This window comes from Oncorhynchus nerka, linkage group LG20 (genome assembly GCF_034236695.1).
Source record: "Oncorhynchus nerka isolate Pitt River linkage group LG20, Oner_Uvic_2.0, whole genome shotgun sequence".
Lineage (NCBI taxonomy): Eukaryota > Metazoa > Chordata > Actinopteri > Salmoniformes > Salmonidae > Oncorhynchus > Oncorhynchus nerka.
Window position 1 is genome coordinate 21,917,749 of NC_088415.1, and position 122,005 is coordinate 22,039,753.

General features: G+C 42.7%; 6 protein-coding genes across 19 annotated transcripts; 3 read left to right on the plus strand and 3 right to left on the minus strand.

Annotated features, from left to right (window-relative positions):
- The first annotated feature begins 45,634 nt into the window (after positions 1-45,634).
- LOC115102053 (prickle-like protein 2) lies at positions 45,635-54,699 on the plus strand. The gene is given in 9 exon segments (XM_029621586.2): positions 45,635-45,811; positions 48,026-48,139; positions 48,254-48,391; positions 48,835-49,038; positions 49,462-49,648; positions 51,128-51,282; positions 51,374-51,658; positions 51,661-52,147; positions 52,277-54,699. Coding segments are annotated over 9 exon segments (2,697 nt in total). The 5' UTR covers positions 45,635-45,679; the 3' UTR covers positions 53,272-54,699.
- Positions 54,700-59,998: 5,299 nt separating this feature from the next.
- Positions 59,999-73,922, minus strand: LOC115102054 (periphilin-1-like). Of its 3 annotated transcripts, XM_029621587.2 has the most exons (7): positions 73,433-73,921; positions 72,917-73,000; positions 72,573-72,670; positions 72,202-72,425; positions 69,909-69,967; positions 66,633-66,764; positions 59,999-60,659 (listed from the first exon to the last, which is right to left on the minus strand). In XM_029621587.2, the coding sequence occupies exons 1-7, from the start codon at positions 73,466-73,468 to the stop codon at positions 60,450-60,452; spliced, it is 843 nt and encodes a 280-aa protein (XP_029477447.1). In that variant the 5' UTR covers positions 73,469-73,921; the 3' UTR covers positions 59,999-60,449. The 3 variants fall into 3 exon arrangements, with proteins under 3 accessions (XP_029477447.1, XP_029477448.1, XP_029477449.1); XM_029621588.2 differs by lacking the exon at positions 72,917-73,000 and having other exon boundaries at positions 73,433-73,922; XM_029621589.2 differs by lacking the exon at positions 73,433-73,921 and having other exon boundaries at positions 72,873-72,961.
- A 9,087-nt stretch (positions 73,923-83,009) lies between these two features.
- Positions 83,010-88,219, plus strand: LOC115102055 (receptor-type tyrosine-protein phosphatase V-like). Of its 6 annotated transcripts, none has more exons than XM_029621591.2 (11): positions 83,010-83,164; positions 83,737-83,906; positions 84,188-84,287; positions 84,623-84,713; positions 84,897-84,973; positions 85,056-85,190; positions 85,514-85,636; positions 85,831-85,991; positions 86,409-86,544; positions 86,972-87,039; positions 87,188-88,219. In XM_029621591.2, exons 2-11 carry the CDS (start codon positions 83,902-83,904, stop codon positions 87,435-87,437), a joined length of 1,146 nt encoding a protein of 381 aa, XP_029477451.1. In that variant the 5' UTR covers positions 83,010-83,164; positions 83,737-83,901; the 3' UTR covers positions 87,438-88,219. The 6 variants fall into 6 exon arrangements, 5 of the variants coding, with proteins under 5 accessions (XP_029477451.1, XP_029477454.1, XP_029477453.1 ...); XM_029621594.2 differs by having other exon boundaries at positions 86,972-87,064; positions 87,188-87,274; XM_029621593.2 differs by having other exon boundaries at positions 86,972-87,064; positions 87,185-87,270.
- Positions 88,220-89,691: 1,472 nt separating this feature from the next.
- On the minus strand, positions 89,692-97,471 carry LOC115102056 (transcriptional regulator QRICH1-like). Of its 4 annotated transcripts, none has more exons than XM_065005303.1 (12): positions 97,242-97,471; positions 95,757-96,057; positions 95,549-95,650; positions 95,271-95,420; positions 94,477-95,199; positions 94,138-94,303; positions 93,882-94,036; positions 93,667-93,782; positions 93,426-93,539; positions 93,202-93,353; positions 93,003-93,087; positions 89,692-92,065 (listed from the first exon to the last, which is right to left on the minus strand). In XM_065005303.1, exons 2-12 carry the CDS (start codon positions 96,012-96,014, stop codon positions 91,888-91,890), a joined length of 2,199 nt encoding a protein of 732 aa, XP_064861375.1. In that variant the 5' UTR covers positions 96,015-96,057; positions 97,242-97,471; the 3' UTR covers positions 89,692-91,887. The 4 variants fall into 4 exon arrangements, with proteins under 4 accessions (XP_064861375.1, XP_029477458.1, XP_064861373.1 ...); XM_029621598.2 differs by having other exon boundaries at positions 93,003-93,093; positions 93,426-93,534; positions 93,668-93,782; positions 97,242-97,470; XM_065005301.1 differs by having other exon boundaries at positions 93,003-93,093; positions 97,242-97,470.
- A 711-nt stretch (positions 97,472-98,182) lies between these two features.
- On the minus strand, positions 98,183-104,527 carry qars1 (glutaminyl-tRNA synthetase 1). The gene is made up of 23 exons (XM_029621600.2): positions 104,373-104,527; positions 103,650-103,800; positions 103,379-103,488; positions 103,111-103,186; positions 102,927-102,991; positions 102,764-102,817; positions 102,555-102,609; positions 102,406-102,477; positions 102,240-102,325; positions 102,016-102,102; positions 101,730-101,829; positions 101,512-101,590; positions 101,184-101,423; positions 101,002-101,094; positions 100,763-100,900; positions 100,311-100,398; positions 100,092-100,238; positions 99,912-100,013; positions 99,705-99,797; positions 99,371-99,501; positions 99,194-99,260; positions 98,935-99,060; positions 98,183-98,757 (listed from the first exon to the last, which is right to left on the minus strand). Exons 1-23 carry the CDS (start codon positions 104,481-104,483, stop codon positions 98,707-98,709), a joined length of 2,322 nt encoding a protein of 773 aa, XP_029477460.2. The 5' UTR covers positions 104,484-104,527; the 3' UTR covers positions 98,183-98,706.
- A 190-nt stretch (positions 104,528-104,717) lies between these two features.
- Positions 104,718-114,063, plus strand: ogg1 (8-oxoguanine DNA glycosylase). 4 transcript variants are annotated; one of them, XM_029621602.2, is made up of 8 exons: positions 104,718-105,002; positions 110,375-110,551; positions 110,729-111,090; positions 111,198-111,377; positions 111,504-111,685; positions 112,845-112,992; positions 113,089-113,138; positions 113,310-114,063. In XM_029621602.2, the coding sequence occupies exons 2-8, from the start codon at positions 110,442-110,444 to the stop codon at positions 113,481-113,483; spliced, it is 1,206 nt and encodes a 401-aa protein (XP_029477462.2). In that variant the 5' UTR covers positions 104,718-105,002; positions 110,375-110,441; the 3' UTR covers positions 113,484-114,063. The 4 variants fall into 4 exon arrangements, with proteins under 4 accessions (XP_029477462.2, XP_029477461.2, XP_029477463.2 ...); XM_029621601.2 differs by having other exon boundaries at positions 110,401-110,551; XM_029621603.2 differs by having other exon boundaries at positions 110,419-110,551.
- The last annotated feature ends 7,942 nt before the right edge of the window (positions 114,064-122,005 follow it).

A 122,005-nucleotide genomic window follows, 5' to 3' on the forward strand; every position in this document is an offset into this window, starting at 1 on the left:
GGTGGGAGTAGCTTTCTATCAGTCTATCTCTCAGTGAGAGCCTGCTTGCCTAACTCTCATTAGCGCTCACAGAAAGTTCATAACACACATGCCATGCATGTGAAGGAAGCCAACACAACCTGAATGTGCTGATCTGTTGTAGTATTCTTCTTCCTTTACCTCTGAGCAGCCTTGAGGAGAGACACCACGCCTGGAGGAGAAATAAAGAGAGAAAGAGAGAGAATAACAGAGTGAGGGAGGGAGACTTGAGCTGGTGACAGAGCTTGCAGGCTCCAGTCGTGCCTCTCATCTGTCTGCTGCTGCGTTGCAGTCAGAGTCAGAGCCAGGGGCTGAGCTGAGCTGGTGTTTTTCTCAGTGATCGACAGACAGAGCAGTGAGCTGTAAGCTGTGAACAGTACTGTACCTCTGCCACACCACTGCCATGACAACACTGTGAGTGAAAAGAGAGCGTTCCTCCTGTCCACCACCTCTCTAAAGCTACAGCTGCGGAACCCTGCAGCCACAGATAGATAATTACAGAGGTGAGTCTGTCTGCTGCTTTTCTGTAGTCTGTAGTCAGAGAGAGAGGGCGAGAGAGATTTCAATTTGCAGTAGTGAACTGTTTTGGCAATAAAACATATGTATCCTCTGAATTGAGGGAGAGAACGAAAGAAAGAGAGGGAAATAATTGTATGGTGTGTTTTGGTTCACAGCTTAATGTGCTCGTAAAACTTCATGAATTGATCTTTGGTATTGTTTTCATTCGTCTTGGGTGAGAGAATGTGACGTCTTAGTTTCTTGGTGTGTTAGATGACTCAGAAAGATGTAACACTGAAGTGTTTATAATAAGACTGAACAGGTTTAATGCTGATGATATTACCAAAGGAAAGTGTGGAAAGTTTTATTTATTTTAGTCTGATACCATTTTTAGGGTGTATCCATTATGAACTGCCACAGACAATGGGTGTGTGTGTGGATGCTATGTTTATGTTTATGTTTATGTTTATGTGTGTGTGTGTGTGTGTGTGTGTGTGTGTGTGTGTGTGTGTGTGTGTGTGTGTGTGTGTGTGTGTGTGTGTGTGTGTGTGTGTGTGTGTGTGTGTGTGTGTGCATGCACGTGCCCTTGTGTGTGCTCGTGCCTGTGTTGGTGCGTTCCAGTGAGAGAGAAAGAAAGAAGCAGTGAGAAAGAGCGAGAGAGAGAGTGGGTAGATGAACACAGCAGCAGCAACATTACTGTTATCTGACTCAGGAGTAATGAAACATGAAGACACAAGTGTCTTTTCAGCTGCTCTGATTTAAACCACCGACCAGCTGACAGAATGCAAATATCCACAAGGCTACTGTACCTTACAGCTGTCCAGCCAGCCTGTCAACTGTATAAACCAATATCTGTATAGCTGTCCCTCTGGTTCTCAGGGTGACTGTGGGTCTAGATCATCTCCTCTGTACTGTGTGAAGGCTGATCCATCCCTATGGACTGAGCTGTGTGGGCAGGGGTGGAGCATGGAGAGCTGTACTGCAGTAATCTTGCCCGTGACACAGTTGATAACTGCCTCCTATTTCCGCTTTCTAAGCCATATGAATGGCTTTCTAAGCCAGCATGGGGAAAGGGTTCAGTGGTGATGTCTAATGTGTTAGTACTAACCACTTGTAGATGCTTCTGGGGGGTTTCTGCTGAAGATTTTTCTGTTAGGTACTGTCTATTGCTATTGGCAGGCTCTGACTGTTTTGGAGTTTGTTTTTAATAGACAATCAATTCAGTGTGAAATTCCTCCATTTTAGTGTGTGAAGACATCGATTGAGGCCATTTCTGTTTCTTACGTCAGTTACTGTAGAAGCATAGAGGAATAGACTGAGAGGAAATGGTGGAGAATGTTGTTTTCTTCATTCATGTAGAACAAGGATAACTGCAGATTTCAGAGAAAAGGCAGCTTCTGGATAATACGCTGGGAATGCCACAACCTCTGCCACAGCCTCTGCCAAGCCTCTGCCACTCCTGTCTGTCTATCTGAGAGATGTTGAGAGATGCAGAGAGATGCGTAAGCTCCCTACTGACCCTTTCACATCCCTTTATTCCCCCTCCTTCCACCCCTCCATCTCTCTCCCACTGTAATTGAAGTGTCGTCTCTCCACTTTCACAGAATCGACCCCCTCCCCCTCTTCCGACCCCCTCCGCTTTTCCCCCCAGCTCTGTCGCCACAGAAACGGCTGATTCTGGAAGGGTGGTGGGTGGAAAAAGACACAGAGATCCTGAATGCTCTGCCTCCTGCAGCATTGTACTGTAGTTATCTGCATCTGTAGTGCCTATTGGCCGTGGCTCGGATGGGTTAGTGAATGGTGCTGGCAACACCACAGTTGCGGGTTCAATTCCTGCTTGGGTCACTGTTGGTTATTGAATCTGTGTGCTCACTGTTCTGTGCTTTGAATGAAAGGGGCTGCTCAATGACCATGTTGTGGCTAATGTAACGCTGGAGGGTTACACACCTGACAGAGGATACTTTGTGTGTGTGTTCTCAGAGGTATCACTGAGCTGATTAATAATGTAATGTAGCATGACAAGACAGTTATTAATGGCTGTGGCTCGACCTTGCACTCCTGCAGTCGATAGGATGCCTAGTGAATGATGGAGAGATATGGATTGCGTTACAGGAGAGACCACAAACCAGATGTTGAGAAGCCATGCCATGCTAATGTGTTCATGATGTGATGTAATGGAACATGCTTGCCCCCTCAGATTGTAAAGGACCACACACATGCCAATGAACACTGTAAGAGGCAGGTCTCTGGTAGGACCTACAGCACAGGCATGTCAATCAAACAGAATCATTTCTGTTTGTCCCCTCCTACACACACACAAGTTTGTTTTCTTCTTGTCAAGTTTTCCATTCCTACAGTACAATATACAAAAATATTATTAATTCTATACAACCTTCACTGTGTGTTTTTGCCATATACAGTTGAAGTCGGAAGTTAACATACACTTAGGTTGGAGTGATTAAAACTCGTTTTTCAACCACTCCACAAACAAACTATAGTTTGGCAAGTCGGTTAGGACATCTACTTGTGCATGACACAAGTCATTTTTCCAACAATTGTTTACAGACAGATTATTTCACTTATAATTCACTGTATTACAATTCCAGTGGGTCAGAAGTTTACATACACTAAGTTGACTGTGCCGTTAAACAGCATGGAAAATTCCAGAAAATTATGTCATGGCTTTAGAAGCATCTGATAGGCTAATTGACATCATTTGAGTCTATTGGAGGTGTACCTGTGGATGTATTTCAAGGCCTACCTTCAAACTTAGTGCCTCTTTGCTTGACATCATGGGAAAATCAAAAGAAATCAGCCAAGACCTCAGAATTTTTTTTGTACTTCCACAAGTCTGGTTCATCATTGGGAGCAATTTCCAAACGCCTGAATGTACCACGTTCATCTGTACAAACAACAGTACGCAAGTATAACACCATGGGACCACGCAGCCATCATACTGCTCAAGAAGGAGGCGCAATTCTGTCTCCTAGAGAAGAACGTACTTTGGTGCGAAAAGTGCAAATCAATCCCAGAACAACAGCAAAGGACCTTGTCAAGATGCTGGAGGAAACAGGTACAAAGTATCTATATCCACAGTAAAACTAGTCCTATATCGACATAACCTGAAAGGCCGCTCAGCAAGGAAGAAGCCACTGCTCCAAAACCGCCATAAAAAAGCCAGACTACGGTTTGCAACTGCACATGGGAACAAAGATTGTACTTTCTGGAGAAATGTCCTCTGGTCTGATGAAACAAAAATAGAGCTGTTTGGCCATAATGACCATCGTTATGTTTGGAGAAAAAAGGGGTAAGCTTGCAAGCCGAAGAACACCATCCCAACCGTGAAGCACGGGGGTGGCAGCATCATGTTGTGGGGGTGCTTTGGTGCAGGAGGGACTGGTGCACTTCACAGAATAGATGGCATCATGAGGAGGAAAATTATGTGGATATATTCAAGCAACATCTCAAGACATCAGTCAGAAAGTTAAAGCTTGGTCGCAAATGGGTCTTCCATATAGACATTGATCCCAAGCATACTTCCAAAGTTGTGGCAAAATGGCTTAAGGACAACAAAGTCAAGACATTGGAGTGGCCATCACAAAGCCCTGACCTCAATCCCATAGAACATTTGTGGGCAGAACTGAAAAAGCGCGTGCGAGCAAAGAGGCTTACAAACCTGACTCAGTTACACCAGCTCTGCCAGGAGGAATGGGCCAAAATTCACCCAACTTATTGTGGGAAGCTTGTGGAAGGCTACCCAAAAATGTTGACTCAAGTTAAACAATTTAAAGGCATTTCTACCAAATACTAATTGAGTGTATGTAAACTTCTGACCCACTGGGATTGTGATGAAAGAAATAAAAGCTAAAATATGTCATTCTCTCTACTAATATTCTGACATTTCACTTTCTTAAAATAAAGTGGTGATCCTAACTGACCTAAGACATGGACCTTTTACTAGGATTAAATGTCAAGAATTGTGATAAACTGAGTTTAAATGTGTTTGGCTAAAGTATATGTAAACTTCTGACTTCAACTGTAGGTCCTTCAGATGTTTTTTAAAATAATTTTATTTCACAAGTCAGTTAAGAACAAATTCTTATTTACAGTGATGGCCCACCGAAAGGCAAAAGGCCTCCTCTGGGGACTGGGGCTGGGATACATTTAAAAAAAAAAAAAAAAACGAATAAAAATATAGGACTAAATATATCACGGCAAGAGAGACAACACAACATTACATAAAGAGAGACCTAAGACAACAACTCATCATGGTAGCAACACAACATGACAAAAACATGGTAGTAGCACAAAACATTATTGGGCACAGACAACAACACAAAGAGCAAGAAGGTAGAGACAACAATACATCACGCAAAGCATCCAACTGTCCAGTTTGAGTACACTCAGAAAAAAGGTGCTATCTAGAACCTAAAATGTTAATTTGGCTGTCCCCATAGGAGAACCAATTGAAGAACCATTTTTGGTTCCAGGTACAACCTTATTGGGTTCCATGTAGAACCCTTTCCCCATAGGGTTCTACATGGAACCCAAAAGAGTTCTACCTGGTTCTCCTATTGGGAAGCCGAAGAACCCTTTTGGAACCATTTTTTCTAAGAACGTTTGAAATATATTGTGATATTGATGAATCACAATTTAAAAATGAACATCCATCAAACTCCAGGTGCAGGGTCCATGGAATAACAAGGATGCCAGCACACTGTCTCATACAGAACTAATATCTATGTGAGAGTGGGTATTCATCTTTTTATGAAGATGAATCACAGGGCATTCAAATCCACTCAGTTAATCAGGCCTATGGTCCATGTCACACTGCTGGTAGTGCTGACAGTGACTCATCCCCATGGCTATAGGTCAGTATAAACCCCTTTTAAACTAATGTCATGAAAAAGGTCTCTGGAACAAGTTTGGGACCCCATGGAAACCTCTGCTCACTGAAAGCGGTCACTGTCACAGAACCACAACACAGTTAGTCCCACACAGGACCCCATGAGACCGCCCTTAGTGAATGCCTGATTAAATTAGGACGGGAATTATGCTTAGGCAGGAAGTACTGTGGGAGATCCAGGTTCATCTAGGTTGTTTTTCTCCATGGAAATGATCTTTTGGATCTCTGCCTGCTGTGTGATGTATTACGTCATTGATCCCCCAATGTGTAATTTCCTTTTATATCCGTCCAGAAATATTATTAGAAGTATACACTATGGGGACTGGAGTCTTTCTATTCAATAAGAAATATTATTAGAAGTATACACTATGGGGACTGGAGTCTTTCTATTCAATAAGAAATATTATTAGAAGTATACACTATGGGGACTGGAGTCTTTCTATTCAATAAGAAATATTATTAGAAGTATACACTATGGGGACTGGAGTCTTTCTATTCAATAAGACTGACTTCAGTATGAAAGGTTCAAAGCTTCGAGTCCTACTTTACATTACTTGGGTAAGAACATGTCTAATGGCTAAAGAAAACTAGTACAATGCATGTGTATGCACTTACATATAGGCTGACACTCTTGCATTGGCATTTCCAGTTGCTATGGTGTAATGCCTACCCAAAGTTTAGTTGGGGCTATTCAATTCTATTTCTGTGATTCCGATAACAATAGGAATCGAAGAATAGAGAGGATGTGGGCTGCAGTGGTGCAGTCATTACCGTCAGCTGTGTGACGCAGAACCCGCCCCAGACTCCAGACTCACACAGCATACTGCAGACACATCAAAAGTTAGTCACAGCACTGAGCAGAGTCATCTGAGAGAATCGCTCAACACAGGTGGAGAAGGAAAACACAGGTGCCACTGCTTCATAATCCCTTAAAGGTGTTACGATAAGAAGAATATCCCATGATGAAGATGAGGATAGAATAAGAGGATATTGTTCCTGCTTAATGTTTTCCTCACATTCCAATTACCTTAGGTTTCTCACTTTCTAAATTCTCTCTCTATTCATGTCATTAGAACAGCAGTGGAAGCAGATATCTCTTACGACTATGCTGTTACCCCCATTGGAAGCCTTAGAGTGCAGAGCTATGTCCTGATCAGTCATCCAGTCATGGTTTGAGGACACTTGCCCCTCCAGTGTAGCTGAGGGGATATGTGTGGAATTGTGGGCCTCAGGTGGAAATCAGCTGCTCTTTCCTTAAAGTACAACCCTTTGGAGCTCATTTGTTCAGTTATAGAAAGTGGGTGTGTGCAAGCATGTGTGTGTATGTGCCCTTCAGCTCATTCAGTGTGTCATGTGACTTCTGGTACACGTTCCTGCCGAGTAGTCAGCTGACTGTAGTGGCAGCTCCCTGTTGTGCACTAGCACGTCCTGTACCCATGGATACACAACATCCCCCAAGAGAGGAGAAGAGAGAGAGAGAGAGATGGGAGAGAGTAGGAGGATGTCACAGTAGCACCTTCCTGAACAATCCCAACAGTCTTGATGGTCAGGTAAGACCTGATAGGACCTCATCTCTCTCTGTCTGCCCAGTTGGCTAGGGTTAGGGTTAGGGTTAGGGTGACACTGTCATTGTGGGGGGAAGCAAGTCTGACCAACCCAAACTGTAGCAGGCAAAATTGAAGATTTTCAGGGATGAGAACAAGTACGAAGAGAGTGTTTATGAAGAGGAAATGAGAGCAAGAGAGAAAGAGAGAGAGGGAGAGATTGATAAAGAGAGAACGAGTGGGAGGGAGTCAGTGTTTCCAAGGTACCCCACTGGTGATTAATGAGGGTGTGATAGAGGTTATTCTCGTTCCTCACCCCCCCATCCTTCCATCCCTCTCCCTTTACTTTCTCCCTTAGTTTTCTCCTCCCTCTCTCTGCCAAAACAGCCCAGGCCTGGCAGAGGCGTTCCTCAAACAGGGTAATGCAGTGTGGAAGACTGATCCATCCTGACTGGGTAATTGATTGAAGTGAAACGAAGAGGGGGAGGACATTAGCTGTGACACTCTACACTCATGTAGAGGGATGCATCCCTCACTTAGCTGATCAGATTAATGATTATGGAGTGGGCTTCGGTTATTGACTTTGCATTCTCAACTATCCCTAGCTGGCATATAGATTGATTTGCTCAATAAGTTTGGACCTTTCATTTTAATTGAATTGTTCTAATGATAAATTGGGCAGTTTTAAAATATTTGGTCTGAAGAATATTAATATGGCTGAGTCGTGGGGTTTAAACTGTGTGATCTCTGGAAAGAACTACTGCTGCAAATCGTAACTTTACCGAATGGACTGGGGTCACTTTACCTTTAGTGTTTCAGTTAAGGTTTGGACCTGGGTAGTTCTTTATAGATGGCCCTTGTACTCTAGATCAGTGGTTCCCAACCTTTTCCAGTCTGGGGACCACCGAATCACTGTCAAAAGCTTTTGAGAACCACCAGTAGATTATATATTTTTTAATCAAATATCTTGCCGGTCAAATTTGTAACATATTAAATGCCTATTATTATTTTTAAACATTTGCATTGTGAAAAGTAATGTAAAATTCCTTAAAATAAGTAATTCAAAAAAATGGATTGATAAATTGCAGTACTCAGACCGTAGTTTGAAACCCCCTGCTGTAGATGATACCCTATAAATTGCAACTTGAGGAGATAAAAAAAAGTTGTATTATAGTATATATGGATTACTAGTGGAGACCTGATCCAGACAGAGACATCATCTGAGCTCATTTTAAACCCATCTGCAGCCATGTGAGCCCGACTCTAACAGTGCATTCGGAAAGTATTCAGACCCCTTGACTTTTTTCACTTTGTGTTACGTTACAGCTTTATTCTAAAATGGATTAAATAGTTTATTTTCCCTTATCAATCTAAACACAATACCCTATAATGACAAAGCAAAAACAGGTTTGATTTTGTTTAATAAAAATGTAAAAATATACATTTACATAAGTTTTCAGACCGTTTACTCAGTACTTTGTTGAAGCAACTTTGGCAGCGATTACAGCCTCAAGTCTTCTTGGGTATGACGCCACAAGCTAGGCTCACCGGTATTTGCGGAGTTTCTCCCATTTTTCTCTGAAGATCCTCTCAAACTATGTCAGGTTGGATGGGGAGTGTTGTTGCACAGCTATTTTCAGGTCTCTCCAGAGGTGTTCGATCAGGTTCAAGTCCGGGCTCTGGTTGGGCCACTCAAGGACATTCAGAGACTTGTCCCGAAGCCACTCCTGTGTTTTATTGGCTGTGTGCTTAGGGTCGTTGTCTTGTTGGTATGTGAACCTTTGCCGCAGTCTGAGGTCCTGAGCGCTCTGGATCAGGTTTTCATCAAGGATCGCTCTGTACTTTGCTCTGTTAATCTTTCCCTCAATCCTGACTGGTCTCCCAGTCCCTGCCAGTGGAAAAACATCCCAACAGCATGACACTACCATCACCATGCTTGACCGTAAGAATGGTGTCAGGTTTCCTCCAGATGAGACGCTTGGCATTCAGGACAAAGAGTTCAATCTTGGTTTCATCAGACTAGAGCATCTTGTTTCTCATGGTCTGAGAGTCCTTTAGGTGCCTTTTAGCAAACTCCAAGCGGGCTTTCATGTGCCTTTTACTGAGGAGTGGTTTCCATCTGGCCACTCTACCATAAAGGCCTGATTGGTGGAGTGCTGCAGGTGCTCCCATCTCAACAGAGGAACTCTGTAGCTCTGTCAGAGTGACCATTGGGTTCTTGGTCACCTCCCTGACCAAGGCCCTTCTCAGTTTGGCTTGGTGGCCAGCTCTAGGTCTTGGTGGTTCCAAACTTCTTCCATTTAAGAATGTTGGAGGCCACTGTGTTCTTGGGGACCTTCAATGCTGCAGACATTTTTTGGTAACCTTCCTGTGCCTCGACACAATCCTGTCTCGGAGCTGTATGGACAATTCATTTGACCTCATGGCTTGGTTTTTGCTCTGACATGCACTGTCAACTGTGACCTTATATAGACAGGTGTGTGCCTTTCCAAATCATGTCCAATCAATTGAATTGACCACAGGTGGACTCCAATCAAGTTGTAGAAACATCTCAAGGATGATCAATGGAAACAGGATTTGCCTGAGCTAAATTTTGAATCTCATAGCAAAAGGTCTGAATTCTTATTTAAATAAGGTATTTCTGTTTTTTGTGGAAAAAGTGAAGGGGTCTGAATACTTCCCGAATGCACTGTAATTTTGAAGCAGAGTGATGTTTGGAGGGGAAGACACATTTCTTTTGTCTGGGGCGAAATGTTGAATGCTGTGTCTTCAACGAGTTGTCATGAAAATCCCGCAGGCTTTGGTGGAGTGTCTGAGATGGCTGCCTCTGCCTTCAGCTCCCTGCTGTCTGCTGATGACTAATTCCCTCTCCACACACACTCGATATTAAAACGCTTAAATTGGCTTCAGCAAGCCCATTATTAACACACTCATTAGTACTGATTGAATGCTCAAGAGCCATCGTACCATCGTTTTACCTCGACTGCTCCTCCATCCTCCTCGTCTATCTGTCTAGCAGATTCGTAATCTTCACACAGAGGTTCTGAGTCATTTTGGTCCTTCTGAGGTGCCATTGAGCTTAGTTTCAGGGTGTCTCGGTGCTAACCTCATAGCTCTGGCCAATTAGTCCCATCTGGACCTGCTCTTCCTGCCATCTGGTCCTCTTTTCGCTCTAAATGGCCAATCACCTCGTGAGTTCTGGTTTCAAAATGGCTCCGGTGTAACATTCCTGGCTAGAGGGAGGTGTGATGAAGGATGAATGAAAGGGCAACATAGAGCTTTACAGGGTAGATATAGTTATGGCTTTTCAATTGATGAAGTCCCTTTCACTTTATGCTACTACACACAATATGATTTTCCAATCTGTCACAGTATAAAGTGCTGACCAATTTAGGAGGGAGATTACTTAGAGAACGATACAGACTTCATGTTATCATTTGACATTTACATTTTAGTCCTTTAGCAGACGCTCTTATCCAGAGCATGCATACAAACCACAACATTTCATTTCATTTTTTTGGAACACTTCACGTGTAGTTTCATGTTATCACATGTTGCTTTACATGTTGTCACACGTTATCACATTAACTTAAATTAAGATCACATGTGATTACATGAAAACATGTGTTTTTGGAACACTTCACATGTGAAATTCATGTGGGTTTTCCATAAGCCTGATTCCTCAAATCAAAAGTTGCCTACCGCCAAACTCAGTTTGGAAAGGGAGACAGAAGAAGGGGTAAACCAAGCTAAGGTGGATATCATGTCGGTGTATGCCAGAGAGGATGGTGATAAAGGTGATTGATGATGATGTGTGTGTGTGTAGGCCTACCTAACCAGGGGTACTGAGAGGAAATGCAGGTCGTGATTCTGCTGCTGGTGCTGTACTGGTGGTGACGATGGTGATGGTTGTGATGTTGGTTTGGCCTCTCCTGTCAATCAATCAATCACATGTATTTTATAAAGCCCTTTTTACATCAGCAGTTGTCACAAAGTGCTTACACAGATACCCAGCCTGACTGCTCTATGCAGATGAGTGTGAGGAGAGCAGCCTGTATGAGAACTATCTGTGTGGCTGCCATGGCCGAGGCCTCGGGGTCTCTCCACTGAGGGACAGAACTGAGACTACTAATGGCATTACTATTGTCTCTCTGAAATACCATAACCCTATTCAACACCCATAGATTCAAACAGACAGAGGCACACACATGGGCAATAAAACAGACAAGCATGTATGCATGCCAGTGGAGGCTGCTGAGGGAAAACGGTTCATAATAATGGCTGGAACAGAGCGATTGGAATGGAATCAAACACTGTGTTTGATGTATTTAATACCATTCCACCTATTCCACTCCAGCCGTTACCATGAGCAAGTCCTCCCCAATTAAGGTGCCACCAACCTCCTGTGATGCTCACACACACACACACACACACACACACACACACACACACACACACACACACACACACACACACACACACACACACACACACACACACACACACACACATACACACATACACACACATACACACACACACACATACCCACTAGCCGAACTCATAAGGCTGGCCTCGGTGTCATAGTCTAACATTAATATTTACAACTGTGAATACTGAATGGAGTCAAGTGGATGGTGTACTGATTGTCAAAATGGAAGGGGATTTTTCTGCTCTGCAATGATTGACTGTGACATCCATGTAAATCACCACGGCTGTATGAAACTGACTACACTGTTAAGAGGCTGATTTACATAGAAAATTCATACACGCTCCCCAAATCCCAAATCTAAATTCTTCTTCTCCAGATGGCAGATCTGCATTTTAAATCCTTCGTTTTCTTGAGTTCTCTGTTTGGAATTCCTTTAGAGGCTAGATCCAGTCGACCAGAAAGATGTGGGTTTCTGCTAATGATTTCTCTTATCACCTAAATGGGTTTGATGAGATGAGGGAGCGCAGTGCAGCGAAGCTGCTAGCTATTACAACTCCTCTGTAAAAACCGCAAGCATGCACACACACACAAACAAAAGCACATGCACACACATATGCGAGCGCACATGCTCATACACACACACACACACACACACACACACACACACACACACACACACACACACACACACACACACACACACACACACACACACACACACACACACACACACACACACACACACACACACACACACACACACACACACACACACTCACAGACACTCACACTCCAAATCAACAGAGCTGCTATGGTGCTGTACCACCTGCCTCTTATTAACCCCCTCATCAAGCAGAATAATATCACTGCTAATCCAATTGTCTCAGCCCACAACCTTCCTACAGCATTCCCACAGCATTCCTACAGCCTTACACAGCACTCGTACAGTGTACCACATCTTTCCTACAGCATTCCTACAGTGTTCCTACAGGCTTCTTACAGGCTTCCTGCAGCCTTCGCACTGCATTCATACAGCATTCATACAGTGTTCCCACAGCAGGAATGGGCTGGATTGGGTTTTCCCCTCTTTCCCTGCATTCGGGAAGTCAAATGAAAAGTAAAGCACTCCTGGCTTACACATACATTTACATTTGCCATGTTTCTTGATTTTTCTTTCTCCCTATTGCATCTCTCTCCCTCTCTATCTTCTGTGAGTGCAGAGGAATTGGAGGTCAGAACGTGGTGAGCAGAACCCGGCTGGGTGTCTGGATCTGATTAGAAAAAGCACTTTCTGTGTGACTGTGGCTCCTGCTTACTTCATGGGAGGCTCTCTAACCGTTAATCAAACAGGGGGAACTACTGAAAGAGGCATCAAATCGCTCTCTCTTCCCTACTAGTTCTTGATTCGTATTTATTTTATTTTTCTCTCCCTCCCCACTAGCATCCCAAACCTCCCTTTCTTAAGTCTTCCTGGTTGTTTTGATCCACTGGCATAGGGCTGCTGTTTTGATTAGTTGATGAGGTGCGGTCAACCCGGTCATAGAGGGAATTGTAATGTGAGGAGTGTTGGGAGTTATTTTACCCCTGTAGTCCTCACTGCGACTGTCAGGTAAATTAATTTGAGGCTGTGGCTAATGATTTCCCCCCCAGCCCTGTAAATACAGTGTGTGTGTGTGTGTGTGTGTGTGTGTGTGTGTGTGTGTGTGTGTGTGTGTGTGTGTGTGTGTGTGTGTGTGTGTGTGTGTGTGTGTGTGTGTGTGTGTGTGTGTGTTGTGTGTTAACTCATGCATAGTCAGAAAGCATCCAGACTCTGAAGAAATCACTGTAGAAATACTAAGCACCTCGTAGACTTTTTACAAGCTCTGCTATAATGAAACTCCTTCATATGACATATACTGAGCTCATATGGTATATAGGCTTCTCCTAGTTGTTGTAAAACTACATTCATTGTTAAAAGACCAGAGACTCCTTAAGAAGCCAATCAGAGGTTATTGAACCTTAACCCTGAAAGAGTGTGACTGAAGCACTATTGGACACTTTTAAGCAATGTCCTCAAACAGTTGGTTGACTTGGCCATGCCTTTAATTGCTAAGGAAACAGGATTAAGCATGTACAATCACCAATGGTCTGTCCTTAGAATTACCAGATCCTGCTAGTACCACATTTGTCCTAGGTTATCTTGCAAGGGAATAGAAGGTTCAAGTATTCATCCCCCTTGGCGTTTTTCCTATTTTGTTGCATTACAACCTGTAATTTAAATGGATTTTTATCGGATTTCATGTAATGGACATACACAAAATAGTCCAAATTGGTAAAGTGAAATGAAAAAAAAGTTGATTTAAAAATATAAAAAATAGAATAAAAATGAAAGTGGTGCTACATATGTATTCACCCCGTTGTTATGAAGCCCCTAAATAAGATCTGGTGCAACCAATTACCTTCAGAAGTCACATCATTAGTTAAATAAAGTCCACCTGTGTTCAAACTAAGTGTCACATGATCTCAGTATATATTCACCTGTTCTGAAAGGCCCCAGAGTCTGCAACCTCTAAGCAAGGGGCACCACCAAGCAAGTGGCACCATGAAGACCAAGAAGCTCTCCAAACAGGTCAGGGACAAAGTTGTGGAGAAGTACAGATCAGGGTTGGGTCATAAACTTTGAACATCCCACGGAGCACCGATAAATCACTTTAAGCCGTACACTCCACAGAGCTGGGCTTTACGGAAGAGTGGCCAGAAAAAAAGCCATTGCTCAAAGAAATAAATAAGCATTCACATTTGGTGTTTGCCAAAAGGCATGTGGGAGACTCCCCAAACATATGGAAAAAGGTACTCTGGTCAGTTGAGACTAAAATTGGCCAGCAAGGACAACGCTATGTCTGGCGCAAACCAAACACTGCTCATCATCCCGAGGACACCATCCCACAGTGAAGCATGGTGGTGGCAGCATCATGCTTTGGGTATGTTTTTTCATCGGCAGGGACTGGGAAACTGGTCAGAATTGAAGGAATGATGGATGACGCTAAATACAGGGACATTTTGGAGGGAAGCCTGTTTCCGTCTTCCAGAGATTTGAGACTTGGACAGAGGTTCACCTTCCAGCAGGACAATGACCCTAAGCATACTGCTAAAGCAACACTTGAGTGGTTTAAGGGGAAACATTTAAATGTCTTGGAATGGCCTAGTCAAATCCCAGACCTCAATCCAATTGAGAATCTGTAGTAATGACTTAAAGATTGCTGTACACCAGCGGAACCCATCCAACTTGGAAAAATGCCAAGGGGGGTGAATACTTTTACAAGCCACTGTAAATACTTTAGTCTGAGACTGACATCATTGAAGTAATTTGTGGTGACAAGGGGCACGAGGAGCATTGTACAAAACAAGGTCATCAAAGATTGGATCGTCTCTAACCAATCAGAGTATCAAAGCCTCTGTTTTACTCATGTGTGTTCTGGCTCTGGACCAACCCATTGGTTTCTGGACCAATCAGATGGCCTCTAATGTGATCGCATTTGGTGAAGGGTTGGGGAGGTATTCAGATCCAGACTCATTGCGGAGAAGACACTAACGTCCGTGGGCGTGGCATAGCGTTTGGCCCTAAACAAGGAGTCTGGGTCGTTCCATCAATTTGGTTTTCTGAGAGGTAAACATATTTTTTTCTTATGGATTTCAACAAATGTTATTATTATATTAATTCTGTCATAAAGAGTTTATGTTCAACTTCATGAGAAAAAAACTTGAGGTTAAATGAAAAAGAATGTCTACAGTAAATGCCTATTAAGTACCAAATAAAGTTAAGTTAAAAATAAAGTAACAGGATTGACCATATCAGGGTTGATGATTTCATCTTAAATCAGCCATTAATCCCCTTGTGACAGGGGGAATGGAAGCTTGTTGTGTGCAACAGGGAGTGGAAAATGAATGCACGCTTGATTTTGGGGCTCCCGAGTGGCGCAGGGGTCTAAGGTACTGCATCTCAGTGCTAGAGGCATCACTGTAGACCCTGGTTCAATAACATCCTGCCATGATTGGTAGTCCCATAGGGCGGCACACAATTGGCCCAGCGTCGTAAGGGTTTGGCCGGGGTAGGCCATCATTGTAAGTAAATCCTTTTGTAAAATTGTAAAATTCACAATAATTATTTTTCTTCTACATTTATAGCCTGTCTATCTATGCGTAATAGGGTTCACGTGTTACGCTCGACCTGCCCACAAAAACACCGGCAAATGGCCCAAAAGCTGCTTTTACACTATGATTTGACTATTAGATGTTCAATGTTTCTTTGAAAGAGGGTGCATGGAGGGACATGTCAAAATGCTGCATTTGTGCACTTTAGCAAGTCTTTATTAATATAAAAATCAGATTTATTGAATTCTCCATGTGGTCTATATTAAAGGGCACTTAATTGACTTTAACAAGCTTTACAATTCAATATTGGGGCACAATTTCTACTTTAAATATCAAAGGGATGCAAAAGGCACTCTTTTCATGGAATGACCCAACTATGTTAGAAACAGGAGGTCCATTTGGACTCATAAAGAACACAATTAAGACTTGTTATTTCTTCCATTAGTTTGTTGAAATGCTAATTGTAACAGTATTTACAGTAGCAAATAATTTGTCCTTAGAATGACCACATGCCTACAAGAGACAATTTGTCCGAAGGCCCATTTGGAGTAAAAGAGCAACACCCACATTGTGGAAGAAATGGTGTTACAGTAATTCAGTTGTAGCTCAGTGTAGCCATGTCTTGAACCTTAACCTGTCATTGCATACTAATATACTAGTTAAAACTAAAATGTTCTCCTGGTTCTCCTTTATGTCCTTCTCTCTGCTGGTTGTTAATGTAATGGTCCCCCCTACCATAGTGGTGATGTCATCCAGGCTGAGTTTACTCCCCACATGGCTGTATGCCTCCCAGGCCCCACAAAAACAGAAACACGTTGCTAATAGCTACCAGATCCACCTCATTAGTTAATTGTGTGTTGTGTAAAGGTCTTAATCTGTATACTGTAACTAACAGCCCACTGACATTTACACTAATGCTAACAGATAACCTCTGAAAATACTCACACTGTTATATTGTTGTGTTGGACATTCATAGTTACCCTATTGTCGTATTCAAAGAGCGTCACTATGGTCTTTGATATGAAAGTCCCACAGTAGTATGATTACTACAGGGGATCAGAGAATAAAAGCTATATTAAATGCTAACAATGTCTATATGTAATCCCCCTCTGCTTCTATTCTATGGTCCTGCCATGCATCCCTGGTAAACTAAATATGTATGTATTCTCACAATCAAATCAAATGTATAACATCAAGCACCACATAGTAGGCTGTTCAGTGAACAAAAACTATGGCAACACCAGGAATGGTATTTTGATACGGTATGTTACATAAACACCTTCTTGTTCTACTTCAAGGGGCTTTGTGAGTTAGACTTGATCTATGGAGACTTGATCTCTTGATCTTGTTTCATTGTCTGCCTTCTTTTTAAATGGTTGACTGTCACTGTCAAATTGGAACTCTTTGTGAGTACCATAAAGAAATGGGCGTGAGTCATTACACAGCCATTGTTCATGACATGGCTACAAAATGGAGCTAGTTTTCAATAAAAGCTGCAACAATGGGACAGGGTGTTAAATGAATCATGCCTTGAATGAGTGTTCCTTCTATTGTTGGGATTGGTAGCCAAGCTCAAACTGCTCCAATGGAGTCCCTATCCATAAGACTTTCCCTACAAAAGACTTTCCCAGACAGATGGTGTATTTTAACCTCCTGCCTTTTACATGGTCATGCTTATCTGAAATATATCTTTCTCAAAGCAATTATTTCCAGGTGAAAGGCATTTTATACTCTACATAGACTTTCATTATTGTGTCAAACATGAGCTAATGGAAATATATAATCTTGATAAAGATAGTTGTGACACTGTAAAATGCAGTTACAGTATGTACGTACGTGGTACAGAAATGATTCAAACGGAACACACACACACACACACACACACACACACACACACCTCCATACATGCTTAGTCCACATAACACTCATCTCCAGATTGAACACAACCAAAGACTCAATTGAATAACACTGCACATGCGTAGAGTGAAGTAAATGCTTCCCATATGGTTGAGTTCACACATTGGCCGGACCCTCTGTGCTGGTAAAAAAATATATATATATATTTGGATTTATGATGTTATTTATTTATGGAAGGAGAATGCTGAGAGTGCTTGCAACTGTTCAATCCAAAGTGTCATCAATCAAACAACAAATCAGAAAAATATATGAGTTATCGCTGCTTCTGAGAACAATCAAAGTCATTAATCAATGAGAAAAACATCTGATTGTTGAAAGTCGAAGGTAAAGATGGGATGTTATTTTTTACAACTTAGTGAGGAGGTTCCTTTGGGTGTGAAACTGACTGACCAGGCACTTTCTCAACAATGTACTAGCAGGTTTTCCAGATTATTTAGAACACTGGCATTTGGAGCTTTTGGAAAATTGCAACACTACTAATATTCCAGCAGGGCCTAAAGACTAGACGTAACATATTCAAATCAAATCAAATATTATTTGTCACATGCGCCGAATACAACCGGTGTAGACCTTGCATTGAAATGCTTACAGTACATACAAGCCCAATGAAGTTTTAAGAAAAATAAGTGTTCAGTAAAAATAAATAAGGAAAACATCAAATAAAAATAACATAACAAATCATTTAAGAGCAGCAGTAAATAACAATAGCGAGGCTATATACAGGGGGTGCCGTAACAGAGTCAATGTGCGGGGGCACAGGTTAGTCGAGGTAATTGAGGTAATATTTACATGTAGGTAGAGTTAAAGTGACTATGCATTGATAATAAACAGAGAGTAGCAGAAGCGTAAAAGAGGTGGTGGGGGTGCAATGCAAATAGTCTGGGTAGCCATTTGATTAGCTATTCAGGAGTCTTATGGCTTGGGGTAGAAGCTGTTAAGAAGCCTATTGGACCTAGACTTAGTGCTCAGGAACCGCTTGCAGTGCCAGGTATAGAGGTCCTGGATGGCAGGAAGCTTGGCCCCAGTGATGTACCCTCTGTAGTGCCTTGCGGTCGGAGTCCGAGCAGTTGCCATACCAGGCAGTGATGTAACCAGTCAGGATGCTCTCGGTGGTGCAGCTGTAGAACTTTTTGAGGATCTGAGGACTCATGCCAAATTACTTTCAGTCTCCTGAGGTGGAATAGTACGAGGTGAATAATGGCTGTCCTGACATCCAGAAGCTCTTTCAGTCATAAGAGAAGGTGGCAGGAACATTATGTACAAAATGTATTCACATAACGCGAAATAACACACACACGCCATCTCCTCCGGTGCCATTCTCACGCCCTTCTCATTTCCATATTAACAGTAAATGTGTGACACTCATAGTAAACGTAAATGTATTTTATGTTTGGTATGGTTACATAAGACAGAAGGTTATTTAATCCAAAAAAGAAAGGAGGTAGATTGGTCCTTGAGGATGGGTAGGTGTATAACGTGAATGTCTAGCAACCCAAAAGTTGTGTGTTCATATCACATCATGGACTTTTGCATTTTAGCTAATCAGCAACTTTGTAAATACTTAATACTTTTTAGCTACTTTGCAACTACCTTACCTTAATCCTAACCTTAACCCTTAATCCTAACCCCTTTAGCTAACGTTAGCCACCTAGCTAATATTAGCCACAACAAAGTGGAATTCATAACATTTCATACTCATTTGTAACATAATGTAAGAACTGTAATTTGTAACATATACAAAATGGATGATGGACATCCACAAATTAATGTATACCATACAAAACGAACTTCATAATAAATGGAAGATAACATCATAAAAATAACATCATAATAAATGGAAGGATATAGATTTACAGTTACTATGTTAGGTTTATCTCTAAGTCCAGGTTCATCATTCTAAAGCGGGTTTAATAACCTCTAGTGACTCCCCATCCCGCATGAGGGAGCGTAATCATCGACTGACACTAATTAGCATAACGCAACGGACATAAATATTCCTAGAAAATATTCCTATTCATGAAAGTCACAAGTGAAATATATTGAGACACAGCTTAGCCTTTTGTTAATCACCCTGTCATCTCAGATTTTCAAAATATGCTTTACAGCCAAAGCTAGACAAGCATTTGTGTAAGTTTATCGATAGCCTAGCATAGCATTTTGTCCAGCAGGTAACTTGGTCACGGAAATCAGAAAAGCAATGAAATTAAATCGTTTACCTTTGATGAGCTTCGGATGTTTTCACTCACGAGACTCCCAGTTAGATAGCCAATGTTGGTTTTTTCCAAAAATATTATTTTTGTAGGCGAAATAGCTCCGTTTGTTCTTCACATTTAGCTGAGAAATCGCCCGGAAATTGCAGTCACGAAAACACCGGAAAATATTCCAAATTAGCTCCATAATATCGACAGAAACATGGCAAACGTCGTTTATAATCAATCCCCAAGATGTTTTTCAAATATCTATTCGATAATATATCCACCGGGACAATTGGTTTTTCAGTAGGACCGATTGGAATAATGGCTACCTCTGTATTTTACGCGAGAATCACTCTGGGAGCCATCAGGTGACCAGTTGCGCAATGTAGCCGCTTACGGGTATTCTTCAACATAAATGCGTAAAACTACGTCACAATGCTGTAGACACCTTGGGGAATACGGAGAAAAAGTAATCTGGTTGATAGCCCATTCACTGCTCAATAGGGACGCATTGGAACGCAGCGCTTTCAAAACATGAGGCACTTCCGGATTGGATTTTTCTCAGGCTTTCGCCTGCAACATCAGCTCTGTTATACTCACAGACAATATTTTTACAGTTTTGGAACCTTTAGAGTGTTTTCTATCCTAAGCTGTTAATTATATGCATATTCTAGCATCTTGTCCTGACAAAATATCCCGTTTACTACGGGAACGTTATTTTTCAAAAAATGAAAATACTGCCCCCTAGTCACAAAAGGTTTTAAGCCCCTTTCTCTATACAATATAGAGAGATAGTTCTTTGAGAATTTCCATGACTACTAGAGCTGTATATATGCAGTGGCTTCAGAAAGTATACACACCCTTGACTTTTTCCACATTTTGTTGTGTTACAGGCTAAATTTCAAATTGATACATTTAGATTTTGTGTCACTGGCCTACATACAATACCCCATAATGTCAAAGTGGAATTATGTTTTTAGACATTTTTACAAATTAATAAAAATTGAAAAGCTGAAAGTCTTGAGTCAATATATATTCAACTCCTTTGTTAAGGCAAGCATAAATACATTCAGGACTCAAATTATCTTAATAAGTCACATAATAGGCTGCCTCGTGTTTTACATGATTATTATCTCTGTACCCCACACATTCAATTATCTGAAAGGTCCCTCAGTCGAGCAGTGAATTTCGACCACAAAGACCAGAGATATTTTCCAATGCCTCGCAAAGAAAAGCATCTATTGGTAGATGGGTTAAAAGAAAACATACTTTGAATACCCCTTTGAGCATGGTGTAGTTATTCATTGCACCTTGGATGGTGTATCGATACACCCAGTCACTATACAAATATACAGGCGTCCTTACTAACTCAGTTGCTGGAAGAAGGAAACTGCTCAGGGATTTCATCATGAGGCCAATGGTGACTTTAAAACAGTTACAGTTGAATGGCTGTGATAGGAGAAAACTGAGGATGAAGCAACAACATTGTAGTTACTCCACAATAATAACCTAAATGAAAAAGAAGGAAAAAAATAATATTCAAAAACATGCATCATGTTTGCAATAAGGCACTAAAGTAAAACTGCAAAGAACGTGAAGTCCTGAATACAAAGTGTTATGTTTGGGGCAAATCCAACACAACTCATCACTGACGACCACTTCATATTTTCAAGCATGGTGGTGGCTTCATCTTGTTATGGGTATGCTTGTCATTGGCAAGGACTAGGGAGTTTTTTAGGATAGAAAGAAACGGAATAGAGATCTGCTTTCCAACAGACAGTGGGAGACAAATTCACCTTTCAGCAGGACAACAACCTAAAACACAAGGCAAAATATACACTGGAGTTGCTTACCAAGACAACATTGAACTTTCCTGAGTGGCCTAGATAGTTTTGACTTAAATCAGTATGACAATCTATAGCCAGACTTGAAAATGGGATATTGTATGTAGATGGTTGAGAACAAAATCCATTTAATCCATTTTGATTTCAGGCTGTATGTAACACAACAAAATGTGGAATAAGTCAAGGGGTGTGAATACTTTCTGAAGGCACTGTAGGCTTGGAACTCTCAGAGCCCTTAGTAGTGAAGCATCACAGTATGATCACTCAGCTCAGCTCACTGATGGTTGGTGTGAAGAGGCTGGTGGTAGGCAGGGATGTGGAAAAATGCATAGCAACAGACTCTCTCCTTCTCTCCCCCTCTCTCGTTCACACACACATACGCACACACACACACACACTCAAATAATAATGGGCCCAGATGAAAGATTCCACCCTCAAGCGAAATGGTGTAAGTATAATTTTGAAGCAGAGCTCAACGTCATGGGTAGTGAATCACCAGCAACATCCAAAGGAGAAGATTTGCCTCTCTGCTCTCCCTGTTGGATCCATTCTCCTGTTCTTAACATTGGAACTAGTGATGGTCTGCTTTGCACTGGCATTATGCTCACCATCACTCTCCTGTTGTTCCATCCCACTCCCCATCCCACGGTGCCTCTCCCCTCTTGTCATATTACCTTATCATGTCTCTCTCCCTGTAATACATGTGAATTTGGCACAAAGCCTACAGGGGGGGATGGGGAAGGAAAGATGTGCAGCAGCAGAGGGAGTAGGGTATACATTTCTCTTCATTTCTTGCCAAGTCCTATTCTTCCAACATTGACTCCTGACTGCTGTGGCGTAGTAGCTATGTGAGTGTGATTTGCCTGCCTGGTTGGTGGAACCTAGGGATTCTATTTCGGGTCATCACACACACTGGGGGAGAGGAACCCACATTTGTCACCGTTAATTACAGCTTTCTACTTCCTGAGAAATCATTTGCCTCTGTAGACTTTAGATTTCAGGAACCAACAGGCCTCTGGCAATTAGCACATCAAGGAGATGTACTGTGTGTGTGTTTTGTGTATTTGTGTTGTGTGTGTGGAGTCTGCATGCATGTGTGCGTGCATACGTGTGCGCATGTATTTGTGAGAGGTTTGCGACTGCAATTTTCATAAGGATTCTCAGAATTTTCTTAATTGTGGTCAATTTGACCATATAAGATTTGGTTCGAAGTGAATAGCTGCTGCTGTCTGTGAGCGCAATATTTGTTCAACATATTTATTGAAAAAGCAACATACTGTATCCATTTATTTTTCTGTTGTTTCTCCTCCCACTCTATCCCTTTTTGCCATGCTGATATCAGTCTGTCTAACCATGGAGGTTTGTTTTACTCCTATAGGGTCATGTGCTTGCAATGCATTTCTTGTTAGGTTGTATCCAGATAAACTGTATAAAGGATTTATTGCTCATGTTTGGATTATGATTTGATAGTAAGCTGTGCATCATTCTGATGAACAGTTGCATAAACGTTAACATTTTGGTAAATTCGCTTTTTTTGCTTAAAGAACTTCTAAAAGAGATTGGTGTGTTTTTTAAGCATCTAATCATGAATTGGGGATGTTCAATGACAGGCGTGTATATTTTTTTTATCTATCACTTGATGGTTTCATTTCAGAGACACAAATAATCATGTTTTGTTGTAAAACATTACATACAGTGCATTCGGAAAGTATTCAGACCCCTTCCCTTTTTCCACATTTTGTTACGTTACAGCCTTACTCTAAAATTGATAAAAACAAACATCAATCTACACACATTACCCCATAAAGACAAAGTGAAAACAGATTTTTAGAAATGTTTGCAAAATAAAAAACTGAAATACCTTAGTTACATAAGTATTTAGACCCTTTGCTGTGAGATTTGATGAGAACAACTTTAGCAACTACTTACTACTTTTTAGCTACTTTGTGACTAATTAGCATGTTAGCTAACCCATCCCCTAAACCTAACCTTAATCCTTTAAACTAACTCTTAACCCCTAACCCCTAGCTTATCTAAAGTTAGCCACCTAGCTAACGTTAGCGTTATCCACCTAGCCACCTAGCTAACATTAGCTACACAAATTGGAAATTGGAAAGTAACATATGTTTAGCAATTTTTATGTTGTATGAATTGTAATTCGTAACATATCATACTGTCACGTCTGCTCCCGCTCCCCTTCCCCGGTGCTCGAGGTCACCAGTTCATTCATCATTACACACACCTGCATCATCGTTACGCGCACCTGCGCTTGAGTATGGGACTCACCAGGGCTCCATCATGTCATTTACCTCCCCTATATCGGTCACTTCCTCAGTTTCATTCTCGAGTCAGCATTGATGTTATGTTTCTCCTGTCCAGACGCTGTTCTTGTTTTGTTTCATGTCTATCTGTTATTAAATCCACACCCTGTCCTTGCTTCTTGTCTCCCAGCATCTGTTGTTACAGAATGCTGACTCCACAATTGGAAGAATCAGGGAGTTACATTTATTATTATTTTTGGGGGGGGTGACGTCAGGTCCGGGTGTTACTGCCGAAAGCAATCGGGGATGCCTCAGCTGGCTCGTCATGCTCACATGCCTCAGTTGGCTTGGGAGGTTCGCAAGCCTTGGTTGACTTGGCGGGCGCCCACACGTCCACCTGCTCCTCAGGTTCCCACGCCTCGGCCGGCTCATCAGGCTCCCACGTCTCGGGCCGGCCCGTCAGGCTCACCCAGGTAAGACGCCAGGTGGCTCCCCTAGAGGGGGGGTACTGTCACGTCTGCTCCTGCTCCCCCTCTTTGGTGCTCAAGGTCACCAGTTCGCTCAGCATTACACACACCTGCCACCATCGTTACGTGCACTTGCGCTTAATTATGGGACTCACCTGGACTCCATCACGTCATTTACCTCCCCTATATCTGTCACTTCCTCAGTTTCATTCCCAAGTCAGCATTGATGTTATGTTTCTCCTGTCCAGACGCTGTTCTTGTTTTGTTCATGTCTTTTATTAAATCCACACACTGTACCTGCTTCTTGTCTCCCAGCGTCTGTCATTACGGGACCGTTACACATACAGTTGAAGTCACAGTTGAAGTCGGAAGCTTAACTACACCTTAGCCAAATACATTTAAACTCCGTTTTTCACAATTACCACCATTTAATCCTAGTAAAAATTCACTGTTTTAGGTCAGTTAGAATCACCACTTTATTTTAACAATGTGAAATGTCAGAATAATAGCAGAGAGAATTATTTATTTCAGCTTTTATTCTGTCATCACATTCCCAGTGAGTCAGAAGTTTACATACACTCAATTAGTATTTGGTAGCATTGCCTTTAAATTGGTTAACTTGGGTCAAACGTTTCGGGTAGACTTCCACAAGCTTCCCACAAGAAGTTTGGTGAATTTTGGCCCATCCCTCCTGACAGAGCTGGTGAAACTGAGTCAGGTTTGTAGGCCTCCTTGCTCGCACATGCTTTTTCAGTTCTGCCCACAACTTTTCTATAGGATTGAGGTCAGGGCTTTGTGATGGCCACTCCAATACCTTGAATTTGTTGTCCTTAAGACATTTTGCCACAACTTTGGAAGTATGCTTGTGGTCATTGTCCATATGGAAGACCCATTTGTGACCAAGCTTTAACTTCCTGACTGATGTCTTGAGATGTTGCTTCAATATATCCACATAATTTCCCTCCCTCACGATGCCATCCATTTAGTGAAGTGCACCAGTCCCTTCTGCAGCAAAGCACCCCCACAACATGATGCTGCCACCCCTGTGCTTCAAGGTTGGGATGGTGTTCTTCAGCTTGCAAACATCCCCTTTTTTCCTCCAAACATAACGATGGTCATTATGGTCAAACGGTTCTATTTTTGTTTCATCAGATCAGAGGACATTTCTCCAAAAGGTACGATCTTTGTCCCCATGCGCAGTTGCAAACCGTAGTCTGGCTTTTTTTTATGGCAGTTTTGGAGCAGTGGCTTCTTCCTTGCTGAGCGGCCTGAGCGGCCTTTTTTATGTCGATATAGGACTCGTTTTACTGTGGATATAGATACTTTTGTACCTGTTTCCTCCAGCATCTTCACAAGGTACTTTGCTGTTGTTCTGGGATTGATTTGCACTTTTCGCACCAAAGTACTTCATCTCTAGGAGACAGAATGCGTCTCCTTCCTGAGCAGTATGACGGCTGCGTGGTCCCATGATGTACTATTGTTTGTACAGACGAACGTGGTACCTTCAAGTATTTGGAAATTGCTCCCAAGGATGAACAAGACTTGTGGAGGTTTACAATTTGTTTTCTGAGGTCTTGGCTGATTTTTTTCTTCTTCCGATGATGTCAAGCAAAGAGCCACTGAGTTTGGAGGTAGGCCTTGAAATACATCCACAGGTACACCTCCCATTGACTCAAATTATGTCAATTAGCCTATCCGAAGCTTCTAAAGTCATGACATCATTTTCTGGAATTTTCCAAGCTGTTTAAAGGCACAGTCAACTTAGTGTATGTAAGCTTCTGACCCACTGGAATTGTGATACAGTGAGTTATAAGTGAAAAATTCCGTCTGTAAACAATTGTTGGAAAAATTACTTGTGTCATGCACAAAGTAGATGTCCTAACCGACTTGCCAAAACTATAGTTTGTTAACAAGAAGTTTGTGGAGTGGTTGAATAATTAGTTTTAGTGACTCCAACCTAAGTGTATGTAAACTTCCGACTCCAACTGTACGAAAAGGATGATGGACATCTACAAATGAATACATATCATAATAAGTACATACATAATACGTACCCTATCATACTAAATGGAGGGAGACATATTTCAATTGATCAATACAGTAATATGAGATCTGCATGTAAAATATTTACATTTGACATTTTAGTCATTTAGCAGATGCTTTTATCCAGAGTGGCTTACGGTTAGTGCATTCATGTTAAAATAGTTAGGTGAGACAACATATCACAGTCAAATATACAGAACACGAACATTCCATTCCAGCTGAATAATGGATATGTTGCCCTTTTACAACAAAACCCATTTTAAACACATCTAAAATCAATTAATAAAAAAATCTGATCAGTAATATTTTACAGTAATATTTTACATATGAAGTTACCCATGAGCAATACATTTTTTATGAAAAAACACAAATTTGAAAAATTTGATGTAGCATTTTGGAATCAAATCAAATCAAATGTATTTATATAGCCCTTCGTACATCAGCTGATATCTCAAAGTGCTGTACAGAAACCCAGCCTAAAACCCCAAACAGCAAGCAATGCAGGTGTAGAAGCACGGTGGCTAGGAAAAACTCCCTAGAAAGGCCAAAACCTAGGAAGAAACCCACAGAGGAATCAGGCTATGAGGGGTGGCCAGTCCTCTTCTGGCTGTGCCGGGTGGAGATTATAACAGAACATGGCCAAGATGTTCAAATGTTCATAAATTACCAGCATGGAGGGGGGGGCAACCCAGAAAGGAAGATCACATCAGTGACTCAACCCACTCAAGTGACGCACCCCTCCTAGGGACGGGATGAAAGAGCACCAGTAAGTAAGCCAGTGACTCAGCCCCTGTAATAGGGTTAGAAGCAGAAAATCACAGTGGAAAGAGGGGAACCGACCAGGCAGAGACAGCGAGGGCAGTTTGTTGCTCCAGAGCCTTTCCGTTCACCTTCACACTCCTGGGCCAGACTACACTCAATCATATGACCCACTGAAGAGATGAGTCTTCAGTAAAGACTTAAAGGTTGAGACCGAGTTTGCATCTCTCTCACATGGGTAGACAGACCATTCCATAAAAATGGAGCTCTATAGGAGAAAGCCCTGCCTCCAGCTGTTTGCTTAGAAATTCTAGGGACAATTAGGAGGCCTGCATCTTGTGACCGTAGCGTACGTGTAGGTATGTACGGCAGGACCAAATCAGAGTGATAGGTAGGAGCAAGCCCATGTAATGCTTTGTAGGTTAGCAGTAAAACCTTGAAATCAGCCCTTGCCTTGACAGGAAGCCAGTAGGGAGGCTAGCACTGGAGTAATATGATATTTTTGGGGGGTTCTAGTCTGGATTCTAGCAGCCGTATTTAGCACTCACTGATGTTTATTTAGTTTTTTATCCGGGTAGTCGGAAAGTAGAGCATTGCAGTAGTCTAATCTAGAAGTAACAAAAGCATGGATTCATTTTTCTACATAATTTTTGGTCCGAAAGTTTCTGATTTTCGCAATGTTACGTAGTTGGAAAAAAGCTGTCCTTGAAACAGTCTTGATATGTTCGTCAAAAGAGAGATCAGGGTCCAGAGTAACGCCGAGGTCCTTCACAGTTTTATTTGAGACGACTGTACAACCATTAAGATTAATTGTCAGATTCAACAGAAGATCTCATTGTTTCTCGGGACCTAGAACAAGTATCTCTGTTTTGTCCGAGTTTCAAAGTAGAAGGTTTGCAGCCATACACTTCCTTATGTCTGAAACACAGACTTCTAGCGAGGGCAATTTGGGGGCTTCACCATGTTTCATTGAAATGTACAGCTGTGTGTCATCCGCATAGCAGAAACTCTTCATGTCTGGTCTACCTTTAACTTCTTATGGTTTAGTGGACGGTTGCATCCCACTTGGACAAAAACAGGGAAAATGCAGTGCGGCAAATTTTTTAAAATTATATAAAAATCTCACTTTCATTAAATCACACATTAAAGATACTCAATTACAGTTTTTCTCAGTTGCTTTGGTGCAAAATAATAAGTGCATTTCTCAGAAAAATTTGTACAAACTGCAATATACAATAAATATGTTTCTAAAGCTAGTCAGTCACTAAAAATCCTTAGTACATCTCTCAAAAGTAAATATTCATGCCAATGATCATGTCAGTGTCATCAGAATGATAAGTCATTGAGTCATTGTTCACAAACAAGGTCGTCAAAATGTTTAGGCATGTTGTTAATGTAACTGTGTACTTTGACAGTATTACCTGATGATGTAAACTTAGGCTACAGTTTGGATGACAGTTACTGTATTGAAAATGCACAAGGCTGCACTTCTATGGCATATATCAATTTCAACAGTACTATTTACATATTACTGTATGTGGGGTATTGATTGAAAGAGACTGGACAACCCAAGGGCACAAAGGGGAAAAAAAGAAAATTAGAAAGAAACACAGGAAACCACCCCTAAGGCACAACTTTGCCCGCAGCACTGTTGTGCTGTCTCTACACATCCAGACATTCCTGTCTGTCGGCCCACATATTCTCATCCACATCACACCGGATATTTTCCCTTCCAATAAAACATGGAAAGAATCTTTTGGAATGCCTTATCCATCCTCTGCAGGCGTCTACTGTGATGTCCTCACATGCTGCATCCATTGCAGCCAGCAGGGTCATCTGTGTGTGTGGCTGACGATCGTACACCTTCCACCTCCATGCTGAAAATAACTCCTCAATTGGGTTAAGGAATGGTGAATAAGGTGGGAGGAATTCTATGAGCATCTTCGGGTGGGTCACAAACCATTGCCTTATGATGTTTGATCGATGGAAACTCACATTATCACAAATGACCACATACTTTGGCAAATCCTCTCTAAACAGACCCCTCTCATCATCAGGGATGAAAGCCCTGTAGAGAGTCTCTAAAAAGTTGAGTAGATGCTGGGTGTTGTATGGCCCTATAAGGGGGATATGAATTAGGACACCATGCTCCGAAATAGCAGCACACATGGTGATATTTCCAGCCTCATCCACGTATACAAAGTTGTGAGAGGGTTCACTTGATTCCAACTCCTTTATACACTATATCCCAGAACACACAGTTGAATTTGTTTTGGTAAGGAATAGTGACATAAAATGTACATATATTGCATGTTCCTTCCACAGCAATGGAAATGTGTGCAGTTTATGCTTACTGTACTATGTATCACTATAAAATGTTGCTGTAAAGTAGTTACATAGATATATGTTTTACCTGTACATACTGGTACCGTAGCTCCTTAACTCTGTCCTCATTCCTTTGGAATGGTACACGGTACAGCTGTTTCATACTCATCTGGTTTCTATGCAGCAACCTGTCAATGGTTGAGATGCTAACCATATGGATGTTCTCAAAGACATCGTTGCCTTCTATAATGGTCCTTTGTATTTCCTTGAGTCTCATGGCATTGTTTGCTAGGACCATGGTGCAAATAGCCTCTTCCTGTTGAGGTGTGAAAAGGCGTCCTCTGCCACCGGTTTGATGTAATCTTGCAGTCCTATGTGGGGAAAAAATATATATATATTTCAAACTACTTTTATAATACAACTTTAGGTATTTTTAAACGTTAATATAATAATCGATCAAATTGTAGACTGGTCTATCTGTGTTCAATACAGGAAGACAACAAACCATGCTACTTTTCACATCTTGCGCAACTCTCAACAGTGTTACCCAGTTCCTAGATGGCCTACTTCTTCATTGCACAAATGAATAACCTCAAACAAATTCCAAAGACTGGTGACATCCAGTGGTGACATTTGTTGTTCTGGTGATTATTGATATAGTATTTGATTCTAGGCATTGTGCAGTAGTTATTCTTTGGCCTAAATATATTTTACAAGTCATAAGGTGCAGATTTGAGAAATAAGGGACAGTTTTGTTAGGCTTAATGTGATATAACGGCACTTATAGGCTACTCAGTGTTGATAGATTGGGGCTGAAGTTAGCAAGGACAGTGCAGTGCGGATATCCTCTGTGTCCTTGACTGTGATCTCCTTGCCACAGACAGACAGACAGACAGACAGACAGACAGACAGACAGACAGACAGACAGACAGACAGACAGACAGACAGACAGACAGACAGACATTATCAAGGACCTGCTGCTATGTATCCTGCATGTTAACACATGGAAAATGGGAAAGAGGTGGGTGGTGGGCTGGAAAACAGAGAGAGTGGTTGCTGGGTTGATTGAAACTCATTCAAATTGGACTCGACATGACCACAACACAAATTATTGCACTTAGGATATTCAACGTTTCAACCTCCATCAGTGTGTGAACTTCTGTCACCGCATAAGCTATTGCATTTCATCATATCAGTATGTAAAGTTTATCCCTCTCATTACTTTATCTCCGGTTGTATCTCCTTGTACCCACACTCAGACAAACAGAATGACAGACATCCTTTGTGGTTCCTCCATCTTTGCCATTGTGTAATTGCATTTTCTCTCTCATCCCTCACTCAGTGTGCCAGGGAGAGCTGGACTGGGGTTACTGTGGTGATTCGCCTGACCTTACTCCATGGAAACCAGCCCCATTGGCATATAGAGAGGGGGAGGGAAGTGGGGTGAGATAACTGTCTTCTGGAACACTGGTTTCTTGCTAAGTGAAAAGTGTGTTAAGGTGGAAGGAGGGAAGAGGGGGAGACCACTGTGTTCTGGAACGCTCTTTTTTCCCCAGAGTGAAATAATCAGTTCCTTAGGGGTGTTAGGAAGGGTGGACTTGTGTATGCTCTCCCTCCCTCCATCACTTCATTATTAATCGGGGATGGCTGTGAGTTCAGCTTCAGAGAGAAAGGGGCCAGCTGATGACATTTGGGCTGTTGCTGTAAGTCCACAGGGAGGGGGACTTACAGCAACACCATGTGTGAATCAGTGGGTTAACACTCTGATCCACACTGTCACCACTGCTTTGGTGTGTGTTTCTCCAGAGTCACCGTGACTCTGTGAACATGTTCTAAGCGTTCTACTTCTTATTGTAGCACAGTGTCACGGGGATGAGGTGACATTCTAGCAAGGCCCAACAGGAATACAACAGTTTGTTATCTAATGATCAGTCATTGTGCATTGTCTATGCTGCCTTTGTGAGAGTTGTAGGCACTGTGCCTGCTTTAAGGTCACATTTGCACCTGTTTGTCAGGCTTACATTTTTTATTGCCATTTCATATTATTCAGAACGTGGAAAGTGATTCATATTGAATAACAGGTGTCACAAGAGAACGCTGCCCTGTACTTGCTGTTAAACCATGACCAAATAACAGTTCTCAATTCTCTGTAGTGGGATTTCAACCAATCCTTGTGTAGTTTGAAATGTCTTCTACCTCAAATCTATTTTTGTTTGTTACGTACACAGCTAACAGCAGGTGAAAGGTGCAGTGAAATGCTCGCGTGCAGTGGAGTAAAGTACTTAAGTTAAAATACCTTAAAAATAACACTTATCAAGAGAACATCCCTGGGTATCCCTACTGTCTCTGATCTGGCGGAGTCATTAAACACAAATGCGTTGCTTATAAATGATTTCTGATATTTGGAGTGTGCCCCTGGCTATCTATAAATGTATAAAAAAAATAAAAAAAGGAATGTGAAATGATTTATACTTTCACATTTGATACTCAAGTATATTTTAGAAATTACTTTTGATACTTACAGTTGAAGTCGGAAATGTACATACACTTAGGTTGGAGTCACTAAAACTCGTATTCAACCACTCCACAAATTTCTTGTTAACAAACTAGAGTTTTGGCAAGTCGGTTAGGACATCTACTTTGTGCGTGACACAAGTACATTTTTCCAACGATTGTTTACAGACAGATTTTTTAAACTTATAATTCACTGTTTCACAATTCCAGTGGGTGAGTTTACATACACTAAGTTGACTGTGCCTTTAAACGGCATGGGACATTCCAGAAAATTATGTCATGTCTTTAGAAGCTTCTGAAAGTCTAATTGACATCATTTGAGTCAATTTGAGGTGTACCTGTGGATGCATTTTAAGGCCTACCTTCCAACTCAGTGCCTCTTTACTTGACATCATGGGAAAATCAAAAGAAATCAGCCAAGTCCTCAGAACAAAATGGTAGACCTCCACAAGTCTGGTTCATCATTGGGATTCATTTACAAACGCCTGAAGGTACCACATTCATTTGTACAAACAATAGTACGTACTTTGGTGCAAAAAGTGCAAATCAATCCCAGAACAACAGCAAAGGACCTTGTCAAGATGCTGGAGGAAACAGGTACAAAGTATCAATATCCACAGTAAAACGAGTCCTATATTGACATAACCTGAAAGGCCACTCAGCAAGGAAGAAGCCACCGCTCCAAAACCGCCATAAAAAGCCAGACTACGGTTTGCAAATGCACATGGGGACAAAGATTGAACTTTTTGGAGAAATGTCCTCTGGTCTGATGAAACAAAAATAGAACTGTTTGGCCATAATGACCATTGTTATGTTTGGAGGAAAAAGGGGGAGGCTTGCAAGCCGAAGAACACCATCCCAACTGTGGGACGGGGGTGGCAGCATCATGTTGTGGGGGTGCTTTGCTGCAAGAGGGACTGGTGCACATCACAAAATAGATGGCATCATGAGGTGGAAATGTATGTGGATATATTGAAGCAACATCTCAAGACATCAGTCAGGAAGTAAACATTTGGTAACAAATGGGTCTTCCAAATGGAAAATGACCCCAAGCATACTTCCAAAGTTTTGGCAAAATGGCTTAAGGACAACAAAGTCAAGGTATTGGAGTCGACATCACAAAGCCCTGACCTCAATCCTATAGACAATTTGCAGGCGGAACTGAAAAAGCGTGTGCGAGCAAGGAGGCCTACAAACCTGACTCAATTACACCAGCTCTGTCAGAAAGAAGGGGCCAAAATTCACCCAACTTATTGTGGGAAGTCTACCCGAAATGTTTGACTCAAGTTAACCAATTTAAAGGCAATGGTACCAAATACTAATTGAGTGTATGTAAACTTCTGACCCACTGGGAATGTGATAAAAGAAATAAAAGCTGAAATAAGTCATTCTCTCTACTATTATTCTGACAGTAAGTACAGTTGAAGTCGGAAGTTCACATGCACCTTAGCCAAATACATTTTAACTCAGTTTTTCTCAATTCCTGACATTTAATCCTAGTTAAAATTCCCTGTCTTAGGTCAGTTAGGATCACCACTTTATTTTAAGAATGTGAAATGTCAGAATACTAGTCGAGAGAATGACTTATTTCAGCTTTTCTTTCCTTCAGTACATTCCCAGTAATGCAAAGAGGCACTGAGTTTGAAGGTAGGCCTTGAAATACATGGAGGTACACCTCCAATTGACTCAAATGATGTCAATTAGACTATCAGAAGCTTCTAAAGCCGGGATATAATTTTCTGGAATTTTCCAAGCTGTTTAAAGGCACTGTCAACTTAGTGTATGTAAACTTCTGACCCACTGGAATTGTGATACAGTGAATTATAAGTGAAATAATCTGTCTGTAAACAATTGTTGGAAAAATTACTTGTGTCATGCACAAAGTAGATTTCCTAACCGACTTGCCAAAACTATAGTTTGTTAACAAGAAATTTGTGGAGTGGTTGAAAAACTAGTTTTAATAACTCCAACCTAAGTGTATGACAACTTCCAACTTCAACTGTATATTTGAAACCAAATACTTCCCGACTTTTACTCAAGTAGTATTTTACTGGATGTCTTTCACTTTTACTCTAGTCATTTTCTACTAAGGTATCTTTACTTGTACTCAAGTATGGGAATTGGGTACTTTTTTCTTTTTCCACAAGCAGTGCTAGCTCCCTTAACATTGCAGTGCTAATTTCAATATGATAATAATCAGAAGTCAATCAAAAATAGGAAGTCATTAGAAGAAGGTGGTAAACTTATATGTACACTATAGTACAGTATAGATAATGAACAACAGAATATACAGTATAGATAATGAACAATGGGATATACAGAATATATAATGAATGTGCTATGTCAAGTTTGACAGTATTTAAAAACATAAAGTGGCTAGTGTCTTGGTCATGCAGTTAAATACATAGTATATAATAGAACAGCAGTGTGTGTGTGTGTGTGTGTGTGTGTGTGTGTGTGTGTGTGTGTGTGTGTGTGCGTAAGGGTTGGATGTGTGGAGAATGCTGCTAACATGCTGAGCCCAACGCCCGCTTCGAGGGCAAAATAAATATACACATACATGTTATTCATTGCACCCACACTGCTCACACGTGTCAACGAGCGTCTACATATCCAGGCTCTAAAATAGAACTAAATAGAACGCGGACGCAAGTGCACGAGCGGTATGGTCAGCATGCTAGGAGCAGTTTTTTTTGTTGATGTGCAAGTAGTCTCTAAGGTGCAGGTTTGAGCAGGTAGACAGCTTGGGTTAGTTGTTCAACAGCCTAATGGCCTGGTGGTAGAAGCTTTCTTGGAGCCTGTTGGTCCGATACCATTTGCCAGATGATAACATAATGAGCAGTCCATGGTTTGGGTGACTGGCATACTTGAAGATCTTCCTGGCCTTCCTCAGACATGGCTTGGTGTAATGCAGCCAGGTCACCTGTGATAAAAGTCAGTATTCGACATCCATCCATGTCTGAGGACGTCGGGAGATGAAGTGGAAACCGTCCACTAGGGGCATCTGCCTCTGGTGTCAAACGTTGCATGTTCTAATCCAGCGATGGAAAGTTGTTTTTGAAATGTTTGTTTTAAGCCTATCCCAAACCTTAACCCTTACCATAACCTTTTCACGTGTGAGTTCCAAATAGCGGTCGCCCCAGCGTGAGTTGTTTTATGCACATGATGTCAAAATACACTCACTGTTCCAAAATGTGATTGTTACGCAACAGGACAGTTAACGTGCGCTGCCTGCTAATTATCTATCGGCTATGTTTCATCTTGTCAATTTTCCCAAAAATTCTAACAAGTTGTTTTTTCTAACAACAGTTTGAATTGAGGTGTGTTCCACCTCCTCATTAATTCACAAACAAGTAGCCCATTTCAGTGTTGCAAAAAAATGTATGTTTGAGGCTTTACTGAGCCGGACAACCTCCCCTCTTCGAGGAGAGCCCTTCCCTAAGTATGCTAGAACTGGCACATTTTCTGGCCGGTGCTCACATTTTTGCATTGATATTATTCTTACAAATAATAACTTTGGACATGTTTACTTAACGAGGCAAGTCAGTTAAGAACAAATTATTATTTACATTATGTCAGTCTTTCCTCAGTTAGCACTAGGACTAATGTAGCCTACATTTTCCAGTTTGGATGATTGTGTATGCTGTCGTTACTTCTGTAAATGTCTGAATATTGCATCCCAAGTAAACTGGCCACATTCAGGACATAACTTTGTAAGGACTGTGTTTGGGCAAAATGTTTCTGTGAAAAACCAATGAGGCTAGCTCAAATGCTGACTGTTGCATCAATCGAAACTGGACGTTCTAAATAAGCGTTCTAATCACACCAGTTTGTGCATATGCTGCAGGAACCACTGTAGAATGATCACACCAGTTTGTTGATAAGTGTGAAAAGGTTAACCATTCAGAGTACATGCCTAAACTTAACCCTAACTCTTAAGAATTTGGAGTTAATGCCGGAACTTAACCCTAACCTTCAAAATTCAGAGTTAATGCCTGAACTTAACCCTAACCTTCAAAATTCAGAGTTAATACCTAAACTTAACCATTAACCCCTCGAAATGTCCCATTTGGAACAACTTCGAAACTTGACATTTTGAAACATGGATGAATGTATAATTCTGACATGATACTGAAAGCTGGTTGGTAAATGTTCTGGAAGGCAAAGAGCATTCCCCCAGTGACGTATTAGGCCCTCTGCACCACCCTCTGTAGACCCTTGTGTTTGAGGGCGGTGCAGTTGCCATACCAGGCGGTGATACAGGAAGTAAGTGAGTGGGATGGTGTTAGGTAGCATCTGTCTGTTGTCCCACAGCAGATTGACATATTCTTTTGTTCATGTATTTTTGTTGAGTAGTTATAAATAAATAAAGTGTCTAAATGGGATAGAACCAATAAACCAATCCACTCTACACACAATAGAAAATGGCCTTCTCAGTTACCATTGGAAGTGGGCCTTATCAGCCAAATTAATATTTATGAAGGTTTAATCCATACACTGCTGAGTTATGTCATTAGAGAAGAACACTTTTCAACATAAATTCAACATTTACAGTATTTCCCCCAACTCTGATTATTCCTCTATTATACACTAGCAGACTTACTCAATGAATCCGGATTTTCAATTTTTCAATAATTGACCTTTAAGCACTTTGGTAATTTATACATTTGTCTGCCACAACTTTCCCAATGGCCCAAGGGCATATTATAAATGTGTTTGATGTTTTACATTATTGCAAAGGAAGGACACACCAGTCCTAGAGGGGATTTAAATCACTCGTACATGAGGAACCAATTCAAGCACACACACACACACACACACACACACACACACACACACACACACACACACACACACACACACACACACACACACACACACACACACACACACACACACACACACACACACACACACACACACACACACACACACACACGCACATGTACCCTCTCATCTAGTTTATAGCTTAGTGGCTTCACATATATTCTTTCTTCAATATTTCATTGGATGAGCAGAACCATTGAAGTTCCTCTACAGCTGTGAGTGATGAAGTGCTGTCAGTAGAGCTGGGGAGAGAGAAGTGTCTTTATATCTGTCACCCAGACATACCTAGAGGCTGTGTATTTAATCCAGCCAGACAGTACTGTACAGGTCACACAGCTCCCTGAAGAGCCCAGTCCATCCTGGCCTCAACAGTTAGGCTGCTAGGTCCAGCATTCTCAGTCTGTTATAGTCAGTATTCATGTGACACTGGCTTTAGGATGCTATATCCCGCATCCAGCTCTGTCCCTGCTCGCTCAACAAGCCTCTCTGCCATAAATGAAATGTGAACTGTGTCAGGGAAATGAAATACAGTATATACAGTACCAGTCAAATGTTTGGACACACCTACTCATTCAAGGGTTTTTCTTTACATTACTATTTCCTACATTGTAGAATAGTAGTGAATACATCAAAACTATTAAATAACAAATAACACATATGGAATCATGTCGTAACCAAACAAGTGTTAAACAAATCTAAATATATTTTATATTTTATATTCTTCAAAGTAGCCACCTTTTGCCTTGATGACAGCATACTCTTGGCATTCTCTCAACCAGCATCATGAAGTAGTCACCTGGAATGCATTTCAATTAACAGGTGTGCCTTGTTAAAAGTTCATTTGTGGAATTTCTTTCCTTCTTAATGCGTTTGAGCCAATCAGTTGTGTTGTGACATTGTAGGGGTGGTATACAGAAGATGGTGCCAGGTTTTCTCCAGAGGTGATTCTTGGCATTCAGGCAAAAGAGTTCAATCTTGGTTTCATCAAACCAGATCAGACCAAACTCCAAGCGGACTGTCATGTGCCTTTTATTGAGAAGTGGCTTCCGTCTGGCCACTCAACCATAAAGGCCTGATTGGGTGAGTGCTGAAGAGATGGTTGTCCTTCTGGAAAGTTCTCTCATCTACTCAGTGGAACTCTGGAGATCTATCAGGTTCTTGGTCACCTCCCTGACCAAGGCACTTCTCTCCCGATTGCTCAGTTTGGCCGGGCAGCGAACTCTAGGAAGAGTCTTGGTGGTTCCAAAGTTCTTCCATTTAAGAATGATGGAGGCCACTGTGTTTCTCGGGGACCATCAATGCTGCAGAAATGTTTTGGCACCCTTCCCCATATCTGTGCCTCGGTAAAATCATGTCTTAGAGCTCTACGGACAGTTCCTTCGACATCATTGCTTGGTTTTTGCTCTGACATGTACTGTCAACTGTGGGACCTTATATAGGCAGGTGTGTGCATTTCCAAATCATGCCCAATACATGTAATTTACCAGGTGGACTCCAATCAAGAACAGGTGGACTCCAATCAAGTTGTGGAAACACCTCAAGGATGATCATTGGAAACAGGATGCACCTGAGCTCAATTTTGAGTCTGAAAGCAAAGGCTCTGAATACTTATGTAAATAGGGTATTTCTGTTTTTGTTTTTTTATAAATTTGCCCAAATTTCTAAAAACCTGTTTTCGCTTTATCATTTGGGGTATTGTGTGTAGATTCGTTTTTTTTTCATAAAACAAAATGTGGAAAAAATGGAGGAGTCTGAATAATAGACGGCAGGAAGCTTGGTGATGTGATGTACTGGGACGTACACACTACCCGCAGTAGCTCCTTACAATTGGATGCCAAGCAGTTGCCATACCAGGCGGTGATGTAACTGATCAGGATGCTCTCAATGGTAAAGCTGTAGAACGTTTTGAAGATCTGGGTACCCATGCCAAATCTTTTTAGTCTCCTGAGGGGGAAAAGGTGTTGTCGTGCCCTTTTCCCGATTGTCTTGGTGTGTTTGGACCATGATAGTTTGTTGGTGATGTGGACACCAAGGAACTTGAAACTCTCGACATGCTCCACTACAGCCCTGTAGATGTGATTGGGGGCATGTTTGGCCCTCCTTTTCCTGTAGTCCACGTTCAGCTTCTTTGTCTTGCTCACGTTGAGGGAGAGCTTTTTGTCCTGGGACCCCATAGGCTGACTCATCGTTCAAGCCTACAACTGTTGTGGCGTCAGCAAACTTAATGATGGTATTGGAGTCATGCTTGGCTGTGCAGTCGTGGGTGAACAGGGATTACAGGAGGGGACCGAGCACCAACCCCGGAGGGGCCCCCGTGTTGAGTATCAGCGTGACAGATGTGATGTTGCCTACCCTTACCACCTGGGGGAGGCCCATCAGGAAGTCCAGAATCCAGTTGCAGAGGGGGTGTTTAGTCCCAGTGTCCTTGCTTAGGTTTGAGCTATTTGAGCACTATGGTGTTGAACGCTGAGCTGTGTCAATGAACACCATTCTTACATAGGTGTTCCTTTTGTCCATGTGGGAAAGGGCAGAGTGGAGAGTGTGATTGAGATTGCGTCATCTGTGGATCTGTTGGGGCGGTATGCGAATTGGAGTGGGTCTAGGGTTTCCGGGATGATGGTGTTGATGTGAGCCATGACCAGCCTTTCAAATCACTTCATGGCTAATGACGTGAGTGCTACAGGGCGGTAGTCATTTAGGCAGGTTACCCTCGCTTTCTTGGGCACAGGGACTATGGTGGTCTGCTTGAAACTTGTAGGTATTTCTCTCAGGGAGAGGTTGAAAATGTCTGTAAAGACACTTGCCAGTTGCTTTGCGCATGATCTGAGTACACGTCCTAGTAATCCGTCTGGCCCGTGGCTTGTGGATTTTGACCTGTTTAAAGGTCTTGCTCACATCTGCTACTGACAGCGTGATCACACAGTCGTCCAGAACAGCTGGTGCTCTCATGCATGCTTCTGTGTTGCTTGCCTCGAAGCAAGTATAAAAGACATTTAGCTCGTCTGGTAGGCTCGCGTCACTTGGACTGGGCGGCTGGGTTTCCCTTTGTTTCCCGATGTTGGGACAGCGAATAGCTAATGTCCCCCAGACTGTTTGTAATGTTTGTATACTCTTTGATAGTTTTTGCTATTATATATTTTGAGTTGCTTTTATTTAAAAAAATAACAAGAAAAAACAACAACATAATTTCTCCCATTCTAGGACATAATGGACTAAGTTCTGCAACTGCTGATATTTTTGTGGCTGCAAATAGAATCAATCACCATTTTGTTTCTCATTGTTGAACATGAGATGAGAAAAGAGAGACTGATCAGTGTTTAGAGATGATCATTACAGAGTTGTTTTGCTCATAACCTTCACAGATGAAGGATGTGTATAGTATAGATACAGTGCATTAGGAAAGTATTCAGACTTTTTCTTATGTTACAGCCTTATTCTAAAGTGGATTAAATTCATTTATACCCTATAATGATGAAGCAAAAACAGACCCATTGCTGTGAGACTCGAAATTGAGCTCAGGTGCTGTCATGCCTTGACCTTAGAGAGCCGTTTTATTTCTCTATTTGGTTAGGTTGGTTAGGTCAGAGTGTGATTTGGGTGGGCATTCTATGTTTTCTATTTCTTTGTTTTTGGCCGAGTGTGGTTCCCAATCAGAGGCAGCTGTCTATCGTTGTCTCTAATTGGGAATCATACTTAGGCAGCCTTTTTCCCACCTAATGTTATTATTATTTATTTTCTGTGAGTGTTTGTGTGCGACACGGTTGCGTCAAGTTCGGTTTCTGTTTACCTGTTTTTTTTGTGAAGGTTTCACTTTCATTAAAGATGTGGAATTACATGCACGCTGCGCCTTGGCTCATTTATGACAGGGAGTTTGAAGACAGTGCACCATGTTTTCATTGCACCATGTTTTCAGTGATCATCCTTGAGATGTTTCTACAACTTGATTGGAGTCTACTCCTCAGTAAAAGGCACATGACAGCCCGCTTGGAGTTTGCCAAAAGGCACGTAAAGACTCTCAGGCCATGAGAAACAAGATTCTCTGGTCTGATGAAACCAAGAACGAACTTTTTGGCCTAAATGCAAAACATCACGCCTGAAGGAAACGAGGCACCATCCCTACGGTGAAGCATGGTGGTGGCAGTATCATGCTCTGGGGATGTTTTTCAGCGGCAGGGACTGGGAGACTAGTCATTATCAGGGGAAAGATGAACAGAGAATAGTACAGAGAGATCCTTGATGAAAACCTGCTCCAGAGTACTCAGGACCTCAGACTGGGGCAAAGGTTCACCTTCCAACAAGACAACGACCCTAAGCACACAGCAAATACAGCACAGGAGTGGCTTCGGGAACAAGTCTCTGAATGTTTTGAGTGGCCCAGCCAGAGCCTGGACTTGAACTCAATCGAACATCTCTGGAGAGACCTGAAAATAGCTGTACAGCAACGCTTCCCATCCAACATGACAGAGCTTGAGAAGAATGGGAGAAACTCCCCAAATACAGATGTGCCAAGCTTGTAGCGTCATACCCATGAAGACTCGATGCAATAATTGCTGCCAAAGGTGCTTCATCAAAGTACTAAGTAAAGGATCTGAATACGTATGTAAATGTGATATTTAAGAGAAACATGTCATGTGTTTTATTATAACGGTAGTGTGACATGGGGAATGCACAACAGTGGCATATGATTGGTGGAGAACTGTCAGTGAAGAAGTAATGGACCCTTGGTTAGGTGTTCAATGCTTCAGACGAGCACTTCTTCTCATGTTCGTTTTTACATAAAGAAGAGGCTCTTTCTCTCTTACTCCTTCCTTCCTTCCTTCCTTCCCTCACGCTCTCCTTCTTTCTCTCATGCACACTCACACAGAGACTGTCAGATCCACATGAGGATGGAAAGACGAGGACGGAGGGAGGTGAAGCATGACACATGAAAAAAATTACATTTATTTCAGCAATGATTTGACAGATCACTATAACTCTTTCTCTCTCTCTCTCGCTCTCTCTCTCTCTCTCTCTCTCTATCAATCTCAAATCAATTCAATTTCAATTTAAACATAGGTTTACATTGCCAAAGCAAGTGAAATAGATAAACAATAACAAATTTACAGTAAATATTACACTCACAAAATAAACATTTCTTATAGTCTTATTACGTATATATACAGTGTTGTAATAATGTGCAAATAGTTAAAGTACAAAAGGGAAAATAAATAAATAGAAATATAGGTTGTATTTACAATGATGTTTGTTCTTCACTGGTTGCCATTTTCTTGTGGCAACAGGTCACACATATTGCTGCTGTGATTGCACACTGTGGTATTTCACCAAATAGATATGGGATTTCATCATTTTTTTGAATGCTTTGTAGGTCTGTGTAATCTGAGGGAAATATGTGTCTCTAATATGGTCATACATTTGGCAGGAGGTTAGTAAGTGCGGCTCAGTTTCCACCTCATTTTGTGGACAGTGTGCATATAGCCTGTCCTCTTGAGAGCCAGGTCTGCCTTCGTCTGCCTTTCTCAGTAGCAAGGCTATGCTCACTGAGTCTATACATAGTCAAATATTTCCTTCATTCTGAGTCAGTCACAGTGGTCAGGTATTCTGCCCCTGTCAGATCCACATGTACTCTCTGTTCAGGGTCAAATAGCGTTCTAGTTTGCAGTTTCTTTGTAAATTCTTTCCAATGTGTCAGGTATTATTTCCAATATGTCTGCATGCATTATTTAGTGTTTTATGTTGTACACAGAGGATATTTTAGCAGAATTCTGCGTGCAGACTCAATTTGGTGTTCGTCCCGTTTTGTAAATTCTTGGTTGGTGAGCGGATCCAAGACCTCACAACCATAAAGGGTAATGGAGTCTATAACTTATTCAAGCATTTTTTGCCAGATCCTAATTGGTATGTCGAATTTTATGTTCCTTTTGATGGCATAGAAGGCCCTTCTTGCCATATCTCTCAGATCGTTCACAGCTTCGTGGAAGTTACCTGTAGCGCTGATGTTTAGGCCGAGGTATGTATAGTTTTTTATGGGCTCTAGGGCAATGGTGTGTAGATGGAATTTGTATTTGTGGTTCTGGTAACTAGACCTTTTTTGGAATACAATTTTTGTCTTACTGAGATTTACTGTCAGGGCCCAAGTCTGACAGAATCTGTGCAGAAGATAGAGGTGCTGCTGTAGGCCATCCTAGGTTGGTTACAGAAGCACCAGATCATCAGCAAACAGAAACATTTGACTTCAGATTCCAGTAGGGTGAGGCCGGGTGCTGCAGACTGTTCTAGTGCCCTCACCAATTCGTTGATATATATGTTGAAGAGGGTGGGGCTTAAGCTGCATCCCTGTCTCACCCCCCGGCCCAGTAGAAAGAAATGTGTGTTTTTTGCCAATTTTAACCGCACACTTGTTGTTTGTGTACATGGATTTTATAATGTCGTAGGTTTTTCCCCCAACACCACTTTCCATCAATTTGTATATCAGACCCTCATGCCCTAACTGAGTCGAAAGCTTTTTTGAAATCAACATAGCATGATATGCTTTTGTTTTGTTTTGTTTGCTTGTCAATTAGAGTGTGCAGGGTGAATACCTGGTCTATTGTATGGTAATTTGGTAAAAAGCCAATTTGACATTTGCTAAGTACATTGTTTTCGCTTAGGGAATGTACGATGTTAATGATAATGCAGAGGATTTTCCCAGGGTTACTGTTGAACATATCCCACGGTAGTTATTGCTGTCAAATGTGTGGGTGATCAGTCCTTGGTTCCAAATATTGGGGAAGATGCCAGAGCTGAGGATGATGTTAAAGAGTTTAAGTATAGCCAATTGGAATTTGTGGTCTGTATATTTTATCATTTCATTTAGGTTACCGTCAACCCCACAGACCTTCTTGGGTTGGAAGGTCTGTATTTTGTTATGTAGTTCATTCAATGTAATTGGAGAATCCAGTGGGTTCTGGTAGTCTTTAATAGTTGATTCTAAGATTTGTATTTGATCATGTATATGTTTTGACTGGTTGTTCTTTGCTATAGATTAAAGAGCCAAAATCTATACCTATCAATCTCTCTCCATTTACAGCATATCTATTTCTAATTCTCTCTCTCTCTGAAGATGAAGTCGTTTGTAGTTTTGGACACAGTAGAGAGCATACTACCACCCTTTCATTAAAATTGAGTGATTACCTTCTTCTACAGACAATGAGATGTGGCAGCATTCATCCCCTCTTGATATTTGTCTGATAAACTTTTTCTTTAAGCCATGGCAAAACTAAATGTCATGATGATTATTGACTGAACCTCCTTGAACTTTACAGTATGTAACAAGAGTGGTAATAATGATGCTCCTGGCCAAAACTGTCATTCATGCGATGCAGATGATGTGTCACTCATATTGGCTATGTGCTCATATTCATTATCAGTGAACTAATGGCACATAATGCATGTTATCTCTGATTGGCTGTGACTGATAGACAAGCCTCTGTTTTTTCTCTCTCTAGAACGCAGAACTGAACACAAACCAGTGAGAAAAAAAGTGAAAGATCAAATTTGCCTGCCTGCCTCCCTCCTTCCCTCCCTCCCTCCAAATTCCTCCACCCCCTTAATGTGTTGCCGGGGCAGATTAGAGGAGTGCGTGATGACAAACCACTCGGCGTAGTGAGAGTGTGTTACATCGAACTCACACACACACTCTCCAGGTCTCCCATGAGGCCTTCTCTCCCTCACTCTCTCTACTCCATACAGTTGTGATGTAACTGATGCACTGTCTGCCTGCTCGGGCCAGGCCAAGAGCTAGCAGCTACATCAGCACCAGCTTTACCTAGAACCCTAGAGGAATCAGCAGCGTCCATCTTAGAGCGAGATAAACAACACACCACACTACCTCATGCAGTCTGACTCACTGGCTCACTCCTCAAAGCACAGCGAGGGAGATTAGTTATGTCCTTGTGCTTTCATGGCTTTAGTTATCTCATGTGGCTTTGTGTGTTGTGTAAAAAGCTCTGAAAAGTTGTTGTAGCTATCTGTTAGATTCCAAGTAATGGACGTTCCACAGGGTGTCTGTGTTGTGGTGAGGGAATGTTGTTTTGGATTAATGGTGGACAGATCCTGTTTGAGCCTGATCCGTGACGTGTCATGTGGTGGGACTGATTTTATTGGAAGTGGATTAGCTACAGTAAACCCATCTTGTTTCTCATATAGACCAACTTACTGTAGGGGCACCTTGCCCTGGCCTTTACCCCTATCACCCACCATCCATTCATGCTATAAAATGTCCCATTTTCTCCCTAAATGAATTGCTTTCAGTGCCATGTTTCTGGTGACGGCAGGTAGCGATCTGCAGCAGATACCGTCTCCTCCTAATCAGTCATGTATTAGTAATGTGTCCAGCTGTTCCACTATCCAGCCAGAGACCCTCCATCCTATCCCTCTCCCTCTCACTCTCTCCCTCTCTCTATCTCTATTGCCTCTGCATTGATCTCTGCTCATTCTAATTCATATTCTGAATTATGATCAACACTGTCTTAGGAGCTCAGCCATATCTGATAAATGGTCACATAACTTAAGTTTGTTGTGTTAGATTTCTGTGTTTGGACTATATATTAGTTTTGAAAACTATAATGGTACAAACATTTTGTGCATTTGACAGTTTTATTAAAGTCTGAGCCAGAGTGTGTGTTTGTGTGTATGACTCTGTACAATATTTATGCATAATTGGTTATAACAAATTGGTGAAAATGCTTTCATATATCTGCCATAGCCCTGATGTATGGCCCTGGGAAATCTGAAACCGCAGCCTGTAGTGTAGAATACTAATTACTTTCTCTTTCTCTATCTTTCTCTCTCTCTCCTCTCTATATCTCTCTTTGTTCTCCCTCCCTCCCTCCCTCCCTCCCTCCCTCCCTCCCTCGCGCTCTGTCTTTCTCTCCCCCTTTCTCCCTCTCTTTCTCTGCTCTGCTAAAGTAAGACCTGTGTCTACTCTAAGTGTCCCAGTGAGGAGCATGTGGTGAGGGCCATGTCTCTGGAGATGGAGAAGGGTGTCACTAAGTTGATGTATGACTTCCAGGGGAACTCTACCTCTGACGACGACTCAGGCTGCGCACTGGAGGAATACGCCTGGGCGCCCCCTGGTCTCAGCCCTGAGCAGGTACACCATCCACTTTGTACCCCTCTTTTCCCCTTCTTAATTTTCCTAGTTATCTGAGAGGGTGGATTCATTGATTGATAAACAAGCAGCAGAATGGTTAATTGCTTTAAAACTCCCTCTATGGTGTCGAGAGAGAGAGAGAGAGAGAGAGAGAGAGAGAGAGAGAGAGAGAGAGAGAGAGAGAGAGAGAGAGAGAGAGAGAGAGAGAGAGAGAGAGAGAGAGAGAGAGAGAGAGAGAGAGAGAGAGAGAGAGTCAAACAAGCATAACAAATTAGCTGTCAAACATTTCATGGAAGTGCAAATGTGAAGAAATTACTCAACTGTCACTGTTGAGATGACATGACATGAGCAGAGAGGTCAGAGCCCAACCTAATGACAACCGTGACCAAACCATGAAGATGACCTGAAGGATAATCTGTGGACTGCATCGTCTGAATGACATGAAAGTAATGAAATGATGGTGCCTCTTTTGGTTTCAGTGGTGTAATGATGGTATATATTCTAGAATTGTTTGCTGTTTGTTGGATTGCTATGTTTTATTCTATCAGGATTGTCATTCCTAACCCCTCAAATTGGAACAAACTGAAACATAAACTTTCACCACAGAGAGAAAACAGCACAGACATAAAAATGATTAGTTCTTTCCATTGACGGGAGCTGTCCAGATGAGGTTAGTCCTTTGTTTGTTCTCAGGCTGAAGTAATAATTCCTGCTTGTCTCCACTGTAAAGTGCTGCACAGTGGGACCTGTGATGCGATGCTGCCATGCTCCCTTCCTCCCACCACCCCTTCCTCCATCGCTCCCTCCCTCTCTCCCATCCTTCCATCTTTACTTCCCTTCCCCTTCCGCCGACCCGCCCTCCCTCCAGCCCACCTGCCCTCCCTTCCTTCTTTCCTTTCCCCACCCTCCCTTCCTCCCTCCCTTCAGGAGCTCTGTTAATAGATGACAGGCAGGGCTGATGATAGTTATTTTCTCCAGTTAGCCATCTTGACAGGATTCTGAGGGAGGCTGTGGCCTTTCTCTGAACCTACAGGAGATGAAGGCAATCAAGCCTGCTGGATGATTGTGACCTACAACTAAGTTTAGCGTCTGCTGTTGACTAGATGGTTGTTTTCTAGTGGATTGGAAGGCCCTAATTTATTTTGTGCAATGTTAGGTGTGAGCCACACAATGATTTTAGTTTAAATCTGCTCTGTATGTGTCGAGGATTATGTTGCAAATCATTGAGGTGTGACAAAACTTTAATTGTACCATAAGATTGTTGTGTTCTTGAAGAATAATTACCTGAAGCATTTTCCCTCCTTTCTATCATGTGACTTCAGCTCAGCAAGTTTTCCTGAATGCCTATAATTACTTTGATTGTAGCCTACAGGCATTCAGAAATCATAGATACTTTTCTATTTTCCCATCACTATGGGGGCTGCGGTAGCATTGAGGGGGGGCCAGCAACTGGAAGGTTGGCGGTTCAAATCCTACTGTAGACCAGGGCAAAAATCTAGTGGGAGTGAGCTGGCAGCTGGAGGTTTGCTGGCATTGATGTCTCAGGTTGAAGTAATAATTCCTGCTTGTCTCCACGGTAAAGTGCTGCACAAGTGGGACCTGTGATGCAATGCTGCTCCCTCCCTCCCTTCCTTCCATGTTCTCTAGAGCAAGGAACGTATTTGTTGGATAAAAAGCAGAAGACAAATTTCCATCATATATGGACTAATAAAGCTAAGTGGAATAAGAGCCTACAATCGGGACTCTACAAAACACTGTCTGCAATGAAAGAGAACATTGCTCTCCAAGGCTGTGTCTGCTGCAGAGCCACAAGAGCCTTTGTTCCAGACACTTCTAGTTCCAGCCGTTGTTCTCAAGGCCAAGGATGATGGAGGACAGAACAATAACCAACACAGCAGAATATAAAGCCATCATCTATTCATTAAAAACTGCTGCTTTCAGGTTCATCTGGGAGGGTTTTTTAACTTTTGTTTTTAATCGACAGACATTTTACCATTCAATTTACAGAGATAGTAACGTTTCTAATGATAGGTAGGCACATGGCATACTTCAGGAAGGATCAGACTAGCCATCAACTAGCCTCTATCAATCCTGTCATTACAACAAACATGTACCAAGGCTGTAGAAGATGCTATCATTGTCACTATGTTGAACTAACACCCTTAGCGTTTTGTGAGACTAAAGCCAGAGTGTTGTGGTTTGTGTCCCTGTCAGGTGCATCAGTACTACGGTTCTCTACCTGAGGACAGGGTGCCGTATGTGAACAGCCCAGGAGAGAAGCACCGCATCAAACAGCTGATTCACCAGCTGCCCCCGCACGACAACGAGGTGACACTAGTTTACCTGATTACCTGTGTCTAGTGACCTTCGACACATTTATATGAAGGGATGCCTAATGTTTTTGATATGGGTGACGAAAGAGTGTTTTGGTTTGGTCGTCAGGTCCGATACTGCAACACACTGGACGACGAGGAGAAGAGGGAGCTCAAGCTCTTCAGTAACCAGAGAAAGAGGGACAACCTGGGAAGAGGCAATGTCCGCCCCTTCCCCTTGTCCATCAGTGGGGCCATCTGTGAACAGGTACTCACTGCTGACACAAAACAAACATGACAGAAAACCTACAGCACAAAGAGCAGAAACATAGAGGGCACCACTAGGGGATGGTGCAAATGGGATAAAATATGTGCTACAGCAAATCTAATTTATATTTGAAAATAAATTCAGCTTTCTACTCAGATCTGTTCATGTCTAAATTAGATGCTTTCTTTGCCATTGTTTTTGGTTTGATGTCTAATCAGCAGGATTAGCCATAAAAGCCCTTCAGTGATAAGATCATGCACTTCACATTTAGAAACATTGGATTATTCATATCGTAACTGGCATCTTTCTCCCTTCTCTCCCTCCTCCTTCAATCTCCCCTCCTTCTCTCTCCCCCTCCTCCTTCCTTCCCACTCTATCATTTTTCTCTCTCTCTCTCTCTCTCTCTCTCTCTCTCTCTCTCTCTCTCTCTCTCTCTCGCTCAGTGTGGGGGCCAGATAAATGGACGGGACATTGTGGTGTTTGCATCGCGGGCAGGCCACGGCCTGGTGTGGCACCCTCACTGCTTCGTTTGCTGCATGTGTGAGGAGCTCCTGGTGGACCTCATCTACTTCCACCAAGAAGGGAAGATCTACTGCGGCCGGCACCATGCAGAGAGGCTCAAACCCCGCTGCTGTGCCTGTGATGAGGTAAGCACGCCTGGACTCAGAGGGCTGGGGTGGTGGGGGGTCGGCTGGAGCTCAGCGGGAGATGGGGTTTAAGGGGTATGGAGTGTTGAGGGGTGTCACCTTCCACATCTCAGTTATCTGAGGAAGTCTTGCTGGGTTTGACTAAGTCTTATTTCAGCTAATTCTAAGATATGTGTGATATTCACTTGGTAAGAATCTGTCTTTGCTTGGTGTGTATCTCTCACCCTCTCTAGTGGTCTATGGTTTGACAGTCTGTTCTCTGTCTTTCCTGCATATTATCTTTATTTATTTTTGCTGATGATTTTGGATCTATTTGCTTTAGATTCCGGTTTGCTGATGATTGTGATGAATGGTCTCCTTCCTTCTCTCTCTCTCTCTCTCTCTCTCTCTCTCTCTCTCTCTCTCTCTCTTGCTTTGCTTTAGATTATCTTTGCTGATGAGTGTACGGAGGCGGAGGGCAGGCATTGGCACATGAAACACTTCTGCTGCTATGAGTGTGAGGCTCCGCTGGGCGGCCAGCGCTACATCATGAAGGATGGACACCCACACTGTTGCAACTGCTTTGAGTCCCTCTACGCAGAGTACTGTGACGCCTGCGGTGAACACATAGGTACACGGTTCTAGACGTTTCCTGAACATGATGTATACATACATTGAGTGTACAAAACATTAGGAACACCTGCTCTTTCCAAGACATAGACTGACCAGATGAAGCCAGGTGACAGCTATGATCACTTATTGCTGTCACTTCAATCAGTGTATTTACAACTCTCTTTCTTTGTTATTGTCAGTTCGTATGTTCAATTAATAAATCATGCAATGATTGTATATTCTTCAAAACGCGCCTGCATCCTCTACTTGTACGTCCATCTTCACCTCTGTAACTGCTTCTCTCTTCATTGCTGTCCATCTTCCTCCATCTCTCTTGTTGACATTATATCCATCCCTGCTTTTCTTTTTACCATTTCTTATTCCCTTGACCTATTTGTATCCCTTTCTCGCTCTCTGTAGCGTGGTTTCCATCCAATTGGCGACAGATTTTCATGCGAATATTGTAAAATCCTCATCGAAAATATGCACATTTTCCCACCAGTGTTGTTTCCAGTGTGGATAAAAATCATAGTGTGTTGACATAGTGCACACAAAATGAACTTTTTCGTGTGCCGAAATGAAATCTAAAGTTCAATGTGTTTCCATCACATTTTCAACTCTACCAACTCTTTGTCAGATAGCAGTCAAGCATCAATCATCATGTCGCCAGAATAACACCATCGAAATGTATTGAAAGGAGCATTAAGATCACTGTGCACTTTCACCACTCTGTGAAGTTCATTATAACTTATTTCATCTGTAGCCTAATAAACTGCATGACTTTAAAATTTGGGATGGAAACGTGGTTATTGTCTCTTTTTACATGTATCTTCCCCCCTGTTTCAAGTCTCTATGACTGATTTGTTCCCACACACCATCAGTCTCCCTTTGTCTCTCTCTGTGTCTCTACCTCCATTTCTCCATGTCTCAACTCATTTCATTATCGACATGTTTTACCTGTGACGACAACCTAATGGAGCCATTCAAAGAACCTGTGGTCGTTAAGTGCCAATAGTCATCAAATCTGAGATAAATGTATATTTATTGAGTTATTTATTTAGTTATTATACAGACCGCATAATCCCAGTTTTGGATAAAATCATAATATCAACCTTCTGGGAAATAAAACACAGCGTTTGTGCTGTATTTCATTTCTTCTTCCAGTAAATATCATACAAATATTTTGTAGGCTCATGTTTTACAGATTAGCTGAGGCTCTGAGCAGGCTCTTCAGAGACTGTGTGCTTGGCTCAGCTCATTACTGAGGAAAGTTACAGTCTCTCACTATAGATGATGGGTTTCAGCTAGTCAGTTAGACTGACGGTAATGCTGCTGATATACCATATGCCTATGCCAGTGTTCTTTCATCCAAAGACAAGATCAAGACTCCAATTGTCTGTGATCATTAAGAATCAGTTTGTGATATCCCGAAACTGACACCTTATTAGTAGTAAGCATCATTTCTAATGCTAATGCCAGGATGTGATCCTCTCCCCAGGCATTGACCAGGGCCAAATGACATATGACGGGCAGCACTGGCATGCCACAGAGGAGTGTTTCTGCTGTGCCCGCTGTAAGCGCTCCCTCCTGGGGCGCCCCTTTCTGCCCAAACAGGGACAGATCTACTGCTCACGCTCCTGCAGCGCCGGACAGGTGAACAACCAGCATTTAACTGAATGTTCTGGTGACACCTGTATGTGTGTTTTCTATGTATTTCAATTATGTAATCAATTCCATCAATCAGGACCCAGATGAATCTGACTCCTCGGACTCGGCCTTCCAGAGTGCCCGCTCCCGTGAGTCCCGCCACAGCACCAAGATCATAAAACAGGATCACCGAAATACCGAGAAGGAGCGTCGCCAGCCAGCACCCATGCCTGACCGTCTGTCTGTCGAGGTGGACCCCCTGTCTATCCATATGGACCGTCTGAGCCTTGGCTCCATCCAGACACCCAGCCGAACCCCCAGTCGCACCCCAAGCCGCACCCCTAGTCTCAACCAGGTGTGGATGAGCCGGGACGAACCTTACCCCCAGCATACGAGGCAGCCTATGAGGGCTCCCCGCGGGACCCCTCTCCAACCCCCACGCCCCTGCTCCTGGGCCCGTGTAACCCCAGGCAGGGCTACAGCCCCAGCCCCAAACTCCACCCCCCAACCCAGAGCTCTGGCAACCCAGGAAAGAGGCCTGAGTCCTGGGTTAAAGAGCAGGGCAACACCAAGCGGACACCCATGGCGGCATTGAGGGGCCAATCCTTCCAGGATAACTGGATCCACCACAGCCAGGACGAGTTCCGGCCACCCAAGCTGAGGACCCAGATGAGTTTTAACGAGGTGTCCAGCCAAGGCCAGGGCTTCTCAGACAAGAGGAGCATCAGCATGCATGGCTTCCAGAGGGACAGCAGGCCCCCCCTGACCAGGAACGCCATGAGCAACGGCATTAGCTTCACAGAGCCCCTCACCCCTCTGGAACAAACCCCCCGAGGATCCATGGAGTCTCTGGCCCTGTCCAACGCTACAGGTGCTGTGCCCTCTCACCTGAGTTTAGAAGATAGACAGTAGATATGATCGAATATGATAATATGGCTAATGATTTATGCTCCCAATCAGGTAATAAAGTATCAATAACCTGTCTGTGAATCTTTCCCAGGTAACTCTCTGGATGGAGTCAATAAGCGTCAGGAGCACCTGTCCAGGTTCTCCATGCCAGACCTTAGTAAGGATTCTGGGATGAATGTGTCTGAGAAGAGCAACATGGGGACACTGGGTTCCCCTGTCCAGTTCCGCAGCTCTGAGTCCCTGACCTCCTCTCGGCCGTACAGGAACCTGAATGCGCCCGTGCAGGTGGGGTACCCCCTGGGGTACTGGGACGCCCCCCAGCCTCTGGCCTTTGAGGGTAAAGGTCGTGTGGCCCTGATGGGGAGTAGTGGCAACCTCCGCATGCCCCCCATGATTGAGAGGACACCTCGTCGTCGGCCCAATGAGCCAGAGCCCATACGGCAACAACAACAACCAACGCAACCACGGCGACGGAAACACCGCGGCAACGGTAATGATGGAAACGGCAACCACCGCAACAGCGGTCGCCACCACCGGCGCTCTCGACGCTCACGCTCTGACAACGCCCTCCACCTGGCTGCCGACCGGGCAAATCACATGATGGAACCACCACACCGTCGCATTCAGGAGGACTACGACCGTTTCCCAGCCGGCCGCACCGCCCGGGACATGTTTGGGGTTGGGGGCATGGGTGGTTACAGACAACAGCCTTATAGACCCTGCCCTCGCACCACCTCAGATCTCACCCTGCACAATGCAGCGGGGGGAGGGGGGATTCAGCCGCTGAGCCTGGGGGGGCCATGGTACGGGGAGGGGGCAGACCCCTGGTGCTCCAGCTGCTCCTCGTCCTCTGAGTCTGAAGAAGATGAGGGGTACTTCCTGGGTGAGCCCATCCCCAGACCTATCCAGCTACGCTACCTCAACAATGAGGAGCTGCGCCACAGATACAGCCCTACAGGAGTGGGAGGGATGGGGGGCCACCATGGACCCATACATGGACCCCTACATGGAGGAAACCACGGGCAGCTGCACGGACAGCTACAAATGCGCCAGAGGAGGAAGAGCAAGAACTGCACCATCTCATAGAGAGTGAAAGGGAAAAAGAGAGAGAAAGGGAGTGGGAGGGAGACTGAGAAAAATTAAGTGAGAGAGAGAGTATGTGAAAGAGTGTATGTGTATGTGTCAGAGAGAGAGAGAGAGACATATATATATTTGATGTGTGTAAGTTATACAACTGGCTCTGTGCGCGGGGGGGGTGTTGTTTGTGTACACCTACACAGTATGATCTAATCAGAACAGGAAGCCTGCAATGGACCGGCTTCTTACACAACTGCAATGTTTACAATGGTGACTAACGATTGGCACGAGCATCACATTTGTATTGTTAACTGTTTATTATATACAACAAGAAAGGTTACGGCAAATGATAAACTGTGTGTGTGCGTGCGCGTGTGAGAGAGATACTTCTACAGATACATCCAAGAAATACTGGACTTATTCATAAAATGTACTGCCATAGTAAAACTACTAGCTGTTTTTTCAAACCAGTTAAAACATATATAGAAATTGGATTCCTGCATGCATAATATTCAGTATGTCAACAAGGCATAAAATAATACTGCAAATAGCTGCAATTCATGATGGAATTTAGCAACTATTTAGCATTGTTTTCCATCTTGAAACAGACAGGGATAAATGCCCCATGTCTGTAAAGTTTAATGAATGCTCCCAAATGACTCAGTTAAAAGAAGTAATGGTACACAGCAACAAGAGCTCTACGGGCCGAAGTGCTCATGTGTTTTATGTACCTTACTGGACCTTGGAAAACCACCTGAGTGGACCTCTCATACCAGTGATCCACCAATGACTTATAATCAGTCCATCAATTACTAAGGAGAACCAAAAACTGCCTGGCACACATGGCAGCCCTCCAAACCAAGTCAACTGGCTGCGTGATTGTGGGAAATGTGTGCTAGATTCTGTACAGTGTTGTCTTTTACCTCAGTGGAAACCAAGAGCTGCTGAATGTACAGTATCGTTGGCTAGCCGGCCATGTTATCACCCTGTATAAGTAGCCTGTTGAACCTAACCCTGTGCTGTGTGTTTTACATAGCCTCCTGCCCTCCCTCCATCCATGCTTACCAAGGACAGCTCTAGCCTCTGCTCCTTGACCATTCAGGCACAGCAGCGTCTCATATGGTCCCGTTTTCTCCTGCAACATGCTTTGTTTTTCAGAGTTAGAATACCACTACTAGATTAATAATAATGAAATATGATAATAATAACAATAATAACAATAATAATACCTGTTAAATGTATATAACAGTCAAATAAATGTTATTTAAGTTATGGATGTAGTAATGTAAATGTTCTGTAAATAATGGCCCTACATATTTATATATATTTTGTAACTACAGAATCATTATTTGTATAACATGATGTAGGGATAGAAAAGTCTTGCATGTTTATTTGTTGATGTTGTGTCATATTGGAATTAAAGTGGATTTGAATGAACAGTGAAAATGTCACGTCTTCTTTTGGTAACACTGTAATAAAAACCCTGTTTAATAGGTCATTATAATTGCTTATACATTTTTATAATGATATAAATGCTGTGAAGCAGCTTTCTCCAGATTGATGTGGTTGGTTCTATCTGTGGTCCTCTGTAGCTCAGTTGGTAGAGCATGGCACATGGTGCATGACTAAGTCGCTTTGGGTAGAAGCGTCTGCTAAAGGGCATATATTATTACCTATATTATGGAATCCCATGTTGGTTTGGTTGACTGACAGTCCCTGTCCCTCCTGATGTCGCTCCAACCTTCCAAAATTCCATCTGTTCATTACCAGTCTGCTGCTAATAAGCCCATAATAAGTCTATACCTGGTTCTAACTTGCATCCTTTGTCCTGATCTTGTCCACATTCTGATTGTGTCCGCATTTTCAAACAGGTATAGACGATTAAAATCTGCAATGTGATCATTATCATCCTGCCTTTTAAAAGCATTGACAGGTAGCACCATTGATTTATGGCATCAATATGTGTCTTAAAATAAAATATTATTTTGAAAGAATAGCTGTCAAATAATTTGGTCACAATGCGGACACAGTGGACCGATATGAGAAACATTTTAATACCATGGATAGACATGTTTCTGAAAATATGGGCACCATCAGAATGTGGGGAAGATCAGGACGAAGGACGCATGTTATCGACAAGTATAAAATAGGCTTTGAATGACTAACTGGTTGGCTACTTAGTGATCAAACATCCATCAACATCAGGGTTCCCAAACTGGTGGCCGCTGGCCGAATTTAATTTATTTGGTCCACCAAGTGAAAACATGTTTTTAGAGATTTTAGCACATTTATTTCAAATGAAATAAGGAAATATCCCATAAATATTCACACCCGAGTCAATAATTTGTAAAAGCACCTTTGGTGGTAATTAAAGGTGTGAGTCTTTTTGGATCTGTAAGAGCTTTGCACACCTGGATTGTACAATATTTGCCCATTATTATAAAAAATAAATAATTCAAGCCCTGTCAAGTTGATTGTTAAACATTGCTAGACAGCCATTTTCAAGTCTTGATATAGATTTTCACACCTCTTTCTGTCAAAAGTGTAAGTAGGCCACTCAGGAACATTCAATGTTGTCTGGGGAAGCAACTCCAGTGTAGATTTGGCCTTGTGTTTTAGGTTATTGTCCTGCTGAAAAGTAAATTTGTCTCCCCATGTCTGTTGGAAAGCACACTGAACCAGGTTAAACTCTAGGATTTTGCCTGTGCTTATAGCTGTATTCTGTTTATTTTTATCCTAAGAAACTCCCTATTCTTTGCCAATAATAAGCATACCCATAACATGATGCAGCCACCAACATGCTTTAAATATGAAGAGTGGTACTCAGTGATGTGTTGTGTTGGATTTGCACTAAACACGACGCTTCGTATTGAGGACAAAAATATAATTTATTTGCCTCAGTTTTTTGCCTTGTTTCAAACAAGATGCATGTTTTAGAATATTTGTATTCTGTACAGGCTTCCTTCTTTTCAGTCTGTCATTTAGATTAGAGATGTAACGACAATGTTGTTGATCCATCCTCAGTTTTATCATATCACAACCAAGCTGTAACTGTTTTAAAATCACAATTGGCTTCATGGTGAAATCCCCGAGTGGTTTCCTTCCTCTCCGGCAACTGTTAGGAAGGACGCCAGTATCTTTGTAGTGACTGGGTGTATTGATACACCATCTAAAGTCAAATAAATTCACCATGCTCAAAGGGATATTCAGGGACTGCTTTTATTATTATTATTTTTTTTTTTTTTCCCACATCTACCAATCGGTGCCCTTCTTTGCAACCTCCCTGGTCTTTGCGGTTCAATCTGTGCTTGAAATTCATTACTTAGTAGAGAGACCTTACAGATACAGTGGCTTGCGAAAGCCATTTGATTTACACAACATGCCTACAACTTTGAAGATGCAAAATATTTTTTATAGTGAAACAAACAAGAAATTATTTTAAAAAAAATGAAAACTTGAGCGTGCATAACTGTTCACCCCACATTTTGCAGCAATTACAGCTGCAAGTCTCTTGGGGAATGTCTCTATAAGCTTGGCAAATCTAGCCACTGGGATTTTTGCTCATTCCTCAAGGCAAAACTGCTCCAGCTCCTTCAAGTTGGATGGGTTCTGCTGGTGTACAGCAACCTTTAAGTCATACCACAGATTATCAATTGGATTGAGGTCTGTGCTTTGACTAGGCCATTCCAAGACATTTAAATGTTTCCCCTTAAACCACTTGAGTGTTTCTTTAGCAGTATGCTTACGGTCATTGTCCTGCTGGAAGGTGAATCTCCGTCCCATTCTCAAATCTCTGGAAGAATTGAAACAAGTTGAGGATCCCTGATCTACATTTTCAACTCTATCAGCCTGAGCTGACTTCTGCACACATTGACTATCTTTACTGGGTAGTAAAGGGAATATTTGTAGACCAGGGTGATTTGATGTTTAAACAGTGCCTTCAGCAAGTATTCAGACCCCTTGACTTTTTCCACATTTTGTTGCGTTACAGCCTTATTCTAAAATTGATTAAATATTGTTTATTTCGCAGCAATCTACACACAATAGCCCATAACGAAGAAGATCATTTGTCTAGTTATTTTAGCAAATGTATGTAAAACCAAAAAACAGAAATTCTTTATTTACATAAGTATTCAGACCCTTTGCTGTGAGACTCGAAATTGAGGTCAGGTGCATCCTGTGTCCATGAATCATCCTTGAGATGTTTCTACATCTTGATCCACCTGGTAAAATGCAATTGATTGGACATGATTTGGAAAGGCACACATCTGTATATATAAGGTCCCGACAGTTGGCAGTGCATGTCAGAACAAAAACCAAGCCTTGAGGTTGAAGGAATTGTCCGTAGAGCTCCGAGACAGGATTGTGTCGAGGCACAGATATGGGGAAGGGTGCCAAAACATTTCTGAAGCATTGAAGGTTCCCAAGAACACAGTGGCCTCCATCATTCTTAAGTGGAAGAAGTTTGAACCACAAAGAATGTTCCTAGAGCTGACCGCCCGGCCAAACTGAACAATTAGTGGAGAAGGGCCTTGATCAGGGAGGTGACCAAGAACCCAGTGGTCACTTTGACAGAGCTCAGAATTTCTTTGTGGAGATGGGAGAACCTTCCAGAAGGACAACCATCTCTGCAGCACTCCACCAATCAGGCCTTTATGGTAGGGTGGCCAGACGGAAGCCACTCCTCAGTAAAAGGCACATGACAGCCCACTTTCCCAAAAGGCACCTAAAGACTCTCAGACCATCAGAAACAAGATTCTCTGGTCTGATGAAACCCAGATTGAACTCTTTGGCTTGAATACCAAGCGTCACGTTTGGAGGAAACCTGATACCATCCTTACGGTCAAGCATGTTGGTGGTAGTATCATGCTATTGGGATGTTTTTCACCGGCAGGGACTGGGAGACTAGTCAGGATTGAGGGAAAGATTAACAGAGCAAAGTACAGAGAGATCCTTGATGAAAACCTGATCCAGAGCGCTCAGGACCTCAGACTGCGGCAAAGGTTCACATACCAACAAGACAACGACCCTAAGCACACAGCCAATAAAACACAGGAGTGGCTTCGGGACAAGTCTCTGAATGTCCTTGAGTGGCCCAGCCAGAGCCCGGAGTTAAACCCGATCAAACATCTCTGTAGAGACCTGAAAATAGCTGTGCAGCAACGCTCCCAATCCAACCTGACAGAGCTTGAGAGTATCTGCAGAGAAGAATGGGAGAAACTCCCCCAATACAGGTGTGCCTAGCTTGTAGAGTCATACCCAAGAAGACTCAAGGCTGTAATCGCTGCCAAAGTTGCTTCAACAAAGTACTGTGTAAAGGGTCTGAATACTTATGTAAATGTCATATTTCAGTTTTTATTTTTAAATAAATTAGCAAATATTTCTAAAAAAATACTTTTGTTTTGTCATTATGGGGTATTGTGTGTAGATTGAGGAGGAAAATAAACTATTTGATACATTTTAGAATAAGCCTGTAACATAACAAAATGTGGGAAAACTCAAGGGTTCTGAATACTTTCCAAATGCCCTGTACACTGAACAGAAATATAAACGCAACATGAAACAATTTCAAAGATTTTACTGAGTTACAGTTCATGTAAGGAAATCGGTAAATTCATCAGGCCCTAATCTATGGATTTCACATGACTGGGAACCCAGATATGCATCTGTTGGTCACAGATGCCTTACAAAAAAAGTAGGGACGTGGATCAGAAAACCAGTCGGTATCTGGTGTGACCACCATTTGCCTCATGCAAGGCGATACATATCGGGGTGAACAGGCGGAGGCTCGGTTGGTTGTTGTCCTTGATGATCTTTTTGGTCTTCCTGTGACATCGGGTGCTGTAGGTGTCCTGGAGGGAAGGTAGTTTGCCCCCGGTGATGCATTGGGCAGACCGCACCACCCTCTGGAGAGCCCTGCGGTTGAGGGCGGTGCAGTTGCCGTACCAGACAGTTGCCGTACCAGATGGTGATACAGCCCAACAGGATGATCTCAATTGTGCATCTGTAAAAGTTTGTGAGGGTTTTAGGTGACAAGCCAAATTTCTTCAGCCTCCTTAGACCCACTTCACCGTCTAGTACGGCAAATGCACTGCCCGCAAGCTTAAGGCTCTCCAGAGGGTGGTGCGGTCTGCCCAATGCATAACCGAGTCACACTGCTTGCACTCCAGGACATCTACAGCACCCGATGTCATAGGAAGGCCAAAAGGATCATCAAGGACATCAATCACCCCAGCCACGGCCTGTTCACCCCGATATGTATCGCGTTGTAAATATAAATAAAAAGCCTTGAATGAGTAGGTGTCCAAACTTTTGACCGGTACTGCATATATGCACACATATTTTTATACTCCGGACTCCGACATTGTTCGTCCTAATATTTCTATATTTCTTAATTCCATTTTTTTCTTTCAGATTTGTGTATTGTTGTGAATTGTTAGATATCACTGCACTGCTGGAGCTAGGAACACACACAAAATAACATCTGCAAAATATGTGTATGCGACCAATATTTGATTTCAGGGTGATTTGTAGATCAGGGTGATATGTGCATTAGGGTGTTTTGTAGGTCAGGGGGATTTGTGTATTAGGGTGTTTTGTAGATCAATGTGATTTGTGTATACGGGTGATTTGTTTACAAGCGTGATTTGTAGATCAGGGAGATTTGTAGATCAGGGAGTGTAGGGAGCAGCAGCATGAGACATTACAAGACTGAATCAAACACAGAGAGACCTAATTTTCAAGAACAGATTTTTATGCTCCGAGAATATCCAAAGGTTGTGTAAATAGAAACTGTATTGAAAGAAATCCCCCTTGTATATCAACATACTATATAAAAAATATTATAGCTCATGTATTAATCATGTCATAAATACATTTTCAATAAAAAGACAACATTTCAATATAATACAGGGCTTGGAATTCATGAACTACACTTTGGTAGGAAGCACAAGTGCAATAGCTGTATCTTACATCATCACGAGCAATATTGAAAGTTGACAAACATAAATTATTGAGTTTCAGCAGCAGACACAGAGCTTCCAGAAGGCTGAGCACCAGGAGTGACTTTGGCCTGACTGATCAAGGACAGACCAGCTCACAAGTTCACATACCCAATATCACATAACCAATCAGCATGAAAACACCACAATCGGTGTTTTGGTAGAGAAGCCAGCCACTTACACAGGTTAAGACAAAGGTGCATGTGTGCGTATCACTGTGGATGGTTCCCTGGTGTCATACTCCTCAATGAACTCTTGCATGGCCTCTACACAGCGCAGGCCAATCTCCCTGAGGTTCTCCTGTAGAGACAACTGGATGGGCCGCTCCAGGGAGGGGTCTTTTGCTATCAGCATCTTCACCACCACACCAAACGTGTCACAGTCCTGACGGTACACCTGTATAGCACACAGACAGTCAGCTTTTTCACCATCACATTTAAACTGTGCATCACAGTCCTAAAACACAAACCTGTACACACATCTTCTAAACCACATTAAGCTGTGTCACAATCCTAATTGTACACCAGCACGACAAACACAAACATATTTTCATTGCACATGAGAGTTTTCTTTGCATTGTGGCTCCTGCTCCAGTGAGGAGCATAGCACAGATTGGTCTAAAGACACCTCAGCTCACTCTAATACCAGAGGAATGCTGCAGATATGAGCCTTCAGACACAGGAGGAGCAAGGCAAACTATATCTATCTATCTAGAGAGAGACAGAGAGAGAGAGACAGAGAGAGAGAGACAGAGAGAGAGACAGAGAGACAGAGAGACAGAGAGAGACAGAGAGAGAAGCTGGGCTGAAGAGAAAGGAAAATCACAAGAGATAGAGGATGGAGAGAGAGCGGGTGTGAAGAGAGGATGAAAGAGAGGATGGAAAGACAGGGATTGAGAGAGTTCTAGGAGAGATGCTTGGGGCGAGACGTCTCGTCATGTGTATGCCATTACCACTGAGTGGATTAGCAGTCCAGGGCAGCAGCACACACATACAGACAGCTGTTCACACGACAGTACACACCATAAAAGGGCACTGTGTGGATCTTTGAAGGATGGGTGTATCAGCTACCTGTTTTGAGACTACTCTCTCACACCAGTAACCATGGAGATGTGAAGAGCGAGAGATACCTTCTCATCAGTCGAGTGGATGGAGACAACACAACACACCTCCCACTGGCAACGCTTCATGTGATGTTCTGTCACATTGACTGTGACGTATCTATTAAAGCACGTGTATCAAAAGCTATTCAAAGAAAACAGCACCGTGCGCATGTGATGACTCATTATGATTTATGATTAAAAAACCTGGACAAACAACCTGACAATAACAGAAGTTCCATCTGCGAGTGATTGCAGGTAAACTACCCAGGGATGTACAAGCAGATTATAACCTCACCATGTATTGGCTCTAATCATGAATGATAACCTATTCAACTGATTCAGCTGCTACAATGAAGAAAAAATTATAATAAATTAGAGGTGTCTCTGGCGCAATGTTACTCAAATAGTTTTGGCACTGCAGTTATCAAATCTCCCTTTCCACAACCCCCCGCTCTCTTTCTTTCTCTCCATCTCTCTCCTTTCCCTCCCTCTCTATTTCCCCTCACTCTCATAATCCTACCTCCTCATCTCATCTCTGTTCTTTCTTTCTTTCTCTCTCTCTCTCAAATTCAAATTGCTTTATTGGCATGAAATACAATTTGTAGCTATTGCCAAAGCGGTATAGTGGTACAGCATTTCAGTAAATACAGTACAATGCAATGAAGATAGTGAAATACAGTTAATTTCAGTAGTAATAATAGTACATATATAATCATGTATACATGTACAACACTACTGCTGTTGTATTGTGTAATCTTCAGTCATAAATGTAATTAAATAAAAATATGATTATAAAAATAAACAACGGCTAATAAATAAACAAACATGAATGATGGTTACACTATGTATTACTTGTAAGTTATATACAATGTAAATACTTCAGGGAATGGATTGTTGTGGGATGTCCCTCAGGCCATGGCAATCATATAGGGCAGTAATATTTGTGGTTTCACCCTCACCCAGAATAATTCACAGCTTTATGTCATTAGTAAATGCAGAGAAGTTAGGATTTGATTGAGAATTTTCTTGAAAAAATATTCTTATTTTGGAGTATTTCTTACAGAAGAGGAAAAAGTTTTTCTGTCTCTACCTCCCCTGTTGTACAGTGACCACATAGACACCCCACTTTGGGTAGCCATGTTTTTTGTGTCTCCCCTTCTCTATAGCCAATTGGTGGTATTTGGTCAGGATCTGTCTCTGTTTTGTATTTCTGACAGAATAGAGACATTCTGCCAATTTCTATTCTCTTTTGAGGGCCAAATAGTGATTTTGTTTTTTCTGTTTGTTACATTTTTCCAATTTGTCAAATAGTTTTAATTTCTGTAACAATTTGATAGATTTCCCTGTGTGTTTGGATAATAGGGTTGTTTAGTGTTTTTTAATAGCTGACACAGGGGTCTCTGTTCAGGGTTCCGCTCTTGGATTTTCAGTGCTTTGAATTATAAGGATGTTTTGGGGCTTAATTTCAAACGGTGCAAAAATGTGTCATTTTCTTTATATTTACAATTAAAAAGGTAATCTTCTGAGTTCCACTCTGCGTGCATTATGTGTCATTTTCTTTATATTTACAATTAAAAAGGTAATCTTCTGAGTTCCACTCTGCGTGCATTATTTGTTATTTTTGATAATTCTGCAGAATTCTGTATTAAGATTTTTCTCCCAATGCGTTTAATCGTAATTACAGGTTAGACCCCAAACCTCACATCCATATAGTGCAATTGGTAAAATTACCCTATTCAATATTTATAAAAAAAAAAATATATATACAGTTAAAGTCAGAAGTTTACATACACCTTAGCCAAATACATTTAAACTTAGTTTTTCACAATTCCCACCATTTAATCCTAGTAAAAATGATCTGTCTTAGGATCACTACTTTATTTTAAGAATGTAAAATGTCAGAATAATAGTAGAGAGAATGATTTATTTCAGCTTTTATTTCTTTCATCACATTCCCAGTGGGTCAGAAGTTTACATACACTCAATTAGTATTTGGTAGCATTGCCTTTAAATTGGTTAACTTGAGTCAAACATTTCGGGTAGCCTTCCACAAGCATCCCACAATAAGTTGTGTGAATTTTGGCCCATTCTTCCTGACAGAGCTGGTGTAACTGAGTCAGGTTTGTAGGCCTCCTTGCTCGCACACTCTTTTTGAGTTCTGCCCACACAAATGTTCTATGGGATTGAGGTCAGGGCAATGTGATGTTCACTCCAATACCTTGACTTTGTTGTGCTTAAGCCATTTTACCATAACTTTGGAAGTATGCTTGGGGTCAATGTCCATTTGGAAGACCCATTTGAGACCAAGCTTTAACTTCCTGACTGATGTCTTGAGATGTTGCTTCAATATATCCACATAAATTTCCTATCTCATGATGCCATCTATTTCGTGAAGTGCACCAGTCCCTCCTGCAGCGAAGCACCCTCACAACATGATGCTGCCACCCACGGTTGGGATGGTGTTCTTCGGCTTGCAAGCATCCCCCTTTTTCCTCACAACATAATGATGGTCATTATGGCCAAACAGTCCTATTTCTTTTTTCTTCATCAGACCAGAAGACATTTCTCCAAAAAGTACCATCTTTGTCCCCATGTGCAGTTGAAAAAGGCCTTTCAGGTTATGTCGATATAGGACTCGTTTTACTGTGGATATAGATACTTTTGTACCTGTTTCCTCCAGCATCTTCACAAGGTCCTTTGCTGTTGTTCTGGGATTGATTTGCACTTTCCGCACCAAAGTACGTTCATCTCTAGGAGACAGAACACGTCTCTTTCCTGAGTAGTATGACAGCTGCGTGGTCCCATGGTGTTTATACTCACGCACTATTGTTTGTACAGATGAACGTGGTACCTTCAGGCGTTTGAAAATTGCTCCCAAGGATGAACCAGACTTGTGGAGGTCTACAAAAAAAAAATCTGAGGACTTCGCTGATTTCCTTTGATTTTCCCATGATGTCAAGCAGAGGGGCACTGAGTTTGAAGGTAGGCCTTGAAATACATCCACAGGTACACCTCAAATTGACTCAAATGATGTCAATTAGCCTATCAGAATCTTCTTAAGCCATGATATAATTTTCTGGAATTTTCTAAGCTGTTTCAAGGCACAGTCAACTTAGTGTATGTAAACTTCTGACCCACTGGAATTGTGAAACAGTGAATTATAAGTGAAATAATCTGTCTGTAAACAATGTTGTAAAAAATTACGTGTCATGCACAAAGTAGATGTTCTAACCGACGTGCCAAAACTGTAGTTTGTTAACAAGAAATTTGTGGAGTGGTTGAAAAACAAGTTTTAATGACTCCAACCTAAGTGTATGTAAACCTCCGACTTCAACTGTATCTATTAATATCAAATCTTGGGGTTGTCTTGTTTCCAGACATTTTAAGATGTTTGTTTGTCAAGTATTTGGATGTTCTGTGAAAAAAAGAAGGTCCACATTGATATCTTTGTATTTTTGTTGCATATAGTCTGCTCTCAGGGTGCTCTTTTAAAACCTTTGCTTTAGATTTTTTCCTCCCTGCTTCACTGGCAATACCTTCTGCATATTTGATGCAAGGTTGCTGAGCTGGGTAAATGTGACTGACCGACTCAATTAGGTCTTATGGGGCAACATTTGAAATTGTGTTTTTCAAATTGGATAATGTGAATAATAACAAGGTATATCATACACTGCAGTTGAGTAACAAATGCGAAGTAATTCTGCTTTGAAAGTTGACAAACTTGTAACCCCACTTTTGAGAAAATGGCCCTTGAATGTTTTGGGACACCTACTGGTGAGCTCTTCTTTATCTACACCCATTCAGCATCGTTCACACCCTCTTAAGCCCCAGCCCCACCCATCCCTTTAAGGATTCACGTGAGGCCATGTGCTAAACAATGAGTACGGTAGTGTACAACCAAAGATTTCAAGACTAAAGGCTTTTTTATATTACTTGTATCGACATGTCTGAATACAGTTGTCGCAGCAACATCATGAGCATTCTTTGTCGTCCGACATCAAAATTGTCATTGTGAAAAAGTATAAACACAAAAATGACAGGCTGCATGACATCAGTTACTACCCTGCATGAATCTACAGGTAGCTAAAGCTAATAGCTAGGTTCAATGTTAGCTACCTAGCTAATACTATGCTATAACTAGCAATGCAAATGGCTCTGAGACATGAATAACATTACTACAAAGATCAGACACATAACATTAGCTAGCGAGCCAATTAGAAACGTATAATATCTGAAAATGTAGCTAGCTAGACTCTCTTACATGGATGTTTGCTTCTGTCACTGATGCCATGGTTGCCCTTAGTTTGAAGATGTAATCCAGACAGGTGTTTTATACAACAGCCTTCTGTGTTCTCTCTTTAGTCAGACAGGAAAGCCTAAGTAAAGCCGAAACAAAAGATCTACATACACTGCTTCTCCCGGAGATTCCACTGATTTCATAACTCGGTCTTCCAGAAAGTGGAGAGCCGTAGCAACATTTGCGTGGTTCTCTATGATGTCTTTCAAAAAAAGCCACTTTAGAAAGGATCACCTACACATACTAAGCTCATGTTATAGACAGAAGCGCCCTACATGGCAGACCAATCCGAACTCATCTCTTGGCATATCCAGCCCATCCATTATCCCAGCTAGTGGGAAGGTTGCTGTTTTTATCCATGGCTAAACCAATTAGGCTCGTAATTTACCAATTTTATTTGTATTTACAGATGGCATACACTTTTGTATTTAAGGCACATGAAAGCTCACGTTCCAGAAGGCATTTGTGCCAAAAGATGCATTCAAATGCCTCGTCTGTGGAGTAGTGACACACGACATACATCTAGTTTCCTGAAACGAGTCACAAATGTATCCATCTTAGTTAATTACAGCTGGATACAGTAATGTTTTCACTTTGCTAGTTGTAGCTAGGCATTTCTCAATGTAAACAAAGCCCACCTTTCTTGTTTTCTGTCTGAATTGTTTTCTCATGCTTGTGTAAGTTTAGGTACTTGTTTTGCTGTCTTTTGTCCTGTCCTTTGCTGTTTTTTATTGTAATTTTTGTTAGCTAACATCAGGTAGCTAGTAGCTAGAAACTCTCTTAGCGTGTTAGTATCCAGTTGAGTTATCAGGATGAAAGTTGTTTTCTGATGTACTTTATTGTATTCTTCTGATGTTATATTCTTAGTCCTTCATCTTTCACTCATTTGTTTTTCTCAAATGTACTCTTCCTCCAAATCATTTGAAACATGATATACAATACTAGATATTAAGAGCTCACTGTACTATACCTGTTCTATTTCTTTCCTCTTCTGTTGGATGGTTCTGTTTCGTGCTGCGGCCCTGCTCACGGTGGAGGGGAGCTCTCTATCCCTCTCTCTTTCTCCCTCTCTGCTGTGGGATCGCTCCTTCTTTTGAGCCACCTACAGACACAGGGGAGAGAGAGTTACAAGCAGTTATAAGCAAAGCACTACTTATGAACAGTAAAATTGTTTCAAATCTAAAAATTCTGCAATTGAGGTAATATTTACATGTAGGTAGAGTTAAAGTGACTATGCATAGATAATATTTACAGTTTAAAAGAGGGGGGGGGGTAATGCAAATAGTTTGGGTAGCCATTTTATTAGCAGTTTGGGAGTTTTATGGCTTGGGGGTAGAAGCTGTTGAGAAGCCTTTTGGACCTAGACTTGGAGCTCTGGTACCACTTGCCATATGGTAGCAGAGAGAAAAGTCTATGACTAGGGTGGCGGGAGTCTTTGACAATTTTTAGGGCCTTCCTCTGACACCACCTGGTATAGAAGTCCTGGATGGCAGGAAGGTTGGTCCCAGTGATGTACTGGGTCGTACGCACTATCATCTGTAGTGCCATGCGGTCAGAGGCCGAGCAGTTGCCATACCAAGCAGTCATGCAACCAGTCAGGATGCTCTCGATGGTGCAGCTGTAGAACTTTGAGGATCTGAGGACCCATGCCAAAAAAACAGCCATGTCTCTGACCTCCTCCCTATAGGCTTTCTTATTGTTGTCAGTGATCAGGCCTACCACTGTTGTGTCATCAGCAAACTTAATGATGGTGTTGGAGTCGTGCCTGGCCATATAGTCATGAGTGAACAGGGTGTACAAGAGGGGACTGAGCACACACCCGAGGGGCACCCGTGTCGAGTATCAGCATGGCGGATGTGTTGTCACCTACCCTTACCACCTGGGGGCGGCCCATCAGGAAGTCCATGTTCCCTTTGTATTCCTTAAGACCTTAGCCATTCAGAGGCCACCTGATTGTTGTTGAGTTCATTACGAGCCTCTCTCTCCCCCTCTACTGTATCTTCTCAAGGTTAGCAGGCAGCAAGCCTCCGTTTGAATCATCAGCATGGTAAAACGGAAGGAGACAACCTTGTGCTTCGCTCTGCTCCTTTCTCTCTAAGGCAGACCATCCAACTTTCAATTCCATTCTTTATGCTACACCTGTCGTTCCAATTCCCATCATAGCCAAGAGCGCAGAGGACACACACACATATAAATAATCTTACCGAGCAGACTAGCCAAGATTACTCAAATGTTTGAGGTTTTCTTTTTTTATATCTTTGATTTGAAGGACCTTGAAAGACACTGTGTGTGTGTGTGTAATAAACATTTTGACAGCGAGCATCATGGGAAAAGAGATGCACTCATACTTAAATTCAATATAAGTACATTTGTTGCAGTGCATACCTCCCAGTGTGGTACATGTGACTTCTGAGAAATTGAAGCAGCAGTCAAGCAAGGGGGGGGGGGGGATCATGGATTATATGTAATCAGTTACATATAAGGGACTACTCAGTTTGCTTCCGTTTATTTTCAACTCGAAGAAATTAGCCCAATCAGTCCTCCAGGACAAAATAAATTAAGCTAATTAGTCCTTAGTTTTTGGGATATGTGGTCTGGATATGTGGTCTGTGGAATGTTGTTCCACTCCTCTTCAATGGCTGTAAGAAGTTACTGGATATTGGAACACGCTGTTGTACACGTCGATCTAGACCATCCCAAACATGCTCAATGGATGACATGTCTGGGAGAATGCAGGCCATGGAAGAACAAGGACATTTTCAGCTTCCAGGAATTGTGTATAGATCCTTGTGTCATGGGGCCGTGCATTATCATGCTGAAACGTAAGGTGACGGCGGCGGGTAAATGGTACAGCAATGGGCCTCAGGATCTCATCATGGTATCTCTGTGCATTCAAATTGCCATCAATAAAATACAATTGTGTTTGTTGTCCGTAGCTTATGTCTGACCATACCATAACCCAACCACAACAATAGGGCACTCTGTTCACAACATTGACATCAGCAAACCGCTCACCTGCACGATGCCATACACATGGTCTGCGGTTTTGAGGCTGGTTGGAGGTACTGCCAAATTCTCTAAAACAATGTTGGAGGCAGTGTATGGTAGAGAAATGAACATTCAATTCTCTGGCAAGAGCTCTGGTGGGCATTCCTGCAGTCAGCATGCCAATTGCATGGAATTGTGTTGTGTAACAAAGCTGCACATTTTAGAGTGGCCTTTTATTGTCCCCAGCACAAGGTGCACCTGTGTAATGATCGTGCTGTTCAATCAGCTTCTTGATCTGCCACACCTGATTATCTTGGCAGAGAAGAAATGGGGATGTAAACACATCTCCGCACATAAGCTTTATGTGCACATGAAAGATCCCAGAAATGTTCTATTTCAGCGGATGAAACATGGGACCAACACTTTGCGTTTATATTTTTGATCAGTATACATTTCCAAGTCCTATTCTTGAGGATCAAGGAGTATTTAATTATTTTTTTAATGTGAAGATATAGCCTAATCGTATTATTATCTGTAGTAAAAAGCAATGGGTTAGAAGAACCCTACATAACCAACTCATAAAGTAAAATGCAACATCCATTTATGGCGAACTATGTAAACTATAAGATTGAATTAACCTGCTATTGATGTCGTTCAAATGGTAATTTTGTCTTCAAAATTGTAACGCCCAGGTTAGTGGCTGGCACAGCCACAAAGTCATAAAATCTGATTTTAAACATAGCCTTAACCTTAACTACACTGCTAACACGAATGCCTAACCATAACCTCAAAATTGACTATATTGTAAAAACTTATGAAAACAAAAAGTTAAGGTTAGGCATTAGGGTTAGCACTGTGCTTAAGGTTAGGTTTAAAATCAGATGTTATGACTTTGTGGCTGTGACAGCCACGAACCCGCACCTCTTAAGGGGAACGTAATCAGATAACATTACTGAGTTTTGGTAATCCAAAAGTTACATTGTTGATTACAATTTGACAGGTAACTGTAACGGATTACATTTAGAAAGGAACCTACTCAAACCCTGCTGGCTAAACTTTTTATTTTATTTTTTTATTTATGAAGGAGGCCTACCTACACGTAGTTTTGAAAGAGAGAGGGGATGATTTACAAGTTCAGTCACCTCAATACACTAGCGGAGCATGACAACAAATACAGGATGTGTGCCCTCCCTACTTTAAACAGCACAGACTCCCCAGATCCCAAACGAGGCTGAGGAGTGGTGGAATGTGGACTTACTGTGAACGACACAGGCTGCTTCTCCTCTCTGCTGGCACCTGCAGAAGACCTGAGAGCACCTGCAACATCACACAGACAAATCACATCTTCAAACAACAATACAACACAAGCCCCCACTCAACATAACACACACCTACAACTCAGAACAGATGGGGGATAACTTAGAGCTAAACTACAGCAGCTGACATCTGTGATGAACTCTAATATCCTTGATTGGCCCAGTTGATATCTCAATTAACTCTAATATCTGTGATTGATGCTGGGACTACTCAATCTACCCAGTGTCCTCAGGGCCAAACTAACATCCCATTAGCGCCTCTAGCTGAAGGTATAATTCAGGACTAAGCTTCCCCATCTCCATCTCTCTGGCTGCAATCTGCCATCAGCGGGAGAGTTATTGTTTATAGGCAGCACGCAGGGGCTAAAATTAATGTTTCGTTAAGCATTCTTTCAGCATTGGGTGTGATTTGCGAAGTCTGCCTCGCAACGTTTGACTGCAGTGTGGGTATGTGAGGCGATAGCTTTGTTATGGTTCATTACCTGTATACAGAGCTGGCTGTCTGCCTGGTACCTCACTCCCTCTTTCTCCTTGTTTTCTTTAGCTATATCTCTCTCATTTTCCATCTCTAACACACACACTATAGAAATGAGTCACCATCATAGCAGATCTCTCAGGCACATAGAGCAACCTGTTCCTCACACACTCACCCACACCCACACACCTCCACAGTACTGCAGTCTGCGCAGAGACATAGCAGCTGATTAAAATAGGAGAAAAAGCAAGCACCACCACTACCACAGTTGAGAATAGCGATACAGCTAATTTAAACAAAATGAAGAGATGAAGATGAAATTACGGTTTCTATTGCAGATATGACCTGGGTCGTCTTCAGGCAATGCAAAGTTATTCAAGAAAACACTTTCAAACATGATAGAGAATGAGGCTTAAGCATAAGAACTAATTGATGACTTACAGGCACACCGATTGCGGTCTTACTAAACCACTTTTATTCTTCATGATACTAATGCTAACGTGATGAGGCGAACTTTGATGATCAGAAATATTTACAGTACGGGATACTTTGGGGTTTTGGCAATGAGGAAGTTAGATGTAGTTTCACGAGTCAATGCTAACTCACATTACAGCAATGCTTGGAAGTCTATGTGTATCTACTACCATACTAGCAGATACCCATAGACTTCCAGTCAATGCGCTAACGCTAGTTGGCATTAGCTCAAAAAACTAAAACTTCCTTCATACTGGACAGAGAGATAAAGGTATCCACGAGTTTATCTGGCTCCTGGGAAGTAGATAAAGGGCCTCTTTGCCAAAACCCAAAAGTATTCCTTTAAATATATGCCCAATAGAGTACTGTATTTAATAAATGATATTATAATTTGATGCTCAGCAGCTGTTATCTTATGTATTCTACATAAGAGGTGACATAAATACACTGGTGTTTAATGAATGTTGGAATAATTGGCACTTTTTCAGTAGGATACTATTCTTTGCCATTTCATTGTATACATAATACTGTCATTATAATATCTACCAATGCTGTGTGCAGACAGTATTATGCAACATTGTCAGGTTGTTGCTTGGTGACTATCAACCACCAGGAATACTGATGAGCGAAACACATTCCAAATGTAGCTAATATATTCACTGTCTGAGTTGCCATGAACACTGTTTGCTCATACTGCACTCTAGTGTTCACACGAGTAAAGTGATATAGGTATTTTAGGAATATTTGATTTTTTTTGCCTGTACTAGGGCTGCCCGATAAGGGTAAGATCTGATTTTTAAAAAACCAAATGTTAGATTTTTCGTGCGATATAGATCAAAACACTTGGGTGAACTGTTGGAATCCTAGAAATAGGATGACATATTGAGAAGCTAAGTAGAAAGCAGCATCGTTCTTGTTTTGAACAATCGGTTGACTGCATTTGATCTAAGAGAACAGCACACAAACTTTGAATGATCTAACAGCGAGGAAGACGAACTGCCCTGCTTGATTGACGGGGGCGGTCTTGGTGCGGGAAACAGCCACAAGAGAAAAAAGGGGCCATTACGCGGCTGAGATGCGTTTCAAAATATTTATTGCGATATGAATATTTCACATGTCAATATTGACATTTCGATGTGAATCTGATTAATTGTGAAGCCCTAGCCCCTACTATGAACTCTGCCAAGAGATCTGGTTCATGTTGGCATAGACGGTAATACGCTTACCCTGTAGCCACAGGTTAATTAATTTGGTCAAAACTCCCCTCAACATGAGTGTAAACCTACTGGTGTGTCCTTTAGGTGAGGACTTGGCGGGGGAGTTCCTGTCCATGTTCCTCTGGTCACTGTACTGGCTGTTGGGGCCTGATGGGTCTTGTGGTGGGCCTAGGGGCCCAGGGGGGCCGGACTGGTCTCTCCAGTGAAACCGTGGGCGGGGGGTAAAGGAGTGGTATCTCTGAAACCCAAAACTGAAGCGGGGCTTCCGGAATGAATGATCGTCCCTTATGAATCTGTACAGTAAGGAAAACAGCAGAAAATAAAAAGCGTGAATGAGTGAGTGAGAGTATTGTGAGTCGGTGAATGTGTGGAAATGTTGAAATGACCAAGAACAAACCTTAGGCTACACAAGGTTGCTCTGAAATGTCCTTAAGTCTTACCGTGGTCTGTTGAATCTCCCTCCAAACCTCTGCCTAAACGAACCAGTTATTCTGTGTCTAGGCGGACTTCTCATTCTTCCCAAAGGTCGTTTCTCCTCCTGAAAATGTTACAGAGTAAGTAAGCTAATTAGTGTTCATGATGAGAAATTGTATCCACTGTGAGCTCGCTGTAGCCTGGTACCCAGATCTGTATGCAGCAAATGCCATAGAATGAATATGGCAGAAGAGTTGGCTAAAGCAAACAACTACAAATCTGGGACTGGGACCATGCTGAACCTGGCATTACACAAAATGACTCACATGTAACTTCAGTTAAATTGATTGAGTGATTATATATCTGATACCGCAGTGACATGTTTGATAGGTCCCTCGCGTGGCCTCTTGTCACGTGACTCTTCATTGCATTCTCTGTGTGGCATGGTGGAGCTCTGGAAAGTGAAAGTTGAATCATACTTCAGACTTTAGTGTTTTAGTGGAGGTGTAACTTATGCATTTGTGTCTGGATTGGGACTGCTAGTACAAAGAGAATGTGCAATGTTTGATTGTGCTATGATGTCCAATTATTTAGTAATATGTCTTATAACAATAGTTTTAGCCGAGCCACAACTATGCCTTTTTGTTTCAGTTGTAAACAACACAGTGCATTGGTTGGACACTTCCTTCACAATGAAACAATCAGGAAGTGGATTTGAGTAGGGGATTACATAATTACATGATCATGGTGCACTTCTTTGGTAAAACACTTAGTTGACTAAATAAGCTAGCTGACAGCTTGACGGATGTTTTTCCTTCAATGAGACAAACCAGAGTAGGAATGATCACACAGGTCAGTCGGTCTTAAGAATAGCGGGTATATTTACCTTGCCCTGCGTTGTCTCGTATGGCCGTGTATCCATTTATTTTATTTAGAAGTTCCAGTGAAATTGTTGTTTTAATTCCGTCGTTACCAGCAACACACGTCTGACCAGGTGTGGGCTTGTTGTGTTGCTCTGTCAGGTTCGTTTCATTATCACCACCTAACTTATGTATTTCGTGACAGCGTCATTTAACTTTCGATTCCTATGCGAACAATGCAGAAAGCCGTCCGTCCGGGGCATTCAACTTCTTGTTGTAAAAGTCTATGGAGGAAAACTTTCAAGAGAGACAGCACACAAAGGCCTATGTACAAATGAGCCTGTCCTATCACCAGGTTCCCTTAAAAACTCATTTGAAAAAAACAATAAACAAATTAATGCCCATAAAGGTCTGTCCCAGCCATATTGTGCTATCTGGCGTTGTCACCTGTGACTTGCGTTGCCGTCAAACCTGCCTGCGACTTGTGAGGTTTCCGGTGCTGTGGCGAAAATCTCCCCCTCCCTTCGCGTGAACGCGCACGCACTCAATACTTCATTGCTGAGACTTACTTGCTAGTTGAGATTTCTGATCACGTTAGACTGCATTTCATTTTTTTTTATGTCGGTTTGGTGCAGGGGAGGCACTATTAATGTCTGCAGTTTTCGGTTTGGCTATTTGTGTATTAGTCTATAAATAAATATATTTGCCAAAATTCGTCATCTCTCCCATGTCTTATTCGACTAGTAATTATTCTGAAATGTTTATTGCTTGCCTAAATTTTACTCCCTTCTCTATGTTTAATGTAACACACAGATTAATTATTAATGTTGAAGTTTGTTCTATAGAAAGTATTTGACTTTAGCCACAAAATTAAGGAAATTAGAAGGGGGGTGGGGGATTTCGGCAAGGCCCCCCCTTCTAATTTCTTTAATACCTTAATACTTTCTATAGAACAAACTTCACTTCAGGATAGGCAACCGAAATTAATCATTAATGTATGTGTGTTATATTAAACATAGAGGAGGGAGTAAAATGTAGGCAAGCAATAAACATTTCAGAACAACTACTAGATGAATAGGACATGGGAAAACTGCAGATATTAGTGTCTCCCCCACGATCAAACCGAAAAAAGAAAAAAAAAATGAAACGCAGCCTAACGTGATCAGAAATCTCAACTAGCAAGCAAATCGCAGCAATGAAGATTTGAGTGCGTGCGCGTTCAAGCGAAGGGGGGAATTCTGTCGGGGGGAGATTTTTGGCACAACGCCTGTAAACGCGGTCATCACTAGTTACAACAGTCACAAAGTCATAAACCCTGTCTATTTCAAATTATCTTATTAAAGTCTGATCTGATTTTAAACCTAACATTAACCACACTGCTATACTTATGCCTAACCCTAAAACTTAAATTAAGACCTCCAAAAAATAAATCATACACCTAGACGTTGTGGCTTTGGTAACTAGTGGAAACCAGCAAACACTGTCCAATGATGGACAGAAGATGGCGATATTTGATTTCACACTCGTCTTCTGGGCAAGACACGCCTCCGCTGAATTGTTGCAATTGGCTGCTGGTCGTTAGGTTCGAGTCGTGTGAGCGGTTTTGACTACGGTGCCGAGACATATTTTACCTCGAGCGCTTTGTTTTGACTAAAGTGAAGCGAAATAAAAGAGCAAAACTGCGACAGTTACGCCAGATTGTATCCCGGGCAGCTGTTGAAGATGGCGAACTCAGATAGGATCAAGAAAAGGTAATAATTGATGATGTATCCTCAGATATACAGTGCCAGTCAAACGTTTGCACACACCTACTCATTCAAGAGTTTTGCTTTATTTTTACTATTTCCTACATTGTAGAAAAATAGTGAATACATCAAAACAATGAAATAACACATATGGAATCATGTAGTAGCCAAAAAAGTGTTAAACAAATCAAAATATATTTTATATTTGAGATTCTTCAAAGTAGCCACCCTTTGCATTGATGACAGCTTTGCACACTTGGCATTCTCTCAACCAGCTTTGAGGTAGTCACCTGGAATGTATTTCAATTAACAGGTGTGCCTTGGTTAAAAGTTAATTTGTGGAATTTCTTTCCTTTATAATGTGTTTGAGCCAATCAGTTGTGTTGTGACAAGGTAGGAGTGGTATACAGAATATAGCCCTATTTGGTAAAAGACCAAGTCCATATTATGGCAAGAACAGCTCAAATAAGCAAAGAGAAACGACAGTCCATCATTACTTTTAAGGCATGAAGCACAGTCAATCTAGAACATTTCAAGAACTTTGAAAGTTTCTTCATGTGCAGTCGAAAAAACCATCAAGCGCTATGATGAAACTGGCTCTCATGAGGACTGCCACAGGAAAGGTTGTACTACTGTTTTTTACTCATTGGACCACACGTGCACAGTACTTCAGTTTAGCATATGCCTTATGGGTTACAAAGGATGTTTGAATGCATGTACAATTCATTTAATTTTGGTTCATTTCCTGACAGGGGTTTGGGCATTATCTTGGTATGTGTATATAATAATAATAATAATAATTCATTATGTTTAATGTACATTCATTTTATGCATCAAATTATCCTTTAATTTAATCTTGTGTTCAACTTTGCAGGTATCAGCACTTCAAGAACGACCTGGAAAAGCTCTACTACCGCAGAGAATATTGTGCCCTGTGCTACTGAAAAACCATGCCAGTGAGAGGAAATGGCACTAACAACTTTGCAGAATCGGCCAAGAGGATCTTAAAGGATAAAATTCTGCCTGGAACAAATGCTTATAACGTCCCCCAGCTCTTTGATTTCTTGACCACTCGTCTGTCAGCTTACTATGAAGCCAAAGCGGCTTATTTATTTATTTATTTATTTTTTATTTCACCTTTATTTAACCAGGTAGGCTAGTTGAGAACAAGTTCTCATTTGCAACTGCGACCTGGCCAAGATAAAGCATAGTAGTGTGAACAGACAACACAGAGTTACACATGGAGTAAACAATTAACAAGTCAATAACACAGTAGAAAAAAAAGAGAGTCTATATACATTGTGTGCAAAAGGCATGAGGAGGTAGGCGAATAATTACAATTTTGCAGATTAACACTGGTGATAAATGATCAGATGGTCATGTACAGGTAGAGATATTGGTGTGCAAAAGAGCAGAAAAGTAAATAAATAAAAACAGTATGGGGATGAGGTAGGTAAAAATGGGTGGGCTATTTACCGATAGACTATGTACAGCTGCAGCGATCGGTTAGCTGCTCAGATAGCAGATGTTTGTGAGGGAGATAAAAGTCTCCAACTTCAGCGATTTTTGCAATTCGTTCCAGTCACAGGCAGCAGAGAACTGGAACGAAAGGCGGCCAAATGAGGTGTTGGCTTTAGGGATGATCAGTGAGATACACCTGCTGGAGCGCGTGCTATGGGTGGGTGTTGCCATCGTGACCAGTGAACTGAGATAAGGCGGAGCTTTACCTAGCATGGACTTGTAGATGACCTGGAGCCAGTGGGTCTCTTAGACATGTGTGCGTACATTTTATGTATGGGTGGTCTATTCACAGATCAATGACATGCACTTTGAAGTGAAGCGCTCGTCCTCTCCTGGCCAGATCTACATAGTGGACATGTATATGGAGATGTGCAATTGTCTAATGGGATAAAAAGGTGATCCATGCAAGCACCAGACTGCCATTATCATCCATCACCAGTGCCAGAGCAGCAGCTTCTTGCCACTAACATCTGAAATGAGAGCAAAAATGTTGCATATAGGCACAAATTAAAATGTTGTAAATCAAAAATATATATTTTTTTAATCAGTTGAGATTTATTGTGTAAGACATCCCTTCAAAAATGTGATGCATGTTTGGCCGATGTGGCAGGGTGAACTGCGCTAAGAGATCCAGTGCCATCCAGTGAGCCTCCATGCACACAGTGCCTCAAATCTCAGCGCAACCAAACATCGGTCGCACACAGGAAGGACAGGTTGGGTGGACGACAGATCCGGCTGCAGGACGAACCACAAAAACATCATGTTGAGATTACATACACTTTTTTAATGTAATCGTTGTTCAGGAGTTGTCTGTATTGTCAAACTTGTTTTCACAAGGTGAAAGACAAACCCGACTCCACAGAAAATACCCGTTGCAACTGACCAATGCTACACATCTACCAGAAGCTCACATAATGGTTTATTTAGGGACAGAACTGAGCCAGGGATTCCAGTTTTGGTGTAAATATTTCACTTCACAGCCTTAAGTATTTATTTAATTATTAATGTAACATTGTACAGTTGATTGATCCAAATAATGAATGTACAGTATGTATTTAATTATTATTGTGTGATTACAGTAGATTGATCCAATTACTATTTTGAATGTCAATGTTTTGTCAGAGTTTGATGGAATAAAATAATTAAATCTGTTTGTTTCATGAGTGCCATTGATCTTTCAGATAAGTCAATAAATGGCTATGGTATGCTTATTGTAAGACGCAGACATTGAGTCTGTCGGTGGTGATAAAAATAAATGAGTCTGCCTGTCCCCTCAGTTCATTAGTAGTCTGTCTCTCTACTAGCTAGCAAGCTATCACGGTGTGCGTGGAACCCTGCCTGGTGCGCCCTTCAGCTGACAAATCAGGAGGATTCTTGAGACTAAGGACCTTAATAAGCCAATCGCAGCACTTCAGTGGGGCGTGTCTTGCCCAGAAGATGAGTGGGAAATCAAATCACATCACGGCGTGGTGAAATCACATTTTGATGTTACCCACTTGTTTTATAGTGGTGCACCCCAGATAAGTCACAAATCAGACAAATGGGGGAAAAAACAAGCTTGTTTAAAACTAAATTTTTTCATCAATGAATGCATGTCAGTTGATGATGCGGACTTGATGATAAATAGAGTTGAGTTATGTAAAGGGAATATGTTTGTGAAACTATAACTGAAACGTAGTTAGGAAAAAATATTATGTTTATGAGGCAGAAGTATAAGAGACCGTATGTACACCTTTAACAACCTGGACATCTAGATATCAGACACTACAATAATCAAGCGAAGGAGGAGAAAGACAGTCAGGTGCAGCAGAAGGAGGAAATGGTGGAAAGTAAGCCAGAAAACAATAAAAAGTCAGGGTAAGTGCGCATTAATAAAAGAGGTTGTGTGTGTTCACAGATTGAGAGAACGATGAGTATTTACTGTTGAAGTAGGAAGTTTACATACACCTTAGCCAAATACATTTAAACTCAGTTTTTCACAATTCCTGACATTTAATCCTAGTAAAAATTCCCTGTTTTAGGTCAGTTAGGATCACCACTTTATTTAAGAATAATAGTAGATAGAATGATTGTTTTATTTCAGCTTTAATTTATTTCATCACATTCCCAGTGGGTCAGAAGTTTACATACACTCAATTAGTATTTGGTAGCATTGCCTTTAAATTGTTTAACTTGGGTCAAACATTTTGGGTAGCCTTCCACAAGCTTCCTACAATAAGTTGGGTGAATTTTGGCACATTCCTCCTGACAGAGCTGGTGTAACTGAGTCAGGTTTGTAGGCCTCCTTGCTCGAACATGCTTTTTCAGTTCTGCCCACAAATTTTCTATGGGATTGAGGTCAGGGCGTTGTGATGGCCACTCCAATACCTTGGCTTTGTTGTCCTTAAGCCATTTTGCCACAACTTTGGCAGTGTGCTTGGGGTCATTGTCCATATGGAAGAACCATTTGCGACCAAGCTTTAACTTGCTGACTGATGTCTTGAGATGTTGCTTCAATATATCCACATAATATTCCTATCTCATGATGCCATCTATTTTGTGAAGTGCACCAGTCCCTCTTGCAGCGAAGCACCCCCACAACATGATGCTGCCACCCCCGTGCATCACGGTTGGGAGGGTGTTCTTCGGCTTGCAAGCCTCCCCCTTTTTCCTCCAAACATAACGATGGTCATTATGGCCAAACAGTTCTATATTTGTTTCATCAGACCAAAGAATATTTCTCCTAGAAGTACAATCTTCGTCCTCATGTGCAGTTGCAAACCATAAGTCTGGCTTTTTTACGGCGGTTTTGGAGTAGTGGCTTCTTCTTTGCTGAGCGGCCTGTCAGGTTATGTCGATATAGGACTCGTTTTACTGTGGATATAGATACTTTGTACTTGTTTCCTCCAGCATCTTCACAAGGTCCTTTGTTGTTGTTCTGGGATTGATTTGCACTTTTTGCACCAAAGTACGTTCATCTCTAGGAGACAGAACGCGTCTCCTTCCTGAGCGGTATGATGGCTGCGTGGTCCCATGGTGTTTATACTTGCGTACAATTGTTTGTACAGATGAATGTGATACCTTCAGGCGTTTGGAAATTGCTCCCAAGGATGAAGTAGACTTGTGGAGGTCTACACAATTTTTGCCGAAGTCTTGGCTGATTTCTTTTCATTTTCCCATGATGTCAAGCAAAGAGGCAGTTTGAAGGTAGGCCTTGAAATACATCCACAGGTACACCTCCAATTGACACAAATTATGTCAATTAGCCTATCAGAAGCTTCTAAAGCCATGACATAATTTTCTGTTTAAAGGCACAGTCAACTTTGTGTATGTACATTTCTGACCCACTGGAATTGTGAGACAGTGAAGTAATCTGTCCGTAAACAGTTGTTGGATTAATTACTAGTGTCATGCACAAAGTAGATGTCCTAACCGACTTGCCAAAACTATAGTTATAGTTATAGTTATATAGATATAGTTTGATATCTAGAAATGTGTGGAGTGGTTGAAAAACGTGTTGTAATGACTCCAACCTAAGTGTATGTAAACTTCCGACTTCAACTGTATATGCATGCGTGACTGTAAATCGCTTTGGATAAAAACGTCTGCTAAAGGACATATATTATCTTCTGGGCAGGTTGGGAGGATGGCCCTTTCCCCAGAGGACCTCTACTTTTCCTCACTGCCCTTAATGCTCTCTAGGCAGTGGAACACAAGTGTTGTTATGAGTCAACCTGTTGCAACATGTAACAACAAACACACTGTGAGCTCTTACTGTAGATCATTTGTCTGATGATGCAATGTTGTGTAATAAATGGTTATTAATCTGATTATTAATCAGTGTGTTTCTTTGACATTGTTGGCACTGTTGAATCTACCTATTTGACTTCATTTGTAACTGAGGCTGGAAGAACATAAGCATTCACAGGTCACAGTTGTAAATGAGAACTTGTTCACAACTGGCCTACCTGGTTAAATAAAGGTGAAGAAAAAAAAACACCTCACAAAGTCTAGATTTTTGTGCACAGCACTTACTATACTATGATGCAATAGGGGAGATACTTTTGTATATATAGTGTATGTGGACACCCCTTCAAATGAGTGGATTTGGCTATTTTAGCCACACCTAATGCTGACAGGTGTATATAAATCGAGCACACGGTCATGCAATCTCCATAGACAAACATTGGCAATGGAATGGCCTTACTGAAGAGCTCAGTGACTTTCAATGTGGCACCATCCTAGGATGCCACCTTTCCAACAAGTCAGTTTGTCACATTTCTGCACTGCTAGAGCTGCCCCGGTCAACTGTAAGTGCTGATATTGTGAAGTGGAAAGTCTAGGAGCAACAACAGCTCAGCTGCGAAGTGATAGGCCAAGCTCACAGAACGGGACCGCCGAGTACTGTAACGCATAAAACTTGTCTGTCCTCAGTTGTAACACTCACTACCGAGTTCCAAACTGCCTCTGGAGGCAACATCAGCGCAATAACTGTTCGTCAGGAGCTTCATAAAATGTGATTCCATGTCCAAGCAGCTGCACACAAGCCTAAGATCACAATGCACAATGCCAAGTGTCGACTGGAGAGGTGTAAAGCTCGCTGCTATTGGACCCTAGAGCAGTGGAAACACGTTCTCTGGTGTGATGAACCACTCTTCACCATCTGTCAATCTGACAGACGAATCTCGGTTTGGTGGATGCCAGGAGAACACTACCTGCCCCAATGCATAGTGCCAACTGTAAAGTTTGGTGGAGGAGGAATAATGGTATGGGGCTGTGTTTCATGGTTCGGGCTAGGCCACTTAGTTCCAGTGTAAGGAAATCTTAACGGTACACCATACATTTTAGATGATTCTGTGTTTCCAACTTTGTGGCAATAGTTTGGGAAAGGCCCTTTCCTGTTTAAGCATGATAATGCCCATGTGAACAAAGCAAGGTCCAAACAGAAAAGGATTGTCAAAATCGGTGTGGAAGAACTTGACTGGCCTGCACAGAGCCCTGACCTCAACCCCATTGAACACCTTTGGGATAAATTGGAATGCCGACTGCGAGCCAGGCCTAATTGTCCAACATCAGTTCCCGACCTCACTAATGCACTTGTAGTTGAATGGAAGCAAGTCCCCGCAGCAATGTTCCAACATCTAGTGGAAAGCCTTCCCAGAAGAGTGGAGGCTGTTAAAGCAGCAAAGGGGGGACCAACTCCATATTAATGCCCATGATTTTGGAATGAGATGTTCGACAAGCAGTTGTTCCATATACTTTTGGTAATGCAGTGTACCTGCTGACATTCACCACTGACATTTTACCATCTTCAGTTTGTTCAATTTGAGACATTCAAGATTCCTGTTAACACTGGTAACTACTGACATATCAAACACAAATCAATAACATTTATCTTGAATGCTTTTGATTGTATTGGACATCCTTGTCAAACCATGAGGAAATAGGTCATTGCAATAATCCTAGGTATACCGGTAACTCAATACCTCCGCAAGGCTGTGGCTTGTATGACCTTTTGCTCTTTTTCTCGTGATCCATTATAAGCTCGAGGTTGGAAGAGCACGGGTTATAAGCAGAAACCACCAACAAACCTTGGGGAAATTATCATTAGGCACTCATTGGGGTGGCAGCGTAGCCTAGTGGTTAGAGCGTTGGACTAGTAATCGAAAGGTTGCACGATCGAATCCTCGAGCTGACAAGGTACAAATATGTCCTTCTACCCCCTGTTCCTAGGCCATCATTGTAAATAAGAATTTGTTCTTAACTGACTTGCCTAGTTAAATAAAGATACAATTATAAATGTCTTAATTGTATCTAGTCATGCCATGGTCACTTTCTCTGCTAGAATGAGATGCACAATTGAAAATCATTGGGATGCTGTAACCTTGACTACCTAGAATTTGGATTTCTAGAATGAATGCTAATTCTATGGACTAATGACCCTCTCCTTCTATTCATGGTCTCAATAAACAATGTTCCCCATATGAAAATAAAATGAACTGCATTTCACAGCAGCAATACATAATGTCTTTCTTGTAAGAATTCGTAGAAGTTGTTTTAATATTTGTATAAGTGATATAAGTATATAATTAATAAGAACATTGCTAAGACCAGTGGTATCTCTTTTTCAAGTCTACTATGTAGGAGTGGTAAAGACAGGTTACCTAGCAGGATTTGAAGTATTATTACATTTTATAGGTACCATTCATGAGCAACGAGTGGGATTAAATGTGGCAGTATTACAATACATTGTCTTAAAGAATATCAAATAAACACATTATCCACAGCCACATACCTTCCTTAAGTATTTGTTTCTTTCTCTCCACCCCTTTAGTCTCTGTCTCAACCCACCCCTCTCTCCCTGCCACTTTCAGAGAGAGAGCGAGAGAGAAAGAAAATGTGGTGGTTTGGATAACTGGGGCAAGGTAACTTGACAAGATAGGACACATCGAAGGGAAGGGAGCCACCGGTTGCTCTCTAAACTCTTTCTCACTTAAAGGAACACTTACAAAGGTAATAGTAAAATAAGAAATAATACGTTGGTGTTGCTCACCCCTTCTGGGCTGTACACTTGTTTTGTGTTGTAGACCTGTTGGTGTAGGTTTTTCTAGTGTTCTCAGGTTGGTGATGAATGCGTCTTTTGTTTGTGTCAGACAGTGTTCAACAGAAAATGTTTTGGGTGCTAGCAGTTGATTCTGCAACCTTATTCTGTAGGCTATATTTGACTTTGTTCTATAGTGTTAATTATATTTTTTTAAATGGTGTAATATGAGACATTCTTACTGCCTTTTGAGCTCCTTGAACAAATTCAAACCATCTTGTGTAAGAATGTTAGGCTTCCGGTGCCGCCCAACATTTGTTTCCTATATTAATGCACATCTGTATATTTGTATGTTTTTATGAAAGTATTTATTGTGTGTTTGTGTTTGGTGTGACATGGTCTTTTTGGTGAGCCAAATTCCTCTAACTAGCGAGGGAAGGGTCAGTAACTTCAGTTTAGTTCTACATTCAAGTTACACTTTTTTGACCATTTTGACCAAGGCATAGTAATCACAGAGGCTTTGCTATTTCTTCTACATGATCAGTGATGCAGAAGCCTCTCATCCAGGATTGGGCACTGCAATCATCTGGTCTGTTGTTCTACAACTACCCAACGAAACCCCACAAGTCTGAACCCCTCTACGCTACATACTCCTGTTATTGGTTACCACAGGAAGCTTAAAGCCTAATCTCTGCACCTGTAACAAAACATGAGGTGAGGAACTTTGAATGTCATTGAGCGACTGGATTGAATAACTTGAGTCTTTGTTGAAATGGTATTGAAGAGAAAAGTAACTATTGATTGGCTGATTGAATGCTGTTAGAACTGTTTTAGCCTATTGTTGCTTCCTCAAGTCTAATGGAATGATGGCATTAAGAACATTCTGGGTGTAGTCACTTGGAAAAATGCCACTGAGTAAAATTGGAGCTCAATTTAAAGAGTTGTTTAAAGAGTGTTGTTGATTGACTGAGTATTGTTGCCATATTTCCATATAGGGTACGGGTGTTCTCACGGGAACATATACTACAGGAATTCCATCTGCGCTGTCAATCACTCGCTGCCAAGGACAACAGTGGTTTCTGGCAGAAGTTTGAGGTAAACCAATCTCAACCAGTCTTCTATTGAGTAATACCCTGGCTCTGTAATCCAGAAGTGTTTCCAAACTCCAGTATCCCCAACACACATTTTTGTTATAGCCCCAGACAAGCAAACCTGAATCAACTTGTTAAGTAATCATCAAGCCCTCAATGAGTTGAATCAGGTGAGTTTGTCCAAGGTTACAACAAAAATGTGTACTGTTGGGGGTCCTGGAGGACTGGAGTTGAGAAACATCAGACTATTGAGCCTTGGAGACTTTGTGCAGTGTCTGCTGTGGCAGTAAAGTCCCACTTTCATAGTGTCCCTTCAGTTGCTGTTTTTTCATTGTTCAGGAGCTGAATGATGTTGGTAAAGAGTTCACTACCAGGGCTGGAAACCTGGAGGCCAACAGAGAGAAGAACAGATACCCCTACATACTGCCTTGTGAGTATTATGGTACATACCATATCAGGGCACCACCACATGCTACCTCTGAGTAATAGTTTATTACCATGATAATATGACCTGCTGTATCTAAGCACATAAACATTATCTTCACATCTATCCCATGTGTGGTAATGCTTCCCATTTTCTGATCACTTTGATTAATGGTCCCTGTGGTTTCAGATGACCACAGTCGAGTGAGGCTGTCCCTGCTAGACTCCCAGCTACACTCAGATTATATCAACGCTAGTTATGTCCCTGTGAGTACTCTGTCTGTCTGTCGCTGTATGTCTGTCTGTCTATTCATTCATCAAGTCTGCGGTCTGTCTGTCTGCTCCTCAGGGTGGATGTACGGAGCGAGACTTCATTTGTACTCAGGGTCCTTTGCGCAGCACTATCGCTGACTTCTGGAGGATGGTATGGGAGCAGAACGTTAGGATCATCGTCATGGTGACCGCCCTGAAACAGAAGGACATGGTGAGTGAGGGATTTGATGGTGATGGGACACTGAACAATTCTCAAATGTATTAAACGTTCATGGATAACATGTTGACTACATTCACAGCATCAAGTTTGACCCGTAAACTTGCATAGTTCTTCTGGTTTTATATTGCCCTCGTTGCCACCCATGAAGTTATGGAAAAGTCTTCGTAAGCATATTCTTGCCCCTGTTGATGTGGGTGCTGCACAGAGTTGGTGTATCTACCATGAATTTGTCATAGTGTCACATTTCCTGCTGTGCACACAGTAGTGTCTATACTTTTTATTAGTTAGACAACGTGTTGACCGTGTTTCTCCAGGTGCTGTGTGATGAGTACTGGCCAATGGAGCAAGGGACGGTGTCGTACGGAGCGGTCCAGGTTACCACAGTGTCTCGTAAACGGCGTCCAGATTATTTCATCACCACCATTCACTTACGACAGGTGAGGCCTAGGTCCTGTCATTTCCTAGTTGTCCTATTTTATTGTAACAAAGACTATTAGTTTCAGCCACTGGTCAACAGATGTAGACTATTTCCAAGATGAATTGTGTGTCTGAGTGGTACAGATAGTGAGTTTGTCTGGTGTGTGTGGTTGTTCTGGTAGTGTGGTTGTGCTGATAGTGTGTGTCGTTTCAGCACGGTTTTCCCGTAGAGAGGACAGTAACACACTACTACTATGCTGCCTGGCCAGACCAGGGTGTACCCAACGACCTCTCCTCTCTCTGTGCTTTCACTGAGTATGTGAGGCAGCATCTGGACACTCTACCCCTTCTGGGGCCTGCAGTGGTGCACTGCAGGTATGACCTCTCACCTCTGACCCAAACTCACCTAGCTTGCAAACTGTCTCACACTTTTTGTTTTCTGTGTCATTATTTATGAACCTCTACTTAGATTTTTGGCCTTGATATTTCTGTGACAGAAACATTAATAAAATGTTACATTTGCAAGTATACAGTGTGCAGCACTGTCTTTTTTTGTTTATTAACTGAAAATAGTTGAATGCCAGAGTCACATTTCCATCACTGTAAAACATTTAAATCATAGTCATTGTGTTGGTGGTGGTTCCTTAATATTTGCAGATATCTATGTGTATGAATCTCAGTTGAGACAATATCTCTATATAAAGTATGTGTGCCGATTACACCTCTTTTAAATGCTGTTTGTATCTCTCTGTGCCAATTACACCTCTTAAATGCTGCTGGCATCTCTCTCAGTGCAGGTGTGGGGCGGTCTGGGACGTTTGTCGCTCTGCTATGGCTGATGCAGCTGTGTGTGCGTGGCATCATGCCTGATGTTAGAGCCGCCGTGGAGGACCTGAGACGGCACAGAGTCATGATGGTCCAGAACCTGGTCAGTCCACAACTACTGAGAATATTGATGATTAGCTGAATAAGTTGTGTTGGGATATAAACACAAATGTGCACCCCCATAGATAGAAACCCTGCCCCAGGACAGTGATTCATTAGGATCCTTGTTACACATCATCAATAGATAACTGAAGGCTTGGAGACAAACTTCTTTTGATGCTGCATTGAAAGTAGTTTGTCTCTAGCCTCCCCATGTATTAAGTTGTGATAATGGTTCCTGATGACCTACTAGTACAATGTGAGGCTATATAACCCTTCAGAAAAGGATAGGGCAGCTGAAGGCTCCTCTCTGCTGGCAAGTTAGTCTAAGACCCCCCCAGGTCAAGAGCTCAGCTTGTCACAATGTTCATGTCATCTTCATTAGCTGCAGAATGTTCTCAGTGTTGTGTTCCCTCACTGCATGTACCCAGGAGCAGTATATACTGGTTCATCAGTGTCTAATGCACTGGCTGAGTGGAGGGAGTGTGGGACCGCTAAGGTGAGAACACAAAGCAAACACTCAGGTATTATCTTTTTTGAAAATGTTAATGTTTCAGATGGTAACAATGTCTATTGAAACAGACAGTATCATATTACACTGTGCTATTTGATTCAGCTGGCTATCAAAACTCTCAATATCTCAGCAGAGTACAGAGTCATGCTGGCCCTGCTCATGTTGATCGGGGGAAGGATCACCCCCTCACCACCTCAGGGCGATCAGGTCAGGGAAACTCATCGAGGGGGAGGCGCAGGCGGGAACAGGAACAGCACACACCCCATCCAGTCCAAACCCAACCACAAACCCAGAGCTCCGTGCAACAGCTGCTCAACCCTAGGAACTTGCTAAGAAGACTGCTGCCCCCCTCTATGCATATTAATCCACAAAAACACACTTGACTAATCGCACAAATGCACACACCCAACACCTTAATCCGCATTTACACACCAATCTATAGCCACACCCTCATCTTCACTCAGTCACACACCTGGAGGGGCTAACTCCGTCTGAACAAACAATAGTACACACAAACATGTATCTACAAGTGAAACCACACATCCAAACTTTGCCAAGTGGGAATGGGCTGATGTATTCCTCTCCAACACACCTGGGGTTGAGGGAAGATGTCCCGACCTAGGGACTACTGTAAATTGTGTGATTACATATAACAAGGCCTTTGACTGAGTGGGAAGGGGACTTGCCCCTATGAGATGACTGTGTGTGTGTGTGACAAAACACACAAAGGAGGCAGCCGCAACAACGGATCCATCTACTTCCTGGATCAGTCCGACAGACATACGGAGGAACATGCCGCTCCGGTTGAACCTGTTCCTCCAGACTGGATTAACAACCATGAAGAACTAAGGCCTGAGGTAATGGGGGAGATATGTACTTGATCACAAATGGTGCTGAGACGCATCTATTCTCATGAATGCCTGACTGCAAAACCAAGATTGTCCCTATGTATAAGGTTGCAGCAATGTTGAAATGCATTTAAAAAGCATAGTAGTGTGCTGGAACAAGATTTGTACGTTGTATGACGTAGTACAACATTGTTACATGTGTCTCTCACTGCTTGTTTATCTTCTCGGTGAAAAACAGCCTCTACCACAATTTAGACCCTTGATTTACATTAGGAAAATTATATGAAAAACATTAAACTACTTTGTGCAGAAACTAAGCACTATTGTTCACGTTATCTCCAGAGAAAAACACAAACACGTGGTGAATCACTGCACAAAAGGTAATGTTTGAAAATCGCAGAGGCACTGTCATAACAAAGTAGACCTTAAATATAGAAAATAAACAGAACAGTGGATGAAAACCCACATCTGTTTCATTCATCATGAACAGTACACTGGGGCCAGGAGTTTTTCCTGCTCAGGCCACTGTAATTAGAGCCAGGAGTTATCAGACCCTATATCCTGGCCAGGGAAAACTCCTGGTTCTATGATGTATAATACACATGCTACCAAGTGTATTACTTTATCAAGTACTATTAATGCTGTTAGACTCCCTCATACGGTAGCTGCAGGCTGTAATGCACTGTATTGAGGTCAGAGAATAACAAAGACCTCTAGGGGCTAACAGGCTATATTAGCATAGGCAGAATCATTGACAGCTTCCACCATTTTAATGTAGTCAACTGGGTGGGACCTCCAACTTCATTAGCTGTTGACTCTGTTGGAGCCATGTCCTACCCAGTCATCAGGAGGGATCAGTAAAGAAGAAAATTGACTATTTCAAAATGGAGATTGTCATAATGGCACAGATGCAAAGAGGAGTCCTCCATCTTGCTCTATGGATGAAGTCCATATAAGAAAGTGGTTTAATAGTCAACAATGACTAAGCCTGGGTCGCATTCAGAAGCTCACAACGTAGCAAAACATTTAACAGAGAGAAAAAGTCTGTTCTTATGACAAGTTTATGTGGAACACTTTCATTCACTGCCTGCCATAATCCATTAGGGGCCACAACAGCCCGAGCACCATTCAGTCAGTTCACTGTGCCTCCAGACAGTTCAGTAAGGTCATCACAGGTCTGTTCAGTCCAGTATCACACAGAGAAGGAGAGGAAAACAAAAGTAAAGCCCATCCTGGTTGTGAACTTGCAGGTGAGTCCATATATACACACCTGTTCACGGCTGGGCAACAATGAGATCAGGAAAACTATTAAGAAAGAGGAAGACCATGGTGCTTGCCTACGGAGCTGTGAGGGGAACGGCACCTCAGTACCTCCAGGCTCTGATCAGGCCCTACACCCAAACAAGGGCACTGCGTTCATCCACCTCTGGCCTGCTCGCCTCCCTACCACTGAGGAAGTACAGTTCCCGCTCAGCCCAGTCAAAACTGTTCGCTGCTCTGGCCCCCCAATGGTGGAACAAACTCCCTCACGACGCCAGGACAGCGGAGTCAATCACCACCTTCCGGAGACACCTGAAACCCCACCTCTTTAAGGAATACCTAGGATAGGATAAAGTAATCCCTCTCACCCCCTTAAAAGATTTAGATGCACTACTGTTCCACTGGATGTCATAAGGTGAATGCACCAATTTGTAAGTCGCTCTGGATAAGAGCGTCTGCTAAATGACTTAAATGTAAATGAAATGCAACAAAGAGGGGTACTCATGACAATGACAAAGAAGCAGCAGTGTCTAGTTAACAACAGCAACATAAAAAAACATGTATTTTACAGAATAAAACAGGAGAAATGCATATCCCTCAGTCTGTTGGTGAACAGAAAAGAATTACAACAGTAATGCTTAAATGGAGAAAAATAAAAAGGGAAGAAAAAAAAAATCATAGGTTAGTTTTTCATAATGAATCTTGTTCTGGGATGCAGCTCTGCAGTGGTTACTTGCTGGCACAAACACAAAGGCATAACATCTGATTTTAAACCTAACCAACACTCAAATTAGACCCCAAAAAATAAAAGATTATGACAATATAGCCAATTTTGACTGCAGCTGGCATATCTAAGGGGAAAACAAAGTTAGCCTACAGGACAAGACTCATGACACATTAACCTGCACCTACTTCCTTTGGCAAAAATATTTGATGGAAAGGTTGTAGCTAAGGCTGAGTTTACAAAGGCAGCCCTATTCTGATGTTCTGCCCAATAATTGGCAAAAGAGCAACCTAAGGCTCGCAAGCAGTATTCTCTGTATGGATGAAAGTTAAGTATGCATCTTGGGATGTGCAGTGTACAAAACTTTAGGAACACCCGCTCTTTCCATGACAGACTGACCAGGTGAATCCAGGTGACAGCTAGGATCCCTTATTGATGTCACCTGTTACGTCCACTTCAAATCAGTGTAGAAACAGACAGGTTAAAGAAGGATTTATAAGCCTTAAGACATGGATTGTGTGCCATTCAGAGGGTCATTGGGAAAAACAACAGATTTTAGTGCCTTTGAACAGTGTAGGGCAGTATGGTGCCAGGCACATGAGTTTGAATGTATCAAGATCTGCAACGCTGCTGGGTTTTTCCATGCTCAACAGTTTCCCATGTGTATCAAGAAAATCTAGCCAACTTGACAAAATAATGGGAAGCATTGGAGTCAACATGGGCCAGCATCCCTGTGGAATGCCACTCAATATTAGGAAGGTGTTGCTAATGTTTTGTACACTGCATGCGCTATACACTAGTACTTCCCAACCCTCTTCTCAGGGACCACCAGAAGTTTCAACTTTTGATTTTAGCCAGAAACTTGTACAACTGATTCAATTAGTCAAGGAGTTGATGATTAGCAGACTAATTGAATCAGGTGTGCCAGTTTAAGGTTACAACAAAAATCTGAAACATTTGTTAGTCCCCGAGGAGAGGGTTGGGAAATCCTGCTATACACAGACAATTAACATATACATACATTTAAAACGCCCATACCAATAGAAATCCACTTTTTTGGGGTGAAAGACAATTGCCAGAGCTTTACCCATGACGTTGCACAACGATGTGATTCAATAAATCTTCATTTTAGTCAAAGTATGATATTTGGGCTTGAAGTGACAAATCCAAATGTGTAACTTCGGACGTTTCCATGAGGCTTACATGCCTTTTTCCTATGAGGTGACGTGCAAATTATTTTCACCCTGTTTCGCGTCGGGCTGGGCTTTATTTAAATGTTATCACCCACCAACATGGCAATATTTATTAAATCAGAAACACCTGCTGCAAAGTTCTTCCTAATCAAGAGTCATCTGAGAAACAAACAGCTTTTCTCTGTAGCCTACACTTGAGTTTCCACTAGATAAAAACAGTCACAAAGTCAACATTGGCTATATCATACATACAAATTCATGAAAACAAAAAGTAGCTTATTTTTTTACCGTAAGGATAGGCTAAGGTTAGCAGTGTGGTTAAGGTGAGAGTTGGGTTTAAAATCAGATTTTAAGATCATGTTGAAATAGAAAGGGTTTATGACTTTGTGGCTGTGTTAACTAGTGACGACCCTACACTTGGCCACCGTGCCACGGAGCAAATTAAGATAAGGGGAGCAAACTAATGTTTTTACCAGAAAATTATCACAATCCCTTGGATAATGTGTGAAATTAGAATTATTTTTGAGCCGTCAGGAGGGATGGACCAATGAATTATAGGCCTACTCGTGAATAAACATTCCATAACTGCAGTTGGCAGTAAATCGCCAACCTTGGCTTTATACTGTTCAAACACCACACTCCGGGTGGCAGTAGGAACCCTTTCAGTTTGTTTGCCAACTCATAGAAGTAGAAGAAGAAAATGTACTACTTCAAAATAGAGATGGCCTCAATGGCCCTGCCCATGCTCTCACCGACGCCATAATGATGCAATGTCTAAGTCAATGGTCATTCCCCTCCTCCAGTCCTGCTAGTGTATGTTGGCAACAGCTTCCTGGATCTCTCTCACGATAAGGCAGCGAGCGAGGATGTGCTCCATCTGCTCTCTGTTGATTGGCTGGGTGGAGTACCACAGGGGGCTGTTGGGCGCCACCACGGGTTCAGGGTTCAGGTAGAAGGCATCGTTGCGGCCTTTAGCACTCTGTGGACTGAGAGAGAGAGGTTAGTATTATGTGACAAATGAAAAAAAAAGTTCATGTTAACTGCCATTTATCAGTTTTCCATTCTAAAATAGAATGGGAAATCCTACTGCGTGGTATGACTGCTAGGGGCAATGAAGTTCTACCGCAGTAGTCCGGGTAGCTATTTGGTTAACTATTTAGCAGTCTTATGGCTTGGGGATAGACGCTATTCACTGTCCTGTTGCACCAGAATTGGTGCATCGGCACTGTTTGCCGTGCGGTAGCAGAGAGAACAGTCTGACTTGCGTGGCTGGAATCTTGACAATTTTTAGGGCCTTCCATCTACTGACTAAAAGGAGAAGAATTTTAGCATTCTAAATGCTGCTAAATGTATGCCCCAACTCCCATTATAAAGTAAATAACACCATGTTGAAACGGGAGTAAATGTCGAACAGTGATATTGATGAGAAAGATGCACCTGTTTCAGCAGTGTGAGTCATGGCTCAAATGGTGCTTGCATTTAACAAAGTACCTCAACTCAAATAGGTAATTGGCAATGGCTGCAATCATTTCTGTAATCAGCACTTTCTTTTCCAACTGTTAAGGACGATTACGTGCGGAGCACTTTATATCCGTCACAAATCATTTGAAAGACGCATATCCCCTTTTAACGTCACAGCATTGTTGCGTTAGGTAGGCCAATTTGTAAAAAAAAAATCTAATAAATCCCATTACGACGATGATCAGGACCTGTTATTGGTAGTTTTGTGATAACTGAATTGTGATTTAAATTTCATTCGTTAGGGATTTTCTTAATGTTAATGATAAAATTTAGTTTAAAAAAATGTAACGTTCACACCCCTAGTTGTATATTAATGTTCTACAAATATCAGGCTAGATTCAGAGGCATTATGTACCCTTCAACTGTTTCCTTCACACCCTTACTCCTTGTCCCTCAACTCACCATTTGAAGAGGTAGAAGTCGTAGAGTTTGATGGGGCAGCGCAGAGGGTTTTCTGGGTGCTCCAACTGCTCTGCATACATGTCATCTGTCACTACGGGAGAGGGGTTAGAGGTTACCACCAAGTTTTTGCATGTCACAAAGAGCCATGTACAGTATTTGACCCCTAGCTCTCCTGTCCTGGGGCTGGGTGACCGCTCACCTTTCTGTCCTATCTGGTGCTGGCCAACAGGCTTCAGGTAGCGGATGCTGGTGCACTTGTCTTTGGGGTTGTTGGGGCTCTTCCTGGTGTGTCTCAGGACCTTGGAGAAGGCCAGCTTCAGATGCTGCTCCACAGTCTTCAGCTGAAAGTACCTAGGGGGGACAAAGAGGTGTTAGATACACACATATATACACACACACACAAAATGCATGTAACTTACTCACTTGGTGTTGAAGAACATCAGCGTAGTCAGTAGCGTTGCAGGGGAATGGGCACCCAGCTGTTTACACTCCCACAGCATCTCCTCTGTCACCTGACTGGCGATGAGGTAACCTGGGCCAGGAAGTCATAAAACAGCAAAAAACATGAAACACCTGACATGTTTTATTCATCACTAATTCATACAGGTGATATGTACAATGTGTATGGTTGGGCTCTAATGGACTATACCGATTTCTGTTCTTACCTAGTGGATGGACGCTTGGCCTCCATGGCTCCAGTATCCGATGCAGACACTGGGAGAAGCGCCCGTAGTATGGGTCTGAAAACACGTCATCCACACGACCATTATCAACCAGATACTAGAGAAAGACAGGAAAGACAAGAGAGTAAAAAGATAGTTCGAATATGCAGTAGCTTCCATTATAGTTACTATATTCCTGTGTGTGTGTGTGGGGCACCTTCTGTATGCAGAGGAAGACGTAATAGAGAACGTCAGCCCCATAAGTCTCTCCCTCCAGCCCTCGGGCCTCCTGGCACATGTGAGACAGCCCCACACTGAGCTCAGCAACCGCACACGACACCAGGTCCTCCTGGAACCTCAGTGCCTGCCGGCCTACACACACAAGTATAAACAGTCAATGGTCAATGGGGAGCTGGCTAGCGAGGGGGTAGACATACTGTCCGACAAAAAAAAAGGTGAGTGAGTGTACTTACGGCCAATGGGAGCTAGTTTGTTGATCTCGTCCTTGTCCAGCTCGGCGTTCTTCCTCTGGGCCCAGAGCTTCCACACGTCAAGCCCCTCCTCAGGCTTCAGAGAACAGGGAAGCATCATCTCTGTATGCCCCTGGCCCTCCATCTCTGCTACTGCCATGGTCTGACCCTGTGCAGACACACCAGGGCTATCAGTATGCAAAACAAATGCAGCAAGAAACCAGGCCATTCGAGTTAAGACCTCTAAACAGAAATTAAAATCAGGATTATAAATTATATCAATCTTGATATAGATGTTTGGGGCTTGTAGAATTATAATCTGTAGCTGCTGAATAAAGTGACCTGTAGTTGCTGTGTGTCCTGGACCTGCACCCCTCCCTGTGTGTGCAGCACCTGCTGCTGGGGGTCCCAGATGAGCGACTGCGTGGTGTTGCCGTACCCTTGCACCGCCACAGGGATGTGGATGTTCCCGTGCATGAACTGGGCCGGGAATAGAGAGTTGGCCGCCACTGTCTGGTATTGCACTTCTTCATGACCCACCGATGACCCTGTCATCGTGGAAACTGCATGACTCGAGCCAATCGTAACTTGCGTTGGCGTAGTGTGTGCCATTGTCGTTGTAGTCCCCCCACCAACCTGCACAGCGCTGTATGCTTCCTGGGGGATGGCGATGTGTGTGACACCACCCTGATCACGTGACCCTGGCGGGGCAGAGTAGACTGGGATGGTCCAGGTCTCTCCAGTGGGGCTGGTGATGGTACCTGTAGCACTGTACAGGTGGCTGCTATCTACAGTCAACACGTCTGGCCTCAGAGATACGTAGCTCTGCTGCTGTCCCTGACCCTGGGGGATTGCTAGCACAGTGGCCAGCTGCTGACCAGGCAGGGCGTAGGACACTGTGATGGGCATGTCCACCTTACGCTTCTTGGCTGGCTGGAGGGGGGAGGTGGTCTGGATGGTGTTTCCCCGGGGAGAGCCCTGCTGCTGGGAGGGGGAGAGAGCTCCCACCGTCTGTATCTGGATCTGTTGACCACCCGCCACCGCTGCCATCAACTGGGCCTGCAGCTTTGAGGGAGAGATGTTAAAATACATTATCCGTAAAGTATATGTGTACACCAACTGGAATGTGTGTTTACCTGTTGGTGCTGTTCTTCTGTGAGGTCCCCGGACTGTATTAGCTGGGCTGTGGTGACCCCCTGTAGCTGTTGATTGGAGGAGGAGGGCAGCTGCAGCACCTGGCCCCCCACCCCAACCACCTGGCCCTGATGTTGCCCCCCGATCTGCACCTACAGGAGACATATACATTTCAGTTAACCAGGATAGTCATAGGCTCTCAGCAATAATTGGCACTCATTTTTAGGAGAGTGGCAGGGACAGAGCGAGAGAGAAAGACAGAAAGAGTAGATGATTATACCTGTATTATGTCTTGGCCTTGGTGCATGGCTGTGGTCATATTTGGTGAGAGCTGCTGCTGTGCTGCCATCACCTGTTGCTGGGACACCTGTACCTGCTGTTGCTGAAGGTAGAGCACAGGGTGGTTTTATTATAATATGGATCATGTCACCAAATCCATCTCATTTTTCACAAACTAGACATTCTCTTTTCCTCACTCTGTCTCTTACCGGACAGGCCAGTTCCAGCAGTGACCCAGCCACCTCGGTGTTGTCTGTGTATATGCAGTTTGCTCCCTGCTGGTACACCGTAGTGGTGGTAGTGGTTGTGGCGGTAGCACCGCTCTGATGATTGAACTCCTGCAGTGCCTCAGGGCCCTTGTTGGCCAGGGACTCCAGGAACTCCTTCATCCGATGCTGGGGGACACTGCGGGCCTTCAGCCTCACCAGATCCTCAAACGAGCCCCCCGAACCCTCCATGTTATTCATCACAGCCCAACGCTACTCTTCTACAGGGGATAGGATGGGGTGCCTGTGTTTGTCATAGACAAGACACATGTCAGTTATTTACCTTAAACCTGCAGTAATCTACTTACTGTCATGAAGGCTTAAAGGGCAACTCCAAAATATGCGAAAAGCACATTTCTACATATTATAGAAATAAATCAAGTTAAAAAGTTCTACCCGAAAACATCAAATGCCAAAACATTTTAAAAAACAACTGATTTTCAAACTGAGATATAAGGTGATGTGGGGTTGTTTGAAAATCAGTTTCTTACAGGGTAGGATTAAAAGTGATGTCAGAGAAGCATTTTTTAGGACCTTATGTTTTTATCACAGATCATAGAAACGTGCCGTTTTCACATATTTAGACAAAGGTTACAATATAAATTACAATGAATATGTAAATAGGGTTGTGGTACACTACAGTTGTCTGTCACAAAAAAAAATAGCTTTAATTTTTGACGGAATTTAACGTTTTAGGACAAGAATATTTGCTGACAGACAAGGGGGTAACTTTTGTGGCCGTTCAATCACTACCAATCGGTATTAGGTGGCCTTAGACTCCGTTCTGTCCGGACAGGACTATGACAGAGGTAAACATTCCTGCTTTCAACATCTGACAGAAGCTAAATGTTAATTCTGCTAGCATGGGGTATCGGGATTCGGGGGGTGCTGCAAAAGCGTTGTATCAACTCAGAGGAATTAAATAATCCACTCGGAAGTCGGAACAATGAAAACTGTTCAGTGACAGTCGAGGTCAGGGCGAGCGCTCACCAGGTAGGTCTTGTCCTGGTTCTTCGCTCGAGCAGGTCGGTTGCGAGAACACCGAACGAAGATGAAACAATCTCACATTTGACTGGGTGTGAATTAAGTAATTGTTCATATTGTCATTGATACTGAACAAATGCCAAGTGTACATTAGCTACTGTTGCTAAAGGCGAAATACGGGTGCTGTAAATCTACTGTAGGTAGTTAACGTTACATGCCAACTGACGTTAGCGGACTACGGTATTTTGCTCGTTCCCGTGGAGTCCCCTCCTCCCTACCGGCATACTAAACAAACAGAAAATGCAGGTCTTGAGCAAATCAAATACGCCATGTTAATGAAAGCACAAAATAGATAATGTGGCGAATAGAACGTCAGTATAAAACGTGTTAAATTCAGTAACAGTATAGCTCGCTCCTCTCCTCCCTGCCTGGCTTTACTGTTACCTCTCTTCTCCCAGGCCGACCAAATCCACTCTCTATCCGCCCAGAAATGCAGCTCCACAAGCCAGTAGCAGCGTTTTTCTTGTGCATAAGAGAGATACAAATTGTCTCAGTGATCTTTTAGACTTGGATTTTTCACGTTTTCTTGCTATTTTGTCTATTATTTTCCCTTTTATTTTGCAGTCAGATTTCACTGGGCGCCATCTTACAACTACACCCCTTTCGTCCAATCAGATGGCGTTCTACTGCGGCGTGTTGCTAACGCGAGATTACCCTTTTCAGATGCCGCGATAAATTGATGTGACCGTCATTTTAAAGGGGACATGCAGTGCAACATGCCACACGTATCACAACCTCCAGATGAAGCATAACTCAAGATTAAATAGCAATCTAATTGCTTTAAAGTGTGAATTAAATGTATTGTTCATAAGGCTGTGTGCTGCTCAGCTCATGAGGAACAACCTTACAATAAATATCTCACTTTCCATTTAAATCTTTTCCACATCCAAAAGCTTGAAAATAACATTTGCTCAGCACTGTACGTAGGTAACATTATTTTAGTGAAGAACCCTGGCAGCAGGGTAATAATGACTGTGGGTACTGTGTTTTAGAAACAGCATCTGTCCCAGTCCACCTTAAAGAGCTTCTAACTGGTATCTTGCCTAGTTCTCTTAAGGGAGACCACAGGAAATGTGCCAATTATTCCTGTGGAGCTGGGACAGCTCTGGGCAGGCAAGAGTTAATTCGCATGCACTCTTACTTCCTCAAAAAGTGGTCTGTGTTCCTCCCACAATGCAAGTGTGCCTTTAAGTGGATTGTGTCGAAGTATGAGAGTGAGTGATGTCATCCCTTTCACTGCTTTTTAAAATACATTTTTGTATTTAACTTTCACTGTTAAAGTTGATTAAGAAACACACCTACATTAACACAAGGTAAACACTGACTCAGACACATTGTAATATTTATTTTACAATTGTTTTTCATGGTTTCCTCTCAAATGTGTCACCAAATGTTGCATTTGTAAGCATCTATGTTGTGAGAGATCAGCAGAGCTAAGCTTGATGATGATAAGTTTGACTATGGACTCAGAGCTTGACAGGATGGGTTCATATCATACAAACTTACAGTAAGACCCTTATTACCCCAATTATAAATTAGTTGTGGTCCTCAAAAGGAGGTACCTTGCGACAGTTTCCAAGTCTATGCAAATGCTAAACTGAAAGATGCCCGAAAACCACAATTCTGGATTTCAAATCGACTCCTAAGCACATCTGTAGATCTGGATTGGATAAGTCTATTCAATATGGCAAAAAGTTCAAGCCTATCAGAGGTCTATCAAGATGGAGCATTGCTTACACCCATTGATACTTTCAGATCTAAATCATGTCAGGTGTAGGGGATTTGGGATTCAGACATGTTTGAGGGCTCATGGGAAGCAGGCAGTCCAGCTTGATCTCATTCCGCCCAATCACATCTTCCCGGGATCCTCTTTGAGGGTGACCGTTCTGTTGAAGACGAGCTGCAGGGAGAGGAAAGCTGCCGTTACCCTCTGACTCATGCTCTATGGAAATTTCTCTTAGGTTACCAACTTCATAAGATTACATTCTACATTTCAAAGTAAACAATTTAATAACACCCCAGTACTCACTCCTTTTTGCCACCTGTGTCAATCAACTATTCAGTTTCTAGACCGTACCTTGTCTGCTGTGCTGTCTGGGTCCAGTGCGAAGTAGCCCACTCTCTCAAATTGGAACTTATCAAACACTTTTGCCTTGCTCACGGAGATGTCCACCAAGGCACTGTCAATCACTTGCAGGGAGTTCTGGGGGACAGAGAGGACATAGGAAACATTTTGACATGAGTGCAACTCAAGAATCCTCTCCTTGTCTCCTTTCCTTAATCAGTATGTGCGGAGGTTGTGTGTGTCCATGACAGTAACACTTAGACACACTCACAGGGTTGATGTCACTTAGGAAGCCGCCGGGCACCTCAGACGGGTCCTCAGGATTTTTGTGAAGGAATCTGTAACAGACGGAAAAAAATTGACAGCGAGAGAGAAATCATTCCACACCTAGCAGACAGATATATTTACAGACGTGTGTCTCTCTCACAGACACACACGAGTGACTCACAGTCTTTCGTATAGACGGATTTCACACTTCTGGGGCTCGCTGACCCAGTGGATGAAGGCCTTAGGTTTCTCTGCAGCCTCATTGGAACTACAGCAATGCACCTCCAACTCCACCACCCTGCCCTGGGCATCCTGAGAGAGATGGAGAGCGAGGGAGAAACAGAGTAAGAAAGCAGAAGATAATAGCAAAGTGAGAGAATCAGAGAGGACAGAAGGTGTGGGGGACAGAAAGAAGACTAACATCCTGCCAGGACAAACAGGCATGTTTGTAGGTTCATAGTCTTAACATGGTTCTTTGTTTTTTGTAGTCTTTCAATCTGAGAGAAGCATTTCACCTTGATGACCTTCTGTACAGATATGACATAGCCAGCATGCCTCAGGCCTACTGGCTGATCTGGGGTCAGACGCTTGTAGCCCTTCTCCATCACCTGCAGAGGGAGATTGTGTGTGAGAGCAGCAGGGTTAACACACACACACTTACAAAGTACACAGACCTTGTATTGAGAGCATGGGCACTAAGACCCACACAACTTGTCACCTACCTCTCTAAAGTCGCTCTGCTCGATGAAGATGGTGCGTGTAAATGGAACAACATGGCTGCCCATGAACTCATTGGCTGGGAAGTCAGGCACACGGACATCATTCTAGGAGAGGAGATAAATAAATGGTTCGCATTCGCACTAATCCTTGAAGCAAAAGTGATTGTGTGAGTGTTTTCATACCCGTATGCCCTCAGGCAGGTTGGTGATGGTAACTTTGAGGGGCTCCAGGACGGCCATGGCTCGGGGGGCGTGGTCATTCAGCACATCCCTCACACACGACTCTAACATGTGGGGCTCCATCGTTGCCTGGGCAACAGTCACTCCAACCTGGCAAGATGGAATAAAACATTCAAACAATAGTATTGCTTACTCCACCATCTCCCTATCCCTCTCTCGTACCTTCGCACAGAAGTTGTTGATGGCCTCAGATGGGAAGCCCCTCCTCCTCAGAGCAGTCAGAGTGAAGAGACGAGGGTCGTCCCAGTCCCTGCGAAACACAAACCGTCAGTGGAAGTCTCTCTCACACACAGATAGTTACTTTGGCACAAATAATGTAGTTTGGCTCTGGAAACAAATAGTTTGGTTGGGAGAAATCCAGATTTTCATACCATCATACGCTATTACCGTATGTGCACGCAAGGTGCTATAACAACAAAAACAAAACAATTTAAGCAACAGGGATCTTGATCTTGACAACTAGCCACTTAGCTAGCAAGTTAGCAAACCAAATGCATAGATGGAGCCCTGAGCTGGATCATATCGTTTCAAAATACCCTGTAATACAGTGTATTGCCCAAGACTACAGTTTGGCCATAGAAACAAATAGTTGTGTACATGTGTGTAATGCTGACCTGACAGTTCCTTCCTCCACCAGTTTGATGATCTTCCTCTTGGAGACCACGGTGTAGGTGAGGTTCAGACGGCCATATTCCCACTGCACAGGGCAGTACACGTCCAGAGCATTACACAGCCAGAAATATGATGACCGCCTGAAGGACACACACAAGCATATTAAGAGAATCAAAGGTTCTAAAGAACCAACAACTTAAAAGGAAAGCTGACCCAGAAACAACTACAACACACAACATACCTGGCCTGGAACTCCTTGGTGCAGAGTGAGTGGGTGATGTTTTCAATGGAGTCACACAGACAGTGGGTGTAGTCATAGGTAGGATAGATACACCTGTGAAGAAAAAAGGCAGGAGGGGGTAGAACTGTGATTAGTATATTGAACTGTTAGAAGAAACACTGTGGTGTGTGTGTGTGTGTTACCATGCGTCCCCAGTGCGATGGTGGGCTGTGTATTTGATCCTGTAGGCCACGGGGTCCATCTTGCCGTCCTCCATCACCATCTTCATCCTGACTGTGGCCTCTCCCTCAGCGAACAGGCCCCGCCTCATCCTGTCAAACAGCACCAATGACTCCTCAGCAGGACGCTCTCGCCATGGCGACGGGGGCGGGTTGTGACCCTTCAGCTCCTCCCCCCGCTGGTGACACACGTAGGCATGGCCCCTAGAGAGATGAGCAAACACACAGACACACACATGCAAATTGTTCCACACATATGAGAATAAAGAGAAACACAGATAGCGTCACCCACCTACGGATGAGGTCCACTGCCAGGTCGTAAAGTCTCTGGAAGTTGTCGGAGGCGTGAGTGATTTCATAAGGCTTATAACCTGAGACACACACATACAGATGTTGCAGTGTGTTATGGTTGACTATGGCATGGCATTACCAGTCAGTGCTAAACCATTCTCTGGATGCTTTGCCAGTGTTGTTGTGATGTTAGGGTAAAATTGTACAACGGACACTCACCCAACCACTCCACCATGTCTTTGATGGCAGTGAAGTACTTCTCCTCTTCCTTTTCTGGGTTAGTGTCATCATACCTCAAGTAGCAGATCCCATCGTTAGCCTGAGGAGGGAGAGAGGACAAGGATATATGAAAAGAGGGCAACACACAATTGGGTTCTGTCAAGTACCCCATATGAAATCAACCCTTAGCCTTTACCAATAAGCTAAACGTAGCCTAAGCTATACTTAGCCTTCTGGTAGTGGTTAAGAGTGGTGCTGGTGTGTGGAGTGTGTGTCAGGGCCATACCTTAGCGTAGCCAAAATTAAAGTTGATGGCTTTGGCATGACCAATGTGAAGAATGCCGTTGGGCTCTGGAGGGAAACGAGTTCGAATCTACAGTAATATAGACAGGCGAGAGAAAAACCAAGAGAGAGATCATTTAGTGAGTGATCAACAGTTCCACCTGCAGGCAGTATGAACCTTAAATGCATTCTGGTCATCCCACCTGTGACATTCCCTTATCTCCATACCTGTCCTCCAGTGAACTCCAGATGCTGCTTCAACAGGTCCATGGTTTTAGGAGTGACCACATAGCCCTCTGTTTTATAGTTCTCTCCTGGAGAAACAGGTCAGGGGCCAGGGGTTACAAGCTAGTATACTTAAATTGGTCATGGATGAAGTGTCTCTCCATCTCACCTGGTTTGTGGAAATTCAAGGCCACTCCTCTCAGCTCATCCATCAGCGATCTGCCCTCAATCTTTATCTCCCCTACACACACAAAAGTATGTCAACACCCCTGACCACTTAACCCAGAGCAGCTTTATGTGGAGTCCCCAGGTCATTACCATTCATTGTGAGCTCCTCCTTCACCTCACCATCTGGAGCCTTAGCCTTCTGAGCCTGCACATAGAATTTACTAAATTAATAACTCCTATGTGATTATGCAGTCACATAATGGATTGATCCATTAGTAAAATGATCTGCGCTTGTGTGTGTGAAATATGATTGCACATTTCTTTTATAGACAGCTATGTTGAGCTGTGTGAAATGTTACCTTGGGTTTCTTCTCCAGGTCAGCCTCTGTCTTTGGGCCAAGGAGATGGAGGACCTGAGAGGGAACGGGGTCACAATATAAGTACACATCTGAGGTACAGTATATCTATGTTGATATATACAATGCCTTCAGAGGACAAACATAAATGTATTGTTACACACACCTGCATGTCCACCTCGTTTTTGATCATCTTCCCATCAGCCCACATCAGGCCACCACGAGCCTCCCCTGTGAAGACAGAGGCATTCTCAATGAGACTGACATCCTCTCCTCCTTACCAACACAGATATTAATTTCCTCCAGTCCCAGAGGAGGTAATCAATATTCTATCAGGGCTGTATTCTTACCCATGAGCAGTCCCATGTTAAAACGGTACCTCTCCTGCAGTAGCTGGTCTTTGTGCTTCTTGATCACTTTTTCCACCTGTAACATACCACTGTTAGTCAAACCCCTCACACTACCTAGCAACTGTTAATAATCATCACTTGACAGAGACTATGTTTACAACATAACAACATTGCATGCAGAATTATGGATAAACAGGAAATCTCTGAGCCCTCTAGTTAGGGCTAAAGCCAGATGTTTTTCCAGGTCAAAATAAGCTCATGTCCTCACCTTGTCTTCTATCTGCTCTGGTGTTATGACCACTCCCACTCCACACAAAGACTCAAACTCCTGCTGGTTGATAGGGTCCTGGGGATGGCTCTTCACAAACTCCAAAGCAGCTAGAGGCGAGAGGAGCCAAAATCAAAGTGTTGTGTGTGTGTGTGTCAGAGAGAGAGAGACAGAGGCAGACAGACAGACAGAAATGGCCACGAGACAAAATGCTGATGACATACAGTCAACTACATTAATCAGTGATGTCAGGAAACGTGTGTTTGTCTACCTGCCAGTTGCAGCTCTGTACAGATCTTGCGTTGAGCGATGTGATCTGTGAGGAAGCCCAGGCGTTTGGGGTCTCGAAGACGAGAGGTCATTGTGTACAGGAGGGTCCCTGTCGCTTTGTCCACTCCTGCCGCCCCAAGCACCCGCTGGGCCTGTGGAAATCAACCAGTTGGAATAAATAGTGTTATTTATGTCGACACCACTTAACACTATTGAAACCAGTGTTGGGCCAATACCAAGTCCCAGAGTCGACTAGACCTGGAGATGAACTGACAGGAAAGCTGTCAATTGAATAGTCTGGATTGCTACTTTCAAGAACAAGTGCAGTACAGTGGAGATCTGGGTTATTTTTAGCTGGTCAAGTCAGGGTAAGATGAGTTCTAATGACAGGGTACACTAGAAAGAGGACTCCAAATAAAATTCAAAGGGGCAGGCCTATAACATGTGTATGTGAAAATGTACAGTGAACTATCAGGTCTTTTCTTGTCACTATTATTCTTGATTTGTCAATAATACGTTTGAATGAATGTATTCACTCAAGACTCATATCAAAGGATGAACTTGTCTGACTGAAATAAATGCCACAGCCAAAAAGAGTCGGTGAAATGACTAACGTTACTAAACTAGCTAACGTTAGAGGATTTATGATCCTGTCAATACAGTCATATACACCCACGCCCGAGCTGCCAAGATGTAATACTTTTCCCAATCTCTGAAGTCATACCTGTGTAATAGCATCCTTTAGGGCAGAACATAAGGCATCATTTTTCAAAGTCTCCTTCGCTTTCTGCTCACTTAGCCCGATAGAAGTGAATAGTGTCAACTGATCCGCCATCTTTTACAATTTACACCAGCCAAACACGTTGCAAAAAATCATTTGTCTGGAGGGGCGGGGGTACTTCATAATCACGGAAAGAATGAAAGGACAGTCATATGAACCAATCATGTCGCGTCTTTTGGACCAATCATGAATAGTGTTTGTTGCAGTCGTTATATTACGCTCTCTCAACGAGCCAATCGTTGGTTGTGTTGATATCAGGAGGCTCCTGAGGAGGGGAGGGGGGTTTCACAAATGTGTTGGTTGGTTGCATCAGACAGTAGACGAATGAAATGATAAGTTTGAGTAATTCCTGAAAAACCATTAATACGCAGAATAATGTTAGAAATATTAACTAGGAAGTACAATTGGCTGTTAATGTAAGAACGTAGTGACAAATATAGTATGTTAGTCAAAGAGGAAAGGTCACTCCGCGTAATCTTTATTTTCCATTCACAAGAGTCAAACACCGGGAAAGTCATTATAGGCCCACACACATCCAGGGAGTGAAAATACGTGTAAACATCTGCTCTCAAAGTAAGAAGCTATAACTTATTGTAATGACAAGCTGGTTTTAACATAGATTTGCGTAATATGTTAGCTACTCTACTATGATTTTGAGGTGACTCAGCATGTGGAGCTAACCTAATTAGTAGCCTGTAGACTAGCTAGCTAACTACTAACTTTTATTTATTTATTTAATTTCACCTTTATTTAACCAGGTAAGCAAGTTGAGAACAAGTTCTCATTTACAATTGCGACCTGGCCAAGATAAAGCAAAGCAGTTCGACACATACAACGACACAGAGTTACACATGGAGTAAAACAAACATACAGTCAATAATACAGTAAAAAAAAACAAGTCTATATACAATGTGAGCAAATTAGGTGAGAAGGGAGGTAAAGGCAAAAAGGCCATGGTGGCAAAGTAAATACAATATAGCAAGTAAAACACTGGAATGGTAGTTTTGCAATGGAAGAATGTGCAAAGTAGAAATAAAAATAATGGGGTGCAAAGGAGCAAAATAAATAAATTAATTAAATACAGTTGGGAAAGAGGTAGTTGTTTGGGCTAAATTATAGGTGGGCTATGTACAGGTGCAGTAATCTGTAAGATGCTCTGACAGTTGGTGCTTAAAGCTAGTGAGGGAGATAAGTGTTTCCAATTTAAGAGATTTAAAAAAAAAAAATTTTTTTTTTTTTTTTAAACTACTACTACTAACTAGTTATTACCAGAGCAAGAGCCGAAGTAATCAGTATACTGTAACGACCCTGGGTTTATAAACGCAGATATCGACTCTGCCGCACGAGCATGCTTTTGGGGCACAGTCGATAGCGCGCTGGACTTCGGGCTAGAAGGTCGAGGGTTCAAGGCCTGCTCCCTATCTGTTTCATTACAATACGTTATTCCACTAACGTTAGCTATCATTGTTATTACACAAGTTGCTAGACCGGTAACGTTAGGCAACGAAGCCTCCTCCCTAAGTTTGTTTTATTCACTGCTTTAGCACACTCTGCCAAACCGGATGTCCTAGCCATGTCTGAAACCTGGTTTAGGAAGGCCACCAAAAATCCTGAAATGTTCGTCCCTAGCTATAACATTTCCCGACAAGATAGAACTGCCAAAGGGGCGGAGTTGCAATCTACTGCAGAGCTCTGTCATACTATCCAGGTCTGTGCCCAAACAATTCAAGCTTCTACTTCTAAAAATACACCTTTCTAGAAACAAGTCTCTCACCGTTGCGCTTGTTATAGACCACCTTCAGCCCCAAGCTGTGCCCTGGACACCATATGTGAATTGATTGCCACCCATCTATCTTCAGAGCTCGTACTGTTAGGTGAACTAAACTGGGACATGCTTAACACCCCGGCCGTCCAACAATCTAAACCAGACACCCTCAATCTCACACAAATTATCAATGAACCTACCAGGTACAACCTCAAATCTGTAAACACAGACACCCTCATAGACATCATCCTGACCAATTTGCCCTCTAAATACACCTCTGCTGTCTTCAACCAGGATCTCAGCGATCACGGCCTTATTGCCTGTGTCCGTAATGGGTCTGCGGTCAAACTACCATCCCTCATCACTGTCAAACGCTCCCTAAAACACTTCAGCGAGCAGGCCTTTCTAATCGACCTGGCCCAGGTATCCTGGAAGGATATTGACCTCATTCCGTCAGTAGAGGATGCCTGGTTATTCTTTAAAAGTGCTTTCCTCATCTTAAATAAGCATGCCCCATTCAAAAAATGTAGAACTAGGAATAGATATAGCCCTTGGTTCACTCCAGACCTGACTGCCCTTGACCAGCACAAAAACATCCTGTGGCGTACCGCATAAACATCGAATAGCCCCCAAGATACGCAACTTTTCATGGAAGTTAGGATCCAGTATACACAGGCAGTTAGGAAAGCAAAGGCTAGCTTTTTCTAACAGAAATGTGCATCCTGTAGCACAAACTCCAAAAAGTTCTGGGATACTGTAAAGTCCATGGAGAATAAGAGCACCTCCTCCCAGCTGCCCACTGCACCGAGGCTAGGAAACACTCACCACCGATAAATCCATGATAATTAAGAATTTCAATAAGCATTTCTCTATGGCTGGCCATGCTTTCCACCTGGCTACCCCTACCCCATTCAACAGCCCTGCACCCCCACAGCAACTTCCCCAAGCTTCCCCCATTTCTCCTTCACCCAAATCCAGATAGCTGATGTTCTGAAAGAGTTGCAAAATCTGGCGCCCTACAAATCAGCTGGGCTAGACAATCTGGACCCTCTCTTTCTAAAATGATCCGCTGCAATTGTTGCAACCCCTATTACTAGCCTGTTCAGCCTCTCTTTCGTATCGTCTGAGATCCCCAAAGATTGGAAAGCTGCCGCGGTCATCCCCCTCTTCAAAGGTGGAGACACTCTATCCTACCCTGCCTTTCTAAGGTCTTCGAAAGCCAAGTTAACAAACAGATCACCGACCATTTCGAATCCCACCGTACCTTCTCCGCTATGCAATCTGGTTTCCGAGCTGCTCATGGGTGCACCTCAGCCACGCTCAAGGTCCTAAACAATATCTTAACCGCTATTGATAAGAGACAATACTGTGCAGCCGTCTTCATCGACCTGGCCAAGGCTTTCGACTCTGTCAATCACCACATTCTTATCGGCAGACTCAACTGCCTTGGTTTCTCAAATGACTGCCTCGTCTGGTTCACCAACTACTCAGAAGGAGTTCAGTGTGTCAAATTGGAGAGCCTGTTGTCTGGACCTCTTGCAGTCTCTATGGGGGTGCCACAGGGTTCAATTCTCGGGCCGACTCTTTTCTCTGTATTCATCAATGATGTCGCTTTTGCTGCTGGTGATTCTCTGATCCACCTCTACGAAGACGACACCATTCTGTATACTTCTGGCCCTTCCTTGGACACTGTGTTAACTAACCTCCAGACGAGCTTCAATGCCATACAACTTTATTGCCTTACCTACCTAATCTTGCCTCATTTGCACACACTGTATATAGATTTTTTCTATTGTATTATTGACTGTACGTTTGTTTATTCCATGTGTAACACTGTGTTGTTGTTTGTGTCGCACTGCTTTTCTTTATCTTGGCCAGGTTGCAGTTGTAAATGAGAACTTGTTCTCAACTGGCCTAACTGGTGAAAAAAAAAGGTTAACTGGCTAACGTTACTGACAGATTCATTCTTACACGGAACCCAAACTGGCTGCGTGGGTGTGCCATTGTGCATACATTTATTTTGTCCCCCCACACCAAACGCGATCAATGATACGCAGGTTAAAATATCAAAACACCCTCTGAACCAATTACATTAATTTGGGGACAGGTCGAAAAGCATCATACATGTATGGCAATTTAGCTAGCTAGCTTGCACATGCTAGTTAATTTGTCCTGGGATATAAACATTGAGTTGTTATTTTACCTGAAATGCACTAGGTCCTCTACTCCGACAATTAATCCACACATAAAATGGTCAACCAAATTGTTTCTAGTCATCTCTCCGCCTTCCAGGCTTTTTCATCTTTGAACTTATATGGTGATTGGCATCTAAACATTCATAGTATTACCACGACGACCAGTAAACCAGTTTGTCTTTCAACCAATGAGGAGATGGCAAGTGGGTACCTGCTTCTATAAACCAATGATGAGATGGGAGAGGCATAACTTGCAGCGCGATCTGCGTCAGAAATGGGAAAGACTTATAGTTTAGCCCTTGGCAACGCAGATGCTCGTTGGCGCGTGTGAGCAGTGTGGGTGCAGTAATTGACTAATTGACCTACAATCCAAGATTAATTCTGATCTTAACTCCACTGTTTTTATTGTATGAAAAACTGATGATGGTGGTGTGCACTTTGTATGCATTGAGTCAAAGATGGTTCTCTTGTGATTTCTCTGTGTGACAAGACTATGTCGGTGAGTAAATAATTAGCCTCTGCCATCCATTATATTGGCGAACGTAGCCACAATCACTAGAGCACCAACTGACGAGCTCAGTTCAAGACTATCCTATCAACAAGACCTGAAGGACTGTAGGGAGTTGTGGCTGAATCAGGACATGGACACACCTAGCTGGTGCGCAATCTCTAATGTTATGGAAGTCTTGAGGTTTTACTCACTTTAGAATACCTCATGATAAGCTGCAGACCACACTATTTACCAAGAGTTTTCATCTATAGTTTTTGTAGCTTTCTATTTACCACCACAAACCAAAGCTGGCAGTAAGACCACACTCAATGAGCTGTATAGGGCCATAAGCAAACAAGAAAATGTACATCCAGAGGCGGCACCCCTAGTGGCCAGTGGTGATGGTAGGCAACACACATCCGCCATGCTAACCCTCAACACGGGGGCCCTGCAAGGGTGCATGCTTAGTCCCCTCCTGTACTCCCTGTTCACCCATGACTGCGTGGCCACGCACGTTCATTAAGTTTGCTGACAACAAACGGTGGTTTGCTTGATCACCACTGACAATGAGACAGCCTATAGGGAGGAGGTCAGTGACCTGGCAGTGTGGTGCCAGGACAACAACCTCTCCCTCACTGTCAGCAAGACAAAGGAGCTGATCGTGGACTACAGGAAACGGAGGGTCGAGCACGGCTCCATCCACATCGACTCATCTGTAGTGGAGCGGGTCGAGAGCTTCAAGTTCCTCGGTATCCACATCACTAAGGAATTATCATGGTTCCACACACACCAACACAGTTGTAAAGAAGGCATGACAAATCCTCTTCCCCCTCAGGAGGCGAAAAAGATATGGCATGGACTTTTAGATCCTCAAAGTTCTACAGCTGCACTATCGAGAGCATCTTGACTGGCTGCATCACGACTTGGTATTGCAGCTGCTTGGCATTGGACCACAAGGAGTTACAGAGAGTAGTGCGTATGGCCCAGTACATCACTGGGGCAGAGCTCCCTGCCATCCAGGACCTCTATACCAGGCGGTGTCAGAGGATGAGGAAGTCACAGACTGTTCTCTCTGCCACCACACGACAACCGATACCGATGCACCAAGTCTAGAACCAACAGAACCCTGAACAACTTCTACCCCCAATCCATAAAACTGCTAAATATTTAGTCCAGGTAGCTATTGGTTAACTGTTTAACTATACTGATACCCCGTGTATATAGCCATATTATCCTTACTCATTGTGTATTTATTCTATTATTTATCCTTTTTCTCTGCATTGTTTGGAAGGGCCTGTGAGTAAGCCTTTCACTGTTAGTTTGTTGTTTACAAAGTGTGACAAATAACATTTTATTTTGTTGCTACACTCTTAGAAAAAAAGGTGCCATCTATGACCTAAAGGGGTTCTTCAGCTGTCCCCATTGTTCTCCTATGGGAACAGGCGAAGAACCCTTATTTCGAAGAGTTCATTGCCTCCACTATCCATCTCATCAGATATACTCCACTGTTCATCTCATCAGATATCTCTGATACTACAGTATGTGGTGAGTGATCCAGCACTATGTCCCAGCATGCATTGCTGTCGGCGGGGACCAAGTCATGGCGCTCCCTGGCCTGCTCACGATCAGAGCTCCGTTTGGACCTCACACTAGGCTGCGGACAGAGCTTCCGGTGAGTTCCTTTGACCACTGCTTCGCTGATTCTATAGAGCAATGGCAGGCCACGTCTTACATGACCCAGGGCTCTGCCAAAGGCATTAGCAAGTATTGAAATTATCTCTAATTCACTCACTACCTCTCAAACCATTTATCCTAACCCTCTGTCGTCCCTCCCCATTTTCCCTGCCAGCTGGCGAGAGACAGGGGATGGCCACTGGACCGGAGTGATGGGGGGACGAGTGTGGACTCTCACCCAGACAGACGACACACTATGGTACCACACATACAATAGCCCCAACACCATAGGAGGGGATGGGAGGAAGCGGAGGGCAGGTTCCTTGCTCCAGGGGTCAAAGGGGTCAGGGAAAAGATCCAAGGGAGTGATAGAGGTGAAGGAGGAAGAAGAGGGGGAGCCAGTGGCTGTGACCCCAGACAGGAAGGAGGAAGAGCTGCTGAATGATTATTTCCAGCTGAAGGTGAAGCTGGGGGATCTGTACAGAGATTGGGGAGCAGCCGACCCACACTTTAACAGCATTGCCAAGATCTTCACAGGTAAGTTGGTTCGTGTTTGTAACACTGTGTATCTATTATGTCTCTTGTGTTTGTGCGTGCAAGTGCGTTTCATACTTTACAGTGTGTGTGTTCTGTCTCTTCCCCAGGTGTGCGTATGCTGCGTCAGGACCCCACAGAGTGCCTGTTCTCCTTCATCTGCACCTCTAACAACCACATCTCTCGTATCCAGGGCATGGTGGAGAGGCTGTGCCAGTCCTTGGGCACCCCTCTGTGTCAGCTGGACCAGACCAGCTACCACGACTTCCCCTCCCTGCATGCACTCGCAGGTTCCACCTCCACTACCACCAACACTACTCTGTCTGATTGTCTGACATCTGTCTATCTCTCTCTTTCAAATCCTTTGTTTTTTCAAATGTTTTGGGCTCTGACATGTCCTCTGATATGATTGACAGACAACAGTGTGGAGGCTTGTCTGAGGGACCTGGGGTTTGGGTACAGGGCCAGGTTCCTGCAGCAGAGTGCAAGACAGATCCTGGACTCTCACGGTGGGCCCCATTGGCTCCAGGGGCTCCGCAGTGCCCCCTACCTGCAGGCACGTGACGCACTACGCACCCTGCCCGGGGTAGGCCCCAAGGTATGCCTCAACCCTTCAGGACAATTAAGGGTGCATAACATAGTAAATGTAGGCATAACATAGTAAAACTAAATCCGGGACACACAAATTTGTATGATATGTTACGTCTGGTATGGTTACATAAGATGGATAGTTACTTAGGGTGGTTGGTAGGGGGTGGATGTATTTATTTATTTATTTTTATTTCACCTTTATTTAACCAGGTAGGCTAGTTGAGAACAAGTTCTCATTTGCAACTGCGACCTGGCCAAGATAAAGCATAGCAGTGTGAACAGACAACACAGAGTTACACATGGAGTAAACAATTAACAAGTCAATAACACAGTAGAAAAAAAGGGGAGTCTATATACAATGTGTGCAAAAGGCGTGAGGAGGTAGGCGAATAATTACAATATTGCAGATTAACACTGGAGTGATAAATGATCAGATGATCATGTACAGGTAGAGATATTGGTGTGCAAAAGAGCAGAAAAGTAAATAAATAAAAACTGTGGGGATGAGGTAGGTGAAAATGGGTGGGCTGTTTACCAATAGATTATGTACAGCTGCAGCGATCGGTTAGCTGCTCAGATAGCAGATGTTTGAAGTTGGTGAGGGAGATAAAAGTCTCCAACTTCAGCGATTTTTGCAATTCGTTCCAGTCACAGTATAGTGAACGTCTAGCAACCCAAAGGGTGCAAGTTTGAATCTGATCACGGACAACTCTAGAATTTGATCTAATTAGCAACTTTTCAACAGCTTACTACTTTTTAACTAATTTGCACCGACAGTACACAGCATGTTAGCTAAACCTTCCCCTAACCTTAACCCTTTAACCTAACTCTTAAACTTAACCCTAACCCTTAGCCTAGCTAACTTTAGCCAGCTCGCTGACGCTAACCACCTAGCTAGAATTCGTAACATATCATACATTTTCCAAATTCACAACATATTGTCCGTTTTGTAAATTTGTAACATAATATAATTTGTAATTTGTAACATATACGAAATGACTGATTCACATCCACAAATTAATACAATCCATACGAAACTTAACGTATCATACTAAATGAAGTGTCTCGGATTTACGTACAGAATAATACTAAATGTTCTGAGGCCAGGTTGACTACACATGTATTATTCACAAGCATAGAAAGTGTTACCTGGGTTCCCCTTGTAGGTGGCAGACTGTGTGTGTCTGATGTCTCTGGAAAAGGCCTGTGTTGTGCCTGTGGATACACACGTGTGGCAAATCGCAAAACGAGACTACAGTTGTGCGGCGGGCAACGGGCAGAAGAGCCTCACAGACAAGGTCCACCGTCAAATAGGTGAGGATTCACGGTACAAGGATGTGTTTAACAGGCTTTAACAGTGTCCTTCTGAATATTACCAATCACTAATTGACTGATTTTGTTTCTGCACAGGGGACTTCTTCAGGCAGCTGTGGGGTCCTTATGCTGGTTGGGCACACTCGGTGAGAAAAATAACTGGTGGTCAGAATCCATCCACTCATCTGTTCACTTCCTCTCTCTGCTCTCTCTCACTCTCTTTCTCTAATCTATCCATCCAACTTGAGACACCGGTAACTTGAACTTTCAATAAATCATGCATTGATGTCAATGGAGCTTGACTGTCACTCTCTCAGGTGTTGTTCTGTTCCGACCTGAAGAAGTTCCAGAAGCTGAAAGAAACACACTCTCTGAAACTGGAGGAGGAGGAGAAGGTCAAGATAAAGGTGGAGGGAGAGGGAATAAACAAGAAAATTATAAAAATGTGTAATAGAAAGGTGAACATGTCTGTGAAAAAGGAGGTGGAGTGAGGTCAGTAGAAGTTATGTGTTGGTGATTTATGTTATTTCAGGAAGCTAACCTGAATGTGTGTCATTCTTTGCACACCTCTCTGGAGCAACTAGGCTATGAGTCTGACTGTTTTACCTGTTCTCTTCAGGTTCATGCCATGATTAACTGCAAACCAAGGTCGCTGTCAGTGGAGATTGTTCCTGATCACTTTGTAGAATGATGTAAGACAGAGCTATAAATGTGATACACGTTATAAAAGAGAGTTCACTCTGAACCAGACTTCTCACATTATCTGTCATACATTTATGTTCAGCTCTAAACTGAAGGCTGGTGTTTAATTTGACTGCGATTTCTGTCTGTGAATGAAGCTCTATAGATATGTGTCATTTCACACTGCCGTCTCTACATATGAACTACAAACATAGAAACCGTGTGTTTATCATATCTTTTCTAGATTAATGGACCACTACACAGACTCTGTAACAGTTCATTTTTATACTGAAATTAACAGGTTTTGGACTACTTTCCTTTGTCAGTGTTGTTTGGAGATTATGCACACATTTTGAATAAATCTATTTGTGGATAATCCCACTCCTTTGATCCCCTATATTTGTCTTTCCATCAGTGTAGTATGCTTAGACCATAGAGTTAGAGGACTCTAGTTGGATAAATGGGACATATATTATATTCCTATTATTCTCTATGACCCAGACAGAAAAGGTGCAGAGCGTCAGAGGTGGCCTCTAGATGGCAATAAGATATGGGAAGATTCTGCATCATAGTATCATGTGATTTTTCCAGGTCAGTCACTGTTAAAAGACTATTCTACTTTATACTTCATTGTTTGCTGAGCTGATATTAAGTAGTCAATGGCCCTCAGGGTAGCCTATGTGCCAATGCATTTAGCGGTGTTGACGTGTGCAGGTTCGTATGTCCAAAAATGTTGTCCATTACTGGTGCAATACACACTCAATCTCTCTTGACGATTCTATATGTTTACTGTGCATATCTGTGAGTCTGTCCAAAATAAGCAGTATATCCGGCTGTGAAATGCCATGGTGTCTGTACATGTATCTATAGGCATTAGTCAGGTGCGTCAGCATGTCTGTTTATAGTTGGGATTGCAGTTATCTGCCCTCAGTGCTATGAGCTATAAGTGTGTATATGTCACTCTGGGCTGTCACTGGTGTCTAGGATAGTGTGGGCTATATGGGAGACACTGGGAGAGTTTGACTGTAATATAACCTGTATGTAACGTAGATCTTTTTTTAGCCAACTCCTCTGCCATGTTTGTTGTCAGACCATTTGCAGTTAGCTACAGCACAAACAGACCTGGCTAGAGTGTATGGATTTGAGTGTGTCACTCAAAAATCAAGACATTCATAGATCAAGACACTGTAATTGAAGTACATAATATTCATCATCTATACTGAATGGATATGTGTGCTCATTAATGGGTAGCCTAAGCTACTTATGTAAGCATACATTCATGTATGTGTACTTGCATATGTATGTATGTCTGCATCCATAGGTTCTTCTGTATAAGGGGTGTTTGTGTGTGTGTGTGTGTGTGTGTGTAAGGGGTGTTTGTGGTGTGTGTGTATAAGTGGTGTTTGTGGTGTGTGTGTGTGTGTGTGTATAAAGGGTGTGTGTGTATATAAGGGGTGTGTGTGTGGTGTGTATGTGTGTATAAGGGGTGTGTGCAGCCATGTGTGTGTTAATGTGTGAGTGAGTCAGCTTTCATCTCCAGTCCAGTTGAGTTGGGCAGGAGCCGGGGTCCAGCTTTAGGGCACAGAGAGAGAGAGAGAGCACACAGATATAAATAGGAGTGGAAGAACAGGAGGAAAAAACAGCGGGATGGATAGAGGAGAAAAGGGGGGATTGACGTAGGTCGACTAAATAGGCGATATCTGCAACGTGAACACAAACACATTTGCTCGCTATGACCAAAATAGCCCTACAACCCTGTATGTTGCGTAAGTGATATGTCCCCGTGTGTCTTGTCTGTATAGTGTGTATGCTGAAAGGAGAAGATGCTGGTCCCCTGAAGTGGTTGTGTTACTCTCCTCGGCCACCAGGGGGCACACTCCCAGATCCCCAGCACAAAGAGGGGCTTGTGTCCCCTGCCAGATGTGCAGCAGTAGGGGTGTGTTTGCCTCCCTGCTCAGAAACATGTGAGGTTTGTGAGAGGAGGTTGTGTGTGTGGAGATGTGTTACAGAGAAAGAGTATGGCATGTGTACATGTGTGTGTGTGTGTGTGTGTGTGTATACACACGCATGTACTTGAATGCACACGTGTGTGAGAGAGAGAACGAGTGTCTTAGTATGCTAGAAATGTATGTGTGTTGATTTATCTGTATGAGTATGCCTCCATGTTGCTCTCATTGTTATGGCTTTGGTGTTCTTCTGAAATGGAAAGACAGCGTGAAAGCCAGTGGAACATCTGCCTCTTCACAACTTTCTCTCTCCGACACACATGTGCTCTGTTCTTCCCTCTCTCTCTTCCCTTCACATACACCAAACATGGTCTGTCTGTCTCCTACTGTTCCTCTCCCCTCTGTCTAATAATACAAGACACATGATAGCTATTCTATTAAACAATAACAGCTGCAATATTTGTTTTTTTCCTCTTAAATAGTCACTGAGATGTGTATAGTATCATACTGTACAGAGACTGGAATGGGGTACACCCCTCTTGTCCTTCCAGATCTGATGAAACCCAATGCTGGTGCAGGGAGAGGGGGAGACTGAGGGAGAGGGAGAGCGACCCCTATACAGATCTCTCTTTTCGGGGCCCAGAGTGGGGGATTATCCCTGAGTGTCTAGACAACCAGAGAGAGGCCGGAGCCAGTGGAGGTATTTTGGTGCTAAGCTCCCCACTGACTCCTCTGTGGTTATACATTAGCATATGAGAAGCCTGAGCTAGGGCTAATAAGCAAGGGTTTATCACATCAATGAAATTAATATGGGTCTTAATCTGATTGCTTTTATCCTGCTGCTGCAGTGTTATTTACATGCCTTTTTTTGGAAGGAAAGATCTGTTCTGATTTAGAGGTAGATGTGTTTGGCTTCCTGGCAGGACAGCGTTTTTTCCATTGGGTTTCAGTCTAGAAGTCCTAATGGTATGCATCTACCTCATTGTTCCAGGAAGGTGTGTGATCTACTGCCTGCCTGACTGTTTGTGTCTGACTACTGGTATGTTTGCTAACATGAGGCTGTGAATTTCTGTGTGACTGTTTGTCTCTGTGTTTTCAGACCGACAAACTCCCTCTCTCAGCTCAAGGACATTTCACAAAGAACACTTATGGCTTCAAGTGTGCCGGAAAGCAAACCATGTTTGTTTCTAGACCTCCTGAAGCATGTACTGTACCCCTCTAACTATCTGTCTGTCATGTTCTATATCTCTCCCTGTGTCTATAATATGGCTTAGGTTATCCTTCTGTCTCTCCCAGTGGTCCTCTCGTTCTCTGTCAATCCTTCTCCCTCTCTCACACTCTCTCTCTCTCTCTCTCTCTCTCTCTCTCTCTCTCTCTCTCTTCTCTCTCTCTCTCTCTCTCTCTCTCTCTCTCTCTCTCTCTCTCTCTCTGTCTCTGTATCTCTCTCTCTCTCTCTCTCTCTCTGATATACATTTCCATGTGAGACACATGGACACTGAGTGAACAACCCCCCCTCATTTTGCCCTCAGAACAGTCTAAATGTGTTGGGGCATGGACTCTACAAGGTGTTGAAAGCGTTCCACAGGGATGCTGGCCCATGTTGACTTCAATGCTTCCCACAGTTGTGTCAAGTTGGCTGGATGTCCTTTGGGTGGTGGGCCATTCTTGATACACATGGGAAACTGTTGAGCATGAAAAACCCAGCAGCTTTGCAGTTCTTGACACAAACCGGTGCGCCTGGCACCTACTGCCATACCTCATTCAAAGGCACTTAAATATTTTTGCATTGCCCATTCACCCTCTGAATTGCGCACATACACAATCCATGTCTCAATTGTTTCAAGGCTTTAAAATCCGTCTTTAACCTGTCTCCTCCCCTTCATCTACACTGATTTGAAGTGGATTTAACAAGTGACATCAATAAGCGATCATAGCTTTCACCTGGTCAGTCTAAGTAATGGAAAGCCCAGGTGTCCTTAAAATGTTTCACACTCAGTGTAGATATTCTCTCGAATATCGCACAGGCAGACAGATGGACTCCTGTGTTGGGCTGGTGACTCATTGGGGCCTTTTGGGTGATTTTAGGCTGTCAGCTGAAACAGGCCCAGTGATTGGACCAGATTACTGTAATCTCGTTAACCAGGGAACGTAGCTGGGTAATTCCCCGGTCATATGCTAAACACACAGCAACACATTCTCCCATTCACACTATACACATTCCTGTGGTCATTCCTATAGCGTAGCCTTTATGTGCTGTGGTCATTCCTATAGCGTAGCCTTTATGTGCTGTGGTCATTCCTATAGGGTTTCCTTTATGTGCTGTGGTCATTCCTATAGCGTAGCCTTTATGTGCTGTGGTCATTCCTATAGCGTAGCCTTTATGTGCTGTGGTCATTCCTATAGCGTAGCCTTTATGTGCTGTGGTCATTCCTATAGCGTAGCCTTTATGTGCTGTGGTCATTCCTATAGGGTTTCCTTTATGTGCTGTGGTCATTCCTAAAGCGTAGCCTTTATGTGCTGTGGTCATTCCTATAGCGAAGCCTTTATATGCTGTGGTCATTCCTAAAGCGTAGCCTTTATGTGCTGTGGTCATTCCTAAAGAGTAGCCTTTATGTGCTGTGGTCATGCCTATAGCGTAGCCTTTATGTGCTGTGGTCATTCCTATAGCGTAGCCTTTATGTGCTTTGGTCATTCCTAAAGCGTAGCCTTTATGTGCTGTGGTCATTCCTAAAGCGTAGCCTTTATGTGCTGTGGTCATTCGTATAGCGTAGCCTTTATGTGCTGTGGTCATTCCTATAGCGTAGCCTTTATGTGCTGTGGTCATTCCTAAAGGGTTTCCTTTATGTGCTGTGGTCATTCCTAAAGCGTAGCCTTTATGTGCTGTGGTCATTCCTAAAGGGTAGCCTTTATGTGCTGTGGTCATTCCTATAGCGTAGCCTTTATGTGCTGTGGTCATTCCTAAAGAGTAGCCTTTATGTGCTGTGGTCATGCCTATAGCGTAGCCTTTATGTGCTGTGGTCATTCCTAAAGAGTAGCCTTTATGTGCTGTGGTCATGCCTAAAGAGTAGCCTTTATGTGCTGTGGTCATGCCTATAGCGTAGCCTTTATGTGCTGTGGTCATTCCTATAGGGTTTCCTTTATGTGCTGTGGTCATTCCTATAGCGTAGCCTTTATGTGCTGTGGTCATTCCTATAGCGTAGCCTTTATGTGCTGTGGTCATTCCTATAGGGTTTCCTTTATGTGCTGTGGTCATTCCTAAAGCGTAGCCTTTATGTGCTGTGGTCATTCCTATAGCGTAGCAAGCACATGCATTGCAGGCTGTAGGAGTCATTCAAATTAAATCATACATTAAAACACATACTGTACATGGTCACAAGTTTTCATACTACACATTTACAACCTGAAAAGACGTAAGCATCACTTTCAAGTAGCTTGCTTGCAGAAATCTTACCAGAAATTCTGTTCCATTGAACTTTTTCTGACTCTGTCTCTATCTTCCACACTGTCAACATAATTGAGGGTCAATGAAAGACAGAGACAAAGAGGCAGAAACACACAGTCATTTTTATTTTTTAATTTTTTTATTTCACCTTTATTTAACCAGGTAGGCAAGTTGAGAACAAGTTCTCATTTACAATTGCGACCTGGCCAAGATAAAGCAAAGCAGTTTGACAGATACAACGACACAGAGTTACACATGGAGTAAAACAAACATACAGTCAATAATACAGTATAAACAAGTCTATATACAATGTGAGCAAATGAGGAGAGAAAGGAGGTAAAGGCAAAAAAGGCCATGGTGGCAAAGTAAATACAATATAGCAGGTAAAACACTGGAATGGTAGTTTTGCAATGGAAGAATGTGCAAAGTAGAAATACAAATAATGGGGTGCAAAGGAGCAAAATAAATAAATTAATTAAATACAGTTGGGAAAGAGGTCAATTTTAGGTGGGCTATGTACAGGTGCAGTAATCTGTAAGATGCTCTGACAGTTGGTGCTTAAAGCTAGTGAGGGAGATAAGTGTTTCCAGTTTCAGAGATTTTTGTAGTTCGTTCCAGTCATTGGCAGCAGAGAACTGGAAGGAGAGGCGGCCAAAGAAAGAATTGGTTTTGGGGGTGACTAGAGAGATATACCTGCTGGAGCGTGTGCTACAGGTGGGAGCTGCTATGGTGACCAGCGAGCTGAGATAAGGGGGGACTTTACCTAGCAGGGTCTTGTAGATGACATGGAGCCAGTGGGTTTGGCGACGAGTATGAAGCGAGGGCCAGCCAACGAGAGCGTACAGGTCGCAATGGTGGGTAGTATATGGGGCTTTGGTGACAAAACGGATTGCACTGTGATAGACTGCATCCAATTTGTTGAGTAGGGTATTGGAGGCTACTTTGTAAATGACATCCCCAAAGTCGAGGATTGGTAGGATGGTCAGTTTCACAAGGGTATGTTTGGCAGCATGAGTGAAGGATGCTTTGTTGCGAAATAGGAAGCCAATTCTAGATTTAATTTTGGATTGGAGATGTTTGATATGGGTCTGGAAGGAGAGTTTACAGTCTAACCAGACACCTAAGTATTTGTAGTTGTCCACGTATTCTAAGTCAGAGCCGTCCAGAGTAGTGATGTTGGACAGGCGGGTAGGTGCAGGTAGCGATCGGTTGAAGAGCATGCATTTAGTTTTACTTGTATTTAAGAGCAATTGGAGGCCACGGAAGGAGAGTTGTATGGCATTGAAGCTTGCCTGGAGGGTTGTTAACACAGTGTCCAAAGAAGGGCCGGAAGTATACAGAATGGTGTCGTCTGCGTAGAGGTGGATCAGAGACTCACCAGCAGCAAGAGCGACCTCATTGATGTATATAGAGAAGAGAGTCGGTCCAAGAATTGAACCCTGTGGCACCCCCATAGAGACTGCCAGAGGTCCGGACAGCAGACCCTCCGATTTGACACACTGAAATCTATCAGAGAAGTAGTTGGTGAACCAGGCGAGGCAATCATTTGAGAAACCAAGGCTGTCGAGTCTGCCGATGAGGATGTGGTGATTGACAGAGTCGAAAGCCTTGGCCAGATCAATGAATACGGCTGCACAGTAATGTTTCTTATCGATGGCGGTTAAGATATCGTTTAGGACCTTGAGCGTGGCTGAGGTGCACCCATGACCAGCTCTGAAACCAGATTGCATAGCAGAGAAGGTATGGTGAGATTCGAAATGGTCGGTAATCTGTTTGTTGACTTGGCTTTCAAGACCTTAGAAAGGCATGGTAGGATAGATATAGGTCTATAGCAGTTTGGGTCAAGAGTGTCCCCCCCTTTGAAGAGGGGGATGACCGCAGCTGCTTTCCAATCTTTGGGAATCTCAGACGACACGAAAGAGAGGTTGAACAGGCTAGTAATAGGGGTGGCAACAATTTCGGCAGATAATTTTAGAAAGAAAGGGTCCAGATTGTCTAGCCCGGCTGATTTGTAGGGGTCCAGATTTTTCAGCTCTTTCAGAACATCAGCTGAACGGATTTGGGAGAAGGAGAAATGGGGAAGGCTTGGGCGAGTTGCTGTTGGGGGTGCAGTGCTGTTGACCGGGGTAGGAGTAGCCAGGTGGAAAGCATGGCCAGCCGTAGAAAAATGCTTATTGAAATTCTCAATTATGGTGGATTTATCAGTGGTGACAGAGTTTCCTATCTTCAGTGCAGTGGGCAGCTGGGAGGAGGTGTTCTTATTCTCCATGGACTTTACAGTGTCTCAGAACTTTTTTGAGTTAGTGTTGCAGGAAGCAAATTTCTGCTTGAAAAAGCTAGCCTTGGCTTTTCTAACTGCCTGTGTATAGCGGTTTCTAGCTTCCCTGAACAGCTGCATATCACGGGGGCTGTTCGATGCTAATGCAGAGCGCCATAGGATGTTTTTGTGTTGGTTAAGGGCAGTCAGGTCTGGGGAGAACCATGGGCTATATCTGTTCCTGGTTCTAAATTTCTTGAATGGGGCATGTTTATTTAAGATGGATAGGAAGGCATTTTTTAAAATATCCAGGCATCATCTACTGTCGGTAGATATCCTTCCAGGATACCCCGGCCAGGTCGATTAGAAAGGCCTGCTCGCTGAAGTGTTTCAGGGAGCGTTTTACAGTGATGAGTGGAGGTCGTTTGACCGCTGACCCATTACGGATGCAGGCAATGAGGCAGTGATCGCTGAGATCTTGGTTGAAGACAGCAGAGGTGTATTTAGAGGGGAAGTTGGTTAGGATGATATCTATGAGGGTGCCCGTGTTCAAGGCTTTGGGGGGGGGTACCTGGTAGGTTCATTGATAATTTGTGTGAGATTGAGGGCATCAAGTTTAGATTGTAGGATGGCTGGGGTGTTAAGCATGTTCCAGTTTAGGTCGCCTAGCAGCACGAGCTCTGAAGA

Bases quoted from the DNA above. Each gene is read 5' to 3' on its own strand.
- LOC115102056 (XM_065005301.1), bottom strand. From the start codon at position 96,014: ATGAATAACATGGAGGGTTCGGGGGGCTCGTTTGAGGATCTGGTGAGG. The intron at 95,200-95,270 runs GTAAACACACAT...TCTCCCTCAAAG, and splicing joins CAGAAGAACAGCACCAACAG to CTGCAGGCCCAGTTGATGGC. The intron at 93,540-93,666 runs TAAGAACAGAAA...ATGACTTCCTGG, and splicing joins CCAAGCGTCCATCCACTAGG to CCCAGGTTACCTCATCGCCA.
- ogg1 (XM_029621602.2), top strand. From the start codon at position 110,442: ATGTCCCAGCATGCATTGCTGTCGGCGGGGACCAAGTCATGGCGCTCC. The intron at 111,378-111,503 runs GTTCCACCTCCA...TATGATTGACAG, and splicing joins CTCCCTGCATGCACTCGCAG to ACAACAGTGTGGAGGCTTGT. The intron at 113,139-113,309 runs GTGAGAAAAATA...TCACTCTCTCAG, and splicing joins ATGCTGGTTGGGCACACTCG to GTGTTGTTCTGTTCCGACCT.
- qars1 (XM_029621600.2), bottom strand. From the start codon at position 104,483: ATGGCGGATCAGTTGACACTATTCACTTCTATCGGGCTAAGTGAGCAG. The intron at 102,326-102,405 runs GTGAGATGGAGA...CTGTTTCTCCAG, and splicing joins CTTGAATTTCCACAAACCAG to GAGAGAACTATAAAACAGAG. The intron at 100,399-100,762 runs GTCAGCATTACA...TGTGTTTCGCAG, and splicing joins GTGGAGGAAGGAACTGTCAG to GGACTGGGACGACCCTCGTC.
- LOC115102054 (XM_029621587.2), bottom strand. From the start codon at position 73,468: ATGGATACACGGCCATACGAGACAACGCAGGGCAAG. The intron at 72,426-72,572 runs GTAAGACTTAAG...CTTACTGTACAG, and splicing joins GGGAGATTCAACAGACCACG to ATTCATAAGGGACGATCATT. The intron at 66,765-69,908 runs GTAAGTCCACAT...CTGTGTCTGTAG, and splicing joins AGCAGCCTGTGTCGTTCACA to GTGGCTCAAAAGAAGGAGCG.
- LOC115102055 (XM_029621590.2), top strand. The intron at 84,714-84,896 runs GTGAGTATTATG...CTGTGGTTTCAG, and splicing joins ATACCCCTACATACTGCCTT to ATGACCACAGTCGAGTGAGG. The intron at 84,974-85,055 runs GTGAGTACTCTG...TCTGCTCCTCAG, and splicing joins TCAACGCTAGTTATGTCCCT to GGTGGATGTACGGAGCGAGA.